Source organism: Cnephaeus nilssonii (assembly GCF_951640355.1).
Source record: "Cnephaeus nilssonii genome assembly, chromosome: 4".
NCBI classification, from domain to species: Eukaryota; Metazoa; Chordata; class Mammalia; order Chiroptera; family Vespertilionidae; genus Cnephaeus; species Cnephaeus nilssonii.
Genome location: NC_137075.1, coordinates 22408655 through 22552833, shown reverse-complemented (window position 1 = coordinate 22552833; position 144179 = coordinate 22408655). Strand labels below are relative to the sequence as shown.

Sequence of the window (144179 nt, the reverse complement as noted above, 5' to 3'; positions counted from 1 at the left end):
AGCATCAAACAGACTGTCAAATTACAGGGGGAAGGTTAGGGAGAGGTGGGGGAGATAAGAGATCAATCAAAGGACTTGTATGCATGCATATAAGCATGACCAATGGATGCAAAACTCTGGGGAGTGAGGGCATATATGGGAGTGGGGGGGGGGCAATGGTAAGATATGTACACATATAATACCTTAATAAAAAAATTGAAAAAAATAAAATAAAATAAAATAAAAAGTCTACCCAAATGTTGCAGCTATAATACAAATTTTTATTTATTGGCATTACACTATAAAGCACAATGAAGAACAACTAATTTAAATAAATGACAGCCCTGTTTTGATCAAGAATACTATTCTACGCATACCCTATAGGTTGTTTTACAACATATACTAAATTGCCAAACTTCAAACGGCAATATGCTAACTTTTGGATTTTAAATTGTCCAGCTAGTTGTTTCTTGTCATCCTATAGATTAGGGTGGCATGTAATGTTGAGAGACTGACTTGTCACCCCCACTTCTTTTCTCACAGTTGACTCGCTGTGGTAGAACACTCATATCCTTAAGATGTAAGGCCTAGCAAAAAGCCTCCCACAAAGCCACTGGATATCACAATGTGGTTCTGTTTGACAAATTCTGAGGCCTCTTAGTGACGTTGCTGATTTCAGGTGCTGCCTTAGTTGCTTGTTTCTTTTTTTTTTTTTTTAATATATTTTATTGATTTTTTACAGAGAGGAAGAGAGAGGGATAGAGAGTTAGAAACATCGATGAGAGAGAAACATTTATCAGCTGCCTCCTGCACACCCCCTACCGGGGACGCGCCCGCAACCAAGGTACATGCCCTTGACCGGAATCGAACCTGGGACCCTTCAGTCCGCAGGCCGACGCTCTATCCACTGAGCCAAACCGGTCTCGGCTATTTGCTTGTTTCTTAATCTGTCTTTTTGCTTGGTTTACACCTTTTCCAACTTTTTTCCATTCAGTTTGCACATAGCCACTGTAACTAGCAATCTGAAGGAGAAGAAAGCCACCATTTACTGCAGTTGCTGCTAGTTTCCAACTTTCTGAAACAGAAATCCTGGACACCAGCCAGTCACTCCACCCATTACAATCTGGTGGCTACTGAGTATTTTTCTACCATAGGTCCTGAACTGTGGCCAGAAACATGACTCCACCAGTGGTGTCTTCTTGCATACTCACTTAAATCCAACACTTCATAAGAGTCATCATACTTTCATATTCTTGGGGAAGTGATTAAGAGCCTCCAGCAGCCAGTCTGTTTTTACTTTCTTAACATCTTTTTTGTTGTTGTCGGGTCACAGTTGAATCCAGAACAGGCATAGAGGGTCGACGTAAGAACATCCAAACCTGTAGAGATGTTTTCTAACAGTCTATTTGATCCAAAACTAATGACATATGCATGATGAGGGACAAATTTCAAATGCTTCTGGTTACAGTTATTTAGGTAGTTATGAATTGTCCTCTTTATAGTATCATCAACCATCATTTCTCCATTTTATCGATGAAGGGTATAAGGAGTATCAAATTCCTTTCATTAAAATTAAGATCTATGTTGTCTGATTTCCTTTTTTTTCTTCTTCAGCTGCTGTTTATTATAGGTAGGCTGACATACAGGTAGGCTCTATAGCAACAGGCCTAGAGGCGGCTACAGGAATGGGGATAATGAAGGTGGAGGATGGAGTTTGTCTGCAGTGACAGCTGAGTGGAGTGCAAGAACAGAGGCACATAGTGCACGAGATGGGAGTGGAGGAGACTGAGGGGATTGGAGAAGCCAGTGAAGGCCAGGGCTCGTCCCCTCGCGGCCACCTGTCAGAACCGGGAGACTGGGCGCCGGGGACGTCAGGCCGAGAGCGTGGCGTATGCAGATGAGCAGGAGCGCAGGGGCTGCCGGTCCCACTCCGCCTGCGCCTCCACGTCCCCGCATCCCGAGATCCAGGCGCACCCGGGGTTGTTGTCGCGACGGGCATGTTTAGCGCTCGAGTCCGTGGGGCGGCGGGGGTGCCGGGGCGTGTGGAGCAGAGTGAACGTGTGTGAAGAGTGAGGCGTGCGTGGGGGTGAGGGTGTGGGCGGGCTGTGCAACTCATACTTACCTGGCAGGGGAGATACCATGATCACGAAGGTGGTTTTCCCAGGGCGAGGCTTATCCATTGCACTCCGGATGTGCTGACCCCTGCGATCTCCCCAAATGTGGGAAACTCGACTGCATAATTTGTGGTAGTGGGGGACTGCGTTCGCGCTCTCCCCTGGTTTTTCCTGTTAAGAAAAGCAGAAACAGCAAACTTACCTTAGTAAGACTTTTGTGTCGCTGGCTCCTACTCATGGGAAAGTTTTCCTTTTCTTCAGGAATTATCGCAGTGAGTCTCGTTTTAGTTTCTTTTTTGTATTCTCTTCACCTCTCTCCAGGCTTTTAAGAACCTCTCAAACTAAAGCTTTACATTCTTACCTGTTTCTTATCACCCAGGTGCAAATTTTCATCTACGCAGAACCGGGCAATCCCAAAGCAAATAATGCCTGACGGTGGGTGGCGGGTTTCCCCCAAAGTGCAGGTTGGGAATGAGAGCTCGTGAAAATTCTGTCCTGCAGAAGCTGCTCATTGTGTTAGGTACCTGCAGCCAAGGCTATCCTACCTATAGAGCTCTTTAAAAAAGATAGATAGATAGATAGATAGATAGATAGATAGATAGATAGATAGATAGATAGATAGAGCTAACTATATGTATATATTGATTTCAGAGACAGAGGGAGATAGAAACACCAATGATCAGAGAGAATCATTGATCATCGGCCTCCTGCACGCCCACCCCCACCCCTACTACCCCCATCCCCACTCTCACCCCCACCCTCCGCTGGGGATCAAGCCTGCAACCGGGCATGTGCCCTGACGGGGAATCGAACCGTGACCTCCTGGTTCATAGGTCGATCCTCAACTATTGAGCCACGGGGGCCTGGCTCTTTATTGATATTTCACCTGTTGTCCTAATAATGTTCTTAACTTCGAAAGGAAATTCAAGACAATGTGTTGCATTCAGTGCATGTCTTTTTAGGTTTATTTAATCTGGAAAAGTTCCTGGCATTTTCTTCTCCTGCCATTGTTTACTCTCATGGAATATGCCCCTCATCCCATGTTCTCCTGGTTCCCACCCAATAGACTCCTAGGCCTCTCCCCCTGTCTGGCCCGCTTCTGTTTCTCCTCGGAGCATAAAGAACCGGTTTTCAGCCATTTTCATCTCATAGCACACAAACTTACTAAATTCTGCAGCACACCATAAAATACATTATTTGCGGATATAACAAAAAAAGTGTAATTTTGATTCATTCACACTGGGCGGTTATTGTAGCTGTAATAATTCTCAACAATAAAGATTTTAAGTTTTTAAAAAAAATCAACTGTTTGAAATTTGCTTTATTTTCAAAATAAACTATTCAGCAGTTTGTTCTCAAACTTAGGTACATCTATATAAGCATACACATGTAGTGAGATTATCTTTTAATCCTTTTCTCTAAAGATTCTAAATATTAAAGTGTTTTTTGTTTTTGTTTTGTGCCATGAGGTGTGTTTTATTTCATTCATCACACAAATAATTTTCTACAACAACCGAGGGGAAACCGGAGAGTTTGGCGGTCCGCGGGGGGCGGGTCCCCTCAGACCCACAGGCCGATGGCAGGGGCCGGCGTGTCCGGTTCCCGGTGCCGTTTGCCGCTCGTGTCCTTGCAGGTGCCTTTTTCTCCGCATCAGGACTGGGTCCCGAAGACGCCGGGGATGGGAAACCCCAGGTTCTGAGGGCATTTCCCTCCGCCTCTCCTGTTCCATGGCCTGTCTCTCCGGGGGGGCAGGGTGTTCTGCACCCCCGTCTTCTTCAGCTTGGCCTTTCGGAAGCTGCGGCGTCCCCGGGTCCGGCCGGTCTGCCCTGTTCCTTAAACAACCCGAGGCCTTCGCTCCAGATGGGGGTCCGGGTCCCATTCGTGTTGTTGCAGCAAGAGACCTAATTTAATTTCTTACCCTCTTCCCCGAGCGTCACCCCAGGCCTGGTCTCTGTCATCTTTCTCAGGATCACATAGTCATTCTTCACTTTTTGCAATCCTGTGTCGTTTCTTCTTTTTCTCTTGGTCACCTGTGCTAATTTCAAAAATGTTAAGGATATGGCTAAGTATCACGTCTGAAGTTCACACTTTTTTCTTTTAATCCTCACCTGTGGATATTTTCCCCCCATTGATTTCTAGAGAGAGTGGAAGGGAGGGAGGAGAGGAGGAGAGAGAGAAACATCAACGTGAGAGACACATGGATTGGCAGCCTCCTTCACGCACCCCTGCGGGGACTGGGGAACCTGCAACGGAGGTACATGCCCTTAACCAGGAATCGAACCCAAGACTTTTCAGTCCTCAGGCTGACACTCACCACAAGCAAAACCGGCCAGGGTTAAAGTTCATAGCTTTTTAATACAGAATGAGGAATCCCATTTCCTAAGCTACATATTTTTTCTATTTATATTTTCCTTAAAAAAAATTTTTAACTAACTATTCCTCCAATTACAGTTCTTGTACAATTAACAAGTCATTAAAAAGAAGATGACAGCCCTAGACACTTTATCTCAGTGGATAGAGCACAGGCCTGCAGACTGAAGGGTCCCAGGTTCAATTCCAGTCAAGGAAGGGCACATGCCCTGGTTGCGGGATCCATCCCAGTAGGGGGTGTGGGCGTGCAGGAGGCAGCCAATCAAGGATTCTCGCTCATCATTGATATTTCTTTTTTTAAAAAATATATTTTATTGATTTTTGTACATGCCCTTGACCGGAATCGAACCTGGGACCCTTCAGTTCGCAGACCTACGCTCTATTCACTGAGCCAAACCGGTTTTGGCTGAAGTATTCTTGATGGCCCTCCAAAATATGGTTCAATCCATCATGCCAAACTGATTTCCCTACACATATCCAGGACAATTTGCTTACTCAAGAATATGAGTTATGGCCCTACCTGGTTTGGCTCAGTGGAAAGAGCATCAGCCTGCGGACTGAAGGGTTGCAGGTTCGATTCCGATCAAGGGCACATGCCTGGGTTGTGGGCTTGACCCCAAGTAGGGGGCGTGCAGGAGGCAGCCAATCAATGATTCTCTCTCATTATTGATTCTCTCTTTCCCTCTCGCTTCTTCTCTAAAAAAAATAAAGATTTTTTTTAAAAAAAAAAAAGAATATGAGTTTAAGGCCCGACCGGAGTGGCTCAGAGTTTGAGCATCAACCTATGATCCAGGAAGTCACAGTTCGATTCCCAGTCAGGACACATGTCTGTATGGTGGACTCAATTTCCAGTGTGGGGCATGCAGAAGGCAGCTGATCAATGATTCTCTCTCATCATTGATGTTTCTATTTCTCTCTCCCTCTCCCTTTCTCTCTGAAATCAACAAAAATATTTTTGGGGGGAAAAGCAGTTAGTTACCTACAAGGGAGCATCCATATGAATGTCAGCTGATTTCTCAACAGAAACTTTGAAATCCAGAAGGAAGTGGCAAGAAAGATTCAGAGTAATGAATAGCACGGACCTACAGTCAAGATTACTCCATCCAGCCGAAACCGTTTTGGCTCAGTGGAGAGAGCGTTGGCCTGCGGACTGAAGCGTCCCAGGTTCGATTCCAGGCAGGGGCATGTACCTTGGTTGTCGGCACATCCCTGGTAGGGGAGTGTGCAGGAGGCAGCTGATCGATGTTTCTCTCTCATAGATGTTTCTAGCTCTCTATCCCTCTCCCTTCCTCTCTGTAAAAAATCAATAAAAATATATTAAAAAAAAAAAAAGATTACTCCATCCAGAAAAGCTATCATTTAGAATTGAATGTCAAATAAAGAGCCTCACAGACACAAAAAAAGCTAAAGGAGCTCATCACCACCAAACCAATATTACATGAAATGTTGAAGGGCATTCTTTTTTTTTTTTTTAATATATATATATTTTATTAATTTTTTACAGAGAGGAAGGGAGAGGGATAGAGTTAGAAACATTGATGAGAGAGAAACATCCATCAGCTGCCTCCTGCACACCCTCCACCAGGGATGTGCCTGCAACCAAGGTACATGCCCCTGACCAGAACTGAACCCGGGACCCTACAATCTGCAGGCCTACGCTCTATCCACTGAGCCAAACCAGTTAGGGTTTGAAGGGCTTTCTGGAAGAAGAAGAAGAAGAAGAAGAAGAAGAAGAAGAAGAAGAAGGGCAACAAAAACAATAAAATAGCAATAAATACATTATCGATCAACATTTGAAATCAATAAACAAACAAGGAATCTAATGAACAAAATAAACCAATGAATAAACTAGAACCAGAGGCTTGGAAACATGATTCAAAGGTGAATCTCAGAGGGAAGCAGGGAGGAGTCATTGGGAAGAGATTAACCAAAGAATTTATATGCATATATGCATTAGCTATGGTCACAGACAATAAGGTGAAAGGGGCCTGGGGCAGAACAGGAGCTGGGTGGAGGTTGGCAATGGGGGGTGTGGGGGGGAAGAGAAGGACAGCTGTAAGACTCTCAACAATAAAGATTTCTTTTAAAAAGTACGTGACACCAAAAAAGGCTAAAGTTTTCGTTTTCTTTCTTTCTGAATTAATTGGTATTAAGTTATTAGTCAATATTTTTGGTTATAGCTATTTATTTTTAAAGCAAAATCATTTCTGAGTTTTATTTAGCATTGTATCTGAGGCACTAATGAGAGTAAAGAAAGAACATGAAGATCAATCTCACATTCAATTTTAAGGAGTTTTGAGATAATGAAAGCACCCAATCTCCAAAGTATCAAATGCATTATTTTTACAAAATATCTGCAGTCTTTCCAATCTGAAGACTCCAACACTGTTCTGACATTTTTTCTCTATTCCAACCTAGAAGTCTATAGACAAAAAAAACAACACAGGAAGCTTTTCTGGGCAAAGGAACCTCAGAGCGAGTGTGATGTCAGCCCTGAGAATCAAGTCATATGGCCTAGTGTTCAAACAACACAATGCTACCAAAAGTTTGAAAGCCTTAGCACTTATATCTCTAGATGAAGGAGACAATTCTCTTTGAGCTACATTTCATAATTATATAGAACCACAGTTCTTCAGACAGTAAATTCATACTGTGTTACTAAGTATTTTAAGGTAATTTTTATCACTTTGTGAAGAGACCAAATTAATAATTAGAACTTTTAGAGCTCAAAGTTAATATAATCAATCAGTGAACCAACTATATGTACCCTCAAAATAATTAGTTCTGCTCAGGCTACCAAGATAAATTCTATATAATAAAAGCTTAATATGCAAATTGACTGTCATTCCAACACAAACATAGCCGCCCCATGTGGTCAAAGATGGCCACTCCCATGTGTATACATGATGGCCGCCAAAAGATGGCCTGCAGGGGAGGGCAGTTAGGGGTGACCAGGCCTGCAGGGGAGGGCAGTTGGGGGCGACCCAGCTGGCAAGGGAGGGCAGTTAGGGGTGACCAGGCCAGCAGGGGAGAGTAGTTAGGGGTGACCAGGCCAGCAGGGGAGGGCAGTTAGGGGTGACCATGCCGGCATGGGAGGGCAGTTGGGGGCAATCAGGCTGGCAGGGGAGCAGTTAGGTGTTGATCAGGCTGGCAGGGGAGGGGAGTGGTTAGGGGGTGATCAGGCTGGCAGGCAGAAGTGGTTAGGGGCAATCAGGCAGGCAGACAGGCGAGCGGTTGGAAGCCAACAGTCCTGGATTGTGAGAGGGATCCCAGATTGGAGAGGATGCAGGTTGGGCTGAGGGACACCCCCCACGCATGAATTCCATGCACCAGGTCTCTAGTAAATTAATAAAAAAATTAGAGCCCTAACCGGTTTGGCTCAGTGGATAGAGCATCAGCCTGTGGACTGAAGGGTCCCAGGTTCGATTCCGGTCAAGGGCATGTACCTTGTTGTGGGCACATCCCCAGTGGAGGGCGTGCAGGAGGCGGCTGATCGAGGTTTCTCTCTCATCGATGTTTCTAACTCTCTATCCCTCTCGCTTCTTCTCTGTAAAAAAATCAATAAAATATATTTGAAAAAAATAAAATAAATAAAAATATTAGAAGCTTATATACAAGAAGATATTTTACAACTACAGACACCAAAAGAAAAAGAAAGCTTTAAACATGTGATATTTCCTTAGAAGAGCCTTCCTTAAAATTGTTTATTATAGTTATTATATAAGCAAAGTAAGAACGGCAGGGGGGAAAAAAATCTAAAAAATTGGTATTAAATCTGTTTAATATCTTTAATAATTCTACTATTTCTATATACTTCCACAAAAGGGCATTACAATTCAGTTTATTGCAAACACATATTTTTAAAAAGTCTACCCAAATGTTGCAGCTATAATACAAATTTTTATTTATTGGCACTATACTATAAAGCACAATGAAGAACATCTAATTTAAATAAATGACAGCCCTGTTTTGATCAAGAATACTATTGTACGCATACCATATAGGTTGTTTTACAGCATATACTAGATTGCCAAACTTCAAACGGCAATATGCTAACTTTTGGATTTTAAATAGTCCAGCTAGTTGTTTCTTGTCACCCTTGAGAGTAGGGTGGCACGTAATGTTGAGAGACTGACTTGTCACCCCCTCTTCTTTTCTCACAGTTGACTCGCTGTGGTAGAACACTCATATCCTTAAGATGTAAGGCCTAGCAAAAAGCCTCCCACAAAGCCACTGGATATCACAATGTGGTTCTGTTTGACAAATTCTGAGGCCTCTTAGTGACGTTGCTGATTTCAGGTGCTGCCTTATTTGCTTGTTTTTTAATCTGTCTTTTTGCTTGGTTTACACCTTTTCCAACTTTTTTCCATTCAGTTTGCACATAGCCACTGTAACTAGCAATCTGAAGGAGAAGAAAGCCACCACTTACTGCAGTTGCTGCTAGTTTCCAACTTTCTGAAACAGAAATCCTGGACACCAGCCAGTCACTCCACCCATTACAATCTGGGTAGCTACTGAGTATTTTTCTACCATAGGTCCTGAACTGTGGCCAAAAACATGACTCCACCAGTGGTGTCTTCTTGCATACTCACTTAAATCCAACACTTCATAAGAGTCATCATCACTTTCATATTCTTGGGGAGGGGATTACGAGCCTCCAGCAGCCAGTCTGTTTTTACTTTCTTAACATCTTTTTTGTTGTTGTTGGGTCACAATTGAATCCAGAACAGGCATAGAGGGTCGACGTAAGAACATCCAAACCTGTAGAGATGTTTTCTAACAGTCTGTTTGATCCAAAACTAATGACATATGCATGATGAGGGACAAATTTCAAATGCTTCTGGTTACAGTTATTTAGGTAGTTATGAATTCTCCTCTTTATAGTATCATCAACCATCATTTCTCCATTTTGTCGATGAAGGGTATAAGGAGTATCAAATTCCTCATTAAAATTAAGATCTATGTTGTCTGATTTCCTTTTTTTCTTCAGCTGCTGTTTATTGACATACAGGTAGGCTCTATAGCAACAGGCCTAGAGGCGGCTACAGTAATGGGGATAATGAAGGTGGAGGATGGAGTTTGTCCGCAGTGACAGCTGAGTGGAGTGCAAGAACAGAGGCACATAGTGCACGAGATGGGAGTGGAGGAGACTGAGGGGATTGGAGAAGCCAGTGAAGGCCAGGACCAGACAGAGTCTGCTGAAACTGGAACCACTGCTCTCTCTAGCTGGCTATCTTCTGACCGAGGCCAGTCTTGGGAGTTCTCTGAGTGTCCATTTCTACAGGAACTGTAGCACCAGTGGGTCTTGATCCGGCATCTAGAAGGGTTCAGCAATCTGGAGAAAGGCTGTAAGTAGATTAAATAAGATTCCAGAGATGAAAGATAATTTTGAAAGGCATTGGGGGTCAGAGCAGCCTAGCTAAAGAAACTAAGTTCTCCTTGTCTCAGGACCCCTTGCTTTTTATTAACACAATTTGTCCTAAGGCAAGGTGGAGATATACACTTCAAAGGGTAGGGTTTCATACAGAAGCATTGTCAGATTGGGGAATTGCCTTTGGCTGTTCAGGTGTTTGGCCAACAGGAGGCAATAACATGTAGATTAAGATGCCCTGGTGGGGGGGGGGGGGGGGGGAAGATGCCCTGAGCTGTCTGGCAGCAAACAATCAATTTAATGCATCATTTTCAGGTTTGGGGAAATGCCTTTAGCCATTCCCAACAGGTGACAACATATGTGACTCAGCCCTTGTTGAGTTCCCAAGTTCCATCCACCTTTTGATGAAACTCTTGCAATTATGACATGCTGGAATTGGCTTCTGGCAGAACTGAATGGAGTGCACAGAGGAGAAGCAGGAGCTATTGCCCACTATGTTCAGCTTCGGAGCCTCCAGTCCTGCACCCCTGCCTGCCTTGCTTGGGTATGGCTGTAAGATGGGCAGCCTGGCTCTGGATTATACCTCAGCTGAGCAGGGTCTTAAAAATGGCCATGCTTGCCCTCACTGGTTTGGTTCAGTGGATAGAGTGTCAGCCTGCAGACTGAAGAGTCCCCGGTTCGATTCCGGTCAAGGGCACATGCCTGGGCTGTGGGCTCCATCCCCAGTGGTGGGGCATGCAGGAGGCAGCCAATCAATGATTCTCTCTCATTATTGATGTTTCTATCTCTCTCTCCCTCTCCCTTCCTCTCTGAAATAAATAAAAATTTAAAAAACATTTTTAAAAAATAGCCATGCTTCACAGAGGCCTTAATCTTCTTCCCTGGAGCCCCAGCCCATCGGTGCCACACTACAGCTCCAAGTGAGCACTGCAGGCATCGCTGGCCTAAGGGATGGGGTGGGGGACGGGAGGGGTCAGGGGCTGGAAGAGGGGCTCTGGGGCCCACCACGACACAGGCACTACATGGTGTTAGTGAAGCCAGAGCCAGGACGCCACCCGGTCAGCACGATGACCCCATCTCCCTTCTTTTTTTTTTTTTTCTTTTTTTTTTTTAATATATTTTATTGATTTTTTACAGAGAGGAATAGAGAGCTAGAAACATCGATGAGAGAGAAACATCGACCAGCTGCCTCCTGCACACCCCCTACTGGGGATGTGCCCGCAACCAATGTACATGCCCTTGACCGGAATCGAACCTGGGACCTTTCAGTCCGCAGGCCGACGCTCTATCCACTGAGCCAAACCGGTTTCGGCCCCATCTCCCTTCTTGAAGAAGCCTCGGGCCTTGCCAACATGCATGGCCAAGTTCACCCGGAGGTCCAGGTCCTCAGCCCAGGCCTCCTGCACTGGGTCCTTACACACCACAGGGAAGACGCCTCGGTATAGGTGGGCCTGGCGAGCTGTCTGCTGATTACCGGTCACAGCCATGATGGGAGCACGGGGGCGGTACCTGGCCACCTGGTGAGCAGACCTGCCAGACTTGGTGAGGACGATCATGGCCCCGCTGCAGCCCTTGAAGGAGGCCTCCAAGGCGTGCATGGCGGTGGCTCCTGGGGGGTCGCTGGTAAGGGCGCCAGGCGGCGGAGTTCCTCAAATAATTGCAAGCGGTAGAGGGCGGCCTCTGCCTCCCGGGCAATCCGGTGCTGCATGCGCACAGCCTCCAGGGGCCGTCAGTCCCCTGTGGCCGTCTCTCCAGGCAGCATGGTGCAGTCAGCTCCATCCAGGACTGCGCTGCCCACATCACTGCCCGCAGGCCTGGTGGGGCGGGGCTTCTTGATCATGCGCTCCAGCACCTGCGTGGCACCGATGACAGGCTTCCCAGCTCGGCTGCACCGCCCCATCATCATCTTTGTAGCAAGGCGGACCTTCTCTGTAGGAATCTCAATGCCCAGATCAGCACGAGCCACCGTGATCCCATCACTGGCTCCCAGGATCTCCTCAAACCTCCCAACTCCTTCGAGATTTCCCATTTTGCTGATTATCTGGCTGTTCTTTCCTTCTTCCCCCAGGCCCTTCCTGACTTCATGGGCATCAGATGCCTTGCGTGTGAAAGACTCGAACACCCTATCTACATTCCGCTCCACCGCAAACCTCAGATCCTGGATGTCCTTTTCTGACAGGCGGGCAGGTCCACTGCAGCCCCGGGGAGGTCCACACCCTTCTCGCTGCCCAAAGTACCACCAACCTCCACCTCTGTTGTCAGGAAGTCAGCACCTTTCTCCTTCACCTGCAGAGAAGTAAGTCCATCCTCCACGTAGATCTTGCAGCCCGCTCCCACCACCTTGCAAATATTCCGGTCGTCCAGCCACAGGGTGTTTTCCTCACACTTTTCCGTGGCCCTGAGAGCGGGCCCTCGCTTCAGCTGCACCTCCGCGGTGCCGCTGCCCTCGCTGAGCCCAGATCGGATCGCAGGTCCTCCAGTGTCCAGGGCCTCAGCTTCCGGTGGCCGTGCGCACCCTCTTGACGGTCTCTGCGCGGTACTCGTGAGTTCCATGAGAACAGTTCACAGGAGCCACCTTCATCCCAGGTTTATTCATCTCCTTCAACATCTCCACCGATCGGGAAGCAGGGCCGATGGTACAGGTGGTGCCCGTATCCCAGGCCGTGAGGGGCGGCGAAGGAATGTCCAGGCGGCACAGGGGCTCCAGGAGCGTGTCAGTCTCGGCCGCGTGCGGCTGCTGCGTCTGGATGGGGGCAGCCCCCACGTGGCTGTGGGGCCTCCACGTGGCTTCTGAGGTCCCCTGGCGTGTGGTCCGGCTCGAGCTGCAGGTGGGAGGTTCGGAGGCTCCGGAGGCGTCGCTGTCTGGTAATATCCTGTCAAAAAATGGACAGTAACCCAATGGACTTAACCTGAAGTTGTTCAGTGTGTGCGTCCTCTTAATTTCAGACTTTCAGGTAGTTGTAAGGAAAGTACAAAGAATTCCTGGATACCTTTCACCCAGAGTCCCCAAATGTACACATTATCACATTTGTGTAGTCCTTCCTCTTTACACTCACACACTCACACACACACACACACCACACACACACACACACACCTATGCATCTCATTTTGTCTTTATCCATTTGAGTAAGTTGGAGATATGATGCCTCTTGACTCTTAAACACTTCAGTGTGAATTTCCTAAAATCAAATAATTCTCTTAAAATCCTCATTACAATAAGAAAGATCAGCCCTAGCCGGTTTGGCTCAGTGGATGGAGCGTTGGTCTGCGGACTGAAGGGTCCCAGGTTAGATTCCGGTCAAGGGCATGTACCTTGGTTGCGGGCACATCCCGGGTGGGGGGTGTGCAAGAGGCAGCTGATCGATGTTTCTCTCTCATCGATGTTTCTGACTCTCTGTCCCTCTCCCTTCCTCTCTGTGGAAAATCAATAAAATATATTTTAAAAAAAGAAAAATCAGAAAGTTAACTTTGATACTATGCTTATCTAGTCCACAGGCCTTTATTCACATGCCACCGGTTGTCCCAGGAATGTCCTTAACTTCAAAAGGAAATTCAAAATAACGTGTTGCACTCAGGGCATGTTTCTTTAGACTTCTTTAATCTGGAAAAGTTCCTGGGTCTTTGTATCACATACCATTGGACACTGTTGAAAGCACAGGCCTGCTGAATGCCCCTTAATTTGGGTTTGTCTAATTATTGGGTTTAGATTGTGCACTTTTGGTAGAAATACCAATCGTCGTGTCACTCTCACATCGCTGTTTCTCTCTCCCTCTTCCTTTCTCTGTTTCTGTCCCTCTCCCCCTGCCAACCTCCCTTCCCCTCTCTCTCTAAAAAGCAATGGAAGAAATATTCTGGGGTGAGGATTAACAACAACTACTACTACAAACAGGATCTGCAATGGGTTCTTCCCCTCTTCTCGCAGCCGGACCCGCCCCGCGCCCTGTCACCTCCAGCCCTGCCTCCTGCCTGGCTCTGCTCCGGGCCCCGACCCCTCAGGACGCACGTGGTCCGAGCTCTCTGCTCACCGCCGGGGAGGAAGCCCGTCAGCCCCCGGGTCTCAGGAAGGACCCTCTGGTCCGGAGGGAGGAGCCCCGCAGGCCGGAGCGGGACGTTGTGCTCATTTCATTTCAAACACGCGCCCCCCCCGCCCCGGCCCACGCGTGCGCACCGCGAAGGGACGCCTTGGCCGGATATTCTGTCCCAGGGTCCCGTCACGGTGCACGACGGGGCCACCATCTAACCTGAGAGGTCAGGAGAGAGGAGTAAAACAGTTTCCTGCTGCCCTAGCCGGTTTTGCTCAGTGTGTCCTGCGGGCCAAGGGGTCCGAGTCCAATTCCATTCAAGGGCAGGTGCCCGGGTTGCAGGCTCCTCCCTGCCCTGCCGGGTCAGGGCTCGTGCAGGAGGCATCCCGTGGGTGTGTTTCTCTCTCTCTCTTTCTCTCTGTCTTTCCCTCTCTCTCCCACTCTCCCTAAAAACCAATGGGAAAATACCCTCGGGTGAGGATTAACAACAACAACCGGACAATTTCTTGCTAAATTGATGACGAAACTCTGATCTCAGTCTCCAAGTTTAACGGACTGTGCTGCGTGTCGCTTTCGTTGACAGGAAGGCGAGAGCACGCCCGGGCCCTGACCCACACCCTCGGTGGGGCCGTAACACCTGCCGGGCGCCGGGGGCGGCGAGACCCGGTCCTCCCTCCCGGGAAGGCGACTCGTCCCCTCGCGACTACCTGCGCGTAGGGCCCGGATCAGAACCCGGAGACAGGGCGCCGGGGACGTCAGGCCGAGGGCGTGGCGTATGCAGATGAGCAGAAGCGCAGAGGCTGCCGGTCCCACTCGGCCTGCGCCCCCACGTCCCGCATCCGGAGATGGAAGCGCCCCCGGGGTTGTTGTCGCGACGGGCGAGTATGGCGCTCGGGTGGGTGGGGCGGCGGGGGTGCAGGGGCGTGTGGAGTAGAGTGAACGTGTGTGAAGAGTGAGGCGTGCGTGGGGGTGAGGGTGTGGGCGGGCTGTGCAACTCATACTTACCTGGCAGGGGAGATACCATGATCACGAAGGTGGTTTTCCCAGGGCGAGGCTTATCCATTGCACTCCGGATGTGCTGACCCCTGCGATTTCCCCAAATGTGGGAAACTCGACTGCATAATTTGTGGTAGTGGGGGACTGCGTTCGCGCTCTCCCCTGATCTCTACGTGTTCCAAAAATAGACAGGACAGTTTTTTGTGCTTGTTAGTATTAGTGGGACTTCGTTTCGTTTCTGTTGAAACTTGTATTTCAAACCGGTTTCCAAACAAGGAGTCGAGTATGGCAGAAATCATCACAGGTAGAAATTACAGTTTTAACTTTGACCCTGCTGTTTGACTTCTGTGCTTATTTGCTTGCTAAAACCATAGGAAAATCATTTTGATTTTCTGAAGTTATGTATGCTATCCAAATCAATTGAATACTCTATTGATGGTGGTTTGAATATCCCATTGATTGTGATCTCACTGGTTACAGGACAGCACAATTATTCTAAATTGCCTCAGTGGCCCCACATAATGTGTTTCAGTGATCCATAGACCCAAGACTATATTTAATCTTTATAGATAACTAACTTGCTCAATTTTGCTTCTGTAACTGCTTCGTGCAAACCAGGTTCCGCGTTCCAAACCCAAAGATGTAATCGATACCTTTGTGATATTCTGCCAATATAAGCCAGATGTGGAGAGCTTTTCGGGGCCGCGGGATCTGGAGCAGGTTGCCCCTCGTAGCCGCCGGCCTTTAATAAATGACTCCATAATTCGACTTCTTGAGGCGGCCTTTGTGAGATTCGGGGTACAATATAACAGGAGGAGCTGGATGGTTTGTGGAGCTGGGAAAGAGGAAAGGTGGTGTGAAGATTCGATTCGGCACGGGTCTCCCGCTGATAGTGTTCCTTACCGTAGTCAAGATCATACTGTTTCTGGAGCTCCAGTGGCGCAATCGGTTAGCGCGCGGTACTTATAAGATCATACTGTTTCTTTCCCTCCCACGTCCCACTAATGTTGCATGTCAGAAAAAGGATGGCATGGGTGGGGGCGGGCCTCCTGAGACAGCTCAATGTAAGATTTAAACTAGAATTTCACTCCTTGGTTCTAAGGCCTCGAGTAGCTAGCTCCCTGTTCCCAGGGCACTTTTTCTTTTAAACCCTTGTCGCGTCTCGCATTTTACTCTATTTTCTGCTGAGTGCCCCACTTAAAAAGGTCAGTTTGAGCCCAATTTCTATAGTTTGACTACAAAACATCAAGGATATTGAATAAGCTTTTCCAAATCAGGTATCACCAGTGTGAACCTCAGGGGTCTACAGGCCTGATCCACTTACTTTGTTAATCCTCACCGCTTTCCAGAGGGCGTGGGAGTGGGGGGGGGGGGGTAGGGGAGAGAGAGAAAGACAGAGAGAGAGACAGAGAGAGACAGAGAGAGAGAGAGAGAGAGAGAGAGAGAGAGAGAGAGCGCTTGCCTCCTGCGCGATTCCGACCTGGGCGGGGAAGGAACCTGCAATCAAGGGAGCGCCCTGACCGGGACAACTGAACCCGGGCCCTTCCAGCTCCGCCACTGAGCCACTGGGCCAGGCCCTGACCGACTCTCTTTTGCAGCCTCTTCTCCTGCTACCCTCCTCTCTCCTGGAAGAAGCCCCTCACCGCACATTCTCCCCGTTCCCTCCCAACTGTAGTCTATGCTTAATTTTTGTTGTTGTTGCAAAAGAGATTTATGTGATCTGAAGAGAAACCAGAGTATATATGCTTAATTTTTAAAGAAACTGTTACACTTTTCCAAAGTATTGCATCATATTTCCACTAACAGTGCGTGAAAGTTCCAGTTGCTATAATTTTTTTAAATAGTTTATTGCTATTTAGAGACAGAGGAAGGGAGAAGAGAGAAAATCAATGTGAGAGCCCAACACTGATCAGCTGCCACCTGCATGTCCGACACCGGGAATCGGAATCGAACCAGCAGCCCTTCATTGTACGGGATGACCCCCAACTAACTGAGCCACTCGGCCAGGGCCAGGTGCTATAATTTTTGTCAGAATTTTTCCATTGTAGCCATTCTAATTAAGGAGTATGGTGATATGCAATTGTAGTGTGTGTGTGTGTGTGTGTGTGTGTGTGTGTGTTTTAATTCTTACAATTAAGTTTCAATTATTTCCTGTGTTTACTAAAAGAGCTTAGATTTACTTTTATTTTATTTTTTTAAAATATATTTTATTGATTTTTCACAGAGAGGAAGGGAGAGGGATAGAGAGCTAGAAACATCGATGAGAGAAACATTGACCAGCTGCCTCCTGCACACCCCCCACCGGTGATGTGCCTGCAACCAAGGTACATGACCTTGACCGGAATCGAACCCGGGACCCTTCAGTCCGCAGACCGGTGCTCTATCCACTGAGCCAAACCGGTTTCGGCTAGATTTACTTTTAAAGCCATGTTTCATTCTAAAAAGTTTTCTATTAACAACTACATCCTATATAATAAAAGGCTAATATGCAAATTTTCCCTATGGGTGAGAGTTCGACCCACTGGGAGTTAGACGTGTGCTGACCACCAGGGGGCGGCATGGAACATGGCGGGCGTCAGTGACGTGGTGCTGGCAGTGGGTGGCAGTGGGGGCGCTGCCGGCCCCCATGGGCCCTGAGGAGAGCAGGAAAGCGGCGGGATGGTGGAGCAGGTGAGTGGGCGGTGCCAAGCCAAGGCTGGTGCAAAGGGAGGCCCAGGCCCAGGCTGGCATTAATTTTGTACACTGGGCCTCTAGTATTATAATAAAACTAGAGGCCCAGTGCACAAAATCCGTGCACGGGGGTGGTGTCCCTCAGCCTGGCCTGCACCCTCGCCAATCTGGGACCCCTCAGGGGATCTCCGACTGCCAGGACCGCTGGCTCCTAACCGCTCACCTGCCTACCTGCCTGATCGCCCCTAACTGCCTTTGCCTCGGCCCTTGCCACCGTGGCTTTGTCCAGAAGATGTCCGGTCTAATTAGCATCTTACCCTTTTATTAGTATAAACTAGAGGCCTGGTGCACAAAATTCATGCACTCGGGGGCCGGGTTCCCTCAGCCTGGCATGTGCCCTCTCACAGTCCGGGAGCCCTCAGAGGGATGTCTGACTGATGGCTTAGGCCCGCTCCTCGAGGGGAGTGGGCCTAAGCCATCAATCAGACATCCTTAGCACTGCCACGGAGGTGGGAGAGGCTCCCCCCACCGCCACTGCACTTGCCAGCCATGAGACTGGCTTCTGGCTAAGTGGTGCTCCCCCTGTGAGAGAGCACTGACCACCAGGGGGCAGCTCCTGCATTGAGTGTCTGCCTGCTGGTGGTCAATGTGCGTCATAGTGGCCAGTCAGGCTGAAACTGGCTCTCCAACATCCCCTGAAGTGTCCCGGATTGTGAGAGGACACAGGCCAGGCTGAGGGACTCCACTGGTGCACAATTGGGGCTGGGGAAGGATGCAGGAGGTTGGCTAGCCAGGGAGGGACCCCAGGAGGGCTCCCGGGTGTGTCCAGCACATCTCACTCAGTCCCAATCGGTTGGACCCCAACAGCAAACTAATCTACCGGTTGGAGCGTCTGCCCCCTGGTGGTCAGTGCACATCATAGTGAGCGGTTGAGCGGCCTTAGCATATCATTAGCATATTACGCTTTGATTGGTTGAATGGCTGACAGGATGACCAGACACTTAGCATATTAGGCTTTTATTATATAGGACTAGAGGCCTGGTGCATGAAATTCGTGCACTGGGGGGTGTACCTTAGCCTGGCCTGCACCCTCTCACAGTCTGGGAGCCCTCGGGGGATGTTTGACTGATGTCCGACTGCCGGCTTAGGTGGGGAGCGGGCCTAAGCCAGCAGTCGGACATCCTTAGTGCTGCTGTGGAGGCGGGAGAGGCTCCTGCCACCACTGCTGCGCTCTCCAACCATGAGCCTGGCTTCTGGCTGAGTGGCGCTTCCCCTGTGGGAGTGCATTGACCACCAGGGGCAGCTCCTGCTTTGAGCGTCTGTCCCCCGGTGGTCAGTGCGTCTCATAGTGACCGGTCCTTCTGCTGTTTGGTCAATTTGCATATTAGTCTTTTATTATATAGGATAATAAATTTCAAGTGTTCAAAAGTGAACAATTCATTTCATCATGGCCCATCCAATGTAAATCATTTATAAGAGTCAATCTGATTAAAAGCTTATACTAGCCGAAACCGGTTTGGCTCAGTGGATAGAGCATCGGCCTGTGGACTGAAGGGTCCCAGGTTCGATTCCGGTCAAGGGCATGTACCTTGGTTGCGGGCACATCCCCAGTAGGGGGTGTGCAATAGGCAGCTGGTCAATGTTTCTCTCTCATAGATGTTTCTAACTCTCTATCCCTCTCTCTTCCTCTCTGTAAAAAATCAATAAAATATTTTTTTTAAAAAAAAGCTTATACTAGAGTTCACTTTCTGTGTTGTACATTCTGTTGTTTTTAACAAATGTATGATGACATGTATCCACCATAAGTATCATCCGGAATAGTTTCACTGCCTAAAAGCCCTCTATGCTCCACCTTTCCCCTCTCTCTCTCTCTCAAATCAATAATTTGATATTGATGGTATATTTGCAAGTACCTTCAGTAAGTCCTCAGATTAAAAAAAAATTTTATGTTACTATGCAATGGAAGATCTAGCTTATTATTATTATTATTAATTTTTATTTTTTTGCTAATACTCACCCGAGGATATTTTCCATTGATTTTTTTAAATTTTTTTTTAGGGAGGGTGGGAGAGAGATGGAAAGACAGAGAGAAACATCGATGTGAGAGAAACACACATCGATTGTGCAAGCCCAACCAGGGCTCAGGCCAGGGAGGGGCCTGCAACTGAGATACGTGCCCTTGACTGGGCATCGAACCCAGGACCCTTTGGTCCGCAGGCTGACATTCTATCCACGGAGCCAAACTGGCTAGGGCGTCCTCAGATTTAAAAGGGTGTTTGTAATTTGATAAGCATCACAGATCAAATGGAAATTTTCTGTGCAATATCTCAGTTCATAAATTAACTTTGATTTGGGAGTATCTGAGTCACCAAGTTTTCCATGCTTTTAAGATGTTTTTGTTAAATATTGCTTTGATTAGTAAGAGTTTTAGTCTTGTACCTAGACACATTTCCAAAAGGAAACTTGAGTTGCCTTAAAATAAAACCTATCCTTGTTTTATGGATCTCTTTCTCTCACCTTCAATAGCGGACTTACATAGGCCAAATTAGGAATCCTTTAGCTATACAACTGTTATTTGTGGGCTTTACTTTTATTTTTGCAGGTATTTTACCAGACTAAGATATCAAATTCATAAAAAAAGTTTTAGACTATATTGTACGCTAAGTTTACAGAGGAAATTTTTCTTTTCCCCTGACTTACAATTTTTTTAAAAATATTTTATTGATTTTTTTACAGAGAGGAAGGGAGAGGGATAGAGAGCTAGAAACATCAATGAGAGAGAAACATGGATCAGCTGCCTCCTGCACACCCCCTACCGGGGATGTGCCCGCAACCGATGTACATGCCCTTGACCGGAATCGAACCTGGGACCTTTCAGTCTGCAGACCGACGCTCTATCCACTGAGCCAAACCGGTTTCGGCCTGACTTACAATTTCTAAAAGGAGAAAAAACAAATCAGACTTGAAAACATACTTTAGCCCTGACTGGGCGGTCAGTTGGTTAGAGTGTTGCCCTGATAAGTAAGGCTGTGGGTTCGATCCCCGGTCAGTGCACACACAAGAATCAATCAACAAATGCGCAAATAAGTGGAACAGCACATCCATGTTTCTTTCTCTCGCTCTCGCTCTCTCTCTCAAAATAATAAATTAAAGAAACAAAGAAAAATAATCATTTAAAATCAAGAGATAAATCACCATTGACAAAAGAGATGGCTTTTTGTTAAATAGTTGATTTCAAAAACAATAAAAAATAGTTACCTTAGCAGCTTGAGGTTCTCTTTTTTTAAAATATATATATATTGATTTTAGAGAGGAAAGGAGGAAGAGAGAGAGAGAGAGAGAAAGAGAGACATCAATGATGAGAGAGAATCATCGATCAGCTGCCTCCTGCAAGCCCCCTAATGGGAAACAAGTCCGCAACCTGGGCATGTGCCCTTGACCAGAATCGAACCCAGGACCTTTCAGTCTGCAGGCTGACGCTCCATCCAATGAGCCAAACCAGCTAGGTCAGCTTGAGATTCTCTTAAGTAATATTTTAGAAGGTCAGAAAGTTTGAGATCCTGGTCAGCAGACACTTATGCTTCTATTTTCTGAAAGGGGGGAAGAAAATTGGCGTTTATTCATCACATATTCTAAACTCAGTGTTTTCTTTCTTAATTACTGTACATAATCTATAATAATGAAAGGGTAATATGCTAATTAGACCAGATGTCTTCCGGATGTCATTCCGGACATCCTTCCTGACCAAGCCGGTCCGGAGGGAAGCCAGCCTGAATCCTGGGTTCCTGCAGGCAGCCAGAGGAGGGAAGCCGGTGCCGGCAGCCAGGGGAAGGAAGGCAGAGTCTTGAATGAATTTCTGTGCATCGGGCCTTTAGTTAAAGGTATAAATAACTATAGTATTCATTCCTATGCAATCTGAGTTTCCTTTCTACAAGCTGTTACTTTTCTTTGTAACTCTGACACACAAAAAATGAGCAGGGAAAAAAAGATGAGGTCAAATGAAATTAGTGAATTTATGGAAGAACTCTATATTAGACTCAATTTCTTATCTATAAAGAGTTCCAATATTGTCCTTCAGCGTCACTTGTATCTTCTCTCTATTCATTTCAATGGCAATTGATATGCACACGTGATTTTAAAGTAATAAAGCTGGCAGTGGTAAACTAGATAATTGAAACTAATCCATGCAAGGAGGAAACCAGAAAACATAGTCAAAATATTAACAAAATGTGTTTGAAGACAGCACGGCGCAATCAACAGATGTGGTTAGTTTAAACTGGGATCAAATGGGAAGTAGCCATGTCAGATTAAAAAGGTAAGACCAGTCCTAGCCGGTTTGGCTCAGTGGGTGGAGCATTGGCCTGTGGACTAAAGGGTCCTGGGTTCAACTCCGGTCAAGAACACATGCCTGGGTTGTGGGCTCAATCCCCAGTGGGGGGCGTGAAGGAGGCAGCCGATCAATGATTCTCTCTCATCACTGATATTTCTATCTCTCTCTCCCTCTCCCTTCCCTCTCTGAAATCAATTTTAAAAATATTGTTTTAAAAAAGGTGAGAACTTTACATTCATTCAGGAGAATCAGAGTTTGATAAAGATGGATATGTCAACAAAATACAAGATGGGGACCTTGTTTGGATGCTGACTCAAAAAAAAATTCCGAAAAAAAAAAATTCCGCTGTAAAAAGCCAATTTTGAGACAACTGGAAACATCTGTCTTCTGGGTATTGGATGGCATTAAGGGGAATCATTGGTTATACTAGTATATTAAAATTATTTATCTTAAGAAACAGAGATGTAGCCCTGGCTGGGTAACTCAGTTTCTTAGAGCATCATCCAGATATGCCAAGGTTGCGGGTTTGATCCCTGGTCAGGGCAAATGCAAGAACCAACCAATGAACGCATAAACAAGTGGAACAACAAATCCATGTTTTTCTCTTTCTCTCTCTAACATCAATACATTAAAAAAAAAAAAGCTGCCGAAACCGGTTTGGCTCAGTGGATAGAGCGTCGGTCTGCGGACTGAAAGGTCCCAGGTTCGATTCCGGTCAAGGGCATGTACATTGGTTGCTGGCACATCCCCGGTAGGGGGTGTGCAAGAGGCAGCTGGTCGATGTTTCTCTCTCATCGATGTTTCTAGCTCTCTGTCCCTCTCCTTTCCTCTCTGTAAAAAATCAATAAAATATATTTTTAAAATAAAAAAAAAAAAAAAGCTGTGGTACATTTACACAATACAATAGTACTTGGCCATAAATAAAAGAAAATCTAACCTATAAAAAACACAGAGATGTACACAAAGGGCAGAAAAGACAAAGAACTTTAAGCAATGTAGAAAATGCTAACATTCGGGATATCTGGGTGATGCACGTATATGAATTTTTGGTCTTACTCTTGCAACTTTTCTGTAAGTATGAAATTGTTGTCAAAACAAAAAGTAAAGCCCGGCCGGCATGGCTCAGTGGTTGAGTGTCAATCACAGTTCGATTCCCAGTCAGGGCACATGTCCAGGTTGTGGGCTCAATCCCCAGTGTGGGGTCTGTAGGAGGCAGATGATCAATGATTTTCTCTCATCATTGATGATTCTATCTCTCTCCCCCTCTCCCTTCCTTTCTGAAATCAATTAAAAAATATTTTTAAAAATGTTAAAATAAAAAACCTTGCACATCCACCAGAATACCTAAAATAAAATAAAATAAAATAAACACAGTACCAAATATTATAAGCTTGTGCAGCAACCCAATGCTCATTCTTTCTGGTGGGAATGTAAACTGATACAATCACTTAGGGAAATGTTTTGGCAGTATCTACAAAATCTGTTCACCTGGATACTCTGGGACCCACCAATTCCCCTTCTAGTTATGTACACCCAACAGAAATGTGCACTCTGTTCAACTGAAGATGCACAAGAATGGTCTTAGCAGCACCATTTGTAACGAACTCCAAAGTAGAAACTATCCAATGGTCTACCAACAGTAGAACAGATAAATTTAGTATATTCTTGCAATAGCATACTATACAGTAGTAAGAATGAAGGAAATATACCTACATGTAACAACATGGATGATCTTATGTACATAATGTTGACTAAATGAAACTAGACACAAAAGAATGCATACTGCATTTATAGAAAATATGGAAATAAAACTAATCTTTGCAGTTAGAAGCTAGGATAGTGGTTAGCCTTATAGGAATTGAATTGGTAGCTAGGGAGGGCATCTGGGTTGCTGGTAACGTTCTCTTTCTTGATTTGGGTGTTCATTACATAGATGTGTTAAATTTGTAAAATTTCACCGAGATGGGGAGGGAACCAGGTGGAGGGGGACAGTGGGTTGGGAGGTAAAGGGCAGACATCTGTAATACTCTCAACAATAAAGGTTAAACAGCCCCAGTGTTTGACAAGTGTTGTTCCACTTGTTTATGCATTCATTGGTTGGTTCTTGCATTTGCCCTGACCAGGGATCAAACCCGTAACCTTGGCATATCTGGACGATGCTCTAAGTAACTGAGCTACTCAGTAGATAGAGTGCCGGCCTGCAGACTGAAAGGATCCAGGTTTGATTTCGGTCACCGGCACATGCCCGGGTTGCGGGCTCGATCCCATTTGGGGGCGTGCAGGAGGCAGCAGATCAATGATTCTCTCTCTTCATTGATGTTTCTATCTCTCTATCCGTCTCCCTTCCTCTCTAAAATTAATAAAAAATGTTTTTAAAAAAATGTTTTTAAAAAATGTGTGCTGGGTCTGAAGTATTGTGTGTGCCCAGCCTGCCAACAAAATTTTTGTGTGTTATTTATATTTACTTTTTAAAAAATCAGAATCCTGCTCTGGTTGGGTTGGCTCAGTGGCTGGAGTGTCCTGCGGGCCAAGGGGTCCGAGTCCAATTCCATTCAAGGGCAGGTGCCCGGGTTGCAGGCTCCTCCCTGCCCTGCCGGGTCAGGGCTCGTGCAGGAGGCATCCCGTGGATGTGTTTCTCTCTCTCTATTTCTCTCTGTCTTTCCCTCTCTCTCCCACTCTCCCTAAAAACCAATGGGAAAATACCCTCGGGTGAGGATTAACAACAACAACCGGACAATTTCTTGCTAAATTGGTGACGAAACTCTGATCTCAGTCTCTCAGTTTAACGGACACTGTGCTGCGTGTCGCTTTCGTTGACAGGAAGGCGAGAGCACGCCCGGGCCCTGACCCACACCCTCGGTGGGGCCGTGACACCTGCCGGGCGCCGGGGGCGGCGAGACCCGGTCCTCCCTCCCGGGTCGGGGACTCGTCCCCTCGCGGCCACCTGCGCGTAGGGCCCGGATCAGAACCCGGAGACAGGGCGCCGGGGACGTCAGGCCGAGGGCGTGGCGTATGCAGATGAGCAGGAGCGCAGAGGCTGCCGGTCTCACTCCGCCTGCGCCCCCACGTCCTCGCATCCGGAGATGGAAGCGCCCCCGGGGTTGTTGTCGCGACGGGAGCGGTTGGCGCTCGGGTGGGTGGGGCGGCGGGGGTGCCGGGGCGTGTGGAGCAGAGTGAACGTGTGTGAAGAGTGAGGCGTGCGTGGGGGTGAGGGTGTGGGCGGGCTGTGCAACTCATACTTACCTGGCAGGGGAGATACCATGATCACGAAGGTGGTTTTCCCAGGGCGAGGCTTATCCATTGCACTCCGGATGTGCTGACCCCTGCGATTTCCCCAAATGTGGGAAACTCGACTGCATAATTTGTGGTAGTGGGGGACTGCGTTCGCGCTCTCCCCTGGTTCTTCTGGTTATAAAGGCAGAAACAAGTCTGATGTGGAATAGGTTGTGTCGCTGGCTCACTCATGTGAGGGTGTGTGTTACTTTTCTTAAATACTGCATAAAGTTTCGTTTTAGTTCATCTGTTTTGCCTTTTCTTCGCCTCTCTCCCGGCTGTTCAGAATCTTTTTTTTTTTCTCCACCCCCACCCCAAGGGGGAGCATCTTGTCACACCACCGATTGAAGCAAAACAGCACAACATGCTGCCGCTTCACCCAAAAGCGGTGTTTTTACTTTGCCCTTTCTTGACGGCTCAGTGGGTCATTAGCAGAAGGCCCAACGAGTGCTTTTCAAAGAGGTATAATCTCTTAAACTAGTTTTACATTCTTGTTTCCTATTCCCCCAGGTGCAAGTTTTTATCAGCGCAGAACCGGGCAATCCCAAAGCAAATAATGCCTGACGGTGGGTTGGCGGGTTTCTCCCAAAGTGCAGGTTGGGAATGAGAGCTTGTGAAAGTTCTGTCCTGCAGAAGCTGCTCATTGTGTTAGGTACCTGCAGCCAAGGCTATCCTACCTATAGAGCTCTTTAAAAAATATAGATAGATAGATAGATAGATAGATAGATAGATAGATAGATAGATAGATAGATCGAGCTATCTATCTATATGTATATATTGATTTCAGAGACAGAGGGAGATAGAAACACCAATGATCAGAGAGAATCATTGATTGTCTGCCTCCTGCACGCCCACCCCCACCCCTACTCCCATCCCCACCCCCAACCCTACCCTCCGCTGGGGATCAGGCCTGCCTGCAACCGCGCATGTGCCCTGAAGGGGAATCGAACCGTGACCTCCTGGTTCATAGGTCGATCCTCAACCACAGAGGCAAACCAGCCGGGCAGTCTCTATTCTTTGGAATTGATTTTGTATAAAATTTGAGTGAAGATGGACATATTGACAAAACCCAAAACTAATTTAATATATGAATAATTACACTGGAATACACAAATAATAAATTTTTTGGTAAATAAATAATTTTATATATTATTTAATATTGACCTGCTCAAGTACATTTTAAAAGTCTAGTTTTTTCCATTCACTTTTTAAATATTTCTCTTCTGATTTCAGTAGCATTTTATGTATGGGAACTTGTAGAGAATTTAGATGTCAAAAATAGTTTCTATTCTTGCCTTGCTTTGTGTAGCCTTTTTGGACTCAGAATTTTCATTATTTAAATACCAGTTTGAGAAAGCAGTTTTCAGTGAAAAAATAGTTTTGCCTCCTCTGTCATTTTTTTTTAAGTATATTACTTTTATTGATTTCAGAGGAAGGGAGAGGGAGAGATAGAAATATCAATGATGAGCCCTGACCGGTTTGGCTCAGTGGATAGAGCGTCGGCCTGTGGATCAAAGGGTGCCAGGTTCGATTCCGGTCAAGAGCATGTACCTTGGTTTCGGGTGCATGCCCAGTGGGGGGTGTGCAGGAGGCAGCTGGTCGATGTTTCTCTCTCATCAATGTTTCTAACTCTCTATCCCTCTCCCTTCCTCTCTGTAAAAAATCAATAAAATATATTTTTAAAAAAGAAATATCAATGAGTGAGAATCCTTGATTGGCTGCCTCCTGCACGCCCACGCCCCCTACTGGGATGGATCCCAAAACCCGGGCATGTGCCCTTCCTTGACTGGAATTGAACCGGGGACCCTTCAGTCCCCAGGCCTGTGCTCTATCCACTGAGACAAACTGTCTAGGGCTGTCATCTTCTTTTTAATGACTTGTTAATTGTACAAGAACTGTAATTGGAGGAATCGTTTTTAAAATTTTTTAAGGAAAATATAAATAGAAAAAATATGTAGCTTAGGAAATGGGATTCCTCATTCTGTATTAAAAAGCTATGAACTTTAACCCTGGCCGGTTTTGCTTGTGGTGAGAGCATCAGCCTGAGGACTGAAAGGTCTTGGGTTTGATTCCGGATCACGGGCATGTACCTCCATTGCAGGTTCCCCAGTCCCCGCAGGGGTACGTGAAGGAGGCTGCCAATCCATGTGTTTTTTGTTTTGTTTTAAATATATTTTATTGATTTTTCACAGAGAGGAAGGGAGAGGGACAGAGAGCTAGAAACATCGATGAGAGAGAAACATCGATCAGCTGCCTCCTGCACACCCCCCACTGGGGATGTGCCCGCAACCAAGGTACATGCCCTTGACCGGAATCGAACCTGGGACCTTTCAGTCCGCAGGCCGACGCTCTATCCACTGAGCCAAACCGGTTTTGGCTCCATGTGTCTCTCACGTTGTTGTTTCTCTCTCTCCTCCTCTCCTCCCTCCCTTCCACTCTCTCTAGAAATCAATGGGGGAAAATATCCTCAGGTGAGGATTAAAAGAAAAAAGTGTGAACTTCAGACGTGATACTTAGCCATATCCTTAACATTTTTGAAATTAGCACAGGTGACCAAGAGAAAAAGAAGAAACGACACAGGATTCCAAAAAGTGAAGAATGACTATGTGATCCTGAGAAAGATGACAGAGACCAGGCCTGGGGTGACGCTCGGGGAAGAGGGTAAGAAATTAAATTAGGTCTCTTGCTGCAACGCCGCAGTGGGACCCCGACCCCCATCTGGAGCGAAGGCCTCGGGTTGTTAAAGAACAGGGCAGACCGGCCGGACCCGGGGACGCCGCAGCTTCCGAAAGGCCAAGCTGAAGAAGACGGGGTGCAGAACACCGTGCCCACCGGAGAGACAGGCCATGGAACAGGAGAGGCGGAGGGAAATGTCCTCAGAACCTGGGATTTCCCATCCCGGCGTCTTCGGGACCCAGTCCTGATGCGGAGAAAAAGGCACCTGCAAGGACTCGAGCGGCAAACGGCACCGGGAACCGGACACGCCGGCCCCTGCCATCGGCCTGTGGGTCTGAGGGGACCCGCCCCCGCGGACCGCCAAACTCTCCGGTTTCCCCTCGGTTGTTGTAGAAAATTATTTGTGTGATGAATGAAATAAAACACACCTCATGGCACAAAACAAGAACAAAAAACACTTTAATATTTAGAATCTTTAGAGAAAAGGATTAAAAGATAATCTCACCACATCCACATTTTGATGTATGTGTATGCTTATATAGATGTACCTAAGTTTGAGAACAAACTGCTGAATAGTTTATTTTGAAAATAAAGCAAATTTCAAACAGTTGATTTTTTAAAAAAACTTAAAATCTTTATTGTTGAGAGTTATTACAGACACAATAACCGCCCAGTGTGAATGAATCAAAATTACACTTTTTTTTTTGTTAGATCCGCAAATAATGTATTTTATGGTGTGCTGCAGAATTTAGTAAGTTTGTGTGCTATGAGATGAAAATGGTTGAAAACCAGTTCTTTATGCTCTGAGGAGAAACAGAAGCGGGCCAGACAGGGGAGAGGCCTAGGAGTCTATTGGGTGGGAACCAGGAGAATACGGGATGAGGGGCAAATTCCATGAGAGTAAACAATGGCAGGAGAAGAAAATGCCAGGAACTTTTCCAGATTAAATAAACCTAAAAAGACATGCACTGAATGCAACACATTGTCTTGAATTTCCTTTCGAAGTTAAGAACATTATTAGGACAACAGGTTCGATTCCCAATCAGGGCACATGCCATGCCCGGTTGCAGGCTTGATCCCCAGCGGAGGGAGGGGGTGAGAGTGGGGATGGGGGTAGTAGGGGTGGGGGTGGGCGTGCAGGAGGCCACCGATCAATGATTCTCTCTGATCATTGGTGTTTCTATCTCCCTCTGTCTCTGGAATCAATATATACATATAGTTAGCTCTATCTATCTATCTATCTATCTATCTATCTATCTATCTATCTATCTATCTTTTTTAAAGGGCTCTATAGGTAGGATAGCCTTGGCTGCAGGTAACCAGGACAATGAGCAGCATCTGCAGGACAGAACTTTCACGAGCTCTCATTCCCAACCTGCACTTTGGGGGAAACCCGCCAACCCACCGTCAGGCATTACTTGCTTTGGGATTGCCCAGTTCTTAAAAGCCGGGAGAGAAACGAAGAAAGTACAAAACGGAAACTAAAACGAAATTCACGACAGTAATTCCTTAAGAAAAAGAAAGCACTTTTTCTTACGTGAATGAGCCAACAACACCAAACTTTTACTCTAGTTAAACTTATATCTGCCTTTGTACCAGGAACGACCAGGGGAGAGCGCGAACGCAGTCCCCCACTACCACAAATTATGCAGTCGAGTTTCCCACATTTGGGGAAATCGCAGGGGTCAGCACATCCGGAGTGCAATGGATAAGCCTCGCCCTGGGAAAACCACCTTCGTGATCATGGTATCTCCCCTGCCAGGTAAGTATGAGTTGTACAGCCCGCCCACACCCTCACCCCCACGCACGCCTCACTCTTCACACACGCTCACTCTACTCCACACGCCCCTGCATCCCCGCCGCCCCATCCACCCGAGCGCCAACCGCGCCCGTCACGACAACAACTCTGGGGGCGCTTCCATCTCCGGATGCGGGGATGTGGAGGCGCAGGCGGAGTGGGACCGGCAGCCTCTGCGCTCCTGCTCATCTGCATACGCCACGCCCTCGGCCTGACGTCCCCGGCGCCCTGTCTCCGGGTTCTGATCCCGGCCGGTGGCGCGCTGGTGGCCGCTAAGGGACGAGTCCCCGACCCGGGAGGGAGGACCGGGTCTCGCCGCACTCGGCGCCCGGCAGGTGTTACGGCCCCACCGAGGGTGTGGGTCAGGGCCCGGGCGTGCTCTCGCCTTCCTGTCAACGAAAGCGACACGCAGCACAGTGTCCGTTAAACTTAGAGACTGAGATCAGAGTTTCGTCATCAATTTAGCAAGAAATTGTCCGGTTGTTGTTGTTAATCCTCACCCGAGGGTATTTTCCCATTGGATTTTAGGGAGAGTGGGAGAGAGAGGGAAAGACGGAGAGAAATAGAGAGAGAGAAACACACCCACGGGATGCCTCCTGCACGAGCCCTGACCCGGCAGGGCAGGGAGGAGCCTGCAACCCGGGCACCTGCCCTTGAATGGAATTGGACTCGGACCCCTTGGTCCGCAGGACACACTGAGCCAAACCGGCTAGGGCAGCAGGAAACTGTTTTACTCCTCTCTCCTGACCTCTCAGGTTAGATGGTGGCCCCGTCGTGCACCGTGACGGGTCCCTGGGACAGAATATCCGGCCAAGGCGTCCCTTCGCGGTGCGCACGCGTGGGCCGGGGCGGGGGTGGCGCGTGTTTGAAATGAAATGAACACAATGTCCCGCTCCGGCCAGCGGGGTTCCTCTCCCTCCGGACCAGAGGGTAACCGATCCATGGAAGGCAACCGATCCATGTTTCTCTCTCACATTGATGTGTTGTTGTTTTTTTTCTCTCTCTCCCTTTCTGTCTCTAAAAGCAATAAAAAACACATCCTGGAGTGAGGATTAAAAAACAAAAAACAACGAAAAAAACGCTATGCCTGTGAAAAGTAATAAACTGAAGCACAACAAAACGAGGTGAGCCTGTACTTTACTGTAACAGCCCTAAACATTTAATGCCGTGTCCTCCTCTGGGCACCACATCTGGAGGCACTTGAGGTCACGTGCTCAAGTATTGGTGGGCGGTGTTGACATTGATTACTTGGTTAAGGTGGTGTATCAGTTACCCAGTGCTGTGTAACCAAGTGCCCTGAAACAGTGATTTAAAATAATGACCATTTATTTGCTCACAATTCTTTGGATCGGCAGTTCTGGCTGGGCTCAGCTGGGCAGTTCTTCAGGTCTCCAGGTCTCCAGTGGAATCACTCAAACAGCTGCAGCCAGCTGCAGCGCTGCATGTGCCTTGACTGGGAAATGAACTGTGACCTCCCGGCCCACACATAGGTCGAAGCTCAACCACTGAGCCACGCCGGCCGGGCCATCACCGGTTTTATTTATTTGGATGTTCACATGTTCTCCGATCGGCCTATGAAAGCCCCTGCGGATCGGCGGCCTTTGGCGATGTGCACAGACTTTATGGAGCGTTTCCTTATTTCCTGGCTCAGTGTGTTCCGGGCTCATCCGGGGAAGGGGTCCCCTTCCCTGGCTCCTGGGAAACCATCTGTTTCTTCGAAGACCCGGTTCTTTTCATTGGGGAATGGCATTTGGAAAGCAAGAGCAGCCCGCAGGGTGTGCTTATTGTTACACGTGGATCGGTCTCGGACTCTAGGAAATACATATATTCCCTACACATATCTAGATCTATTGAAGAGAATGAGGCCCTAGCCGGTTTGGCTCAGTGGATAGACCTTGGCCTCCGGACTGAAGGGTCCCTGCTTCACTCCGGTCAAGGGCACGTACCTCCCGGCCCTGGACGGGGCCCGCGGGAGGCAACCAACCCATGTGTCCCTCACATCGGTGTTTCTCTCTGTCTCTCCCTCTCCCTGCCACTCTTCCTGAACATCAGTGGAGAAAATATCCTTGGGGGAGGGTTAAAATAATGTTAATAATAATGAGCCCCCACTGATATCTTCAGTTCCAGTTTCCCACCTAACACCACACCCTTCCTCCTGCCCTCCCATTCCGTACACGACTCCCAGCCCCCTTTCCTCACTAACTCCTACAATACACACAGCATCGTGACAGATGTGTTATCGTCACAAAGCTGTGAGAAACGAACCTACTGTGGGACACTTTCGTATTGGTTGTCACTTCTTTTCCTTAGACTTGAAGATGCTTTAAGTTCATATACTGGGCTGAAAAGTCATTTTGGTTGTGTGTGTGTGTGTGTGTGTGTGTGTGTGTGTGTGTCTTCTATTTTCACATTTTTCCTAGACAAAAGGTAGCATATTACACATATTTTCGCATTTATTTTTTTCAATGAATCATATCTAGAAATAGCTGCAAACCGGCCCTAACCTGCTCCAGGCCACAAGGCAGCCAAAGAGAAAGTAAACCACCTGGAATCCCAAACGGTGATCTCCCGCTGGTGGAAATTTTAGAAAAAAGACGGTGAGAAAATCGAGCCCCTCAATCTAACTTTAAACCACAAACTAATGTTTATTTCAACAACAAGACTCAGAGCAGATCTCTCCTGAGTTTTCTCCACTGGAGTCGCGCGGCCGGCGGCTCAGAATGCAAGACAGGGCGCCCGGGATGTCAGGCCGAGGGCGTGGCGTATGCAGATGAGCAGGAGCGCAGGGGCTGCCGGTCCCACTCGGCCCGCGCCTCCACGTCCCCGCATCCGGAGATGGAAGCGCCCCCGGGGTTGTTGTCGCGACGCGAGCGGTTGGCGCTCGGGTGGGTGGGGCGGCGGGGGTGCCGGGGCGTGTGGAGCAGAGTGAGCGTGTGTGAAGAGTGAGGCGTGCGTGGGGGTGAGGGTGTGGGCGGGCTGTGCAACTCATACTTACCTGGCAGGGGAGATACCATGATCACGAAGGTGGTTTTCCCAGGGCGAGGCTTATCCATTGCACTCCGGATGTGCTGACCCCTGCGATTTCCCCAAATGTGGGAAACTCGACTGCATAATTTGTGGTAGTGGGGGACTGCGTTCGCGCTCTCCCCTGGTTCTTCTGGTTATAAAAACAGACAGTGTGTTGATTGTGGGGGTACGTTGCCTTTCCATACCTGGTGCCTTATCATTCTTTTCAAAAGACTAGTTTTTTTGGTTTTTTTCTCAAGAACTTAAGCATCCCGTTTGTAATTCTTTCTGTTGCTTTTTTCCACGGTGTGTGTACCTTCCTGTTGTTTCATGTGCCTTTTGACCTGCAACTGCAATTGCAGACTCTTCCGTCTGATCTTTCCAAGCCCTACAGAGTCAGTATCAACTTATTTTTCTTCAACTTTTACTTATTGGTTTCAGAGAAACATCCACTACTTGCTCCACTTTATGCAGTCATTGGTTGATTTTTTTTTTTTATGGCAGTAAGTTGGTTCTTCATTCCTCCCCTCCCCCCTTTATGTTGTTGACACTATTACAGACGATGTCCCATTTCCCCCACTTTTGCCCGCTTCCACCCAGCCCGCCTTCCCTCTGTCCGTCACCACACTGCTGTCCCTGTCATGTACGTTCTTTATCTAATCCCTTCACCTTCTTGCATCCAGTCCCCTCTCCTCCCTCCCCTCTGACAGCTGTCAGTGTGTTCCATGTATCCATGCCTTTGTTTCTATTTTGTTCGTCAGTTTATTTTCTTCATTGGATCTGTAAGTGAGACCATACGGTATTTGTCTTTCTTTGACAGGCTTATTTCACTTCGCATAATAATCTGCAGGTCCATCCATGTTGTCCCAAAAGGTAAGATTTCCTTCCTTGTTACGGCCGGGTATTATTCCGTACCCATTGTGTCCATAAATGTGCCACAGCTTTTTTATCCGCTCATTTACTGATGGGCATTTGGCCTGTTTCCGGATCTCGGCTATCCTCAATAATGCTGCCATGAACATAGGAGTGCATATATCCTTTCTGATTGGTGTTTCAGGAGTCTTAGGATATATTCCCACAAGTGGGCTCGCTGGGTCACACAGCAGTGCCATTTTTAATGTTTGAGGAAAGTGGACACCTTTCCACAGCGGCTGCACCAGTCTGCAGTCCTACCAAAGGTGCACTGGGGTTCCCTCTTCTCCACATCCCCACCAGCACTTGTTTATCCACAGTAGCCATTCTGGCAGGTGTGAGGTGATATCTCATTGTGGTTTTAATTGGTTCTTGTATGTGCCCTGACCGGGGATCAAACCCTCCACCTTGGCACATCGGGACGATGCTCTAATCTGACCAGGGCAGAATCAACATTTAAAAAAATTTTTTTTTATTGATTTTTTTTTTACAGAGAGGAAGGGAGAGGGACAGAGAGTTAGAAACATCGATGAGAGAAAAACATCAATCAGCTGCCTCCTGCACGCCCCCAACTGGGGATGTGCCCGCAAGCAAGGTACATGCCCTTGACCGAAATCGAACCTGGGACCCTTCAGTCCCCAGACCGACGCTCTATCCACTGAGCCAAACCGGTTTCGGCAAGGCTAGGGATTCTTGACTCTCGTTCACTGCTCCATTCATAGTTGGCTAGAATAGCGCATGGCGATAATAGGCCTTTGATATGCTTATTTGATTAACTTACTGATCTCGGGCTTTAAAATAAAAATGTTCCCAGCAGGTTCCCAGGTTCTACCTCTGAGTCCGGATCAGATTAGTAATGCTGTGTCCTTCCTACAGAGAAACCACAGAAATGGCACCATCCCCTCTCTGCTCCATCAGTAATGTCTCTGAACACCATGGGCTTGAACCCGTGAGTGAGAGCCATGAAGTACAGTCCCCGCGCCCAGGGGGAGGCCACTCTGGTCCTCACCATAGCCTCCCACCTGCCTCCTGCAGCCCCCTCTCGCCTCAGGAGAATGTGACCACCGGACGGCAGGAAAGGGGAGGCCGAGAGCAAGCACCTTACTCTTCTCACGCACCCGCCTCTTCCGTTCCTCCTTTGTGTCACCCTGATCCACGCTGTAGCAGAGTCAGAACTTTCCTTTTACCCTTTTCGGGTCTCCAAAAGGGCCAGAGAGAAGCGTACAGATTTCTAGGTGTACATTGGGAGCCCCCGTAGGAAAATTACAGTCCAAAGAAGTGAGGCTAGACAGGTTCCCAGAGTCCTGGTTTCTCTTATTGGAGAACAGTATGTAGAGACCAAGATCTAGTGCTCAGTGTTTGCTGATACTTGCTTTTAAGTCCTGTGCCCATTTTATTCACTGGTTTACAACCCATTATTAGCATGGACTTGACCTGGCCAGTGGGAAGAACCCTTTCAAACTGTCTCTCCGGTTCTTGACATGGCCCCATCAGTCACTGTACATTTCTGTACTTTTTATTTTTTTAAAATAAATCTTTATTTTTCAGATTATTACAATTATTCCTCTTTTTTCCCCCATAGCTCCCCTCCACCCGGTTCCTACCCCACCCTCTGCCCTTACCTCCCCCCCGCACTGTCCTCATCCATAGGTGTACGATTTTTGTCCAGTCTCTTCTCACACCCCACACACCCCTTCCCCCCTGAGAATTGTCAGTCCACTCCCTTTCTATGCCCCTGATTCTATTATATTCACCAATTTATTCTGTTCATCAGGTTTTTTATTCACTTGATTTTTAGGCTCACTTGTTTTTTTGTTTGTTTGTTTGTTTGTTTTTTAAATATATCTTATTGATTTTTTACAGAGAGAAACGGAGAGGGATATAGAGTTAGAAACATCAATCAGCTGCCTCCTGCACACCTCCCACAGGGGATGTGCCCCCAACCGAGGTAAATGCCCTTGACTGGAATCGAACCTGGGACCTTTCAGTCCGCAGGCCGACGCTCTATCCACTGAGCCAAACCAGTTAGGGCATAGGCTCACTTGTTGATAGATATGTATTTGTTGTTCATAATTTTTATCTTTACCTTTTCTTCTTCTTCCTCTACTTAAAGAATACCTTTCAGCATTTCATATAATACTGGTTTGGTGGTGATGAACTCCTTTAGCTTTTTCTTGTCTGTGAAGCTCTTTATCTGACCTTCAATTCTGAATGATAGCTTTGCTGGGTAGAGTAATCTTGGTCGTAGGTTCTTGCTATTCATCACTTTGAATATTTCTTGCCATTCCCGTCTGGCCTGCATAGTTTCTGTTGAGAAATCAGCTGACAGTCGTATGGGTGCTCCCTTGTAGGTAACTGTTTTTCTCTTGCTGCTTTTAAGATTCTCTCTTTGTCTTTTGCTCTTGGCATTTTAATTATGATGTGTCTTGGTGTGGTCCTCTTTGGATTCCTTTTGTTTGGGGTTCTGTGTGCTTCCTGGACTTGTAAGTCTATTTCTTTCACCAGGTGGGGGAAGTTTTGGGTCATTATTTCTTCAAATAGGTTTTCAGTATCTTGCTCTCTCTCTTCTTCTGGCACCCCCATAATTCTGATGTTGGTACGCTTGAAGTTGTCCCAGAGGCTCCTTACACTATCTTCATATTTTTGGATTCTTTTTTCTTTTTGCTTTTCCGGTTGAGTGTTTTTTTGCTTCTTTGTATTTCAAATCTTTGACTTGATTCTTGTGTTCCTCTAGTCTGCTGTTGGATCTCTGTATAATATTTTTTATTTCAGTCAGTGTATGCTTAATTTCTAGTTGGTCCTTTTTCATATCCTCGAGGGTCTGGCTACATTTATAGGCCTTTTCTAGAAAATTCTTTTTTTCTTTTCTTAAAATATTTTTATTTGTTTCAGAGAGGAAGGAAGTGGGAGACAGAGATAGAAACACCCATGATGAGAGAGAATCATGGATCGGCTGCCTCCTGCAAGTCCCCCACTGGGGATCGAGCCCGCAACCAGGAACTGGAATTCAGTGCAGTCGGGAGCTTTTGTCTCCCTCCCGATTGAGAAAGCCAGCCTCATACTCAGTTGCCAGCCCTCTCCACGTGGGCGCCTCGGCAGCTCTGCCTCCTGCAGCTCCTCTGAGTCTCAGTGTGCTTTTCTCTTTCCTTCTAGTTGTAGAATCTCCACTCAGCCAGCCTTCCTGTGGTTCTGGATGATGTCCGTTTTTTCTTTTAGTTGTAGTTTTGAAATTGTTGTGCGAGGCAGCAGTTTAGATGTTTACCTATGCCGCCATCTTGATTTCTCCCATTTCTGTACACTTTAGCATAGCTACGGTTCCAGGCTCAGCCCCTGTTTTCCCCACCTGAGATCTTGGCCTCCCCACCCTCACCCCACCCCACCCCCATGCTGACGTGCCGGTGCCCCCTGCAGCCCACAATGACCTAGGCTGCCTTTTTGGCCCAGTGAGCCTTACTGAAAAGCATGGAGAGAGGATCCTGGGCTGGGCGGGAGGCCCACTCTCAGGGCTTCGGGGACAGGTAGATGCCCAGCACTGGGCCAGCCTGGGGGCTTGGCCTACCCTCCTCTGCCCCCTCCAACGGCTTTCTTTCTTTCTTTCTTTCTTTCTTTCTTTCTTTCTTTCTTTCTTTCTTTCTTTTTTTTTAATATATCAATAAAATATATTACAGAGAGGAAGAGAGAGGGATAGAGAGTTAGAAACATCGATGAGAGAGAAACATAGATCAGCTGCCTCTTGCACACCCCCCACTGGGGAAGTGCCCGCAACCAAGGTACATGCCCTTGACCGGAATCGAACCTGGGACCCTTGAGTCTGCATGCCGACGCTCTATCCACTGAGCCAAACCGGTTTCAGCGCCTCCGCCGGCTTTCCTTGGCAGAGGTGGCTGCTTCCCCAAATGGGTCAGGTTTCTGTGGCTTCCCGGAGAGGCCCTGGACCCTGGAGTCCCAGGTGGAGAGGCAGAGAACACCCGGGGTTGGGGTCGGGCCCTTGCCCAGCTCCGTGTGTTTTACAAACGTTTCAGCTCCCGCCTCGTGTGGGCCCACCACCCAGGACTGTCCACTCGCCCAGCGACAGTCCCACGGAGCCTGGCAGCTGCATCAAAGTGCGTCCCCACCCTGTGCCTGGGCGGCAGGCACCTCTGCACCTTTGAGGGTGCGGGGTAGCACCTCCGAGCCCCCCCCCCCCCTCTGTGACACCCCAGAAGCCAAGAGTCGGCCAAGCCAGGGGACTCACATCTCCTGCCTCCTTCCCGGACCCCCGCCCCCCCCCCCCAAGAACCCAAGAACCCAAGAACCCAAGAACCCAAGAACCCAAGCTAGGTTCCCAAGGATGCCGCCTCCACGTCCCTCAGGGGCCGCGCCCAGTGAAGGTCCAAGGCTCCGGATGGCGCAAAAGCGTCAGGCACCTCCTTCGAGCCGGAATCGAACCAGCGACCTAAGGATGTCCACACAGCCGTCAGCCTACAGTCCTCCGCTCTACCAGCTGAGCTATCGAAGGGCGCGCCTCCGGGGCCCGTCCTTCCTTTCCCTTGAGACGACGGAGGCCGGGACCCCGGAGCGCCCGGTCTGACCGCCCGGCTGGGCCGGAAGCCCCTGCGCAGAGAGCCGGGCGCGCGCCGCCTGCGCTCCCTCTCCCGGGAGGATGCCCGCCCGCACGCACGGCTGGCCCAACTCGCCTCCGTACCCACCCACCCTTCGTGGTGGTTCTCTTCTCTGCTGACCCTGCCGACAGCCCCTCCCGCCCCTCCCGCCCCTCCCGCCCCTCTAAGACGCCCAGACCACCTCCGCACAGAGCGCAGCCTTCCCCACTGCCAGGAGCTCCTGAATCCAACCCGTTCCAGCTCTCACTGCTGTCTGCCGCGTTCACCCGCGACCGGGTCCAAGTCCGAAAGGACCCGAGGGCGTTTGGGGCCCCCGTGTGCGCGCGGGAGCAGCACGAGCGGAGAAGGCGGAAGGGCGCACGGCCCTGACCCCGGGCTGGGCTCCTGGGAGAGACCCCGGCCTGGCCGCGGAGGAAGGGGACCGCTAGCGCTGTGACCGGGCTTTCTTTCCACAGCACCGAGGGCTTTCGTTCGGCGTTACGAGGCTCGGCTACCACTTGTTCTGAATTCAGCACGTCGTGTCACTCAGACTCAGAAAGACCCCAGGAATAAACATCACCACGATTTCTTATTTAGCGACTTAGCACTTCTCAACCTGCCAAACAGGATGGATGACTTGAAGATGAGTTCGAATAGACGAGGACAAAAATGGGATGCAATCTTCTTTGCTGAAAGGAAGGTGGGATCCTCGGTGGGGCCACAACTGCCGGGCGCCGGGTGCGGCGAGACCCGGTCCTCCCTCCCGGGTCGGGGACTCCTCCCCTCGCGGCCACCTGTCAGAACCGGGAGACTGGGCGCCGGGGACGTCAGGCCGAGGGCGTGGCGTATGCAGATGAGCTGGAGCGCAGAGGCTGCCGGTCCCACTCGGGCTGCGCCTCCACGTCCCCGCATCCGGAGATGGAAGCGCCCCCGGGGTTGTTGTCGCGACAGGCGCGTTTGGCGCTCGGGTGGGTGGGGCGGCGGGGGTGCAGGGGCGTGTGGAGCAGAGTGAACGTGTGTGAAGAGTGAGGCGTGCGTGGGGGTGAGGGTGTGGGCGGGCTGTGCAACTCATACTTACCTGGCAGGGGAGATACCATGATCACGAAGGTGGTTTTCCCAGGGCGAGGCTTATCCATTGCACTCCGGATGTGCTGACCCCTGCGATTTCCCCAAATGTGGGAAACTCGACTGCATAATTTGTGGTAGTGGGGGACTGCGTTCGCGCTCTCCCCTGGCTTTGGCGTCACAAGGGAAGAACTCATAGGTCTTCTCGCTGCTGTGAGTTGTTTTTCTCCCTGCTCTCCTCACAGCGCCCTGGGGCCTGCAGGGCTGCAGGGACGCTCCGCCCACCCGAAAGGACTCGGCCCTTCTATTTCCTTTAGCCAGCGGCCTTGTTGCAGACAAACCCCCTCCCGCAAAGGGTAAGGAGACGGTGGGCATTTTTCCACATTGGTCATCTTGGAGAAATGTCTCTTCACATCTGGGCGCCCCCCCCCCCCCGCCCCGCGCGTCCACCCCCCTTTTTTTTATTGGATTGTATTCCTGGTGTTGAGTTGTATGAGTTTGTGTGTGTGTGTGTGTGTGTGTGTGTGTGTGTGTGTGTAATATTTTTTTATTGATTTTTTTACAGAGAGGAAGAGAGAGGGATAGAGAGCTAGAAACATCGATGAGCTGCCTCCTGCACACACCCCACTGGGGATGTGCCCGCAACCAAGGCACATGCCCTTGACCGGAATCGAACCTGGGATCCTTCAGTCCGAAGGCCGAAGCTCCATCCACTGAGCTAAACCAGCTAGGGCGCACCCCTCTTTTTTATTGGATTGTATTCCTGGTGTTGAGTTGTATGAGTTATTTTTGTGGTTTTTTTTTTTAAATATACTTTGATTTTTTTATAGAGAGGAAGAGAGAGGGATAGAGAGCTAGAAACATCGATGAGAGAGAAACACCAACCAGCTGCCTCCTGCACACACCCCACTGGGGATGTGCCTGCAACCAAGGCACATGCCCTTGACCGGAATCGAACCTGGGACCCCTCTGAGCCAAACCGGTTTCGGCATGAGTTCTTTATATATTTTGGAAATTGACTCCTTATCCGATGTATCATTGGCGAATATGTTCTCCCAAACTCCCGTACAGTGGGCTCCCTTTTCTTTTTCTCCCCCTCCCCCCTTCCTTCCATTTCCCTTGCCCTAGGACAGTGATGGCGAACCTGTGACACGCGTGTCAGCACTGACACGTGTAGCCATTTCTGAGGACACGTGGCCGCTGAGGTTTATTAAATACAATTGTATATAACAATTATACATTTATGTTATTTAAACTATAACTATCGCAAAATAATGTTTTTTCCTCAAAGTGACACGCTACCCGAGTTATGCTCAGTTTTTTGGCGAAGTTTGACACACCAAGCTCAAAAGGTTGCCCATCACTGCCCTAGGACATGTGTCTGAGAAAATACTGCTAGGTGAGATGCCTGAGATTTTGGGGACTATGTTTTCCTCTAGGATTTTAATGGCTTCACGACTTACAGTTAAAGTCTTTTTATCCATTTGGAGTTTATTCATGTGTATGGTGTCAATTGCTTGCTGGCCTAGTTTCCTTCCTTCCTTCCTTCCTTCCTTCCTTCCTTCCTTCCTTCCTTCCTTCCTTCCTTCCTTCCTTCCTTCCTTCCTTCCTTCCTTCCTCCCTCCCTCCCTCCCTCCCTCCCTCTCTCTCTCTCTTTCTTTCAACATGTCCCTGTCCAGTTTTCCTAAGGCCATTTATTGAAGAGATTGTCTTTACTCCGTTGTATGCTCTTGCCTCCTTTGGCAAACATTAATTGAAGGGAATGGCTTTGGTCGATTTCTGGGATCCCTGTTCTGTTCCATCTGTCTATACGATTGTTCTTGTGCCAGTCACCAGGCTGTTTTGAAAACAATGGCATTGTAGTATAGTTTGATATCCGGTATTGTGGTCCCTCCAACTTTATTCATCTTTCTCAAGATTGCTGAGGCTATTCGGTGTCTTTTTGTTCCATATAACATTTTGGAATATTTGTTCTAGATCTGTGAAATATGCCGTTACTATTTTAATAGGGGTTGGGTTAGAGGTGCAAATTACAAGTACAATGAGGTTTCACCTCATACGTACCAGAATGGCTACCATCAATAAGTCAACAAACAAGGCCTGGCGAGGATGTGGAGAAAGGAAACCCTTACACACTGCTTGTGCCCGGAGGCTTTCTGTGGGAGACTGTGTGAGGCACACCGGATCTACACCCCCTTTCATCCTGAGGCCCCGGAAAGTCAAACTATGGTAAATGCAGCTTTTGTAGGTCAAGCCCAGCCTGACATAAGGAGAAAGCTACAGAAACGAGAAGGATTTGCAGGAAAAAAACGCTACTGAGCTGCTAGAGATCGCAAACAAGGTTTTCATCAACCGAGACAGTGGGGCAAGGAAGGAGGAAGAGAAGAGAATACAGCCCTAACCGGTTTGGCTCAGTGGATAGAGCGACGGCCTGCGGACTGAAGGGTCCCGGGTTCGGTTCGGTCAAGGGCATGTAGCCTGGTTGCGGGCACATCCCCTTTAGGGGGTGTGCGGAAGGCAGCTGGTCTATGTTTCTCTCTCATCGATGTTTCTGGCTCTCTATCCTTCTCCCTTCCTCTCTGTAAAAAAAAATCAATAAAATATATATATATATTTTTTTAAAGAAAAGAGAATACAAAGAAGAGCCAATATAATAGCAGCGCTTTTAGAGGCTTGGGCTCCCAGACAGACCAGAAAGGGAAGCAAGAATACAGATCAGGGGGAAAAGGAAGAGCGAGACTGAGACGAGACCAGTGTGCCTATTGTAAGGAGACAGGACACTGGAAGAATGAATGTCCCAAACGACAAAGTAAGAAAACTGGACCCCCTTTTCCACCCAGTCACTATCAACCAGAGCCACTCGAAGGACAGGATCATTGGGGAGGTCTCCTCACTTAGGCGAAGCTGTGCTGAGCCATTTGGAGCAAAAGTGATTTCTGCCCCCATTTTGGCTAAAAGGTCTCTACCCATTAGAGGCACTGGGCAGTCTGGCAAGTACAGGAATTCATGAATTACTCGGTGGCCGCCAAGTTGGCATTGATAAGGGTGGCAGAATGGTCTACGGGTCTGGTCACCAGTAGCTCCAATAACGGTGAGCTCCTTTCCCGAGAGAGACGCTACTTTCCGAGTGACTACTGAGTGCTCAGCTCCCGTATCAACCATAAAGTCCACAGTCTGGCCCCCAATTTTCATTCTGACCATGGGCTTGCGGGGGCCCAGCGGAAAAGAGCACGGTCTGTCCTAGTCGGAATCAGCCATTGCTGCCCAATGATACATCGGATAAGGAGTCAATTTCCAAAATATATAAAGAACTCATGCCGAAACCAGTTTGGCTCAGAGGGATCCCAGGTTCGATTCCGGTCAAGGGCATGTACCTTGGTTGCGGGCACATCCCCGGTGGGGGTGTGTGCAGGAGGCAGCTGGTTGATGTTTCTCTCTCTGTAAAAAAATCAATAAAAAAATATTAAACACACACACACACACACAAAAAAAAAAACTCATACAACTCAACACCAGGAATACAATCCAATAAAAAAAAGGGGGGTGGACGCGCGGGGCGGGGGGGGGGGGCGCCCAGATGTGAAGAGACATTTCTCCAAGATGACCAATGTGGAAAAATGCCCACCGTCTCCTTATCCTTTGCGGGAGGGGGTTTGTCTGCAACAAGGCCGCTGGCTAAATGGAATAAAAGGGCTGGGTCCTTTCGGGTGGGCGGAGCGTCCGGGCAGCCACAGCGAAGACCAGGAAAGAAGGCAGCCCGGCAGGCCCCAGGCGCTGTGAGGAGAGCAGATAGAAAAACAACTCACAGCAGCGAGCAGACTTATGAGTTCTTCCTTTGTGACGCCAAAGCCAGGGGAGAGCGCGAACGCAGTCCCCCACTACCACAAATTATGCAGTCGAGTTTCCCACATTTGGGGAAATCGCAGGGGTCAGCACATCCGGAGTGCAATGGATAAGCCTCGCCCTGGGAAAACCACCTTCGTGATCATGGTATCTCCCCTGCCAGGTAAGTATGAGTTGCACAGCCCGCCCACACCCTCACCCCCACGCACGCCTCCCTCTTCACACACGTTCACTCTGCTCCACACGCCCCGGCAGCCCCGCCGCCCCACCCACCCGAGCGCCAACCGCGCCCGTCACGACAACAACCCCGGGGGCGCTTCCATCTCCGGATGCGAGGACGTGGAGGCGCAGGCGGAGTGGGACCGGCAGCCCCTGCGCTCCTGCTCATCTGCATACGCCACGCCCTCGGCCTGACGTCCCCGGCGCCCGGCAGTTGTGGCCCCACCGAGGACCCTACCTTCCTTTCAGCAAAGAAGATTGCATCCCATTTTTGTCCTCGTCTATTCGAACTCATCTTCAAGTCATCCATCCTGTTTGGCAGGTTGAGAAGTGCTAAGTCGCTAAATAAGAAATCGTGGTGATGTTTATTCCTGGGGTCTTTCTGAGTCTGAGTGACACGACGTGCTGAATTCAGAACAAGTGGTAGCCGAGCCTCGTAACGCCGAACGAAAGCCCTCGGTGCTGTGGAAAGAAAGCCCGGTCACAGCGCTAGCGGTCCCCTCCTCCGCGGCCAGGCCGGGGTCTCTCCCAGGAGCCCAGCCCGGGGTCAGGGCCGTGCGCCCTTCCGCCTTCTCCGCTCGTGCTGCTCCCGCACGCACACGGGGGGCCCCAAACGCCCTCGGGTCCTTTCGGACTTGGACCCGGTCGCGGGTGAACGCGGCAGACAGCAGTGAGAGCTGGAACGGGTTGGATTCAGGAGCTCCTGGCAGTGGGGAAGGCTGCGCTCTGTGCGGAGGTGGTCTGGGCGTCTTAGAGGGGCGGGAGGGGGCGGGAGGGGCGGGAGGGGCTGTCGGCAGGGTCAGCAGAGAAGAGAACCACCACGAAGGGTGGGTGGGTACGGAGGCGAGTTGGGCCGGCCGTGCGTGCGGGCGGGCATCCTCCCGGGAGAGGGAGCGCAGGCGGCGCGCGCCCGGCTCTCTGCGCAGGGGCTTCCGGCCCAGCCGGGCGGTCAGACCGGGCGCTCCGGGGTCCCGGCCTCCGTCGTCTCAAGGGAAAGGAAGGACGGGCCCCGGAGGCGCGCCCTTCGATAGCTCAGCTGGTAGAGCGGAGGACTGTAGGCTGACGGCTGTGTGGACATCCTTAGGTCGCTGGTTCGATTCCGGCTCGAAGGAGGTGCCTGACGCTTTTGCGCCCTCGGGGCCCGACAGGGAACTGCAGGAAGCCCCCAGCCTCGAACGTCAGCGCCTGCGGAAACCAGCGCACCGGGGCCACAGCCGGAGCCGTGGACCTTCACTGGGCGCGGCCCCTGAGGGGCGTGGAGGCGGCATCCTTGGGAACCTGGCTTGGGTTCTTGCAGGGGTGGAGGGGTGGAGGGGTGGAGGGGTGGAGGGGTGGAGGGGTGGAGGGGTGGAGGGGTGGGGGGGTGGGGGGGTGGGGGGAGGGGTGCGGGTAGGAGGCAGGAGAGTGTGAGTCCCCTGGCACGGCCGACTCTTGGCTTCTGGGGTGTCACTTAGGGGTGGGGGCGGGGCTCGGAGGCGCTGCCCCGCACCCTCAAAGGTGCAGAGGTGCCTGCCGCCCAGGCACAGGGTGGGGACGCACTTGGATGCGGCTGCCAGGCTTCCGTGGGACTGTCGCTGGGCGAGTGGACAGTCCTGGGTGGTGGGCCCACACGAGGCGGGAGCTGAAACGTTTGTAAAACACACGGAGCTGGGCAAGGGCCCGACCCCAACCCCGGGTGTTCTCTGCCTCTCCACCTGGGACTCCAGGGCCTCTCCGGGAGCCACAGAAACCTGACCCATTTGGGGAAGCAGCCACCTCTGCCAAAGAAAGCCGGCGGAGGGGGCAGAGGAGGGGAGGCCAAGCCCCCAGGCTGGCCCAGTGCTGGGCATCTACCTGTCCCCGAAGCCCTGAGAGTGGACTCCCGCCCAGCCCAGGATCCTCTCTCCATGCTTTTCAGTAAGGCTCACTGGGCCAAAAAGGCAGCCTAGGTCATTGTGGGCTGCAGGGGGCACCAGCACGTCAGCATGGGGGTGGGGTGGGGTGAGGGTGGGGAGGCCAATATCTCAGGTGGGGAAAACAGGGGCTGAGCCTGGAACCGTAGCTATGCTAAAAAGTACAGAAATGGGAGAAACCAAGATGGCAGCACAGGTAAACACCTAAACTGCTGCCTCGCACCACAATTTCAAAACTACAACTAAAAGAAAAAACGGACATCATCCAGAACCACAGGAAGGCTGGCTGAGTGGAGATTCTACAACTAGAAGGGAAGAGAAAAGCACACTGAGACTCAGAGGAGCTGCGGAAGGCAGAGGTGCCGAGCTGCCCACGTGGAGAGGGCTGGCAACTGAGTACGAGGATGGCTTTCTCAAAAGCTCCCGACTGCACTGAATTCCAGTTCCTGGTTGCGGGCTTGATCCCCAGTGAGGGACTTGCAGGAGGCAGCCGATCCATGATTCTCTCTCATCATGGGTGTTTCTATCTCTGTCTCCCACTTCCTTCCTCTCTGAAACCAATAAAAATATTTTAAAAAAAGAAAAAAGAATTTTCTAGAAAAGGCCTATAAATGTAGTGAGACCCTCGAGGATATGAAAAAGGACCAACTAGAAATTAAGCATACACTGACTGAAATAAAAAATATTATACAGAGATCCAACAGCATACTAGAGGATCGCAAGAATCAAGTCAAAGATTTGGAATACAAAGAAGCAAAAAAACACTCAACCGGAAAAGCAAAAAGAAAAAAGAATCCAAAAATATGAAGATAGTGTAAGGAGCCTCTGGGACAACTTCAAGCATACCAACATCCGAATTATGGGGGTGCCAGAAGAAGAGAGAGAGCAAGATACTGAAAACCTATTTGAAGAAATAATGACCCAAAACTTCCCCCACCTGGTGAAAGAAATAGACTTACAAGTCCAGGAAGCACACAGAACCCCAAACAAAAGGAATCCAAAGAGGACCACACCAAGACACATCATAATTAAAATGCCAAGAGCAAAAGACAAAGAGAGAATATTAAAAGCAGCAAGAGAAAAACAGTTAGTTACCTACAAGGGAGCACCCATATGACTGTCAGCTGATTTCTCAACAGAAACTATGCAGGCCAGACGGGAGTGGCAAGAAATATTCAAAGTGATGAATAGCAAGAACCTACGACCAAGATTACTCTACCCAGCAAAGCTATCATTCAGAATTGAAGGTCAGATAAAGAGCTTCACAGACAAGAAAAAGCTAAAGGAGTTCATCACCACCAAACCAGTATTATATGAAATGCTGAAAGGTATTCTTTAAGAAGAGGAAGAAGAAGAAAAGGTAAAGATAAAAATTATGAACAACAAATACATATCTATCAACAAGTGAGCCTATGCCCTAACTGGTTTGGCTCAGTGGATAGAGCGTCGGCCTGCGGACTGAAAGGTCCCGGGTTCGATTCCAGTCAAGGGCATTTACCTTGGTTGGGGGCACATCCCCTGTGGGAGGTGTGCAGGAGGCAGCTGATTGATGTTTCTAACTCTATATCCCTCTCCCTTTCTCTCTGTTAAAAAATCAATAAGATATATTTAAAAAACAAACAAACAAAAAAACAAGTGAGCCTAAAAATCAAGTGAATAAAAAACCTGATGAACAGAATAAACTGGTGAATATAATAGAATCAGGGGCATAGAAAGGGAGTGGACTGACAATTCTCGGGGGGGAAGGGGTGTGTGGGGTGTGAGAAGAGACTGGACAAAAATCGTACACGTATGGATGAGGACAGTGGGGGCGGGGGTAAGGGCAGAGGGTGGGGTAGGAACCGGGTGGAGGGGAGCTATGGGGGAAAAAAGAGGAATAATTGTAATAATCTGAAAAATAAAGATTTATTTAAAAAAAAATAAAAAGTACAGAAATGTACAGTGACTGATGGGGCCATGTCAAGAACCGGAGAGACAGTTTGAAAGGGTTCTTCCCACTGGCCAGGTCAAGTCCATGCTAATAATGGGTTGTAATCAGTGAATAAAATGGGCACAGGGCTTAAAAGCAAGTATCAGCAAACACTGAGCACTAGATCTTGGTCTCTACATACTGTTCTCCAATAAGAGAAACCAGGACTCTGGGAACCTGCCTGCCTAGCCTCACTTCTTTGGGCTGTCATTTTCCTACGGGGGCTCCCAATGCACACACAGAAATCTGTACGCTTCTCTCTGGCCCTTTTGGAGACCCGAAAAGGGTAAAAGGAAAGTTCTGACTCAGCTACAGCGTGAACCAGGGTGACACAACGGAGGAACGGAAGAGGCGGGTGCGTGAGAAGAGTAAGGCGCTTGCTCTCGGCCTCCCCTTTCCTGCCGTCCGGTGGTCACATTCTCCTGAGGCGAGAGGGGGCTGCAGGAGGCAGGTGGGAGGCTATGGTGAGGACCAGAGTGGCCTCCCCCTGGGCGCGGGGACTGTACTTCATGGCTCTCACTCACGGGTTCAAGCCCATGGTGTTCAGAGACATTACTGATGGAGCAGAGAGGGGATGGTGCCATTTCTGTGGTTTCTCTGTAGGAAGGACACAGCATTACTAATCTGATCCGGACTCAGAGGTAGAACCTGGGAACCTGCTGGGAACATTTTTATTTTAAAGCCCGAGATCAGTAAGTTAATCAAATAACATATCAAAGGCCTATTATCGCCATGCGCTATTCTAGCCCACTACGAATGGAGCAGTGAACAAGAGTCAAGAATCCCTAGCCTCGTGGAACTGACACTCCAGTGGGTAGAGTCAGACAGGAAACTAAAATGTCTAGGATGCTAAACCAGTGTTTCTCGAGCTTTAACATGTACAGCAGTGCTTTTCCAACCGGTGTGCCGCCAGAATTTTTAAAGCACGCGAAACCTGACTATTTAGGGGCATTGACCTCTTTCCCCTTAGATTGTCAAATTAAAAAATGACAACTAACACCACAGAACATAGCTGTCCGGTGTGAATGAATAAAGATCACACTTTTCTTTTTTTTTTGTCAGATCGACAAAATATACATAATTTAGTTTATGTGGGCCATGAGAAGAATCAACGGGGAATCTTGTTAAAACGTTGATTCTGCCCTGGTCAGGTTAGAGCATCGTCCCGATATGCCAAACTGGAGGGTTTGATCCCCGGTCAGGGCACATACAAGAACCAATTAAAACCACAATGAGATATCACCTCACACCTGCCAGAATGGCTACTGTGGATAAACAAGTGCTGGTGGGGATGTGGAGAAGAGGGAACCCGAGTGCACCTTTGGTAGGACTGCAGACTGGTGCAGCCGCTGTGGAAAGGTGTCCACTTTCCTCAAACATTAAAAATGGCACTGCTGTGTGACCCAGCGAGCCCACTTGTGGGAATATATCCTAAGACTCCTGAAACACCAATCAGAAAGGATATATGCACTCCTATGTTCATGGCAGCATTATTGAGGATAGCCGAGATCCGGAAACAGGCCAATGCCCATCAGTAAATGAGCGGATGAAAAAAGCTGTGGCACATTTATGGACACACTGGGTAGGGAATACCACCCGGCCGTAAAAAAGAAGGAAATCTTACCTTTTGGGACAACACGGATGGACCTGCAGATTATTATGCGAAGTGAAACAAGCCTGTCAAAGAAAGACAAATACCATATGGTCTCACTTATAGATCCAATGAACAAAATAAACTGACGAACAAAATAGAAACAAAGGCATGGATACATGGAACACACTGACAGCTGTCAGAGGGGAGGGAGGAGAGGGGACTGGATGCAAGAAGGTGAAGGGATTAGCTAAAGAACGTACATGACAGGGACAGCAGTGTGGTGACGGACAGAGGGAAGGCGGGCTGGGTGGAAGCGGGCAAAAGTGGGGGAAATGGGGACATCGTCTGTAATAGTGTCAACATCATAAATAAAGGGGGGAGGGGAGGAATGAAAAACCAACTTACTGCCATAAAAAAGAAAATCAACCAATGACTGCACAAAGTGGAGCAACGAGTCGATGTTTCTCTGAAACCAGTATGTAAAAGTTGAAGAAAAATAAGTTGATACTGATTCCTCCGTAGGGCTTGGAAAGATCAGACATAAGAGTGTGCATTGCAGTTGCAGGTCAAAAGGCACATGAACCAACAGGGAGATTCAAACGCTGTGGGAAAAGGCAACAAAAAGAGTTACAAACGGGATGTTAAGGCTCTTAAGAAAAACTCCAAAAAGACCAGTCTTTTGAAAAGAATGGTAAGGCGCCAGGTATGGAAAGGCAACGTACCCCCACAATCAACACACTGTTTGTCTTTATAACCAGAAGAACCAGGGGAGAGCGCGAACGCAGTCCCCCACTACCACAAATTATGCAGTCGAGTTTCCCACATTTGGGGAAATCGCAGGGGTCAGCACATCCGGAGTGCAATGGATAAGCCTCGCCCTGGGAAAACCACCTTCGTGATCATGGTATCTCCCCTGCCAGGTAAGTATGAGTTGCACAGCCCGCCCACACCCTCACCCCCACGCACGCCTCACTCTTCACACACGCTCACTCTGCTCCACACGCCCCTGCACCCCCGCCGCCCCACCCACCCGAGCACCATCCGCTCCCGTCGCGACAACAACCCCGGGGGCGCTTCCATCTCCGGATGCGGGGACGTGGAGGCGCAGGCCGAGTGGGACCGGCAGCCCCTGCGCTCCTGCTCATCTGCATACGCCACGCCCTCGGCCTGACGTCCCGGGCGCCCTGTCTTGCATTCTGAGCCGCCGGCCGCGCGACTTCAGTGGAGAAAACTCAGGAGAGATCTGCTCTGAGTCTTGTTGTTGAAATAAACATTAGTTTGTGGTTTAAAGTTAGATTGAGGGGCTCGATTTTCTCACCGTCTTTTTTCTAAAATTCCCCCCAGCGGGAGATCACCGTTTGGGATTCCAGGTGGTTTACTTTCTCTTTGGCTGCCTTGTGGCCTGGAGCAGGTTCGGGCCGGTTTGCTGCTATTTCTAGATATGATTCATTGAAAAAAATAAATGCGTAAATATATGTAATATGCTACCTTTTGTCTAGGAAAAATGTGAAAATAGAAGCACGCACACACACACACAACCAAAATGACTTTTCAGCCCAGTATATTAACTTAGAAGCATCTTCAAGTCTAAGGAAAAGAAGTGACAACCAATACTAAAGTGTCCCACAGTAGGTTCGTTTCTCACAGCTTTGTGACGATAACACATCTGTCACGATGCTGTGTGTATTGTAGGAGTTAGTGAGGAAAGGGGGCTGGGAGTCGTGTACGGAATGGGAGGCAGGAGGAAGGGTGTGGTGTTGAGTGGGAAACTGGAACTGAAGATATCAGTGGGGCTCATTATTATTAACATTATTTTAATCCTCACCCAAGGATATTTTCTCCACTGATGTTCAGGAAGAGTGGCAGGGAGAGGGAGAGACAGAGAGAAACACCGATGTGAGAGACACATGGTTGGTTGCCTCCCGCGTGCCCCTGTCCAGGGCCGGGGGCCTGCGATGGAGGTACGTGCCCTTGACCGGAGTGAAGCAGGGACCCTTCAGTCCGGAGGCCAAGGTCTATCCACTGAGCCAAACCGGCTAGGGCCTCATTCTCTTCAATAGATCTAGATATGTGTAGGGAATATATGTATTTCCTAGAGTCCAAGACCGATCCACGTGTAACAATAAGCACACCCAGCGGGCTGCTCTTGCTTTCCAAATGCCATTCCCCAGTGAAAAGAACCGGGTCTTCGGAGAAACAGATGGTTTCCCAGGAGCCAGGGAAGGGGACCCCTTCCCCGGATGAGCCCGGAACACGCTGAGCCAGGAAATGAGGAAACGCTCCAAAAAGTCTGTGCACATCGCCAAAGGCCGCCGATCCGCAGGGGCTTTCATAGGCCGATCGGAGAACATTTGAACATCCAAATAAATAAAACCGGTGATGGGTTACAAACTACTGAATAACAGCCATGAGACCATATGAATTGTACACCACCAATAAATGTAGAATGAATGACGGAATCCATAATAATAAAAGCGTAATGTGCTAACTAGACCTGAGGAAGCCGCGGTGGAGGGGTGAGGTAGAGGTGGCCGCCATGGCGGGTGGGGGCCGAAGCAGAGGCGGTTAGGGGCCATCAGGCAGGCAGGCAGGCGAACAGATAGGAGCCAGCGGTCCCGGACTGTGAGAGGGATGTCCGGCTACCGGTTTAGGCCCAATCCCGCAGGGGTCCCGAATTGCGAGAGAGTGCAGGCCGGGCTGAGGGACCCCCCCTCCCCTCCCCATGCACGAATTTTGTGCACCAGGCCTCTAGTTAGAAAATAAAGATTTGGCAATTATTATGCAAGAGTCGTCAACAGATGACTATTGAGCTAAAGGTTGATGAGGAACAGGATATTTACAAATTATCTTCAAATTATCTCCACACAAATTACTTATTAATCACAAAGGGCAAACCTGGTACACACCTCCAGTGGCAGACGGCTGCAGCACGGGCCCCGTGCACCCACGTGCTTCTGCGTTGCCCTCCCGTATCGACTCTGGACTCGGCTCTGTGACTTGCTTTGGCCAACGGAACGTTGGTAAGTGTGATGCCAGCAGAAGGTCGAAAAGCATGTTCTCAATGGGACTTGCTCTCACTCGCTGCCCTGCGGCCCCCATGAGGAGAAGGCGAGGTCAGCCTGCTGGAGCCTGTTGGAGGAAGCCTGGGTCAGTCTTTTGATGAAGACGAACCATGTCAGCTAAGGTCCCTTGGAGACTGCCCGGGCCCTTGCTGGCTGCCGCTGTTTGAGTGATTCCACTGCAGACCTGGGGACCTGAAGAACTGCCCAGCTGAGCCCAGCCAGAATTGCCGATCCCAAGAATTGTGAGTAAATAAAATGGTCATTATTTTAAGTCACTGTTTCAGGGCACTTTGTTACACAGCACTGGGTAACTGATACACCACCTTAACCAAGTAATCAATGTCAACACCGCCCACCAATACTTGAGCACGTGCCCTCAAGTGCCTCCAGATGTGGTGCCCAGAGGAGGACACGGCATTAAATGTTTAGGGCTGTTACAGTAAAGTACAGGCTCACCTCGTTTTGTTGTGCTTCAGTTTATCGTGCTTCACAGGTGTTACTTTTTTGTGTGTTTTTTAAAATCCTCATCCAAGGATATGTTTATTAATGAGGCATGGGGGGCGGGTTGGGGGAGAGAGAGAGAGAAACATGGATCGGTTGCCTCCCGTTTGTGCCCCAACCGGGGATCGAACTTATAACCTTGGCCTGTGCCCTGACCGAGAATCGAACCCGAAACCTTTTCGGTGTGCAGGATGTCTCTCCCACCAACTGAGCCACACCTGCCAAAGCAGGTGCTGCATTTTTTTAAAAACAGAAGGCAAGGCCATCCACCAGCATGAAGATTACGGCTCGGTTTCTGTGCTGCTGGCTTTCTTGCTGGATCTGAACCTCGTTAACTCTAAGGTAAGCCTCTACCACAAACTGGATAGGTTAAAACAACAGGTGTGTGTTCTCTCGCAGTTCTGGAAGCTGGTATCCAAAATCAAGGTGTCGGCAGGCCATGCTCCCACTAAGACTCTGGGTAGAATCTCTCCTTGCCTCTTCCTAGATTCTAGGGGTGACAGGCAATCCTTGGCTTGTGGTTACATCACTCCAATCGTTGCTTCTGTCATCACCTGGAGTTCTCCTTGTATGTCTGTGCCGCGCCAGCACAGCCAAGGGTTCGGCGAGCCTGAGGGAGGGCGGCGAAGGATGGAGAAATGGTAGACAAAGAGAAAAAGCTGGGTCTAGGTGGATCTTCTGTGCCTGGCTGAGGCCACAGAACAGATCCAGACTGCAAAGCTGAGGCTTTATTTATAATCAGGGACAAACAAGGTAATCTACAATGTTGTTGTAAGTTTCACTTGTTTTGGCAGCACTTGCTGCCCCTCCCACAGCCCACTAGCTACCCAGGAAAGATCTAGGGAGCAGTCACAGGATCAAGCTTAATTATGCTTAGAGGACTGTGCCCTCCAAGCTGGGACTTGTTTGTGACTTTGCCAGCAGGTCAGCCCGAGGCTTAACCCTATAACCGCTTCCTACATGTGTCTCTTTTTCTCCTTCTTCTTCTTCTTACAGGCATTTTTTATTTTTTCCCTTTATTTCATTTTTATTTTTAAAAAATATATTTTTTTGCTGGCTTTCAGAGGGGCAGGGAGAGGGAGCAAGAGATAGAAGCATCAGTGATGATAGAGAATCATGGATCGGCTGCCTCCTGCACGTCCCACACTGGGGATCGAGCCCACAACCTGGGCATGTGCCCTGACGGGAATCGAACCTGTGACCTCCTGGTTCATAGGTCAACACGCAACCACTGAGCCACACCAGCCGGGCTGTGTGTCTCTCTCTTTACATGGCATTTTCCTCTCATGGGGATAACCGTGTCCTAGTGGATTAGGGACCACTCTCGCGACCTCCCCTTAACTTGGTTGTGTCTGCAAAGATCTTATTTCCAAGTGAGGTCACATTCAGAGGTACCAGGGGCTAGGACTTCAAAACATGTCTCTGGAGGGACCCACGTCAGCCCATAACAGCCACAAAATCACGTAAGTCGTCTTTGTTTCAAATAGGCACTTGAACGTGATTATGAAGGAACAGGACAACCCCCAAGTGGAGGGATTTTCTACAGGATACCTGGTCTCTAGTCTTCAAAAAATGCCTACAAAGAACGACCTGGGAACTATTTCAGATTAAAGTACGTTAAAGAGACCCGACGTCCGAATGTAATACGTGGTTTTGAATTCTCCTTTGCTATAAAGGGCGTTATAGGGACAATGGATGAAAACTGAATAATGTCTGCAGATTAAATGAGAAAAATATCGTACCGGGGTTACTTTCTTGATTTTGATCATCGTATTGGGGGTTCGGTAAGAGATCCCTTTGTTTTCAGGAAATACACACGCAGGAAGGAAACTTCCCGAAACAACCAACAACCAACAGGATCTGCAATGGGTTCTTCCCCTCTTCTCGCAGCCGGACCCGCCCCGCGCCCTGTCACCTCCAGCCCTGCCTCCTGCCGGGCTCTGCTCCGGGGCCCGACCCCTCAGGACGCACGTGGTCCGAGCTCTCTGCTCACCGCCGGGGAGGAAGCCCGTCAGCCCCCCGGGTCTCAGGAAGGACCCTCCGGTCCGGAGGGAGGAACCCCGCGGGCCGGAGCGCGACATTGTGTTCATTTCATTTCAAACACGTGCCACCCCCGCCCCGGCCCACGCGTGCGCACCGCGAAGGGACGCCTTGGCCGGGTGTTCTGTCCCAGGGTCCCGTCACGGTGCACGACGGGGCCACCATCTAACCTGAGAGGTCAGGAGAGAGGAGTAAACGTTTCTTGCTAAATTGATGACGAGACTCTGATCTCAGTCTCGTAAGTTTAACGGACACTGTGCTGCGTGTCGCTTTCGTTGACAGGAAGGCGAGAGCACGCCCGGGCCCCGACCCACACCCTCGGTGGGGCCGTAACACCTGCCGGGCGCCGGGGGCGGCGGGACCCGGTCCTCCCTCCCGGGAAGGCGACTCGTCCCCTCGCGGCCCCCTGTCAGAACCGGGAGACCGGGCGCCGGGGACGTCAGGCCGAGGGCGTGGCGTATGCAGATGAGCAGGAGCGCAGGGGCTGCCGGTCTCACTCGGCCTGCGCCTCCACGTCCCCGCATCCGGAGATGGAAGCGCCCCCGGGGTTGTTGTCGCGACGGGCGCGGTTGGCGCTCGAGTCCGTGGGGCGGCGGGGGTGCCGGGGCGTGTGGAGCAGAGTGAGCGTGTGTGAAGAGGGAGGCGTGCGTGGGGGTGAGGGTGTGGGCGGGCTGTGCAACTCATACTTACCTGGCAGGGGAGATACCATGATCACGAAGGTGGTTTTCCCAGGGCGAGGCTTATCCATTGCACTCCGGATGTGCTGACCCCTGCGATTTCCCCAAATGTGGGAAACTCGACTGCATAATTTGTGGTAGTGGGGGACTGCGTTCGCGCTCTCCCCTGGTTTCTGCGTGTTCCAAATGTAGACATGGCGGATTTTCCCCTTAGTGGACTTAAGTTTCTTTTCAGCCCAAGCTTGTGTGCTGTTCCCATAGAAGGAGAATATGGGCGGTGTTGGTTACTATGTTTCTCTCCTCTGTTACATCTGACTTTCATGTTGCATGTCAACAGAAAAAAAATGGGCATGGCTGGAGGCAGGCCTCCTGAGACAGCTCAATGTAAAATTCAAACTAGAATTGCACTCCTTGGTTTTTTGTTTTTAATATGTTATTGGTCTTTTACCGAGAGGAAGGGAGAGGGAATAGAGAGTTAGAAACATCAATCAGCTGCCCTTGCCCGGAATGGAACCTGGGACGGTTCAGTCCACAGGCCAATGCTCTATCCAGGGAGCCAAACCGGTTAGGGGGGCACTCCTTGGTTCTAAGGCCTCGAGTAGCTAGCTCCCTGTTCCCAGGGCACTTTTTCTTTTAAACCCTTGTCGCGTCTCCCATTTTACTCTATTTTCTGCAGAGTGCCCCACTTAAAACAGGTCAGTTTGAGCCCAATTTCTATAGTTTGACTACAAAACATCAAGGTTATTTAATAAGGTTTTCCAAATTGAATACGGTATCACCGGTGTGAACCTCAGTGGTCTACAGGCCTGATCCACTTACTTTGTTAATCCTCACCGCTTTCCAGAGAGCGTGGGAACGTGGGGGTGGGGGGGTGGGGAGGGGAAGGGGAGACAGAGAGAGAGAGAGAGAGAGAGAGAGAGAGAGAGAGAGAGAGAGAGAGCGAGCTTACCTCCTTCGCGATTCCGACAGGGGCGGGGAGGGAACCTGCAATCAAGGGAGCGCCCTGACCGGGACAACTGAACCCGGGCCCTTCCAGCTCCGCCACTGAGCCACTGGGCCAGGCCCTGACCGACTCTCTTTTGCAGCCTCTTCTCCTGCTACCCTCCTCTCTCCCGAAGAAGCCCCTCACCGCACATTCTCCCCGTTCCCTCCCAACTGCTGCCCCCCCCAGACCGTCCGGATGCCTGGTCCGCCCGTTCCTCCTTCTCAGAGCACAAAGCACCGATTTTTATTTAACCTTTTTCATCTCACGGCATACAAACTTACTAAAGTTCTGCGGCACACCATAAAATACATATTCTTGCCAGTCTGACAATATAGAAAAAGGTATCATTTTGATTCATTCACATCCATGACTGTTACTGTGTTTGTTAGCTGTGGTCTTTTTTTTTTCTTCTTTTTTTTTAATTTGACAATCTAAGGGAAAAGAGGTCAGTTCCCCTGAATAAATAGGCAGGTATTACATGTTTTAAAAATTCTCGAGACACAAGTGTTTGGAAATCGCTGGCAGAAAGCATCACCAGAGGGAAACCCTAGACTATCCGGACAGGGCTTTGGTCTCTGGCAGTAGGTGTCTTCTTTTTTCTTTTTTTAAAAATATATTTTATTGATTTTTTACAGAGAGGAAGGGAGAGGGATAGAGAGCTAGAAACATCGATGAGAGAGAAACATCGATCAGCTGCCTCCTGCACACCTCCTACTGGGGATGTGCCCTCAACCAAGGTACATGCCCTTGACCGGAATCGAACCTGGGACCTTTCAGTCCACAGGCCGATGCTCTATCCACTGAGCCAAACCAATTTTGGCAGTGTCTTCTTAAAGAAACATTTATATTATTATTTTTAGAGGGAGGGAGACACATCAACGATGAGAGAGCATCATTGGTTGGCTGCCTCCTTCCTGCACGCCCCACAATGGGGGATCTAGCCCGCAACCCGGGCCTGTGCCCTGACCGGGAATTGAACCGAGACCTCCTGGTTCATAGGTCGATGCGCAATCACTGAGCCACGCCTGCCGGGCCAGTAGGAGTCTTTCCTTCTGCTTCACCGCTGTTGTGTCCCACAGGCACAGAGGGTCAACAGATGTTTTCTCTGTGGCACACAACTCAATAGCAGTGAATCCAGGGCTGGCTATTTTTATCAGGGACAAACAAGCATTGAGCTGTGGAATAGCAAATGTTTGTTCTGGAGATGCAAAGTAGAATCTTTCCTTTGTATGCCCTCAGGGAGTACCATATTCTTTACCGAATTTGTAGGATTTGTTTGTGAGAAGACCCTTGCAAAGTGTGGTCGTCAAATCATTCCTATGTTAAGCAACCCTCCATCCCCTGCCCCCACAGTGCTGCTTCCGGCCCACCCCCACCCCCAAGTCCTCTGCAAATGTAAGAAGCCACAGGATGTACCGTCCACTCTAACGCCTCCCCAAAGGCCACTGTGGTACAAACAGGAACTGTTGGGTAGGTATAGCGTTTTGCTCCGTACTCGCTATTTCTTGGCATTTACAGAGCATTTCACATTTCCAAAGCGCTGTGCCAACATTTATTCATCCTCACAACACCCTGTGAGGTAGGTCAGTATGTCTGGTGTAGTAGAAAGACTGAGGCAGGGAGAGAGGTCAAGTGAACCTGCCTGAGGCCGCAAGGGCACCCCGAGAAGGAACCCCACCGGATCCTGAAGCCAGGGCTCTCCATCCCACGTTCACCCGCTTGGTGAGCACTGCAGGGCATATTCCCACCAGGGAAGGTGACCCGAAGGACAAAGCACACAGATCTCTCGGTCAACAGAACAATCATCAGTTCAAAGGGCATCGGTGAACAAGAGTGAAGGAGAGAGGTCTCCAGCAGCACAGCAGCGAGGCTGGGGAGGGAGGCCGGATCATCCGGACGAGGCTCCAGGCGGAGGCCAGGCCTTCAGGACCCATCTGAGCGGGGACCAAGCCTGACGCCTGTGGTTTCCCAATGGGAGACAACTCAGAAGGAGACAGTGGGAAAAGCCAACCACGCCACCTGACCTTCAATAGGCATGGCATAATGCTCACCCACATTAGAAAGGCCAGTGTGTTTGTCATGTAACTACTGACAATTAGTAGCCTGTTCGGTACCCAAACTTTACTCCACGTACGTCTGTTTCTTTTCCACCACACGCGTTGTTCCCTATCGCAGACTTCCCTCTCTCTCTCTCTCCATACCAATCTGTACACTGGCATAACTACCAACTCCCGGCTCAATGGCACGTGCCGCGTGGTTCGTGGGCGAGCTGGGGATGGAATCCAGAAACCATAGCGGCCATGTTCTCGGCCCCTAGATTGTAGAAACAGCTGGCTCTAACCGCCTCTGCCCGATTCCGTCTTCTGTGAGGTGCCCGCAGCACAGCAGCCGTCCGTGAATTGTCAAGGGAAGGGGACTGGGTCACGCTGTCACTGAGGGAAGGAGGAGAGCGAGGACCTGCTGTGTAAGGCCCGATGGAGGAGCAGACTCAGCGGAGCCACCCCAGCTTTTAGCGTGACGCAATGACCACAGAGGTAAAAGCCATCACTGTTATCACCGTTTATTTGACAACCGTTGGTTTAGTCTACAAGTTTAAGGCAAACATACTAATGCATTTGCTTTTCTTCAGAAATCATACTTAGAAAGATTACATAAATCTGTCCCAAAACTTCTAAGAAATATTCATTAATTAAAAATAAGTCTGATTAAGATGTTTTACCAGGATACATGAATGAACTTAGGTGGCATACAATGTTGCCTTAAAAACAAAATTAAAAAAAAAAATGGTAGTGGCAATCTTTATCTTGTTTGAAGAATGTATTTTGAAAGGGTTAAACTTCAGCAATTGCTTAAAGGTAAGTAAGGTTGGCAGCCATAAGGAATACCATTCTTAAAATAACCAGAGTTACAGAGGCTGCTTTGGAAAAGGACTGACTTTGGGCTTTGGAAGAGGAGAAGCCGCAGAGCGGGAGGCGGGAGGGCAGCGCCAACCACGGCCGCCGGGCTGGCAGCCCGGGGGCCGCCCGCTCAGGGTTTCTCAGAACAGAGGGGAGTGGGTGCGCTCTGTCAGCTGTTCCTTTTGTCTCCAGTGAGCAGTAAATGCCGAACATCATGAAGAAAACAAACATAAAATCTGAAGGAAGGCAGCCCTTTTAACCCCGACGGCGGAGTGTGGCTTATGTGTCTCCATTTAACACAGCCAGGCAGTTCTGCAGCAGCTGCAGGTTGCCCTAAACAGGAAGGGAGAGCAGGTATGAAGTTCAAATACTTTGGGAGAGTCTCATTCAAAATATAAAGCATGAAAAATCGCCCAGCTTTTAATTTGTTATAACACAGGAATTTCGGAAACAGCTACTTATACACAAATAGACATAACATTATAGAATTTGTTTCACGAACAACATTTTCCACATACTGCTCTTCAGTACACTTCCAGCTAGACCAATATTAAAGCTCTGATCTGGCAGGTTCGAATGAGGGAGAAAGTATGCCCTTTGCGTCCAGGTCAAACTACCGCACACTTTCTGGCTGTAAGATAGGTTCCTATCACCATTCTATAGCCATTAACAAATAAACTCGCTTAGGTATATAGTCGTTTTTATAAAAATGGTAAGATTACAGACAAAAGTATTATATCAAGTTCACACCTAAGTACCCATTTGTAAGCGGCCAAGCGATGTACCATCCACTCTAACTCCTGCAGTTTAGATGAAAATGGTGAGATTACAGACAAAAGCAGGAATTCACACCTATGTACCCCTTTGTAAAGCACGTACATGCCACCCAAGTCTGGAGATGTGTAAAGACAAACAAGTACAGGGTGAGGCAAGAGTAGGTTTACAGTTGTGAGTATGTGAAGAACAGTTTATTCTGATATTATTATCACTTATAATCCTTGTATTATTTTCCGTACGAACAAATGGAAGCCTACTGTTGCCCCACTATTTAGGTTACATAATATATAAAACGGGGTGAAAGAAACCCCTTCCTTCAAGTAGAAAGTCAACCGAAATGTGTAAAGAATGATGGAACTAGAAAATGACCATTTGGCAACCATCATATTACTATCAAAGTCAGGAAAAATCATGAATAGATGCCAAAAACTGTATGATGCTAAAATGCCAACGCTGTAGCCATTAGCTACGTGCAGCTACGTAAAATTTACATTTCTGTTGGTTAAAAGTAAACATGCACAGGCCGGTGTGGCTCAGTTGGTTGGGCGCTGTCCCATGAGCTGAAAGGTTGTGGGGTTCGAGTACCGGTCAGGGCACATGCCCACGTGGCGGGCTTGATCCCCGGTAGGGGTTGTACAGGAGGCAGCTGATCAATGTTTCACTCTCACATTGGTGCTTCTCTCTCTCTCTCTGTCTCCCCTCTCTAAAAATCAATATTTAAAAAGTAAAAAAAAACCAAAACAAAACCCAAAAAAACAAAACATAATAAAAACTCAGTTCCTCATCTGCACTACCCACATCTCAAGTGTTTGATCGCCACATGCGGCTAGTGGCTACCGCACTGGTATGGTGACTGAGCGATGAGGTACGAGTGGGAGGCTACCGATCGCTGTGTCTCTCTCACATCAATGTTTCTCTCTGTCTTTCCCTCTCTCTTCCGCTCTCCCTAAAAATCAATGGAAAATTATCCTCGGGTGAGGATTAACAAATGTTGATTCCTTTGGTGCTGGATCAATCTTTTACATTAAAATTTAGATGAAGGTATAAAAGGGAAGTTCATACAAATCAGAAATGTGCACCACTTTGTAGGAATAACTAGTTTAATGGTAAATTCTTTATGACCAAATCCGTATTTTTAACGAAACGAGTGCTCTGGGCTGAAACTAGCAAGCTAACCTCTACCAGCCATAAATGCAGCCTGCAGTTAAATTGTAAAAATTAAATGCTCGGTGAATAAAAAATCCTAGCGATCTGTTGCACAATGTGAACATACTCAACACGACTGAACTGTACACGTAATAGTTCTTACAGATGGGCCCTGGCCAGTGTGGTTTGGTGTTTAGGGCATCGCTACCAGTCAGGGCACATACCCAGGTTACAGGTTCGATCCCTGGTGAGAATGTGTATGGGAGGCAACCAATGCATATTTCTTTCTCTTTCTCTCTCTCTCTCTCTCTCTCTCTCTCTCTCTCTCTCTCTCTCTCCCCCTTCCTCTCTGAAATAAATAAAAATACATTAAAATTTTTTTTCAAGTGATATTTGTATATATTTAGAAAGATTATTTTCTTTGTTAATCCTTACCCAAGGATATTTTTTCCATTTATTTTTTATTTATTTTTCCCCACATTGATTTTTTAAAAAGAGTGGAAGAGAGGGAGGGAGGGGAAGCGGGAGGGGGGAGGGAGTGGCAGAGAGAGAGGGAGAGAGAGAGACATTGGTTGCCTCCTGAACACACCCCTAGCAGAGCTGGGGATGGAACCTGCGACCCAGGTACATACCCTTGACTGGGAATCAAACCCGACCCTTCGGTCTCAGGGCTAATGCTCTAACCACTGAGAAAAACTGGTGGCCAGGGCAGAAAGATTTATTATTAAAAAAAAAAAAAAAAAAAATATATATATATATATATATATATATATATATATTTTAATTTTTATTGATTTCAGAGAGGAAGGGAGAGGGAGAGAGAGATAGAAACATCAATGATGAGAGAGAATCATATTAATAATCATATTAATATCAAAGTCATGCCCCACACTGGGGATCGAGCAAGCAACCCTGGCATGTGCCCTTGACTAGAATCGAACCTGGGACCCTTCAGTCCGCAGGCCAATGCTCTATCCACTGAACCAAACCAGCCAGGCGAAAGATTTATTTTTTAAACAACTAGTAAAAAAAAAAAAAAAAAGGTACTAGTTTCCATATTAGATACCAGAGTCTTTCAGAGCTGACCACCAAAGTCATTATAGATATTATTTTTGTTTGAATGACATCACTTAAGAAATCTCTCAATTCTAGGATTCTCTTTTAAAATTTACTGTAAGGTTTGCACTAAGCTTTATATTAACTACAAGAAAGAATTTAAGAGCTGTAAAAAACTCTGTAAGAGGATATTACTAAAACCAAATATTTTAAAGGAGTGAAATAAACTTGGAAAATTTAATTTCAATTTAGTAATAGTTCTTACAGTGTCCTTTGGAATCAGTTTTATAATTGACTCCTTTGTAAATTACAAGCTCCTGAAACTGTTAACCCTTTATGACATTACCTTTGCATGCTTCAGTTCCAACTCTGCCAGTTCCACTAAGTTTTTTCTGAACGCTGCAACTCTTCTTGTCTTAAAATCTATAAGTTCTGTGAACAAAAGAAATTAGGGTATTTTATTTACATACTAGAGTAAAACATACCTTATTAAAGGATAATGTAACAGTACCTTGTTTTGCAGACTCTGATATTTTTTCAAATTTCTGACAACATAATTGTTGGGATGTTTCTGCCTGTAAAACATCTTTATTTTTGGCTCTTGCTTTATCCAGTGCTTTATTAGCATTTTCATAATCCACTAGTGACCTAGATCTTCGATAGAGGAGATCCTATAAAATAGAATGCAAACTGTTGGACAAAAATAGACAGAGGCAAAGAAGCATCGAACAGACTGTCAAAGTACAGCGGGAAGGTTAGGGGGATAAGAGATCAATTGAAGGACTTGTATGCATGCATATAAGGACAACCAACAGACGCAAGACACTGGAGGCGGGGGGACGAGGGCAAGGAGGGCAAGTGCCGGGGGAGGGGGTAGGGGAGGCTGGGGGGAGGTGAGTGGGGACAAAAAAAAAAAAAAAGACAGACCTTAAACAATAAAATTAAAAAATAATAAAAATTAAAAAGAGAAAACAAAAACCAGAATGCTTTACAATAATAGATGCTGCACATTTCTAGTAGCTACACTCAACCACCTCCACCACTTCCACCACCGCCACCTCATCGTCCTCAGAGATAACACTTATACAGGAATACCACATGCCAGCTAATCTTGAATTTTTAAAAATAAATACCACATAGCTCACTCATTCAGATGCACAATACAATGTTCTTAGGATGCTCACAGAGTTGCTGAACCATCATTACAATCAATGTTAGAATATTTGTTGTCACCCCCAAAAGAAACCCCATATCCATTAATAGTAACACTCCATTCTCAACCCCTATTCCAACCATTAATAGTTTCTGTCTCTACAAATCTGTCTATTCTGGACATGTTATTAAAAAATGAAATCATATATGTGGCCTTTTGTGTATAGCTTTTTTAAAAAAAATTTCTTTGTTGATTAAGGTATTACATATGTGTCCTCATCCCTCCATTAACCCCCCATAGCTTTTTTTAAAAATTATGTTTTTATTGATTTCATAGAGAGGAAGGGAGAGGAAGAGAGAGAAACTTCAATGATTAGAGAGAATCATTGATCGGCTGCCTCCTGCACGCCCCCTACTGGGGATGGAGCTGAAAAGTTGAGCATGTGCCCTGACCAGGAATTGAACAGTAATCTCCTGGTTCATAGGTTGACACTCAACCACTGAGCCACACTGGATTGACTTTCGTATGGCTTTTTAAACTTTGCATAATGTTTCAAATTCATCTGTGTTACAGCATGAATCAGTACTTTTCTTTTTATTGCTAAACTAGAGGTCCAGTGCACGAAATTTGTGCATGGATAGGGTCCCTAGGCCTCACCGGTGATCAGGGCTGATCTGTGGGGCGACTGGTGGGGTGATCAGGGTCCCCACTTGTTCCCAGCTTGGCCTGGTGCTGCCTGCTTGCTGGCCCCGCCCCCTGCCACCACCACTGGCCACCTCCCTCTGCAGAGCGACTGGCGGGGTGATCAGGGGCTCCCATTCGCACCTGCCTTGGCTGGCCTGGCACCGCCCACTCGCCGGCCCCATCCCCCGCTGCCGCTGGTTGGGGCCTGTGGGCTGGAGGCAGCTTGTGTTGAGCGTCTGCCCCCTGGTGGTCAGTGCACGTCATAGTGACTGGCCGTTCCGCCATTCGGTCGATTTGCATATTAGGGTTTTATATAGGTTATACATATACTATAGGCCCAGTGCATGAAATTCGTGCACTTGTGGGGGGGGGGTGTCCCCGCAGCCCAGCCTGCGCCCTCTTGCAGTCTGGGAGCCCTTGGGGGGATGTCCAACTGATGACTCCTTAGCGCTGCTGTGGAGGCAGGAGAGGCTCCTGCCACTGCCGCTGCGCTCGCCAGCCATGAGCCTGGCTTCTGGCTGAGTGGTGCTCCCCCTGTGGAAGCGCACTGACCACCAGGGGCAGGTCCTGCATTGAGCGTCTGCCCCCTGGTGGTCAGTGCGTGTCATAGTGACCGGTCGTTCCACCGTTTGGTTGATTTGCATATTAGCCTTTTATTATATAGGATATTTAATTCCCATCTGACGATATGTTTTCTTTATTGATTTTAGAGAAAGGAAAGGGAGAGAGAGAGAGACAGACAAACAATGAGGTGAGAAACATGGATCAACATGAATTGGTTGCCTCCTTCATGCACCTCGATTGCACAGGACAATGCTCCAACCAAGTGAGCCACATCGGCCAGGGCCATTTTGAGTGCATTTTTATATGTGAGGAAGGGGTCCAACTTTATTCTTTCTCATGTGACTATTCAGTTGTCCAATATCATTTGTTGAAGTCTTTTTCTTTTCTTTAAAAAAAATATATTTTATTGATTTTTTTACAGAGAGGAAGGGAGAGGGATAGAGAGGTGGAAACATCAATGAGCTGCCTCCTGCACACCTCCAACTGGGGGTGTGCCCGCAAACAAGGTACATGCCCTTGACTGGAATCGAACTTGGAACCCTTCAGTCCGCAGGCCGATGCTCTATCCTCTGAGCCAAACCGGTCATGGCTCTTTCTTTCTTTCTTTTTTTAATATTTTTATTGGTTTCAGAGAGGAAGGGAGAGGAAGACAGAGATAGAAACATCAATGATGAGAGTATCATTGATTGGTTGCCTCTTGCACGTTGGACCGAGCTCGCAACCCAGGCATGTGCCCTTGACTGGAATCGAACCTGGGACCCTTCAGTCCACAAGCCAACGCTCTATCCACTGAGCCAAACCGGCGAGGGCAGTCTTTTCTTTTCTCCACTAAACTATCTTAGCACCCTTGTCAACAATCAATTGACTGTCTCAGAAAACTAGGAACAGAAGGAACATCCTCAACTTGATAAAAACATCTGCTAAAAACCTACAACTAATATCAGATTTAGTGGTGAGAAATTATAAGCTTTCCTACTAATATTAGGAACAACACAAGGATGTCCAGTATTACTACTCCTCAACATCGAACTGGGAGTCCTAGCTAATGCAATCAGAAAAGAAAATAAGAAGTATACAGATTTGGAAGAAATAAATAGATGACATGACTGTTTATGTAGAAATCTGATAAAAGAAAAAACACATAAAAAACCTCTCCTGAACTAATAAATATAAATAATAAGGTTGTAGGATACAACATTAATAAACAAAAGTCAACTGCTATCTTTTTTTTTAAAAAAAATATATTTTATTGATTTTTTTACAGAGAGGAAGGGAGAGGGATAGAGAGTTAGAAACATTGATGAGAGAGAAACATTGATCAGCTGCCTCCTACACCCCCCCCACTGGGGATGTGCCCGCAACCAAGGTACATGCCCTTGACCGGAATCGAACCTGGGACCCTTCAGTCCGCAGGCCAACGCTCTATCCACTGAGCCAAACTGGTTTCGGCTCAACTGCTTATATACCAGCAATGAACAAGTAAAATTTGAAATTAAAAATACAATACCATTAACACTTCAGAAAATAAAATACTTAGGTATCGATCTAACAAAATATATACAAAACCTGTAGGAGGAAAACTAGAAAACTGATAAAAGAAATCAAAGAACTAAGTAAATGCAGAAATATCCCATGTTGATGGATAGGGAGACTCAATATTGTCAAAATCAATTCTTTCCCACTTGAGCTATAGATTCAAATCAGCTTTATTTGTAAAAGCTGAAAACTTATTTTTCTGTAGTTGTCAAGAAAATGATCCTAAAGTTTATGTGAAGAGGCAAAGACACAGAATAACCAATGCAATATTAAAGGAGAAGAACAAACTCTGAGGACCGACATTACTTGAAATTGAAACTTTACTATTGTGAGAATAAACAAGTAATTTTTTCTGTCAAAGAATAGTTTAGACAGCCGCCATGTTGGCCGCATGACTTGCAGCTCCCCTGGGGGCCGCCATCTTGAAACAGCAAAGGCTAATCCCTCCCTTCAAATTAGCCAATCGTGAAAGACTGTGTGCCTGAGCTCCACTCAAGAGTGAGGGACAGGCCCTGACCGGTTTGGCTCAGTGGATAGAGTGTAGGCCTGCGGACTGAAGGGTCCCAGGTTCGATTCCAATCAAGGGCATGTACCTTGGTTGCGGGTGCATCCCCAGTGGGGGGGGGGGGGGGTGTGTGTGTGTGTGCAGCAGGCAGCTGATCAATGTTTCTAACTCTCTATCCCTCTCCCTTCCTCTCTGTAAAAAATCAATAAAATGTATTAAAAAAAAAAAAAAAGAGTGAGGGACAGGTCACGTGCATCAGGATTAAAAAGCCGAGCAGACAGCCCGCTCAGTGTGCACGTGCTTCTAGACCATGTGCTGTGCACCCTTCTACGTAGAAGCAAAGATATTTGCCTTGCTGCCTGGCTCCCCAGTATGTTTTGTGTTCTACCAGGACCCCTGAATTTGGCGGCTCGCCTTATTTCTTACACTATAAAGCTACAATAATCTAAACAGTGTGGTACTGGTGGGAAAAAAAAAGATAGACAAATAGATCCATAGAACAAAATAAAGCCCAGCGCTAGACCTATAGTCAACTGATCTTTGATAAAGGAGCAAAGGCAATACAGTGGAGAAAAATCCACTTTTTCAGCATGGTGCTAGGAAAACTGGACATTCACAGGCAAAGAAATAAATTCATACACAGACCTTATACCCTTTACAAAAATTAACTTAAAGTAGATCACACACCTACATGTAAAAGGTAAAACTACGAAAACACCTAGAAGATAGTGTAGGAGAAAATCCAGATGATCTTGGGTTTGGTGATCACCCAAGGCATGATCTATGAAAGAAATAATTGATAAGGTGGAGTTCTTTAAAATTAAAATTTTCTGCTATGCAGCCCTGGCCGAGTGGCTCAGTTGCTTGGAGTTTCATCCCGTACACCAAAAAGGTGCAGGTTTGATCCCCAATTGACAACTGATTGATGTTTCTCTCTCTTTCCCTTCCTCTCTCTCTCTAAAAATCAATAAAAACATATCCTTGGGTGAGGATAAAAAAAGTTTCTGCTATGCAAAAGACACTGTCAAGAGGATGAGAAGACAAGCCACAGACTAAGACAAAATATTTACAAAAGACATATCTGATAAAGGATTGCTATCTAAAATATACAAAGAACTCTTATGATTCAACAATAGGAAATAAATTCAATTTAAAAATCGGCCAAAGGGCAATTTTAAAAACAGACACTTCATCAAAGAAGATACATAGATGGCAAATAAGTATGTGAAAATATGCTTCACATCACTTGTCATCAGGAAAATGCAAACTGGAACAATGAGATACCATCACACACCTTTTAGAATGGCCAAAACCCACATTGACAACACCCAGTGCCAGTAAGGATGAGAAGCAACAGCAACTCTCGGAAATGCAAAATAGAACAGCTACTTTGGAAAATGGTTTGGCAGAACTAAACACACTCTTTCCATATGATCTAGCAATTGTGCTCCTTGGTATTTACTCAAAAGAGTTAAAAACGTATGTCCACCCAAAAACCTGCACATGAATGTTTATAGCAGCTTTATTCATAATTGCCAAAACTTGGAAGCAACCAAGATGTCCTTCAGTAGGTCAGTGGACAAATAAACTTGGTACATCCAGGCGATGGACTATTAGTGCTAAAAGGAAGTGAGTTATGAAGCTATGAAAAGACATAGAGGAAACTTACATGCATATTACTAAGTGGGAAGAGCCAGTCTGGAAAGGCCCAACTATACGACCTTCTGGAAAAGGCAGAACTATGGTGACAAGTATAAAGACCAACAGGGGTTAGGAGGAAGGAGGATGGATAGGTGGAGCACGGAGGATTTTTAGGGCGGTGAGACTATTCTGGATGACACTCATGACGGTGAATACATGTCACCACACATTTGTTAAAACCAACAGAACGTACAGCACTGAGAGCGAACTCTAGTATAAACTACGTTCTCTATTGTGTGTTTGGCTTCTTTCACCATCTTTTTTTTTTTTTAAATATATTTTATTGATTTTTTTACAGAGAGGAAGGGAGAAGGAGAGGGATAGAGAGCTAGAAACATCGATGAGAGAGAGAAACATCGATTCAGTTGCCTCCTGCACACCTCCTACTGGGGATGTGCCCGCAACCAAGGCACACGCCCTTGACCCTTCAGTCCACAGGCCGACGCTCTATCCACTGAGCCAAACTGGTCAGGGCTTTCACCGTCTTTTTAAATTCATCCATGTTGTTGCTTGAATGAGGCGTTCATTGCTTTTTAATGCTGAGTAATATTCCACTGTATGGCTGGCTATACCACAATTTATTTATCCAATCACCTGTTGGTGGATATTTGGGTTGTTGCTGCCAGTTTTCAGCTATTACAAATAAAGCAGATGTGAACATCTGTGGGGCTATATGCTTTAAAATACCTAAACTGAAATTACTGGATCATAGGGTAGTCTATGCTTAAGTTTTAAAGAAATGGTTACACTTTTCCAAAGTATTGCATCATATTTCCACTAACAGTGCGTGAAAGTTCCAGTTGCTATAATTTTTAAAAATAGTGTATTGCTATTTAGAGACAGAGGAAGGGAGAAGAGAGAAAATCAATGGGAGAGCCCAACACTGATCAGCTGCCACCTGCATGCCCCACACCGGGAATCGGAATCGAACCAGCAGCCCTTCATTGTACGGGATGACCCCCAACTAACTGAGCCACACGGCCAGGGCCAGGTGCTATAATTTTTGTCAGAATTTTTCCATTTTAGCCATTCTAATTAAGGAGTATGGTGATATGCAATTGTAGTGTTTTATTTATTTTTTATTCTTACAATTAAGTTTACGTTTTTTTTTTTAAAAATCATCACCCTGGAATATTTTTTCCATTGATTTTTAGAGAGAGTGGAGGATAGAGAAAAAGACAGAGAGAAATATTGATGTGAGAGAAACACATAGATGCGTTAACTCAACCTGGGCCCGGCTGGAGAAGAGCCTGCAATCGAGGTACATGCCCTTGACCTGAATCATACCGGCTGAGCCAAACCGGCTATAGCAAGTTTCAATTCTTTCTTATGATTACTAAAAAAATTTGGATTTACTTTTAAAGCGATGTTCCGTTCTAAAAAGTTTTCTATTAACAACTATCCTACATAATAAAATGGTAATATGTAAATTACCATCACTCCGCTACGCCCACGATTGGGCCAGCAGGAGGCGCAGGGGGTGGGACTCAGGGTGGCCGGGGTAACTGATTGGGCCAGCAGGACGCTGAGCCGGAGGCTTTCGGAAGGCCTGGGGCACCGGTGGACAGCCAGCCAGGTCCCCCGCGATCAAAGGCCAAAGCGGGGGACCTGGCCGGCGCAAGGCCTTTCGAAAGCCTCCGCAGCGCCGGAGGCTTTCAGAAGGCCTGGGGCACCGGCGGACAGCCGGCCAGGTCCCCCGCGATCAAAGGCCAAAGCGGGGGACCTGGCCGGCTGTCTGCTCTGGCGCAAGGCCTTTCGAAAGCCTCCGCAGCGCCGGAGGCTTTCGGAAGGCCTGGGGCACCCGCGGACAGCCAGCCCGCTGGTGCACCAGGTGCATGATTAAATCATGCACTGGGTCTCTAGTATATTATAATAAAATAATAAATTTAAAGTCCTCAAAAGTGACCAATTTATTTTATCCTGGCCCATCCAATGTAAATCGTTTATAAGATACAATCTGATTTAAAATAATTTTATATGGATGGTATATCTGCAAGTACCCAAGTCCTCAAATTTATAAGAATTCTTTATAATTTTTTAAAAAGATATTTTTGATTTCAGAGAGGAAGGGAGATAGAAACATCAATGATGAGAGAGAATCATTGATCACCTGCCTCCTGTACGCCCCCTACTGGGGACTGAGCCCGCAACCCAGGCATGTGCCCTTGACCAGAATCGAACCTGGGACCCTTCAGTCCGCAGGCTGACGCTCTATCCATTGAACCAAACCAGCCAGGGCAGAATTCTTATTTTTTTTTTTATATAAATATTTTTATTGATTTTTTACAGAGAGGAAGGGAGAGAGATAGAGAGCTAGAAACATCGATGAGAGAGAACCATCGACCAGCTGCCTCCTGCACACCCCCTACCGGGGATGTGCCCGCAACCAATGTATATGCCCTTGACCGGAATCGAACTGGGACCTTTCAGTCCACAAACCGACATGAAAGAATGGTGTTCAAAGCACCACTGATCAAATGGGAATTTTCTGTGCAGTATCTCAATTGATAAATTAACATTGATTTTGGAGTATTTGAGTCATTAAGTTTTCTATGGTTTTTTTAAAAAAATTCTTTATTGTTTAAAGTATTACATATGAATCCTTTCTCCCCCATCGATCTCTCCCCGCTCATTCACCCCCGCCACCGACTGTGTCCATGGGTTATGCTGATATGCATGCATACAAGTCCTTTGGTTGATCTCTTACCCCCTCCACTCCCCCTGAGGTTGGTTTGTTCGATGCCTCTTTTCTGTGCTTTTAAGATGTTTTTGCTAAACTTGTTTTTGATTAGTAAGAGTTTTAGTCTTGTACCTAGGCAGATTTCCAAAAGGAAACTTGAGTTGCCTTAAAATAAAACCTATCCTTGTTTTATGGATCTCTCTTTCTCTCACCTTCAATAGCGAACTTATATAGACCAAATTAGGAATCCTTTAGCTATACAACTGTTATTTAAAAAAAAAAATTTTTTTATTGATTGCAGAGAGGAAGGGAGAGAGATAGAAGCATCAATGATGAGAGAGAATCATTGATCAGTTGCTTCCTGCATGCCCCCTACTGGGGATCAAGCCTGCAACCCGGGCATGTGCCCTGACAGAGAATTGAACTGTGACCTCCTGGTTCATAGGTCGAAGCTCAACCACTGAGCCATGCCTGCTGGGCTATTTGGGGGTTTTACTTTTGTCTTTGCAGGCATTTTTCCAGAATAAGTATACCAAATTTATATACATTTTTATTTACCCTTGACTTACAATTTCTAAAAATCAGACCTGAAAACATACTTTAGCCCTGACCAGGTATCTCAGGTGGTTAGAGTGTTGCTACGATAAGCCAAGGCTGTGGGTTCGAATCCCAGAAGAATCAATCAACGAATGCATAAATAAGTGGAAAAACAAATCCATGTTTCTCTCTCCTTTCCTCTCTCTCAAATCAATCAATTAAAGAAAGGAAGAAAGAAAGAAAGGAAAATATAATTTAAACTCAAGAGATAAATCATCTTTGACAATCTTAAGTCTAACAACTTTAAAGAAATGGCTTTTTGTTAAATAGTTCATTAAAAAACACACACAATCAACAGCCCTAACTGGTTTGGCTCAGAGGATAGAGCGTTGGCCTGCAGACTGAAGGGTCCTGGGTTTGATTCTGGTCAAGGGCACATGACCGGGTTGCGGGCTCGATCCCCAGTAGGGCGAGTGCTGGAGGCAGCCAATCAATGATTTTCTCTCTTTTCTCTCATCATTGATGTTTCTCTCTCTCTCCCTTCCTCTTTGAAATCAATAAAAATATAAAACACACACACACAATAAAAAAACAACAACAACCCTAATCAACAATAAAAGTTACCTTAGCAGCTTGAGATTCTCTTAAGTAATATTTTAAAAGGTCAGAAAGTTTGAGGTCCTCGTCAGCAGACACTCGTGCTTCTATTTTCTGAAAAAAGGGAAGAAAATTGGCATTTATTCATCACTTATATTCTACACTCAGTGTTTTCTTAATTACTATAAATAATTAAAGGTATAAATAACTATAGTTAAAATTAAAAAACCCTAAACATCTACCAGAAGAGCTAAAATAAAACAGTACCAAGTATTATAAGCTTGTGCAGCAACCCAATGCTCATTCTTTCTGGTGGGAATGTAAACTGATACAATCACTTAGGGAAATGTTTTGGCAGTATCTACAAAATCTTTTCACATGGATACCCTGGAACCCACCAATTCCCATTTTAGTTATGTACACCCAACAGAAATGTGCACTATGTTCAACTGAAGATGGTCTTAGAAGTACCATTTGTAAAGAGCTCCAAAGTAGAAACTATCCAATGGTCTACCAACAGTAGAACAGATAAATTTAGTATATCCTTGCAATAGCATACTATACAGTAGTAAGAATGATACAGATCCCTATTCTTATGATGTAAATGCACTCACACAAAAAACCTATCTTTCCAGAAAATGTTCTCTTGTACAAATATCAAGGGCAGAATAATGGGCCATATGGACCCCAGTATAACAACATTTAGATATTTAAAAACTTTTTCCATTGTGAGAGAATATCTTCTTTTCTATTACTTGTCTCTACTACATTATCACTCAATTAAAAAGGTCATGTTGAAATCAGATTTCTACAATGAACTAGACACTACCACTCTCAGCTAAATACTATTAATCATCTAATAAGCATTTTCACTATTCTATCAAGTGATAACAATGTTAAATATTGTATCTAGAACCGATCCTCGAAAACCAAGATTATGTCATTATTAAATTACTACTACCATGAATGAAACCTTCTGCAGTTGTATGTGTATATATATTTTTAAACTGCACATCTTTTTAAAAAAATATATTTTTATTGATTTCAGAGAGGAAGGGAGAGGGAGAGAGAGATAGAAACATCAATGATGAGAGAGAATCATTGATCAGCTGCCTCCTGCATGCCTCCTACTGGGGATTGAGCCCTCAACTTGGTCATGTGCCCTTGACTGGAATTGAACCCAGGACCCTTTAGTCCGAAGGCCGATGCTATATCCACTGAGCCAAGCCGGCTAGGGTTGCAGTTGTATATATGATACAACTCACTTTAAACCAATGTGTCAAGGGGGATCAAAAGCAATATAGTCTTGGTCAAGGGACAATGAATCTAACTTTCTTCTAGCTTACAAAGCCCCAGGAAAGGATCATTCTTCATAAAAATAAACCCAGTCTCCATAATAAACATGTTTTCTGATAGAATACAGACATCTACATAAATACCAAAAGGCCATAACAAAAACCAAATTTCCTGAAAAACTCTCAAATTTTCAAATCTAAATCTCTTTCTTAATCCTTCTGAAGTATAACTCTTCTTCCTCAATAAAGCTAAATAAGTTAAACACAACAGTATGCAGAGATTTGGATTATCAAAGATTAATTAATAGTACTTACTCTCGTTTTATCAAACAGTTCTGAAACTTTGAGAAAAAATCTGGAAGAGAAAAATATTTCATCAGAAGCTACCTTTAAATAATTTCTATTTCAAATGTTCAGAGAATATATAATGCCCTAAATCAAATGAATAATGAACATTCTTGTCTCATTACAGTAATATTTAATGGTCTTATTTTCTTCATTTAACAAAAATCTTTGTACTTCCACCCATAACAAATTACTTGAAATCTGTTGTTACAGAAAATCTTCCCATTTTAAGATAACAGTCTAAGTCATACAATAAAACCTAAAAACTTTGTATTGATATTCTTTAGTAATATGCCCCATAATACTAAATGAAACCCATACCTTCACATTATTATAGAAGTACAAAACAATCACATCCAAGAGACAAAGGCTGATTTAAATGGAAAACAATGAAGTTGGAGTAGTTTTTGAAGATATCTGACAGCTATGTTTTAAACATTTTCAAACAGGGCTGCTTTGTTTTGGAAAACAACAGAAATCAGTAACCAACTTCTATCTTAGAATTCACTTTCACTTTTAACTAAACAGCCTCTCACCACCAATTGAAAAAAACCCAATGCAAAACTACTAAAGGATATTCTGTAAAATAGGTAACTATAGATGGCACAGTAATTGGATTAGGGCAAATGCTACTGAAAGCTACAAGACAATTTCATGAACGTCACTTTACTTCAAAGAACTTGCTTTGACAGGTTTATGTCAGATAACACTTGGCAAGGTTGCCCATTTTTTTTGTTATCAAAGAATTAAGAACTAACTCTTTGGGAAGGCAAGCATGTTAATTAGTGTGAACTATGGTACCTTGCTTTGCTGAAAAACTTGGGTCTTACATGTCTACTGAGAGGCTACGTTAGAGGAAAAGTTCAAGGATGTGGTTTAGAGAAAGGCATGAACGATGAACATAGTTTTCTCACTTAACGTTTAAAAAGAAGTGAATTATTTTTCACTGAAGAGATGGGTTAAAACAATATTGTAGAAGCAACTAAAATTAAGTCCCGTTAGATTAAAATTAAAGTGAAAAACTAGCATACCATAAAGTAAATAAAGGACAGCTGTGTAGGCAAACTTCTAGAGGGTGATTTTACACTAACATGCAAACACCTTCTTCATCTGACTGCCTTAACATTCACTAAATTATAAAAACTAAAACAGCCAGTCTCTTTAAAAAGTACAAACTGATAGCATTAAATTTCACTTTAAATGTCAATTTGGTGCCCCAGCTGGTTTTGCTCAGTGGATAGAGCATTGGCCTGCGGACTGAAGGGTCCCAGGTTCGATTCTGGCCAAGGGCACATGCTCGAGTTGTGGGCTCCATCCTCCCCAGCAGGGGGGCATGCAGGAGGCAGCCAATCAATAATTCTGTCTCATTGATGTTTCTATCTCTCTCTCCCTTCCTCTCTGAAATAAATAAAAATGTCAATTTGGGCCCAGACAGAGTGGCTCAGTTGGCTAAGCATCCATTGTCTTGCGCACTGAAAGGTTGATGGTTAGTCAGGACACATATGAAAGGCAGCCTCCAATCAATGTTTCTATCTTCTCACTTTTATATGTTTCTCTCTCTTCCTCCCTCCTTTCCTCTCTCTAAGCATGTCCGTGGGTGAGGATTAAAAAACAAACAAACAAACAAACAAACAAACAAACAAACAAACAAAGTCAATTTGGCTCTGGCTGGTGTGGCTCAGTTGTTTGGAAAGTCATCCTGTATACTGAAAGGTGGCAGATTAGATTCTTGGTCAGGGTACATGCGGGAGGTAACCGATCAATGTTTCTCTCTCACATCAATGTTTCTCTTTCTCTCTTCCTTCCTCTAAAATTAAAAAAAGTCAATATGGCCTTCTATGAAATACATGTAATTCCAAACAGCATTTTTAATTTATAATAAACGTTATCAAAACCTAAGAATATTTTGACATAAAGTCTGTCTCTCCACATACACCAGCCAATTTTCATCAAGTGAAACTTTGTAAAGTTAAAAAATATATACATTAAGGTCCATTTTTATTTTCCAGATTTTAAAAATTGACAGGACTTAGAGAAGCTCCTTGTTATCAATGTGTTTTGAGAAAAATATTCTAAAATGTCTACTGGGTCTGAAATATTGTGTGTGCGCAGCCTGCCAACAAAATTTTTGTTTTATTTATATTTACTGTTTTTTAAAAATCAGAATCCTTACTTGCATATATCTGTAGAATCCTGAGTTCCTAAAGCATATAATGAAGAACCAATTCTATTGTAATCGTCTGCAGCACCTATGGAAAAAGGTTCAAGAATTTAATATATTTATTCTTTAATTCAAAAATACTGAGCATCTACCTGCCAAACAATGTGTATGTAATAGGAGATAGCCAAAGTCCACTGAAGGAAATGAGAAAAACTATAATACAATATGATGAACATTACATTAGAAGGAGGTACCAACTACTTTGGTAGCAGTACAAACAGATGATTTCACCTGAGTAAGTCAGAGGAGGATTTACAGACACTGCAGAATGAGTTTGAGCTTGTAGGATGAGCAAATCTTTACCAGGTAATGTGTAAGGAAGAGAATTTCAAATAAAAAGGGAAGAGCATGGATCAAGGCCAGAGAGGCATAAAAGAACATCGTATATTCAGAGAGCCTTCTGGGACTATGGCACTGAAGGGTACAGAGGGAAGGTAGATGGAGTTGAAGATGAAAAAATAAACTGGAAGCATCTTGGGGAAAAAGGGAAAGCCAGGATAAAGTCTGCATTTGGTCTGTAGGAATGGGTGTTATTAAACATTTTACAATCATAGTAGTGGTAAATCAACCTGATAAGGATGTTAGTTTTTAAAAATTACTGTTGCCAGGTTGGTTCAGTGGATAGAGCATCAGCCTGTGGTCTGAAGGGTCCTGGGTTTGACTGAGGTCAAGGGCATGTACCAGTTGCAGGTTCGATCCCTGGCCCCAGATGGAGCAGTTGTGGGAGGTAACCAATGGATATTTCTCTCCCCCCACTCCCTTCCACTCTCTTTCTCAAAAGAAAGAAAGAAAGAAAAAAAAGACAAATATTCTTGGGTGAGGATTAACAAAAAAATAAAAAAAGATACTGCTTCCTGGAATAAAGACTAGAAGTGCAGAGACACGGAAAACGGAGTAACCAACCTAGAAACTGAGGGCCAGGATCAAGATAGTGGGAACAGTGAGAGTACAGAGGAACTAACAAAGCTAAAAGATATTTAGGAAATGTAATAGGGAGGATTTATAAACAGTAGACCTGATGTAGGAGGGGAAATTATGGAGCTTGGGAAGCTATAAATGGTGCCACCATTATTCTTGGGTATTAGAAGCAAAGTACCAAACTTTAGCACAACACTCTTCCTAGGGCTTGTTCCACAGGACAGTGCACTTGTTGAGAAAAGATTATATATAACAGATGCTTCTATTGGGTTCAGAGAAAGGATAGTAGAATGCATGGTTAAGAGGCTGGACCTAGAACCAAACTGCCTAGGACCCAACCCCATCTTCCAAACTCACCAGCTACATGACCTTGGACATATACGTATATCACTTAACCCATCTATGCCTCAGTTTCCTCATCTGGAAATGGGGATAATAATGGTACCCGCCTCATATTATTATTTGGAGAATTAAATACATTAGTAAATGTTACTATATACCTGGCACACAGTAAGTCTAGTACTAATTAATGAAATCCAAGACATTGCCTAATGTATGAAAATTTCCACTTACACTAGCAGTATTTTTACAAGGCTTTATTTAATGTGTTTATTCCCTAATGAAACAGTAATCCTTACATTATACTTTATTATATCATTTAAAATTACATTAGCCCTAGCTGGTTTGACTTAGTGGATAAGAGTGTTGGCCTATGGATTGAACGGTCCCAGGTTTGATTCCGGTCAAGGGCACGTACCTTGGTTGCAGGCTCAATACCCAGCCCTGGTCGGGGTACATACGGAAGGCAACCAATCAATGTATCTCTCTCACATCGATGTTTCTCTATCTTTGTCTCTCGCCCTCTCTTCAACTCTCTCAAAAAATCAATGGAAAAATATCCTCAGGTGAGGATTAACAAAAATTAAAAACAAAACAAAAAACAAAACACTAAAATCCCAAAAAACATTAAACCCATAAGACTAAAATTTAACTTTTATAAAGAAACTTTGACCTGACCGGTGTAGCTCAGTGGCTGAGCATTGACCTATGAACCAGGAGTCTGGTTCGATTCCCGATCAACATGACCGGGTTGTGGGCTCGATCCTGGTATGGGGTGTGCAGGAGGCAGCCAATCAATGATTCTCTCTCATTGTTGATGTTTCTATCTCTCTCCCTCTCTGAAATCAATAAAAATACATTTTAAAAAACCCCACTCAGAAAACTAGTAATTTGAGAATTTTCTCAACCTAAAAAAAGTCATCCAGGAAACCTACACCTAACTTCACAATTAATGGTTTAAGACCAAATACTTTCCCAAGAAGATAAGGATCAAGGTAAAGGTGCCTGCCCTCAACACGTCCATCAGCACTGTAGTGGAAGGCAGACTACAGTACAATGGTGCAAAGAAAAGAAGGAAATGGCATCTAAACTGGAAAGGAAGTATAATTATTTTTATTAGCAGATGACCATCTATGTAGAAAACACTAAGGAATCTACAAAATAGTTACTGGAACTAGTGAATTTATTTATTTAGTAAGGTTGCAAGATATAAGATCAATATTGAAAATACACTGTTATTTTCACACATTGGCAAAAAACAACCAAAAACTGAAAGGTAAAAAACACATAATTTACAAAGCATCCAGAAATAATCAAGGATCAATCTAACTAAAGATGTGTAAGATCTGTACAATGAAAACTATAAACATTGTTGGAAGAATTTAGAGACCTAACTAAATGGAAAGTATAGAAGATAAATTTAAAATGTCAATCCTCCCCAAATTGATCTATAGATTCTATACAATTCCAATTATAATCTAAGCTGGCATTTTTGTAGAAAGTGACAAGCTGATTTTAAAATTTGTATGAAAATATAAACTACCTAGAGGGGCCAAAACAACTTTAAAAAATTTTTATTGATTACAGAGAGGAAGGGAGAGGGATAGATAGAAACATCAATAATGAGAGAGAATAATTGATCGGCTGCCTCCTGCACTCCCCCCCTACTGGGAACTGAGCCTGCAACTGGGTCATCTGTCCTTGACTAGAATTGAAACTGGGACCCTTCAGTCTGCAGGCCGACACTCTATCCACTGAGTCAAACCAGCCAGGGCCAAAACAACTTTTATAAAGAAGAATAAAATTGGAGGACTTATACAAGAAAAGATGTTTAAAATCACTGGTTATTAGAAAAATGCAAATTAAAACCACATCAAGATACCACTATACTTATTAGAATGGCTAAAATTAACAAGACTGATTATCCTTCTTTAAAATATATATATTTTTTATTGATTTCAGAGAGGAAGGGAGAGGGAGAGATAGAAACATCAATGATGAGAGAGGATCATTGATCGGCTGCCTCCTGCATGCCCCTTACTGGGGTCCAAACCTGCAACCTGGGCATGTGCCCTTGACCAGAATTGAACCTGGGACCCTTTCAGTCTGCAGGCTGATGCCCTATCCATTGAGCCAAACCAGCTAGGGCCTGATTATCCTTCTTTTTTTTTTTTTTAATATATTTTTTATTGATTTTTTACAGAGAGGAAGAGAGAGGGATAGAGAGAAACATCGATGAGAGAGAAACATCAATCAGCTGCCTCTTGCACACCCCCTACTGGGGATGTGCCCGCAACCAAGGTACATGCCCTTGACTGGAATTGAACCTGGGACCCTTGAATCCGCAGGCCGACGCTCTATCCACTGAGCCAAACCAGTTTCGGCCTGATTATCCTTCTTAACAAGGATGAAGAATAACTCTCACGCACAGCTGGATAGGAATGTAAAATTGTATAATCATTTTGGGAAAAAGTTTGGCATTTTTTAAAAAAGTTATACTTCACCACATGACCCAGCCATTCTATTTCTAGATATTACCCAAGAGAAATGAAAGCATAGGTCTATACAAATACTTACTAAAAATGGCTCATGTAAGCTTTATTCACAATAGCCAAAAGCTAGTAACAACTCAAATGTTCACCAACAGCTATATAGATAAACAATCATAATATATCCATAAGAATATAATGAACAACATAAACTGATGAACAAAAACAGATCCAGAGACAGGGAAGCATCGATCAGACCGTCAAACCTCAGAGGGAAGGTAGAGGAGGGTTGGGGTTAAGGGGGAGAGATCAACCAAAGGACTTGTATGCATGCATATAAGCCTAACCAATGGACACAGACAACAGGGGGTTAAGGGCATGAATGGGAGGGAAGAGGGGGGTAATGGGGGAATAAGGACACATATTGTAACATCTTAATCAATAAAGAAATTAAAAAAAAATCCATAAAATGGAATACCACTCAGCAATAAAAAGTAATGAACTATTGATATGCACAACATGGATGAATTTCAAAATAATTTTGTTGAATTTCAAAGCTAGACAATAAAGTGTCCATACTGTATTATTCCACTTGAAATGCAAACTGATCTATAGAAACAGAAAGCAAAACAGTGGTTGCCTGGATACATGAGTGGGACATAGGGATTACAAAGGGTCACAAAGAAACTTTTGGTGGTGATGGATATGTTCATTTAATTTTACTCTAGTGATGATTTCAAACATATATCAAAATTTATCAAATTGCATACTTTCAACATTGCATCTTATTGATATCAATTATACATTAATAAAGCTGCTAAAAACCATTAGTCTATCTTGCATTTTGAATGGATCGTTTACACACACAATTTTATAACATTATACATTTAGAAAGTATCGGTTCAATAAATGATGTAAGTCTTGACATACTTGAAAGTTGCACATTTCAGTATACAATATCAAAAATATTCACTAAAAAAAATTCACTAATATTAATCTCAGACAAGTCTTTATTTTTTCAAAATCTTACCAATTATTTTTATTGGCATTTAAAATATAATTGATATAGCGAAATAGATGTAAAATAGAACACACCATGGAAGCAAATGAAGAACAAAGCAATTTTTAAACAGTTTATAAAAATCAAAAATGGAATTTCAGACAAGTCTTTAATTATTGTTATGTAAACTCATGGTAATGAGAACAAGTTTTCCGAACTTCTAATTATTGCTGAAGAGCTTGACTTTTATCATTGTCCACAAATACTGTCAGTTGTTTTCCTTAAAGTGACAGACTCTGAATTTTTTTTTTAAAACATATTTTATTGATTTTTTACAGAGAGGAAGAGAGAGGGATAGAGAGTTAGAAACATCAATGAGAGAGAAACATCCATCAGCTGCCTCTTGCACACCCCCTACTGGGGATGTGCCCGCAACCAAGGTACATGCCCTTGACTGGAATCGAACCTGGGACCTTTCAGTCCGCAGGCCGAAGCTCTATCCACTGAGCCAAACCGGTTTCGGCCAGACTCTGAATTTTTAAGAAAATGTCTAACAAACACTAAAGTCTGAATAATCATAGTCTGTCAGCCATTCTTTTAAGTAAAAATGGTGTTTTATGAAAAAAGTAGCTAGGTCAGTTGCAACTCAATTACTAAAATGCTTTACTAGAGAGAACCATCATACTTCAGTATACGAAGTGCTTTATGCATACCTCCCATTTTACTACGTAAGGGATGAAAAAAAAAAAAGTGTACTCAAGGACATTCTTAAATGAACTTTGAGGGAAAGAATACAGTGATTATTATTAGTACAGTCTGATGCCACTGCCTTGATTTGTGCTAAGGTACCAGCAATTTTATTTATCACTAGAGGCCTGGTGCATGAAAATTTGTGCACTCAGGGTGGGGGTGGGGGGGGGGGCGCTGCCTCAGCCAGGCCTGTGCCCTCTGACAGTCCAGGAGCCTTCAGGGGATGTCTGACTGATGGCTTAGGCCCACAGTCTGACCTCCCTCTGTGGCAGGCAACCAGGCGGGCCGATCAGGGGACAGCACCGGCTGGCCCTGCCCCCTCCCAATTGCCCCTCTGCCGCTGCTGGTCGCCACCTGCTTGCTGGCCCCGCCCCCCACCAACCAGTCATTCTGTCGTTCAGTCAATTTGAATATTACACTTTTATTATACAGGATGGCTTTTGCATTATGAATATAAATGTTGACCTAGCTGGTTTGGCTCAGTGGATAGAGCGTCAGTCTGTGGACCAAAGGGTCCCAGGTTCAATTCTGGTCAAGTGCATTAAAAAAACAAAACAAAAAAAATCAACATGATGAAAAAGGCAAAAGGCATCATAGTATTATTATGAAAATGGTTTGACATCACAGACTTACTAAAAAGGGCCTCAGAACCAAGGCTTCATAGACCACAGTTTAAGAAACGCTGCTCTATATGAAGACTTTTACAAACTGTAAATAACATAAGTAAAACCTTACTTTTGTGGGATCTTGTCATCCTATCAGATTTAGCAGATGCATCTTTAACTCGGTTATGATATTCTAAAAGGAATGTTCGTTCATGCTCAAAGAAATCATCTACATCCTATAGGATCAAAAGAAAATATGAACTTTTTTCAACTGTTTGCTTTAGTGTAATATAAAAACCATTCTGTTATTATTATAATCACAAAAGATCATTAGTAAAACAGCATCCTATCCTTAATAATCAGATGTTATATTGACTTCACCAACAAGTTCAGACTTTAATAAACATGAATTTCTATCTATCAAGTAAGAGATCTTCTATGGTTTTGCAGCCGAAGGCTTAGAGCTCCCCATATGGTTCTCTGAAATGTGTTCCTACTCATGCTCTGCCTTTACACCCCAACAAATATATTATTGTCAGTGGGAGTGACCAATTGTTTTTGAAAAAAAAAAAAAAAGAAAAAATTCTGATGGACAAGTCTATTTCTCTTGGTCTATTATGTATACTATGGGCCATTTCGGAAGGCTGGGAGCAATTATTATATCAACCACTGTCTTCAATTTTTTTTTTTTGAGCAAAGTTAGATAAACATCAAAATAAAAATCATTAACAGTACTTTCCTCCCTTCTAAAATGTCCATTGTTTATTGAAAAAGCACCAGTTGAAACGATGTAATTCAAGATCCACATCAACAGAAAACTAAGAAGCCAAAGTTAATACTGACAAAATGATATTTAAATCTGTAATTCATGTATACCAGTTCTCCTAACTGTAAAAATGGGGATAACATTAACTTGCAGGATTGTAGTGAAGATTAAGTAAGAAAATGTGGGTTATCAAACATCACATTGTAAATGTTAAAAAATTTTAGTTACTACTTTATCAAAATCCTAATCAATATAGTGGTTTACACTAAGTGCTAAGAAAATGTTCATTAGCGCATAAGCAGCATCAAAATGGAAGCAGGCTGAGTCCTTATTAGAAAGTAGCCATAGCACATGCATAGTCAACATATCAATTGACCTATCTCTGAAAAATCAAAGTATAAATCAAGTAAATAGTACTTTACACCTAAGTTTTATTGTAGATATATCTATAAAACAGGTAACGATGACAAAGCAGCATTATTTATAGCTTAGTAATTGCTTGATAGTGTAATATAAGCATTTTACTCTTATCTTTTAATGGTAAGAGTCTTCAGACAAATTAAGTCTTGTATCATTTTAGGACACCATTAAGAAAAATTTAGGTGTTATGTAGGCAAATAAACTTTGTAAGTATTTTTACACATATTATCTCATTCAGTCTTTCTACCCACCCTGTGAGCCAGGCGGTATTATTAACTGCATTTTGAAAATGGGAAACAGATTCAGAGAAAGAGACTTTTCTCAAGATCATATAGCTACTATGAGACAAGACCAAAACATACACTTAACTCTTCTAATTCTCAATCTGAATCCAGGTCTGCTCCTAACATTTGTAAGGCCAAGGGCTAGTGTACAAATGGAAGGAGTCCTTTTTTTATTTTTAAAGATAAACCTTTTCTTTAATGAATTAATTAATTAGAGAGGAAGGGCAAGGGATAGAGAGATAGAAACATCGATGAAAGAGGAACATCATCAATCGGCTGCCTCCTGCACACATTCCTACTGGGGATTGAGCTCACAACCCAGGCATGTGCCCTGACCAGGAATCGAACCAGTTACCTCTTGGTTCCTGGGCTGATGCTCAACTGCTGAGCCACATTTATGTCCCACCCTGCAGCTCTGCAGGGTATCCAGAGGGATTTCTTGTGCATGTGGCTGGACAGTCCATCCTGTATACTGATTTTCTCCCCTGTGCCTTCCCTCTACTCAGCTGTCCTATAGTCACTCCTTGACCACCCATAGAGTACACACACCAGTAGCACTGTCTACCCACTGGAGGATGGACTCAGGGAAAAAGCCCATGCAGGACCTGGAGGTAGGCTTGGAATTTGGCCAAAGATATCTAGGGTCATAGATAACTGGAGCACTGTCTGGTGTGGAGGAAGGGGCGTGGGCTTCAGGTAGGCAAAATCCCTTGAACCTGCAAATCTTTGACTCTTGGAGAAGGAAGCTCTAAAGAGTGTACCCAAGGTAGGGGGTCCAATTTCCTAGGGCTAAGGATTCTACTGCCCAAATTTCTCTTTTACTCGAATATAATCTTCTACACATCTAAATTTTCAGTCTAGCTTCCTTTTAAAAGGAATAAATTCTTGCCCTAGCTGAATAGAGCGTCTATTCTTTCTGAAATCAATAAAAAAAAATATTTTAAAAAAAGGAGTAAATTCTCAAACAAATACTCCTATTAATCAAATAAAATCTTACCTTTACTCCTGAAACAATTACTCCATCTGCTGATTTAACCATGTTTTTAAAGAAATCTTCAAGTTTCTCTTTTTTATTTTTTCCTCGCACACTCAACTGAAAGAAAGGTAAGTAGAAGTTAGCATTTTAAAAAATTACAAATGGAAAATAACGCCTCTTTTACACTTGATGTCAACAGGGCAATTTCAAAAGGATCCCAGTTTTTAAACTTAATAAAGTAGCAATTTCATCATGTATATTAATGATTTTCAAACTTTCTTAAAGAAGAGTTTGGCCTCACCCCAAAGATTCAGATTCAGCTGATCTACAAAAAGGCCTACATATCTCAGTGTATATTTAATAATTCTTTTATTTATTTATTTATTTATTTATTTATTTATTTATTTATTTATTTATTTAAAATATTTAATAATTCTGTTGCAAGTAGACATCTCATTATATTCTGTCTAGCACTACTATATAATGTAAAGACAACTAAAATGTTAACTCAGGAGTTCCTTTAAACATAAAATTTATTGGTGAACAATATACCACCATACGCTCCTGCAAAAGGTCTGAAAATTTATTCTGCACATTCTTCACTCTAAATTCATCCAAACATCATCTACTGTCCTGTTTTTGGTGTCAGCAACTTCTAGTTCAAGGGACACAAAAGATGATGACTTTGAGTGGCATGAATAGTTATCTAAGGCAAAACTGAGAAGCAGCTAATAACTCTGACTTTACCACTTGCTACATCAGGGTGTCCAATAAAGGAGCATCCTATCTAACTTCCTTATCTATTGGCATGGCTTCAATGCTCACCTTTACGTAAATAACTCACAAATCTCTATCACTACCCCTCAGCTTTTTCTGATTCATAGAGCCAACTGCCTATATCGTATCCATTTTAAAAAATATATTTTTATTGATTTCCGAGAGAAAGGGAGAGGGAGAGAGAGATAGAAACATCAATGATGAGAGAGAATCATTGATCGGCTGCCTCCTGCACGCCCCCTACTGGGATCGAGCTCACAACCCAGGCATGTGCCCTTGACTGGAATCAAACCCGGGACCCTTCAGTCCACAGGCCAAAGTTCTATCTACTGAGCCAAACCAGCTAGGACCATATATATATCATATTCTTACATGGAAATTATGCTAATCTCACATCACACGAGCCTAAGACAGTACTCATTATACACTCTCCACAATCTAACCTCCCAATTTTTCCTCTTCCTGGTCCCTATTTATGGCTCTCTATCCAACCAGTCTCTCACACTCCTATATACTCCCTAAAACCCCATACCTCTCATTAAAATTCTTTTTTAAAAAAATATATATTTTACTGATTTTTACAGAGAGGAAGGGAGAGGGATAGAGAGTTAGAAACAACACTGAGAGAGAAGCATTGATCAGCTGCTTCCTGCACATCCCCTACTGGGGATGTGCCCACAACCAAGGTACACGCCCTTGACCGGAATTGAATCTGGGACCCTTCAGTTCGCAGGCCGATGCTCTAGCCACTGAGCCAAACCAGTTAGGGCTTTCATTAAAATCCTACCTAATAATAGACAAATATGCAAATTGACCATACCTCAGACACAACCACAAGCCACGCCCACCGTCCAATCAGAGCGAGCATGCAAATTAACCCAAACCAAGATGGCTACAGCCACAGAGAGCAAGGTTTCCTAGGTAACAGAGGAAGCCAAGCTTTCCGCCTGCCCTTGCCAGGCCTAAGCCTCCACTCAAGCTACAAAGTTTCAATTATAGAAGGTAAACAAATTCAAACAAATGGCAGCAGAATGGAGCTTGAGAGAGCAGGCCAGGGTTGCCGGTGGCAACAGGGGAAGCAAAGCTTTCCGCACACCCTGGCCGGGCCCACCCGCTTAAGGCTACAAAGTTTCAATTATAGAAGGTGAATTAACTGCAACAGAAGTGGCTGCCGGCCTCGGAGGGAGCCCCAGGCTTGGCTCCGCTCCAGGCTACAAAGTTTCAATTGTAGAAGGAAAATAAATTCCAGATACCAGGGCCTCCACTTGGGTTGCCAGGGGGCGTGGCCGGCCTGCAAACCACCACAGGCCCCTCGCTCAGGCTGCCCCATGCCCCAAGGGAACCCCACCATGATCCAGGACACCCTTCAGGGCAAACCAGCTGGCCCCACTCCTGCACCAGGCCTCTATCCTATCTAATAAAAGAGTAATATGCAGATTGATCATCACTGCAACACACAATATAGCTGCCCCCATGTGGACACAGGATGGCCACCACAAGATGGCCAGCAGGAGAGGGCAGTTGGGAGGCACCCGGCCTGCAAGGGAGGGCAGTTGAGAGGGACCAGGCCTGCAAGGGAGGGCAGTTGGAGGTGATCAACCCTGCAGGAGAGGGCAGTTAGGGGTGACCAGGCAGGCAGAGGAGGGAAGTTGAGGGCAAACAGGCTGGCAGCAGAGTGGTTAGGGGGTGATCAGGCTGGCAGGCAAGCAGTTGGGAGCCAGCAGTCCTGGATTGTGAGAGGGATCCCATATTGGAGAGGGTACAGGCTGGGCTGAGGGACAACCCCCCTCCGTGCACGAATTTCGTGCACTGGGCCTCTAGTTCTTTTTTTAAAAAATATATATTTTATTGATTTTTTTTTTTTTTTTTTTTTTTACAGAGAGGAAGGGAGAGAGATAGAGAGCTAGAAACATCGATGAGAGAGAAACATCGATCAGCTGCCTCCTGCACACCCCCTACTGGGGATGTGCCCGCAACCAAGGTACATGCCCTTGACTGGAATCGAACCCGGGACCCTTCAGTCCGCAGGCTGACGCTCTATCCACTGAGCCAAACCGGTTTCGGCTGGGCCTCTAGTTCTTGAAATAATCTACAATTTCTTTCTCTCACAGCTCAAATTCTACCAGCAAATGCCTGATATCTGTTCTTTATATTAACTCTGTCCTAGTAAATGTCCTCATTATCTCTTGCCTAGACTACTAGTTAACATCCTTCATCTCAATCCAATCCATTCTGCTGCTTTGGGATAACTTTCCAAAATCAAATATTGAGTGTCTTTTCTTTACTCAATAACTTTATAGTTTCACAATGTTTGGAGAATAAAGGCTAATCTCCTTAGTATGTTATTAAAGATTTTCAACAATCTGATTCAATTTACCTTTCCACCCACCCACTTACCTCCACTGAAACTTATGTTCCAAATAATTCTCAAAAGAATCTCTGAACTTTTAAGTTCCTCTGTACCTGAAATGGTACCTCCCCTCCCATCAAAACTGCTATTCAGACTTAAACATCCAAATCAAAAGGCATCTCTTTTCATGTAACCCTTCCTAGTTAGAATTCACTGCTCTGTCTTTAGGCCCCACAACACACACTGATTTTTTTAAACTGAATTTTTTGGATATTGGTTAGTTCATTAATTTACTCATTTAACAATCCACTAACAAATCTATAGTAAGAGGTGGTCTCTGTCCTTAAAATAATTTATGGTGTAACAGAGGATACAAGGAGTAAACATATGATTAAGCATATAGTGTAAGGAGTATAATATTAGAGGTATTCATAATGCACTAGGAGAGCATCCAAGGAACTTAAAACAAACTCAGGTAATGAGAAAGAAAAGAACAACTGAAGGTTGAATGACTAGTCAGAGGCAGCTTCAATAACCCAGATGAGGTTATGAAAGAAGTGGACACATTGCTAATATAGTAAAAGAGTAAAACAGATGGGATTTGGTGACTTCTAATAGGAAGAGGGAGTAGGAGTCATCATGGATAATTTGCAGGCTTTTAAAATTTTTATTGATTTTTAGAGAGAAGGGAAGGGAGGGGGAGAGGGGAGAGGAGGGGAAGAGAGAGAGAGAGAGAGAGAGAGAGAGAGAGAGAGAGAGAGAGAGAGAGAGAGAGAGAGAGAGAGAGAAACATGAATTGGCTGCCTCCTGCACTCCCTACTAGAGATTGAGGCATGCGCTCTGACTGGGAATCAAACCAGCAACATTTCAGTGCACAGGATGCTGCCAAACCAACGGAGCCACATCAGCCAGGGTGTAAGTTTCAGGTTTTAAGGAACTGGGAGGTCAAGGTACCTTCTTTGAAATAGAGAATATAAGAGAAGGCATAGGTTTAAGGAAAAATTCAACTAAGGATAAAATGCCAAGAGAACATCTAAGTGGAGCTTTTCAGAAGGCTGTTTAATAAATACAGCTGGGACTCAGGAGTGATACAGATTTATAAGTTAACAGCATAGTAGAGAATCTGAAACCATAGGAGTAGATTAGATCACTCAGGAATAATTTATGGAATCAGAAGTCTAGAGGAACTTATAAACTACTTGAGAACTCAATGAGGAAACTTGGAAGCATCAGATTTAAATGAATGGGTATATGGAGAAAAAAGATTGTGAAGGATACTGGGAAGTAGCCGCAGAGTTAAGAGGAAACTTAAAAAAAGAAAGAAAAAAAAAAAAAAGAGAGGAAACTTTGAAGAGATTCCAAAGATCCAGAAGTACATGGGATCCAGCATAGCTAGAAAGGTATCTTAGTCAAAATAGAAAAGCACAATGTAATACACCACATTAATAGAATTAAAGGACAAAAACCACATGAGCATTTCAATAGATTTTTTTTTTTCATGATAAAAACACTCACAAACTAGGAAAAGAAGCGAGTTTCTTCAACTTGCTAAAGGACATTTATGAAAAAGCCACAGCTAACATTATTTAATGGTGAATGCTTTCCTCCAAAGATAGAGACAAAACGAGGGTATCTACTCTTGCCATTTCTATTTAACATTGTACTGTAGGGTTTATCCAGAGTAGTTAGGCAAACAAAAGAAATAAAAGGCATCCAGATTGGAGAGGAAGATGTAAAAAAAAGGAAAGTTAATAAATGAGTGTGGCTGCCAGGGTGGGTGAGGATTATGGGAGATATAGGAAGGTCAGGGACTTGATTTCAGATTCGCTTCCATTCCCAATGAACAAGGTGAAAATCTGATCAAGAGGAACTGCTTTGAACTGAAATAAGCTTTCATGAAAAATGGGAAAGAACTGTCTAAAGTCATAACCTTATAAATAATGGAGCAGGCACTCTAGACTAGGTGAGAAAGAAGTAAAGACAAAAGAGCTGCTAACAAAGTCAAAATGCAGGAGAGGGCAAAAACAACTATATTGCCCTGGCCGGTGTGGCTCGTTGGTCAGAGTGTCAGCCTGTGAACTTGAAGGGTCGAGGGTTCGATTCCTGGTGAAGGGAATGAACCTGGGTTGTAGGTTCAATTCCCAGCCCTGGTTGGGGCGCATGCGGGAAGCAACCAATCGATGTGACTTCTCTCACATCGATGTCTCCTCTCCCTCCCCCACTTTCTCCCTCCTTTCTACTCTTAAAAAAAAAAAAAATCAATGGAAAAATATCCTCGGGTGAGAATTAACAAAGAACAACTATAATGGGAATAGGGAAAAAAAGAGCTACAGGACAGAAGGCTATGTTTGGAATCCACAATACTAGAACTAGCGTTTAAGAACTCAGAAGGCAAGGTCCTGGGTGTGATCACTGATGAGTTAGCAAGAATTTAATGGAGGCTGGGTGTTAAATAGGTTAAAACTTAACCTACTGTTAAGTAGACTCAAACTATATCTACTAGAAACAGAAGGTAAAGTCACATAAGTAAAGCAATACCAAATGCACTCATTCCTCATAGCAATTACTATTTCTCATACAACTATATGATGAAAGCTTTTCTAGGCCTCACAGATGATGCTCTGTGACCTTTTTTAGACTTTAAGGTACGCTAGCTCTACTTCAACAGCTTATCAGACCCATGACCCTCTGAAACATCCTATCTAATAAAAGAGTAATATGCAAATTGTCACTCCAACACACAAGATGGCTGCCCCCCTGTGGACACAAGATGGCCGCCACAAGATGGCCAGCAGGGGAGGGCAGTTGGGAGGGACCAGGCCTGCAAGGGAGGGCAGTTGGGGGTGATCAAGCCTGCAGGGGAGGGCAGTTAGGGGTGACCAGGCCAGCAGAGGAGGGAAGTTGGGGGCAACCAGGCCTGCAGGGAAGGAAAGTTGTGGGGGGACCCAGGCCTGCAGGGGAGAGCAGTTGTGGGGGGACCAGGCCTGCAGGGGAGGGCCATTAGGGGTGACCAGGCCTGCAGGGGAGGGCAGTTAGGGACTATCAGGCTGGCAGGTGAGCAGTTAAGCATCAATCTGGCTGGCAGGGGAATGGTTAGGGGGTGATTAGGCTGGCAGGCAGAAGCGGTTAGGGGCAATCAGGAAGGCAGGCAGGTGAGCAGTTGGGAGCCAGCAGTCCTGGATTGTGAGAGGGATGTCCGACTGCCCGTTTAGGTCCGATCCCGGTGGCCTAAACAGGCAGTCGGACATCCCTTGAGGGGACCCAGATTGGAGAGGGTGCAGGCTGGGCTGAGGGACCCCCCCGCTCCGTGCACGAATTTCATGCACCGGGCCTCTAGTAGATAATAAACAGCACATACCGATTTCTTTTCCAGCACCACTGAATTGAATAAAGATCTGAGAAACAGCATTAGAAACAAGATTGAGCCCAGCTGGTGTGACTCAGTGGTTGAGCATTCACCTATGAACCAGGAGGTCACAGTTCCATTCCCGGTCAGGGCACATGCCCAGGTTGCGGGCTCGATCCCCAGTAAGGGGGCATGCAAGAGGCAGCCGATCAATGATTCCCTCTCATCATTGATGTTTCTATCTCTTTATCCCTCTCATTTTGTGAAATCAATGGAAAAAAAAGAAAAAAAGCCCCCCCCTCAACAAGATTGAAGAAAACCTTTTCTTTTGGAGTCTATAATCTATAACCTATTAATATACTTGCTGTTAGTTACTTAAAGAATATTTGCAAAACACTTAAACTCCATCTTTTATCTCCAAAACATGATTACTAATATTAAAAGGGTTATTATAATACATTACCATCATCTTTATTAAGCATACTAGAGGCCTGATGCACGAAATTCATGCATGGGTAGGGTCCTGATGGCTGGCCAGCGATCAGGGCCAATCGAGGCATTCTGGTCACTGGCCGGGGCCTCCCTTCCCTGGCTGCTGGCCGGGGCCCTCCTTCATTCTGCACCGCCCCCTGGTGGTCAGCGCATGTCATAGCGAGTGATCGGTCTCCCTGTTGAACTCCCACGGGGACAACTTGCATATTAGGCATACACACACACACACACACACACACACACACACACACATACACACACACACACAGACACACACTAGATTGTAAGAAAAAAAAAACCCACCCAGAACAGGTAAACACTGTACTGACTTCCTTCCATAAACACTTCAAAATTACAACTAAATTACAGAACAAACATCATTGAGAATTGTCTGAAGTCTAGCTGAAGAAAATTCCTATAACCAAGGATATACAGAAGAAGCCGTGTGGAGACTGGTAGGAGGGATGGGGATGTGAAATGCGCTGGTCCCACAACCACATGCGACAGAAAATCGGGAGGGACATTTTGGCTGTGGAGGTCCCCCCCACGAGTGAGTAGTCCCAGACCCACACCAGGTTCCCCATACCAGGTTTCCAGTGGCAGGAAGGCTTCTGACTGAGAAAACCAGAGGAGCTTATGCTGAGTGAGATGGAGGGCTGCTGGAGTCCAGGTATTCCTCTTTTATTTTTTTTTCTTTATTTTTTTTAGCAGGTATTCCTCTTAAAGGGCCCATGCATGGAATTACTCCTTCGCTTTGAGCTCCAGCACTGGAGAAGCAGCTCAAAAGGCACTAGGGACTGAACTAAACAGGGAGGAACTGAACAGTCTGGCTTTGGGGTGAGAGCTGGAGGGACAGCTTTCTCCAAGACAGAAGCGCTGGCAGAAGCCATTGCTCCTTTGCTGAGCCCTCTTTCTGTAGACAAAGGCTGCCGCCATACTATCTAATAAAAGGGCAATATGCAAGTTAACCGTCACTCCCTCACAAAGATGATGGCGCCCATAGCCACAAGATGGCAGTGCCCAGTCCTCTCAGCCCTGCCAGAGTCCCTCAGTCCCAGGGGGGCGGCTGCTGAGAGCGGGCAGCGTGAGCAGCCTGGCGGACTGCTTGCTTCGTCGCTGTGGCGACAAGGTAAGCGTTCTGCACCCGGCCGCAGAAGGCCTCTGGCCAGGCCAGGGTGCGGAACGCTTGTGTAAGAAGAGAAGGAACCGGCGAGCTGAGCAGAGTCAAGTGGCCCCTGACTCCCGGGCAAGGTCAAATCCAGGCGGCCAGAGGGTGGAGGGGGTGGAGGATAGTGTGACAGGAGGGGCTGGTGGCGGAGGCACAGGGGTGAAAGCCGGCCGAGAAAGAGGAAGGAAGCCCTTTATCGGAGTTCCTGAGAACAGGGAGGGAAGTCATTTGCATTTCCCAGCCGCGGATGGGCCTCTGGCCAGGCCGGGGCGCGGATGGGCCTCTGGCCAGGCCGGGGCGCGGATGGGCCTCTGGGCCGTGGAGATCCTCTAGGCAGCGGGCGCGGAGTGGCCAGGCCCTGCAGAGAGCTACTGGTGCACATATTTGGGCACAGGGCTACTAGTGTTTGGATATTCATCAACCGGGCTAACACTGTTCATAGGGCCCTGGTGACTCCCTGAGAGCCCTCCCCATCCAACTTGTGGGCCCACTCAAGCTACTGCCAGTGGCTTTTCCATATAAACAGCCTGTCTTGGCTCATGCAGCAGACTTTCAAAAAATCTCTCAAAGGTTCATGAACCACAAACAAGCAGCATTTGGCCTCAGTGTGCCCTATAACTCTTACTAAGTAGCCCTAAGCCCAGCACGAGCAGTGGCCAAACTTGGTTCATAAGTTAGCCTCTCCCAGGCACTTCCAAACCCAGGACAAGTGGCAACCGTCGGAGATCACTTTGTAGCTCATACAAGGTGGCCCTGGGCAAGGCAGAGGTAGCAGCTGACCTTGGCCTACACCTCAAGTGCCCCAGAACTAACACACCTGGTGGTCATCTTCCAACCAAACCAGAGCACCCAATCCAACTACCTCCACAAATGACACAGCCAAAGGGCAGACTCAGCAGGCACTGAAGCCCTACTAAAGGGAATTCTGCTATGCAGTGTCAGACCCCGCACCAACAGCTCCTCCATTATAGTCATCGCCATCCTTACAACCATTCAGCCAGAGGGTCAACCCTCCAAACAGCAAATAAGGCTCAACTACCAGAGGAGGGCACACATCATCCACACAAGGGACATACCTGGACACCTGGCTCAGGTGACCAGGGAGACTGCACCACTGGGCTGCCAGGACACCTACCACACAAGGCCTCTCTACCAAGACCAGGAGATATAAAAGGGGAGACAAAGAAACATGCCCCAAATGAGAGAACAGAAGAAATCTCCAGAAAGAGAACTAAATGAAATAAAGGCAAGCAATGGACTTGATACAGAGTTCTAAACAATGGTTATCTATATATATAAAACCCAAATATGCAAATAGACTGAACGGCAGAACAACCAAACAACTGGCTGCTATGACATGCACTGACCACCAGGGGGTGTGCACGGAACACGGTGGGCATTGGCAGCAGAGCGCGGAACACGGCGGGCATCGGCCGCGGTGGGATGGTGGAGCAGGTGAGCGGGGGTGCTGGTCGCTGTCATCGGGGTGAGCCTCTGGTGGTTACTGAAAATTCTTTGCTCCCACTCACCGCAGTCCCACCGGGCGCTCACACCTGCTGCCGGCACAGGCCCTGATCGCTTGGTGCCGTCAGCAGGTGCGAGTGGCAGCTGCCGTCCCTGATTGTCCCTCAGGGCTTCTCTGCCTCTCCCTGCTCCCGAGGGGCGATCGGGGCCGGCAGCCGCCTCTCGCACCCACTGCTGCCGCCAGCCCCGCTTGTACCCATTGCCAGCGCCTGGCGCCGGTCCCGATCACTTGGTGCCATCAGTGGGTATGAGCAGCGGCTGCTGGCCCCGATTGCCCCTGAGGGCTTCTTTACCAACCCCTGCTCCTGAGGGGTGACTGGGGCAGCAGCCGTTCCTCGCACCTCCGGCTGACGGCATCGGCCCTGTTTGCACCCGTTACTTGTGCCAGCCCCAATTGCTCTGCGCTGTCAGGGGGTGCGAGTGGGGCTGGCGCCGTCAGCACATGGGAGCGGCGGAAGCAGGGCTGCTGGCAGACAGGGGACCGGGGGCCGTGGCGAGGTGTGGAGGATGGGCTGAGACCTGCCCCTGTGCTCACTGCAGCCTTGCGGCCCACAGTTCCTTTCAAGGTGCACGAATTTGTGCACTGGGCCCTTAGTAAGGATTATAAGAATGCTTAAAAACTTAGTGAGAACTTCAACAGCATAAAAAAGTGAGAACTTCAACAGCATAAAAAGAACATAGAAATCATAAAAAAGAACCAGTCAAAATTGAAGAATGCAATAACTGAAATGAAGAGCACATTATAGGGAATTAACAGTGAATCAGAGGATCGAATCAGTGACTTGGAAGATAAGGTAGCAGAAAACACCCAATCAGACCAGCAAAAAGAAAAAAGGATCCAAAAAAATGAGGATAATTAAAGAGGCCTCTAGGACAACATCAAGTGTACCAACATTTGCCTTATAAAGGTACCGGAAGGAGAAGAGACAGAGCAAGGAACTGAAAACCTATCTGAATAATGACAGAAAACTTCCCTCACCTGGTAAAGGAAAAAGACATACAAGCCTGGGAAGCAGAGTCCCAAACAAGATGAACCCAAAGAGGCCCAAACTAAGACATATAATTAAAATGCTAAAGGTTAAAGACAAAGAAAGAGTCTTTTAAAAAAATCTCTTTTTATTGATTTTAGAGAGAGTGAGAGGGACAAAGAAATAGGAACATTGATGAGAGAGAGGCATTGATAAGCTGCCTCCTGCAGGCCCCCTACTGGGGATTGAGCCCACAACCTGGGCATCTGCCCTGACTGGGAATCAAACTGTGACTTCCTTGTTCATGGGCTGAAACTCAACCACTGACACACTGGTCATGCCAAAGAGAGAATCATGAAAGCAGCAAAAGAAAAGCAGTTAGTTATCTATAAGTGAGCTCCCATAAAATTGTCAGCTGATTTCTCAACAGAAACTTTGCAGGCCAGAAGGGACTGGCATGAAATATTCAAAGTGATAAAAAGCAAGGACCTACAACCAAGATTACTCTATCTAGCAAACTTATCATTTAGAATCGAAGAGATAAAGAGCTTCCCAGCCCAGCTGGTGTGACTCAGTGGCTGAGTGTCAACCTATGAACCAAGAGGTCACAGTTCGATTCTCGGTCAGGGTACATGCCCAGGTTGCAGGATTGATCCCCAGTGGGAGGCATGCAGGAGGCAGCAGATCAATGATTCTCTCTCATCACTGATATATATATTTTAAAATATATTTTTATTGATTTCAGAGAGGAAGGGAGAGGGAGAGAGAGAATCATCAATGACATATATATATATATATAATTTTCCAGATAGAAAAAGCTAAAGGAGTTCATCACCACCAAACCAGTATTTAAGAAACTAGAGGCCCGGTGCATGAAATTTGTGCCCTTGGGGTGGGGTCCTCTCAGTCCGCCCTGCGCTCTCTCACAGTCTGGGAGCCCTCGGGGGATGTCCGATTGATGGCTTAGGCCTGCTCCCCTTGGGCAGCCTTAGCTCTGCGTGGAGGTGGGAGAGGCTCCCGCCACCGCCATTGCGCTCGCCAGCTGTGAGTCCGGCTTCTGGCTGAGTGGCACTCCCGCCACCAGGGGGGGCAGCTCCTGCATTGAGCGTCTGCCTCCTGGTGGTCAGTGCACGTCATAGTGACCAGTTGTTCTGCCGTTCGATTTGCATATTAGCCCTTTATTATACAGAATTACTATATAGGATGTTAAAGGGACTTTTTCAAAAAGAAAAAAAAGATAAAATATATGAATAATAGTCCTGGTTGGTTTTCTGAGTGGTTAGAGCATTGGCCCTGATACTACACTTGATCTTAGCCAAAAGGCTGAGAAGCAATGAGCATTGGCCCTGCGATGGAAGGATTTCAGGTTCAATTCCTGATTAACAGGACATACCTGGCTTGCAGGTTTCCATCCCTGGCCCAGTCAGGGCACATGTGGGAGGCAACCAATTGATGTGTCTCTCTCACATCAATGTTTCTCTCTCTTTCTCTCTCTTTCTCTCTCTCTCTCTCTCTCTCTCCCCTTTTCTAAAAAACCAATGGAAAAAATATCCTCAGGTGAGGACCAATAATAATAATAATAATAATAAATGGCAATAACTACATATCTATCAACATTACTTTAAAGAGGAAGATGGAGTAAATGCTCCAATTAAAAGATATAGGGTGGTTGAAAGGGTAATAAAACAAGACTCTTACACATGCTGTCTGCAAGACTCACTTCAGATTGAAAAACACACAAGACTGAAAGTAAAGGGATGGAAAAAGATATTTCATGAAAATGGAAATGAAAAAAAAGCTGAGGTAGTAATACTTATGCCAGACAAAATAGACTTTGAAACAAAAGGCTATAACAAGAGACAAAGAAGGTCCCAGCAATTCCACTTCTGGGTATTTATTCAAAGAAATCCAAACCACTAAATTGAAAAGATATATATATCTATGTTTATTTCAGCATTATTTATAATAGACAAGACATTGAAGCCATCTAAGTGTCCATCAAAAGATGAACAAAAGAAGTGGTGCATATATATAATGGAATATAACTCAGCCATAAGAAAGAATGAAATCTTGTCCTCTGCAACAACATGGATGAACCTAGATAGAAAGCATTGTGCTGAGTGAAATAAGTCAACAGAGAAAGACAAATGCCATATGATTTCACTTATATGTGGAATCTAAAACAAACAAACAAATGAATCCTATCTAATAAAAGAGTAATATGCAAATTGACTGTCACTCCAAGACACAAGATGGCTGCCCCCATGAGGACACAAGATGGCTGGCAGGGGAGGGCAGTTGTGGGCAGTTAGGGGAGACCAGGCCGGCAAGGGAGGACAGTTGGGAGAGACCAGGCTGGCAGGGGAGGGCAATCGGGCCGGCCAGGGAGCAGTTAGGCGTCCATCAGGCTGGCAGGGGATTGGTTAGGGGGTGATCAGACTGGCAGGTGAGCGGTTGGGAGCCAGCAGTCTTGGATTGTGAGAGGGATCCCAGATTGGAGAGGGTGCAAGCTAGGTTGAGGGACACCCCACCCCCCATGCACGAATTTCCTGCACCAGGCCTCTAGTAAATAAAATAAAAACAAACTCATAGATACAGAGAAAATTTTGACAGTTGCCAGCAGGGGCATGTGTGGGGGTCGGAGGAATGGGTGAAAAAGGAGAAAGGATTAAATAGTGCAAATTTGTAGTTACACAATAGTCATAGCATAGTAAAAAATAAATCTACTTTGGTGGGAGAAAATTTTGGCTCCTAATCGCTCACCTGCCTGCCTGCCTGGTTGCCCCTAACTGCCCGCCCCCACCAGCCTGATCGCTCCTCACTGCCTCTGCGTGCCAGCCTGATCGCCCCTAACTGCCCCCGCCCTGCTGGCCTGGTCGCCCCTAACCGCCCCCCGCTGCCGGCCAAGTTGCCCCCAACTGTCTCCTCCCTGCCAGACTGGTCGCTCCTAACTGCTGCCCCCCCCCCCCGCCTGGTCACCCCTTACTGCTCCCTCCCTGGCCGGCCTGGTCACCCCCAACTGCCCCACTCTGCCAGCCTGGTCGCCTCTTACTGCCCCCCCCCCCGCGACCTGGTTGCCCCTAACTGCCCCCTCCCCCACCGCGACCTGGTTGCCCCTCACGACCCCCCTGCCGGCCTGGTCGGCCCACACAGCCTGCTGTTCAGTCGTTTGGTCGTCGCTCACTAACCCTCCTGCCGGCTTGGTTGCCCCACGCAGCCTGCTTGTTCAGTCGTTTGGTTGTCCCTCACTAACCCCCCTGCTGGCCTGGTCATAGGCAGCCATCTTGTGAGGTCGTAAGGGTTAATTTGCATATTACCTCTTTATTATATAGGATGATATAGCTAGCATTCTTTACAATTTCTATTTATAAAAGACCATATGACAGTACCACATATCACATTTATGCTTGTGAAAGTACCCATGCAATTTTTTTTGCCAGCACAATGAATGAAGAAATTTTTAAAGCTCAACTGCTTCAATCTCTCTTTCTGCACTAAAATAGTTTTTTTCTTCTTCTTCTCTAAAATAGAGTTTTTAGGCAGGGAGGGAAGGAGAAAAATTAAGTGTGATCAGCACAAAGGTCAGTTAAACAGATTAAGAGTCAATAATTAAACCAAAGGTAAACTAGAATTCTTTAGCTCAAGCACCTCCCTGAATTCTCCATAAGGCTTCAGAAGATTCCAAACTCAAATTTAAGAAACATTAATCAATTTTATAACCTTATTTTTCTTTTAAAAAAAATACTTTTATTGATTTCAGAGAGGAAGGGAAAGGGAGTTAGAAACAATGATGAGAGAGAATCATTGATCAGCTGCCTCCTACATGCCTTCTACTGGGGATCGAGGCAGCAACCCAGACAAGTGCCCTGACCAGGAATCGAACTGTGACTGCCTGGTTTATGGGTTGACACTCAACCACTGAGTAACACTGGCCAGGCTAACCTTATTTCTTAAGAAGTTCACAATTTAGGATGAAAATCAATGTCCCATGTAGTGACATGATATACTGTCATTTCTTCAATTAATCTACTCAAGTTCTACTGAAATACTGCCCTGCCATTGAAGAAGTGTCACTTTAAACTGCCTTTCTTGAAAAATAGTAACATTATAAAAGACCATAAGCCTTTTAAAACTACTCCCTACCTTTTCCAATGACTCTTTAAAAATAAGCCTTGATCACTACTTTAATCAAATCAATACTCACATCTTGATTATATTCCAAGAAGACATGGAAATTTAAATCTTTTCTCAAAATAGGATGTGCTGCCACACGACACAGGAATACTTCATGCATTGCAACAGTCTTCTTGAATATTGCCAAGTATTCACTAGAAACAATACACAAAATTAAAGGTAAAACACTGCATCCTTTAGAAAATCATCTGCATATTTTCAGCAAATAATCTTTAAATTATTCTAAATGCAAAATTAGAGATATAATCCAAGTAAACAAAGGTTTTAGTTGAACTGTTAATATATAAAACCCAGCTCTGAAAAGACTTCATGCTAGTTAATAGTATTTATTATAGTTAAATGTTAATATTTTTGGTTTTATGAACCTTTCTTCCTATGCAAGTTGATTTTAAAGGTAACTATAGGGGTATTTGTTTTCAGCTTCAGAGAAAGTATACTACAAATTATTGGGTACAATTTTACTGATTCAATTTCTAGATTTAATTACTACTTTTAAACAACTTCATACAAAAAAAATACCAAAACCCAAATCTAAGTAAGCATATTTTCAACATTAATATATATTTTCTTCTAATTACCCAGAAACACAAGAAAGAAACACACCATAGAGAGACTACTTTTTACCATTACATCAAAGAACTGTATTTAAAATATTTTAATATCAGTGAATCACAGCGATCATACAGTAATACATGTCAGTTTGGAAAAAAAAACAACACTTAAGGAAAAGGCCCAATATTCTTGCTTCAACTACGTGCAAGGAGGATAAGTTTTACATACCAGCAAACCAGCAGGACCAATGTTGGGAGAAGTTTGATCTCTGTGAGGGTAGTCATTCAGTGAAGACAAAAAAGAAGGATGCAGAGGATGGAGGTAGCAGTAGAATAAACCCAAGGTTCTCTGTTATCCAACCCCTAACCAGACCACAAAAGAATCATGATCAGGGCCACTGGAAAACCACAGATTCTTCAATATTAATGTGCTCTGCTAATTTCCAGTTTTCAGTCTTATAAACTATAAAACTATGTAACTTGTATCAGACTATTGCTTGCACCCAGCATTGACAGAATTCTTAAAATATCTGTCACCGTATAGTTTGACAAAGAAGAGCTACTTTGCAATTCATCTTGTCAAGAATTTAGTATTCTGAAAAGGACTCTAGCAGCAGTGTGAATATATGCTTATAACTGAATCTAAGTGGAAGAGGAGAAAGGAAAAGCATGAAGGGGAGAAATAACCAGAAAAAGAATGATGAGGGGATGACAATGCAAGGAAAATTATTTCCTTGTAAAATTCTCAAAATACAGAAAAACAATATACAGCAAATCCAAAATTACTTCAAATATTTAATAAAAGGGGAAAGTATTTTGTATTTTCAACAAATATGCTAAAAATTAAATGGAAAGCCCAGCCAGCATGGCTCAGTGGTTGAGTGTTGACCTATGAACCAGGAGGTCACCGTTCGATTCCCAGCCTGGGCACATGTGAAGGTTGTGGGCTCGATCCACAGTGTGTGGGGCATGTAGGAGGCAGCCAATCAATGATTCCCTCTCATCATTGATATTTCTCTCTCTCTCTCTCCCCCCCCCACTTCCTCTCTGAACTCAATAAAAATTTTAAAAAAAGGAAATATCTCAAATTTTCAAAGACTTAATACATTTCTAGTATATATGGAACTAATTATCATATAATAAAAAACATTTTTAAACTACTTTTTTGTTACTTTTCTCCTATTTTAGTCTCTTCAGCCAGAGACTGAGGGGAAAATAGGCAGAGAAGAGGGGAAAATCTCTCTGTCTCACAAGCACACACACTTAAAAAAGAATAGGATATATGCAGAATTGCTCAGTGCATACTTCTATGAGAAACAGAAATTTTGGTAGTATGCACATATCAAAAAAAGATCACCAGGTTGCCCTAGCTGATTTGGCTCAGTGGATAGAGCGCTGGCCTGCAGACTGAAGGGTCCCCGGTTCAAGTCTGGTCAAGGGCACATGCCTGGCTTATAGGCTCGATCCCTGGTGGGGGTGTGTGCAGGAGGCAGCCGATCAATGATTCTCTCTCATCACTGATGTTTCTATCTCTCTCTCCCTTCCTCTCTGAAATCAATAAAAGTATATTTTAAAAAAAATCACCAGGTTGCTAATCACTAAGACCTTATAAATAAACAAAAGTTTATTCTGCTTTAAAAAGTCATTATTTTTCATAAACTTTTGAAACCTCCATTACTAATCTTCAGTTCTGTTTGAACCATTAATTTAAAGAATTTTACAATGTAGACAATTATTCTATAATTTTCCTGTAGGCTCTGATCATGACTGTTAACACTGGTTGTGTGACTTAAGCTTGCATCTTCCAGAAAGGGTCACTGTGGTGAAATGATTAAAAGGATGGGATATTGGAGAGCACACACACACACAAAAATAAATAAATAAAATTAAAAAGGGCATTAAAACAAGCACAATTAACGAAAGCAACAAAAATCACATACGCTTCCAGTTCCTGTTTCATCTTTGTGAATTCCTCTTTCGTCATGGACCCTTCTCCTTCTCCAAGCTTCTGTAGTTTTTCCCTTGAAGCATCAAAATCAGGTCTTGGTGGTGCTGGTGGGATCTGTAATAGAACCAAATCACTAACTTTAACGACTATTTTATTTCTTGCAGCAGTTGTACTATAGCTACCATAAAAGACTTTGTGAATGAGAAGAGGGCACCAGTAATATCCCAAGTCAGGTTAGAGAATTTTATTAGGTCTAGAAATTCAAATCCTTGAAACCATTTATACCAAGAAAGAAATACAGCAGGGCATTATTTTCTAGTATTAGAACAGTCGTTTGTATAGGTACTTTAAGCTCTGATTACATACTAAGTAAATATGTATAGCAAATATGCATATCATTTTCAAAAGTATGTAAATGGTATAATTAAATACAAATACATTTTTTAAATTAATGAATTCAAAGTACCTTTATCCTATTCTGTGTTTTAAAAATTAATGAACGCTAACAGTAAGATCAAGCAGGGATGTTAAAGTGGGCTCTTGGATTGGAGCAGTGAACTAGAAGCAGAAAACACTGGCTTAAAAACAGGAAGAGAACAAGACACACTAATCTCATCCCATCCACTCACAGTAAGGGGATAAACAAGCACTTACCTTAACTGGAAGAGATATATCATTCAAGAAAGGATATAAGAAAAGAGGAGAAAGGGCCTACAAGAACTGTTAAGGGGAAATGATGGAAATTAAAGAGAGCAGGTAAGATACGAGGAAGAAAAATAAAAAAAAATTAAATAAAAATGACTGCTAGAAAATGATTATATCAAGGAAAACAATAGGGAAAGAAGTATCAATAGTCAAGCACATGTTTGTTCATGCTTACACATGGCATCTACTATGTGCCAGGTATGATGCTGAGCAATGGACATAGGAAAATATGTCCAATCTTGATCTTTGAGGAGTGAAGGAGACAGTAGTAAGAAAATGCCATCAGACAAGATGATGAGAGGGGAAAAAGGTGGAAATAGGACAGGAAGAGAAAGAGGAGCTTCCAGGTTGGTGAACATAATTGACATGCTGGGAAGGGGGAAGGAGGGGTACCTGGATAAAGCCTGAAAGCTCTGTGCCCACCCCACATCCCCATACCTTGTCCTCTAGATGTCTTCCATTTGGTTGTTCCTGAGTTGTATACTTTCTATAAACTGGTAATTGTAAACAACAACAACAACCCCCAAAAGAATGCACTGCCAATTGTAGAAAGAGAAGCAAATGACTAAGGATTGGTCATGAGAATGGAAGATGGAATCAGGTCAGGATGATTTCAATGGCATTTGAGTGTGGTTAATAGCTAAGGCACAACATATGGTACATATTTAAATTAGATAACCTCTTAAACAGCCTCCAACTCAAAATTTAATCTACCTACCTAAGGGTTCAAAACTAGTATGGTTTGTAACACCCCCTTAATCAATCCCTAGGATAAGCCTGTTACAATTCCAATATACAGTAAGAATTTAAGTTTAAATGAGGTAGCATAACATATCCACACGCCCACACTCCTAAACAAGACAATTCAGAATTAAAGGTGGTAACCAATTATGTTTTGTAACTGGCAATTTTTGAAAATTACATTAGTTCATTAAAAATGCTAAATAAGATTTCAACACAAAGTATCTAAAACACTCCTAAAAATAAGATTAAAATGGAACCTCAACACTTACAATGTAACCTGCATAGTCTTCATTTTCAACAAAGGAATCATGAAGCCAGATAAATTCCTCATGTTGTCGAACGACAGAAAACTCATTTTGTTTAAAATTTGGCAATGAACTCTGCAAAGACAGAAATTCTCTTGAATAAAAATTAAAATTACACTAAAAAGCTTTAAATAAACATTTCACCTTTACTTAAAAAGTTATTCTATTACTATATATCAAGCTCAACTATGCAAACAAAAGGAAATAGATCTACAATCTGAAAATGTGCCTGAAAGCTGAAATGTAAATTAAAGGAACACAACAAAATTAAAAACAACACTGACAAAATCCTATATAATAAAAGCCCAGCAACTGAAACAGTGGAATAACCAGAATGACCAGAGACCAGAATGACCACGGCCCCTTGCCCTGGCTGGCCCCACCCCCCAGTGAGCGGTTAGGAGCGATCAGGCAGGGAGGCGAGTGGTTAGGGGTGATGAGGCAGGCAGGCAGAGTGGTTAGGGGCAATCAGGCAGGCAGGCAGAGGTGCTTAGGGGCGATTAGGCAGGCAGGCAGAGGTGGTTAGGGATTATCAGGCAGGCAGGCAGAGGCAATTAGGAGTGATCAGGCAGGCAGGCAGAATTGTTAGTGGCGATCAGGCAAGCAGGCAGAGTGGTTAGGAGTGATCAGGCAGGGAGGCGAGTGGTTAGGGGTGATCAGGCAGGTAGGAGCCAGTGGCCCCAGATTGCAAGAGGATGCAGGCCGGGCTGAGGGCCTCTCCTCCCATGCATGAATTTCGTGCACCAGGCCTCTAGTATATTAATAAAAGTCTAGAGAAAATTAAATTTGCATTATGTCTAGGTCCTATGATTCATTCTTTTTGTGTGTATGTGTATTCCAATAAAACTTTATTTACAAAAACAGGAGGTAAGCTAGATTTGGCCTGAGGACCCTAATTTGATATGTCATCATCTATAGTATTATCTTTACATATCTTCTCTCTCTTCACAATAGGTTGCCAAAGGAGTGAAGTGAATAAACCACGATGTGTGCGTTGTGTCTACATATTCAAACACTCAGAATTTTACTCCAAGCTCCATCTCTATGCAAATGCCATTGTTTTGGTTTTTTCAACTACTCATGTTGTAAGTCACTTTTAATTCCACACCCGAGGATATGTTTTGATTTTTTTTTCAAAGAAAGAAATAGAGGAGAATGGGGAGGGAGGGAAGGAGACACCCTAGGAAGAAGCATCAATCTGTTGCCTCCCGACTGGGGATCAAACCTGACTGGGGATCAAACCTGAAAACTTTTGGTGTATATGGAACTACTAGCGTTCCCATTGCAGGAAAAATCCTGCAATAGGGTTTCCTGCTGCACTCTACCCCGCCCTGCCTGCTCTCCTCCCTCATCCCCAGCCCTGTGTTCTCCGCCAGCCCCCCTGCTTTTCTCCCTTCTCCGCCAGCCCGCTCTCCTTCCTTCTCCCCTGGCCCGCCTTCTCCGCCAGCCCGCCTGCTTTTCCCTTCTCCCCCGGCCCGCCTTCTCCGCCAGCTTTTCCCTTCTCCCCTGGCCCTGCCTCTGCTCCTCCCTTCTCCCCCGGCCCCGCCTCCGCTCCTCCCTTCTCCCCCGGCCCCACCTGCTCAACTTCCTTCTCCCCCGGCCCCGCCTCCGATCCTCCCTTCTCCCCCCCCCCCCCCGGCTTGCTTGCTTCTCCGCAGCTTTGCTCCCTTCTGCAGCTCTTGGCTTCTTTCTACGCTGTCTTGATATGCAAATTAGCCACCATCTTTGTTGGGGTAATTTGCATATTCGTCCTGATTGGTTGGTGGGCATGGCTTGGCTGGTGGGCGTGGCTTGGGCGTGGCAAAGGTGCGGTCGATTTGCATATTTGTCTATTATTAGGTAGGATGCTCCAACTAACTGGCCACCAGGCTAGGGTGTAAGTCACCTTTCATAGTCTGTATAAAACTCACCCGGCCAGTGTGACTCAGCGGTTGAGCGTCGACCTATGAACCAGGAGGTTACGGTTTGATTCCCCATCAGGGCACATGCCCGGGTTGTGGGCTCAGTCTCCAGTGTGGGGTCTGTAGGAGGCAGCTGATCAATGATTCTCTCTCATCACTGATGTTTCCTATCTCTCCCTCCCCCTTCCTCTCTAAAATCAATAAAAATATTTTTGAAAAATAAAATAAATACATGATTAAAAAATTGTGTAAAAGATTTCTAATTAGATATAGACATGTATGTTTTAGTTCCTTCCACAAACATGATTTATATACATAATGTTGAGAAACTCTAAGAGGCAAACTCCTCAGCAAATTCTTAAGTGTATCAAATACAATGCAAGATTGCAACCCAGTTAAAATCTTAGAAATGTTGTAGTCCCTTTAGGGAGAAAAAAGTCATTATTTTTATAGTGTGTGTGTCTGCTTATTACTGTGAGTCACTTGGTTTTGACTACTCATGCAATTCATATAGTGGATTTTGTTAGTGCTATGCACTAAATATTCCTAGCATATAGCAGAATTGCACTCTGTGCCTCCTTTAAAGAAAAAAAAAGAACTTTAAATTTCATTTTTCAATTACTGTGTATATTCATTATTATTTTATATTAGTCTCAGGTGTATAGCACAGTGGTTAAACAATCATATATACTTTACAAAGTGTTCCCCCTGATATTTTTAGTGACCACCTGGCACCATACACATTTATTACAATATTATTGACTATACTAGAGGCCCAATGCATGAAATTCGTGCAAGGGGCTCGGCCCTTTAAGTTGCGGAGGCTTGCCTCAGCCCTTGCAGCCCTGGCTTCATCCAGAAGGTTGTTGGGCTGTCTGGTCTAATTAGCATATTACGCTTTTATTATTATAGTTTCCCTATGCTGTACTTTTACATCCCCATGACTATTTTGTAACTACCAATTTGTACTTAATCCCTTCACCTTTTCACAGAGGCCCTCAACACTCATTCCCTCTGGCAACCTTCAGTTTGTTCTCTGTGTTTATGAGTCTCTTTCAATTTTTATTTATTTATTTCTTTATATTTCACATATAAGTGAAATCATATGTGACTTATTTCTCTGACTTATTTCATTTAGCACAGTGGTTGGCAAACTCATTAGTCAACAGAGTCAAATATCAACAGTACAACGATTGAAATTTCTTTTGAGAGCCACTTCTTCAAAATAGACTCGCCCAGGCCGAAAACCGACTTCTGTGCATGGGCCACGAAGTTTCAATCGCACTGTACGTGCGTGCCCGCACGTGGTATTTTGTGGAAGAGCCACACTCGAGGGGCCAAAGAGCCGCATGTGGCTCGTGAGCCGCCGTTTGCCGACCACTGATTTAACACAATACCCTCTAGGTCCATCTATGCTGCCGCAAATGGTTAAGATTTCATGCTTTTTATGACTCGTTCTTAATGTTAATCTTTAAAAAATATATTTCCTAAAAAAACAATTCCATTTACCATTGCAACAACAAAAAATAAGATACCTAGGAATAAACTTAACTAAGGAGGTGAAAGACCTATACTCCAAAAACTACAGAAAAAAAGATGGAGCAAGATATAAACATGTGGAACAATATACTGTGTTCGTGGATTGGTAGAATCAAAATCATTAAAATGTCCATACTACCCAAAGCAATCTATAGATTCAATGCAATTCCCATTAAAATACCAACAGCATATTTTACAGAGCTAGAAAAAACTCTGCAAAAATTTATATGGAATAAAAAGACCCTGAATAGCTGCAGCAATCCCAAGAAAGAAGAACAAAGTTGGAGGATCACAATACCAGATATCAAGCTATGTTACAAAGCCACTGTTCTCAAAAACTGCCTGGTACTGGCACAAGAACAGACATATAGACCAATGAAACAGAACAGAGAACCCAGAAATCGACCCAAGCCATTATGCTCAATTAAAATTTGACAAAGGAGGCAATGGCATACAATGGAGTCAAGAGAGTCTCTTCAAAAAATGGTGTTGGGAAAATTGGACAGATACATGCAAAAATTTGAAACTAGACCACCAACTTATACCATACACAAAAATAAACTCAAAATGGATAAGACTTAAATGTAAGACAGGAAATCATAAAAATCTTAGAAGAATCCATAGGCAGCAAAATATCAGACATATATTGTAGCAATATCTTTACTGACACATCTCCTAAGACAATGGAAACTAAGAGAAAATAAACAAATGCGAGTATCCTCTCTAATAAAATGGTAATATGCAAATTAACCATCACTCCGCTACATAAGCCATGCCCACCAGCCAAGCCATGCCCACCAGCCAATCAGGGCGAGTATGCAAATTAACCCCAATCCAAGATGGCTACAGCCACAGAGAGCAAGGTTTCCCAGGTAACAGAGCAAGCCAAGCTTTCCATAGCCATTGCAGGCCTAAGCCTTCACTCAAGCTACAAAGTTTCAATTATAGAAGGTAAACAAATTCAAACAAATGGTGGCAGAATGGAGCTTGAGAGAGCAGGGCAGAGTTGCCGGCGGCAACAGGGGAAGCAAAGCTTTCTGCACACCCTGGCCGGGCTCACCCGCTTAAGGCTACAAAGTTTCAATTGTAGAAGGTGAATTAACTGCCATAGAAATGGCTGCCGCCCCAGGCTACAAAGTTTCAATAGTAGAAGGAAAATAAATTACAGATACCAGGGCCTCCCCTTGGGTTGCCAGGAGGTGTGGCCGGCCTGCAAACCACCACAGGCCCCTTGCTCAGGCTGCCCCACACCCCAAGGGAACCCCCACCCTTATCTGTGACACCCTTCAGGGCAAACCAGCTGGCCCCCACCCCTGTACCAGGCCTCTATCCCATCTAATAAAAGAGTAATATGCAGATTGATCATCACTGCAACACACAATATAACTGCCCCCATGTGGTCAAAGATCCTGCCCCCATGGGGACACAAGATGGCTACTACAAGATGGCCAGCAGGAGAGGGCAGTTGGGAGGCACCCGGCCTGCAAGGGAGGGCAAGTTGTGAGGGACCAGGCCTGCAAGGGAGGGCAGTTGAGAGGGACCAGGCTTGCAAGGGAGGGCAGTTGGAGGTGATCAACCCTGCAGGAGAGGGCATTTAGGGGTGACCAGGCTGGCAGAGGAGGGAAGTTGGGAGCAAACAGGCTGGCAGGGGAGCAGTTAAGCATCAACCAGGCTGGCAGCGGAGTGGTTAGGGGGTGATCAGGCTGGCAGGCAGAAGCCGTTAGGGGCAATCAGGAAGGCAGGCAGGCAAGCAGTTGGGAGCCAGCAGTCCTAGATTGTGAGAGGGATGTCCGACTGCCCGTTTAGGCCCGATCCTGGTGGGATCGGGCCTAAACGGGCAGTCGGACATCCTTCCAGGAGTCCCAGATTGGAGAGGGTACAGGGTGGGCTGAGGGACAACCCTCCGCCGTGCACGAATTTCGTGCACCGGGCTTCTAGTATCAAAATAAAAAGCTTCTGCACAGCAAAAGAAACCATCAACAAAACAAGAGAGCTCACTGCATGGGAGAACATATTTGCCAATGTTATATTGGATAAGGTGTTAATCTCCAAAATATATAGGGAACTCATACAACTTAACAAAAGGAAGACAAACAAACAATCCAATCAAAAAATGGGCAAAGGACCAAAATAGACACTTTTTGAAAGTGGACATACAGAAGGCCAAGAGACATAGGAAAGAATGCTCAAAGTCACTAATCACCCAAGAGATGCAAATCAAAACAACAATGAGGTACCATCTCACACCTGTCAGAATGGCTATCATCAACAAATCAACAAACTACAAGTGCTGGCGAGGATATAGAGAAAAAGGAACCCTCGTGCACTGCTGGTGGGAATGCAGACTGGTGCAGCCACTGTGGAGAACAGTATGGAGTTTCCTCAAAAAACTAAAAATGGAACTCCCATTTGACCCAGTAATTCCACTTCTACGAATATATCCCAAGAACTTAGAAACACCAATCAGAGAGAATATATGCACCCCTATGTTCATAGCAGCACAATTCACCATAGCTAAGATTTGGAAACAGCCTAAGTGCCCATCAGCAGATGACTGGATTAAAAAACTGTGGTACATCTACACAATGGAATACTATGCTGCTGTAAAAAAGAAAGAACTCTTACCATGTGCAACTCTAGGATGGACCTAGAGAGCATTATGCTAAGCGAAATAAGCCAGTCGGAGAAAGATAAATATCACATGATCTCACTCATTTGTGGAATATAATGAACAACATAAACTGATAAATGAAAATAGATACAGAGCCCTAGCTGGTTTGGCGTCGGCCTGCAGACTGAAAGGTCCCTGGTTCAATTCCAGTCAGGGACACATGCCCAGGTTGCAGGCTTGATTCTCGGTGTGAGGTGTGCAGGAGGCAGCCGATCAATGATTCTCTGTAATCATTGATGTTTCTCTCTCCCTCTGTGAAATCATTTAAAAAAAAAAATATATATATATATATATTTTAAAATATATTTTATTGATTTTTTACAGAGAGGAAGAGAGAGGGATAGAGAGCCAGAAACATCGATCAGCTGCCTCCTGCACACCCCCTACTGGGGATGTGCCCGCAACCAAGGTACATGCCCTAGACCGGAATCGAACCTGGGACCCTTGAGTCCGCAGGCCGATGCTCTATCCACTGAGCCAAACCGGTTTCGGCGTCATTAAAAATATATTTAAAAAAATAGATATAGAGACATAGAAGCATCGAACAGACCATCAAAGCTCAGGGGGAAAGCAGGGGTAGGGGTAGGGGGGTAAGAGATCAACCAAAGGACTTGTATGCATGCATATAAGTACAGACAATGGACACAGACAGTAGTGGGGTGAGGGCATGTGCTGGGGGGCGGGAGAGATCAATGGGGGAAAAAAAGGAGACATATGTAATACTTTCAACAATAAAGAATTTAAAAAAATACATTTTCCTAAAACATTTTTGTTAAAATAGCACCAGTGAATTATAAACGAAAAAAACACACAAAAAAACATACACATACACACAGTTTCGTTCTATGTTCAAAACCAAAGTTCTAGTCAATATATTATTACATATGTAACATTAGTACAATAAATACCTAAAATAATACAAGCATAAAATCACTTACCTTTGTGTGAACAGTGAACTTTACTTTATCTCTTTCACTAAGAGCATCAGAAATGTCCACTTGCAGAGCAGCATCACTTTGAAGATCTACATTTATTGCTTTAAGCTAGAAAAAGAAAATAATACCTTAATAAAAATTCTGTGGGCTTTTATATTATTTCATTCTTCTTCCAGATAATTAGATAATGCAAAAACAAAACTAAAGTAACAAAAGACTTTTATATCTAAAAAACACTCAATTTCATTTAATCTACATACATATTTTTGGGCAGTTACTTTGGGTATGTTATTATCCTAACTAATTTTCATCTATACCATTCAACTATGCTCTGTATGAGTTAATGTATTAACTATAATTGATTCTTTTTTTTTTTAAAATATATTTTTATTGATTTTTCACAGAGAGGAAGGGAGAGGGACAGAGAGCCAGAAACATCGATGAGAGAGAGACATCGACCAGCTGCATCCTGCACACCCCTCACCGGGGGATGTGCCCGCAACCAATGCACACGCCCTTGACCGGAATCGAACCTGGGACCTTCCAGTCCGCAGACCGACGCTCTATCCACTGAGCCAAACTGGTTTCGGCTATAATTGATTCTTTAGTTTCACCCCAAAAGTAAACTGTCTTCCAAGATGTTTTATTAAATTTCATATGTTTCAAAATTAAGGAATGTACCCACTTTTAAGAACAAGAAAAATAATGGCCAATAATTTTAACTCTATTACTTATTTTAATTCAGGAATACACAATGAGACTATTAAGTATAGTTAAATATATTACATATATGAAAAGTGCTAAAAAATGCTAACACACCACTCAATAACTCCTGTGATATAATTTCACATCTTACTCTGCAAGCTTTAATACATTAGAATTGGATATGTTCTCCATTTACTTGTCTATTTTTTTTAATCCTCATCCGATGACATATATGTGTGTGTGTGTGTGTGTGTGTGTGTGTGTGTGTGTGTGTGTGTGTGTTTAAATCGATTCTTAGAAACAGGAAGGGAGAGAGAGAAACATTGATTGGCTGCCTCCTGTACACACCCTGACCCGGGATCGAACCTGAAACCTAGGTATGTGCCTTGGTCAGAAATCGAACCTGCAACCTTTTTTTTTTTAGTGTATGGGATGACATTCCAACTGACAGCCACCTGGCCAGGGCTCCACTAACAATTCTTAAGTTTCATTAATTTTTCTTCCGCTTTAAACAAATAAGCATTCTAACGTGGTTGGGAAGTTTGGAGACTTATAAAAGAATCAAATACACTAAAAGAGAAAATAAATCTCAGCCAGATGCAAGGATATGAAATATTTAAAGTCTAATTAACTAGCCTACTTCAAATACTCTAGTTGTAAAACCTAGAACTTACTTTGCCAATCTCACTTAGTCATTAGCATTTCAAATTTCATTTACAATGTAAATGGAAAAAATGCTGGAAATAAAACTGTTTGTATTTTAGGATTACAATTATATTTTTAAAAATCCTATATAATAAAAGCGTAATATGCAAATCAACTGAACAGCAGAATGACTGGTGGTCAGGGGGCAGGGTCAGCGAGCAAGCAGCACCATGCTAGCCAAGGTGTGTGCCAGTGTGCATAGGGAGGTGACAGTGATCAGGGGTGGCGGCAACCAGCTGGAGGGGCGACTGGGGAGGGGGGTCAGGGCTGGCCACATGCTGGCCAGCACCACCCCCTGATAGGCCCACCCAGTTGCCTCCCGGGCCTGAGGGACCCCTCCAAGTGCATGAATTTTCATGCACCGGGCCTCTAGTGTATAACATAAATGGCTTATAAGAAATACAACAAAATGTGAATAGCAGTGGATTTTAAAAAATATATATATTTTATTGATTTTTACAGAGAAGAAGGGAGAGGGATAGAGAGTTAGAAACATCAATCAGCTGCTTCCTGCACACCCCCTACTGGAGATGTGCCTACAACCAAGGTACATGCCCTTGACTGGAATTGAACCTGGGACTCTTCACTCCACAGGCCGACGCTCTATCCACTGAGCCAAACCGGTTAGGGCAGAATTGGATTTTCTTTACTAGTATATATTCTTTTATTCTCCCAATTTTCCAAAATATGCATGTATTACTTTTATAAATAGGCAAAAAACCCTTTTTAAACAGAAATTCTGTAATTTATTAAAAGATAAATTTTGTGAAGTTTTTCATTAAATAGGGTTGTTTAACTTTATTAGTAATGAAAAAAGTAACATTACTATTTCATTTTTGCACTATTGGTTCTAGAATGAGTAGACATATTTTTAAAAATAGTCTAGCTGGTGTGGCTCAGCAGTTGAGTGTCAACCTATGAACCAGGAGGTCACAGTTTGGTTCCCAGTCAAGGCATATGCTGAGGCTGCAGGCATGCAGGAGGCAGCCAAACAATGATTCTCTCTTATCATTGATGTTTTTCTCTCTCTTCCTGTCCCTTTCTCTCTGAAATCAATAAAAATATATTAAAAAAATACCATTGCATAAAATCAAACTTAAGATTCATAGAACAAATTAATCACTATTTAAATTGCATGACACTATCTATGATAGCAGTTAATAAAACCTTTACTGATAACTTTAATAAGATTATATATTACTAGAGGCCTGGTGCATGAAATTCATGCATGGGGTGGGGTGGGTTGGGGGTGGGGGGTGGTGTGTCCCCCAGCCCAGCCTGAACCCTCTCCAATCTGGGACCCCTTGAGGGATGTCCAACCGCCCGTTTAGGCCCGATCCCACTGGTGGGATCGGGCCTAAACGGGCGGTTGGACATCCCTCTCACAATCCAGGACTGCTGGCTCCCAACCGCTCACCTGCCTCTGCCTGATTGCCCCTAAATGCTTCTGCCTGCCAGCCTGATCACCCCCTAACTACTCCACTGCCAGCCTGATCGACGCCTAACTGCTCCCCGGCTGGCCCGATTGCTCCCAACTGCCCTCCCCTACCAGTCTGGTCCCCCCCAACTGCCCTCCTCTGCCGGCCCCATCACCCCTAACTGGCCTGGTCTCCCCCAACTGCTCTCCCCTGCAGGCCTAGTCCCCCCCAACTGCTCTCCCTTGCTGGCCTGGTCCCCCCCCAACTGCCCTCCCTTGCTGGCCTGGGTCCCCCCCAACTGCCCTCCCCTGCCAGCCATCTTGTGGTGACCACCTTGTGTCCACATGAGGGCAGCCATCGTGTGTCTTGGAGTGACAGTCAATTTGCATATCACACTTTTATTAGATAGGAAGTTAAATTTCAATTAATCATATTTTTAAAAGTTTATGCTGTAAACATACATAAAACCATTTATTTATTTAAAAATATATTTTATTGATTTTTTACAGAAAGGGAGAGGGATAGAGTTAGAAACATTGATGAGAGAGAAACATCGATCAGCTGCCTCCTGCACACTCCCTACTGGGTATGTGCCCGCAACCAAGGTACATGCCCTTGACCGGAATCGAACCTGGGACCCTTCAGTTCGAAGGCTGATGCTCTATCCACTGAGCCAAACTGGATAGGGCACATAAAACCATTTAATAATGTTTTAAAATTGTTACTGTACCCAATGCTACATGTAGCCCATTGACTGACAAATGAAATTAAAAGTTGCCTTGAATTACTATGAAGTTTTCTTTTTCCAATTATCTCACTGCCTTTGCAATATTGGAAACATTAGAGAATACTTTGTTCTTTGGTTTTCTTATTTCTATTCAGTCTTATTTAGGTCTTCATATTGCCCTTTCTACCTTTTCTCCAACCCCTTACCATAATTTTAGTTTAAGAAACCTGTTTCCTTTTTTCTATTTATTCACATTCAGGTCACTTTAAAAATGTTTAAAAGGCTGAATAATGGCTCCCCTCAAAATATCTACATACAAATCCCTGGAACATGTGGATATTACCTTATATGGTAAAGAAGGACTTTTGCAGGTGAAATTAATTTTAAGGATTTGGGGATGGGGAGATGATCCTGGATTATAAAACTAGGCAATATAACAAAATCACCTCCCTCAAGTAATCCTCCCACATCACTACAAAAATTTCATTGAAAGCTAATCATTAGCTATTTCTTTAATTTTAGATGCATATTTTTTACATTTTAACATATCTGAAATAGGAATGCCTTGCAATTGATGAGAAATTACAGTTTAAGTGGCATTTTTTCCCTTAGTGGTATATAAATGAAAATATATCTTCCAATCAATTGTACCCTGGATTTGATAAAATATCATCTTGTAAATTTGTTAATTACATAAAATGTATGGCAGATTTTCTTCTTTAAGAAAAAGTCAATAATTTTTGAGTGTGTTTATTAGGGGAAAGAATCAAAGCAAACAATTTGTTTCATCAACAGGTTATCTGAGGAAATGCTAATTAGACTACATTCACTGGTTTAATCCTTATCTAGTCAATAAACATTGTACTTTCTTTTGCCAAAGAATGACTAGGTTAAACATTTGTGTCATGGTCAAGAAAAAGACTAGAAGAAAAAATAGATTAAGCAACACCAATACAGTATCATTAGAAAAAAAATTTAAAGACACTGCCCTATTGTTGACAAATTAATTCTCCACATATAAATATTTAGTAAAGAAGACATTCACTACTAGTTTACTACACTGGCTCATTTATAATAAAGTATCTACTTTAGAACCTAAAATATTAGTTGTTTATCTTTTGCCAGAAAAGCAAATGTATAGAGATGGGTGGATGAAGGAGGAGGAAATGAAGGAAAAAACTTTATTATAATAGTCTCTCAACTGGTCTCTTGCTTCTGCCCTTTCCCTTATTCAATCTATTCCTTATAGAGCCACCAGAATGATCCCATTAAACTAGAAATCATTCTTCTGATCAAAACCCAAGAGGTCCCACTTGGAGAAAAGCCAAAGTCCTTACAGTGGCTCACCAGGCCCCATATAATCTGCATCTGACATGGTCCCTTATTAACCTACCATTCCTCTGGCTCACTGCAGCTTGGCCATAACAGGGTCTTGTTGTTCCATGAACACACAGACATGCTGCCACTCCAGACACCTATCTTACATGGCTTACGCACTCATTTCCTTTGTCTTTATGAAGTATCACATCATGAAGGCTTTGCCTGGCTCCCTATGAAAAATGCAGCTCCACCCACACCCCAACAATCCCTATCCCTACTTCACTTTTTTCACATCACTTGTTCACCATCTACTATATTTTATTTATTGTTTTTAATGGTCTTCTCTGACTAGAATGCCAGTTCTTTGAGGACAAAGATTTTGGGGTAGTTCTTAACAAATATTTGTTGAATGGAAAAAAAGAGTAGAAAGAAAGGTGGTAACCATAACAGGGCGAAGAAACTGTTTTCAGGTAATTATGGTACAATCAATTTAAAAAGTCCCAAGAGAGCCCGGCTGGTGTTGCTCAGTGGTTGAATGTCAACCTGTGAACCAGGAGGTCATGGTTCGATTCCTGGTCAGGGCACATGCCCGAGGTTGTGGGCTCGGTCCCCAGTGTGGGGCGCGCAGGAAGCAGCTGATCAATGATTCTCTCTCATCATTGATGTTTCTATCTCTCTCTCCCTCTTCCTTCCTCTCTGAAATCAATAAAAAACATTAAAAAAAAAATCCAAGAGACAGAAGTAAATTCTGTTAAGCTAATTCAAGTCAAATTTAAAATCTATTTAACTCCTAGCCCAGTTATGATTTTTAAAGTCCTGTATACCCAGCAGTCAAATCAATGGTTGATTATACATACACTAGTGACCCAGTGCATGAATTCGTAAACATTGAAAGGAAATTACTTAGAAGAAATATTTTAATATCACTATTCACCCTTTTTCTATAATAGAAGTGTCAACCAAATTCATGATCGACAATGACAGGTTGAAGCACATGTGTGTGATTGGCGCCAGTGAGAGCTTTATGTGTATCATGCATGTGCGAGTCGACTTAGCCTTTTATAGATATAGGACAAACTTGCTTAATTAGACCTGCTTTCTGATTTAGCTAAATTTTTTCCAACCCAGTGAAGCACCCCAACTTCTCTTTCAGGTAATTGTCAGCAACACAGCAGTAAATATCAACATGAAGCAGATTATTATTGTAGATCATGCAGGGAGAACAAAGGGTAAAATATTTAACTGTAGCAGTGTCTGACCATATTCTGCACAGTGAGAAAACCTGAAGTCATTTTCAAGGTCCACCATTTCTTACTTCTTTTCAGTCGGGTCAAGTTTGTAAACTTTCTAAATCTCAATTTTCTGGCTAATGAAAAGAAAGTAGGATTCCACCGAGTATCCTATTTACCTACTCCAGGATTTCTGTGAGGATCAAATGAAATAAGGCACATCAAAATGCATGACAGACATTTGGTTAAAGTGTAAAATGTTTCCACCTGGCTATAAAGCAAGTCGGGTTCCTGGGCTGAAGAAACTGCAAGGAGGCTAGTTACTAGGGAGAAGAAGCTGGGCATTGCTACGTGACGTCATTACCCGGATGGACACTTAGCATAGCCTTTTATATACATAGATTTTTCTGGAAACTGGCACTTGTAACCAGATTTCCTCTCATATACCATACCAGATACAACAAAACATTACTAGGGTCCCATGATAGGTCACTCCAATGTTGTTCTTTTTTTTTTTTTTTTAATAAATATTTTTTATTGATTTTTTACAGAGGAAGGGAGAGGGATAGAGAGTTAGAAACATCAATGAGAGAGAAACATCGATCAGCTGCCTCCTGCACACTCCCTACTGGGTATGTGCCCGCAACCAAGGTACATGCCCTTGACCGGAATCGAACCTGGGACCCTTCAGTCTGAAGGCCGACGCTCTATCCACTGAGTCAAACCGGTTAGGGCTCCAATGTCGTTCTTGCTGGTCTCAACTCCCACTGCTCTTTTGCCATAACTGACTTGCAAATTAATACATATAGGATCAATTCAACCATCAACTTTTTTTACATTTTGAGGTGCTGAAGGTGGCTAGAGAAAAGTCATAATTGGTATTTGCAACGAGACCATACCAGAAACAATAAAACATTACTAGAGTAGTACTAATGGTGTCTTGCTATGTGTTCCTTCCAGGTCAAAGTTATATTACTAGTAGTGCGCATATAAACTTTTACTCTTTAGACAATATACTAATATGCATTTATTCAATAAACTTTTTTATTTTTTTAGCACTTACATGCAAACCACTGTCCTAGGCCTTAGGTGGAGGATATGAGGTGAACAAAAAAACCTTGTCTTCAAGAAATTTGTAGTAGTGAGGAAGACAATCCTACCTAATAATAGACAAATATGCAAACTGACTGCACCTTCGCTACACCAAAGCCACGCCCACCAGCCAAGCCACGCCCACCGACCAATCAGGATGAGTATGCAAATTACCCCAACCAAAATGACAGCTAATTTGCATATCGAGACAGCGTAGAAAGAAGCCAAGAGCTGCTGAAGGGAGCAAAGCTACGGAGAAGCAAGCAAGCCAGGGGGAGGAGAAGGGAGGAGCGGAGGCGGGGCTGGGGGAGAAGGGAGGAGCGGAGGCGGGGCCGGGGGAGAAGGGAGGAGCGGAGGCGGGGCCGGGGGAGAAGGGAAAAGCAGGCTGGCTGGCGGAGAAGGCGGGGAGGGGGAGAAGAGAGGAGAGTAGGCAGGGCGGGGTAGAGTGCAGCAGGAAACCCTATTGCAGGATTTTTCCTGCAACTGGAACACTAGTATCTATACTAATAATCTATACTAATAAAAGGGTAATAAGCTAATTAGGCCGGACATCTTCTGGACGACCTTCCAGACAAAGCCATGGTGGCGGGGCCAAGGCAGAGATGGTTAGGGGCAATCCGGCCAGCAGGGTAGAGCAGTTAGGGAGATCAGGCCGGTAGGGGAGAGCAGTTAGGGGGATCAGGCTGGCAGGGGAGAGCAGTTAGGGGGATCAGGCCAGCAGGCAGGTGAGCAGTTAGGAGCCAGTGGGATCGGGCCTAAACCAGCAGTCAGACATCCCCTGAGGGGTCCCGGATTGGAGAGGGTGCAGACCCTGCTGAGGGATGCCCTCCTTCCCCTCCCCCCATGCACAAATTTCGTGCACTGGGCCTCTAGTTATGTAATAAAGCACTCTCCCACCATTTTTACTGTGTACAATCTGATTTTATCAATCCCTCCAGTCCTGTGACTTTTCCATATATTTCCAGTCTGTTAGCCCCCTTGCTGCTTCCTTCCTTTTCCAATCCACTCCCTATGTCACAAATATCTTTCCAATACCTTTCTTACTGGTCCTGTCAACTCGAATTGCTCTTGTGCCATATCTGGCTTGGAAATTCCCACACTCAGGATCTGCTGACCATCAACTTTCTTTTCTTTCTCTCTCTTTCTCTCTTTCTCTCTTTCTCTCTTTCTTTCTTTCTTTCTTTCTTTCTTTCTTATTTTTTTGTCTTTTTTTTTAGAAAGAGGGAGGGAGGGAGAGGGGAAGAGAGGGAGGGGGAGAGACAAAGAGAAACACCGACTGGTTGCCTCTGTTACACACCTGGTTGCCTTTGGTATGCACCCCGATGGTACGTACTCTGACCGGGGAACAAACCTGAAACCTGGGCATGTGCCCTGACTGGGAATAGAACTGGAGACCTTTTGGTGCATGGGACAATGCTCAACAAACTGAACCACACCGGCCAGGGCAACTTTCTTTTCTTTTTGAGCTGCTAAGTGTGGCCAGACAAAACTCATAATTGTTTATATTGATCCAACTACAAATGAATGGTCTCCAAATTGCATTAGGCCCTTCAAACTTTTGGACAATCCCGAACAGGTCTGCTCAGCTTCCCTTCTGATTTCCTTCAGCAACTACTCCAAACTTTTATGAAATTTCCACCTCCACTCTCAACAAGTGATCTTGCCTTCCACATCCCAAAGAAATAAACACGAGCAGCTGTTTTTCCCTCAGATGCACCAATAAACCTTTCTACAAAAAAGCTAGCCTCACCGTCTTCTCCATATTCTCCTAAGTGCTGTCCTGTGGAGGGCCAAAATGTTTGTCCACCTGAGCATTCAATCTTCCTGTCTGCTCCAGGACCTGCTCATACACTGCTCTTCTAGTCAAGGTAGCTTTGGTCTCACAAAACCTTCTTCACATACTGAGTACCTAATATCCAAATCCAGTATTTTTCAGTTTTCTTAACCTCTCTGCAGTATTTGCCTTGGTGATCATTCTGGCCACTTCTTCACAACTCTTTTTAAAATCCTCACCTGAGGATATTTTCCATTGATTTTTTTACTCTCTTTTTCCCTTCTCACCTGAGGATATTTTTCCATTGATTTAAGAGTGTGGAAGAGAGAGTGAGACAGAGAGAAATATTAATGTGAGAGAAACATACTGATTGGTTGCCTTCTGCACATGCCCTGACCAGGGCCTGGGCAAGGGAGGAGCCTGCAACTGAGGTACCTGCCCTTGCCTGGAATTGAACCTAGGACCCTTTGGTCCGCAGAAGCTCTATCCACTGAGCAAAACTGGCTAGGGCTACTCTTTTAACTTCTGGGGGCTCCTCTCATTCTGCTCTTACTCCCTTCAGCTCCACCAATTATCCACTTCTTCTCCTTGGTTTTAAATCTTAGTTTCCCCTGGGTGCTATTTGACCTTGGCAACCTCAGCCATTCTTTTTGTTGTTGTTGTTAGTCCTTACCCGAGGATATTTTTCCCTTGATTTTCAGAGAGAATGTAAGAGAGGGGAAGAGACAGAGAGAGAGAGAGAAACATCGATGTGAGAGAGACACATTGATTGGTTGCCTCCTGCACCCCCCATCGGCGGGGTGGGGGTATGTGGGAGGGGGGGATGGAGCCTGCAACTGAGGTACCTGCCCTTGACCAGAATTGAACCCAGGATGCTTCAGTCTGCAGGCCAATGCTCTATCTACTGAGCCAAACTGGCCAGGGCAGCCATTCTTTTTTTTTTTTAAATTATATTTTTATTGATTTCAGAAAGGAAGAGGGAGATAGAAACATCAACAATGAGAGAGAATCATTGATTGGCTGCCTCCTGCACACTCCATACTGGGGATCGTGCCCTGACTGGGAATCGAACTGTGACCTCCTGGCTCAACCATTGAGCCATGCCAACTGGGCAGGGCAGCCATTCTTGATTAATAACTCCTAAATTATTATCTTCAACTCAGACCTCTTATTTTAAGTTCCCAATCATAATTTCAAGTTACCAACCAGACATATCCACCTGGATGTTTTCACTTATTAAACCACCTAGTGTCTTCAATATGCCAGCCACTGTCCTAGGTGCTAGGAATAGAGCAATGAAAAGACACAATCCTCACCCATACAGACCTGACATTCTTGTTTAGCAGGTAAGAGATTAGATGCCTCATAGGCACTTGAAAGCTAACATATCTGAAATCAAACTTATTATCTATCTCCTAACTCTGTTCTTCTATATATATTCATTTTCTCCTTCTCCTCTGCCCAGCCCATGTATTTATTTAGTGACGATACCTTGTCAATTCTATCTCCTAATTATCTCTTTGTTATGTGCCCCCCCCCCCCCCATTCTCTCTTCCACTGCCTTATTTCCACCTCATTTGGACTACTGAAATGATCTATTGACTGGTTTCCAAAAGGAGTCAATACCCCTCCCCCCGCCCCCCAAATATCAGAGTATTTACAATGCTAATTTCACCTGGGCATAGGTCTTTCCTAGGACTAAAATCCTTCAGGACTTCCCATTGCTTGGAGCCTTTACCATTATGTACTTTACACTCTACCTGTAATATCCATATCTACCCTGCTTCCAGTAAGAACAAGTGCTCCAGGTGGGACCAAATTATCTACATATGTTAGCAAGTTTTCCCACAAAATTCCTGATCGACATTTAAGGATTAGCTTCTTTAGGTGATGGCATAGTGGTTACCCCAGGATTTAAGAGTTAGGCTGCCTGAGTTTGAATCCAGCTCATACTGGCTATGTGACCTTGGGCAAGCTAATTATGAACCCCAGTTTTACTTTCCAAAATAGGAATAATAGTAGCAGCTACTTCACAGGGATGAGAATTGAATCAATATATTAAAGTCCCTGGCAAGCAGTAAATGTTATATCGTATGTAGTTATCATTAGATCTTCACTACTCCCCCTTCAACAAAGTTAAGCACTTTCTCGTAAGTTCCTCATTACACTGATGGTCTCAGGGCAAAAACTTTCTCCTTTTCTCTGCCAACATTCATCTTCTTATCCTCTGCCAACACAATCTATGCCACATTTTTACCTAAAATAACTATCAATAAACGTGGAATGTGTTCAAGCTAAATGCTGTGCAGGTATAAAAGAAAATGTAGATATCTGGACCAAGTCTTGAAAGATAAATCAAATTTCAAGTGGAAAAAAAAAAGGGGTAAGGAAAAAAATAAAGCACTCCACAACACTGAAAAGCATGCATAAAGCAGGCATTAAAGTGTAGACAACCTTGGCGGGATAGCTCAGTTGGTTCAAGCACCATCCTGACGCGCCAGGGTGTGGGTTCGATCCCAGGTCAGGGCACATACAAGAATCAACCAATGAATGCATAAATAAGTAGAACAACAAAAATCAATGTTTCTCTCCCTCTCCTTTTCTCTTTCTAAAACCAGTAAAAAAATAAAATCAATCAATAAAATTAAACAATAAAGTACAGAGAAAGATGCTTGGGCAGTGACAAGTAGATGAGACTATGCTTAGAGTGTGTGTATCTGGAGGGACATACTGAGAAATGAAGCCAGCCTTAAAGGGTTTGAATGGTGTTTAATGCTAGCCTAAGGAGTTTGGATCTTGTTGCAACAAGAATTGGGTCCATGTTTTTTGGCTAGTGGTGCTACGTGACTTAATTATTTTAGTTAGGTAACTAGAAGTAATGTGAAGGCTGGATTGAAAAGTAGTAAGACTGCAGACAGACCAATGACAGGTACTGCCACAATCCAGGCAAGAAATAGCAGAGACCTTCACTGGGGCCATGCAAATGAAAGATAGGACACACAACATTTGGAAGATAGGATACACAACATTTCAGAGGTGAAATTAACTCGCCTCAGTGACTGTTCTGATATGGGGATGGAGGATATGGTTCAGATTTCTTGCCTGCATGATTGGAAAATGATGACATTATGAAGAAATACAGAGGGAGGAACAAAGCTAGGAGTCCAGGAGAGGTGCAGATACTCCACCTGAAGTAATTTTTAAACAATAAACATATTATTTAAATTCAAATCAAGTGCTAAGAGAATTATGTCATCACACAGGCATCCACTGCTTTTATTTAACAAGCACATCAGAGCAAATGTGTCAAGTTCAAAGGGCTCATTTCTTTACTATATAATGTTAAATTTAAAAGGCCTTCATTTGTGAAAAATCAAAAATCCCCTAATATGTAGAGCCGTGGCTAAAAAAATTCATATATACACAATAATAAAAATATTTTTAAAGTCTTTTTTTGAGTTTCTACAAAACAATATTTTCTTATGACTGTAAGATTCTCTTCTATTTCAAATATCATGATGAAAATTCAAGGCTTCTTAAAAATATATTTAAAAACTTTAATTTTGCTTACTTGCAGCTCTGTATGAAATGCTTACATGATTATTTTTGAATCTGTGATGTCCCCTCTGCAATTTGTATCAAATATGCACTTCATGTTTTTTCTCTATCAAGACTATTAAAAGGCTGAACAAGGTAATCCAAACCATAGGTGCAATGTCTAAAAATTCTGGTTATGGCAATCTATTTCTATCAGAACAAGTACAACACAAAGAACTTTAAAAGGCTACATAGTTCTATTCCTGAAATGAGGAAACAGCAGGATAACTTTATGCAGCTATAATCAAACTTCAGTGCAAAATGGAATCTTCTTGGGTTCTTGTTTAAAAAGTAGTTTTCTGTCCTTCTCCCCCCTTAAGAGACTGACTTACTTATGAGGGCACAGACCCAGAAACTTGTTTTTCAAACACCCTAGGCCAGTGGTCGGCAAACTCATTAGTCAACAGAGCCAAATATCAACAGTAAAACAACTGAAATTTCTTTTGAGAGCCAAATTTTTTAAACTTAAACTTCTTCTAATGCCACTTCTTCAAAATAGACTCGCCCAGGCCGTGGTATTTTGTGGAACAGCCACACTCAAGGGGCCAAAGAGCTGCATGTGGCTCGCGAGCCGCAGTTTGCCGACCACGGCCCTAGGCGATTCTGATGCAAGTGTTTCAAGGCCACTTTGAGAAATACATGCACTGTGTCTGATGTCAGAAACGTGGGTTTGAAGTCCACCTCTCCCCCTCCTATCCTGGCCATGTGACCTGAGACTACTTACTTTCTCTAAGGTTCAGATTTCTCATCCGTAAAAGGGGAATACTAAAAGCTTCACAAGGATAAATGAGATAATATAATGAGACAATGCCTCGACAGTGCTTTAACACAGTACCCAACCATTATTATTATTGTCAATTCCACAGGACAAAAATAAGGAAGAACTGGACATACATCCATATTTATCATGGCATTATAAGTGCTTTCTAATTCATGGTAATGTTTTTCTATTTTCATCTACAAGATTCTACGAGCCTCTTGGTCAGGCATGCTCTTTGTCCTCCTCTACCTTTAATTTTATAATACATGAAAAAAGTTTTTGGACACATTACTTAAGTGGTTCCATTTCTATAAGCAAATCTTACCAAAGGCTAAAGCCAGGAACACAAATATACACTGGAAAATACATCAATATAAATACTAAAAAAATTGAAACTTTTACTGAACATTAGTCAGAATTTTACAAGGAGGCAATTCGTTTGCTTTTCCTGGTAGACCACAAAAATATGATGAAGTTGTTATCTAAAGAAGTAAAAGGCCATATACTTTATATTTGAAAACAGTCCCGTAGGGCACATGCCAGGGTTGCAGGCTCCATCCCCAGCAGGGGGCGTGCAGGAGGCAGCCAATGAATATTTGATGCATAGATGTTTCCATCTCTCTCCTTCCTCTCCCTTCCTCTGGCTCTAAAATACAAACATATTTTTTTAAAAAAATCCATTATATAAGTGGTCGTCTAACTCCACTATCTTATCCCAGAAGATACATATACACATTTACACACACATTTTAAAATAAATCAAACTACAATTTTTAGAAATAACCAGAAATCCTATATGAGGCTTTTGCACTAAAAGTTTTAAATGAATCTTTTGTGTAAACTGAGAAATGTATTAATTCATCATCTATCAAATAAAAGTATGCAGCACCTTCTGCATGTCTTATCATTCAAAAGCTTTATAAAGGTCATCAGCGAATGCTACCTATTAAAAAAACACCAATAATATCCTGAAAATATTTTATCACCTGCCAAAAATCGACTAACAGATGTGGTCTCTCACATTACCTAAGATGAATAAGTAAAATCAAAATGGAAAACTAAAGTGCAGGCTCTGTTAAATGCGAGTGAACCGCGGAACCTTGCTGAGTTGCAATCATCATATATCAATATTTTTCAAGTGTTCACTTGTACAAGGCACTATGAAGATGACCACCACCCTTCAGCAAAGGCAAGTGGGGGGAGAGAACGGTAGGGAGAAATCGGAACCCTGAAGGTCCTTTCTGAAGTGGAATGCAATTCACTTCAAAACAAGGTTAACTTTGAAAAGGGTGTCTTTTTTTGGGACATTAAGAAAAGTGCTACAAGCACTTTGCAAAATCTGGTGGGACAGTGGAAAAGAGTTCAGATTCGGTGACGGTAGCATCCCTCGCAAAGAATAATTTGGAAGAAGCCCGTACTATCGATTACCTATTTTAGAGAGAAAGAAGGTGGGCGGGAGCGGGTTTAAGAGGTCCACACGGGGGAAATGAGGGTGCCGCCAGGAAGGTCTGAGCGTGGGTTTTCAGAGCCCCCCAAAGTGGCGAGGGGAGGGAGTCCAGCTCCGACCTCCAATTCCTCACCTCCGCCCCGACCCGGGACGGGGAGGAGGGCCGCTGCAGGGTCCGAGTCGGGGCGGGGACCAGCAAGGGGCTGCGGGTCCCTAGGAAATCAGAACCGGGCGTCCCCGAGGGAGGAAGGGCTGCAGAAGGGCGGGGCGCGGAGTGGCGAGGAAACTGAAAGGAGGCCGGCGAGGAAGGGGTGGCGCGCGATCCAGGACCCTTCGGCGTCCCACACCCCAGGGCCCCGGCGGGGGAGGAAGGGTCCCGCGGACGAGGAGGCAGAACTTACTCCGCGGTCCTCCTCCGAGAGGAAGTCGGGGCCGTCGTCCAGGCCTTCCTGCGAGGTCCGAGGGGCCCGGCGCGCCCGGGGAGAGGACGGAGTGAGGGAGACACAAAGGGAGACATTAGTGCCAGGCCGGCGGGGCCCCCAAGCCCGCCCCGCGCCCACGGCCCCCACCGCGCGCCGGGGGCTCCGCGCCGCTTAGAGTACACCCACCATCATGGCTGCTCCGAGGCGAGGGTCAGCGCAGGCGCGCTCCGCACCGCGGGGCCGGAGGGAGCCCACGGCGGCGGGAGGGGAGGGGCGGGGCTACCCGCGGGGCGGGGCCTCTGAGCAGCCCCGCCCACCCGGCGCAGGGGCTGGGGTCTGCAAGCCGGGAAGAAGGGAGGCGGGGCTTTCTGCCGGAGGTCGGGGCACCCCAAGGCCGACTCACTTGGCGGGGGACACACAGCTAGAGGATGGCGGGCTCCGGCCCGGGCAGGACTGAAGGCCCGTGGGGGAGCTGTCCAGTTCTCTTTCCCTGAGGGCGGTGGCGAAAAACCAAGCAAGCGATCCTCCGCCCTCCGGAAGCCGCAATAAATCATCTAATCTTTGTCTTGGGCCACAGGATAATTAATCACAATTAATATTTTGCCGGAGAAGTTGTGGGAACCAAGGGCCTTAACACAGTCAGCAGTCAGGCTGTAATCAAGTTTTTACTGCTGGCAAGGTAATAAATAACTACCTGAGAGGTCGGGGCGCTAATGGTTGAGCGTTATAAAAATGAGCACTCCTTTCCTTTATACCAAGAAATGTCCCACGCCTACTCCAGCTGTCCAGCTGTGTAGTGTCACACGGGTGTCCACAGGCACCTCAAATAACAAGGCAAAACCCTTCCTTAACATCGGACCACTTTACCTATATACACACACAAGCAATCCTGTGCTTCCATTCAATTAATGGCATCTTTAGATGTTAAAGCTAGAAACCTCAAAGTCCAATTCAGATCCTGCCTCTCTTCATTACACAATCTAGTAACCAAATGCTATTGTTTCTGTAATTGATTATCTGCTGTTACTTAAACCGGTCCCATTTCTCCCCACAACGTCCTTCCACAGCAATTACCCTCAGCATATCTCCTCTGGATCTTTGCAAAATTCTCTTAACTTTTTTTTAATTTCCATATCTCTTTCCTCCATTCTACACACTGCTGCCAGTTTTCCTCCTAAGATACAGATACTATTGATGATTACACTACTGCCCTGTTCAATAATCTTTACAAGTCTCCATATGTAAAAATCTAACTCCTCAGCCAATGATTACAGGCCCTCCACATTTTTTTAAAAATATATATTTTACTGATTTTTTACAGAGAGGAAGGGAGAGGGATAGAGAGTTAGAAACACCGATGAGAAACATCGACCAGCTGCCTCCCGCACACCTCCTACTGGGGATGTGCCCGCAACCAAGGTACATGCCCTTGACCGGAATTGAACCTGGGACCTTTCAGTCTGCAGGCTGACGCTCTATCCACTGAGCCAAACCGGTCAGGGCCCTCCACATTTTATTTTCTCTGAGTTTTGCCAGGCCCCTGGTTCTATCCTATTGAATGGAAGCTCTCAAAACAATAATATTAAATTTACTAATTCTTTCATGAGAATTTTTAGCTTTCATTTTGTATATAAGGAGAATTGAAGCATAGAGAGATTAAGTTACTGCCCCAAAAGGGTTATTTTCCAATATAAGGGGGATGACTTTATTTTTTTGTCTTTTGTTTATTGTTACCCAGTGCATTGTAATAAGTACTAGAGTAGTTTTTCCATTTGGGAGTCATGAAGCATCATTCAGAATCAGTGTAGTGTGAGGAAATGTCAGAAGGAATGTTCCAGTAATTTGTTGCTTATAAAAAATGCCAATATGTCCTAATGACCTATTTCTGGATTGAAGATAATGCCTATAAAGCTCCACTTCCTAGATGGAGAGAGAAGAGTGGTGCTACAATTACTGTGTACAACTGATAGGAGGGTCAGGTGTGTCCTTGTGGACAAAGGTCAAGAAGGGTCATATAGGACCACCTCAAAGGCCTCTCTGATAACTAATTAAGGGCTTTAAATTTCAATTTTTAAGCCATGTCCAGAAACATCGCCCAGAAACATTGAAATTCTCAAATGCTAAATTTAAAAATTACTAGTTATGAAAAAGGACACAATTTAAAATATGTGTAGCCAACTAAAATGATCTGATAAGACATATAGTAGTTGCTGTCATTAAAATCAGTAGCTGAAAACTCATGAGTAGAGAACCCAACCTTGAAATAATTAAGTAGTTCATTAATATCTGAGCCTTCCTTTCTGAGCAAAGGTCTCAGGCTATATTTTCTGAATTATAAAAAGGAATTATCAGTAACTAATACTAACAGCTATCAAAAAGCCAGTTACAATTAAGGAATATCAAAAGAAAAGAAATTAATCTAAGCTCACATAACAGATTTTTCTACTACTTATAAAATAAAACAAGAAGATATTAAAGCTGAACCACTCCTCTAACACCTTAAACCAAATAATCAATTTTTATCTTGTTTTGATAGATTTCTATAAAATTACTTACTTTTATATAAATTTTAAAAGCAAAGTATGTTGAGTCACAATCTGATTACTTCAAAGATTTAGCTACATGAACGTAAAATGCTATAATTGCAAATAGTTTTCCAACAGTATGCTTCAAAAACAAATGTATTGGAAGATTTAGAAAAGAGTAAAATTTTAGAGAATAATTAGAGTTACTTTTATTTATTTATTTTTAAAAAACATTTTATTGATTTTTTACAGAGAGGAAGGGAGAGGGAGAGAGAGTTAGAAACATCGATGAGAGGGAAACACCGATCAGCTGCCTCCTGCACACCCCCTACTGGGGATGTGCCCCCAACCAAGGTACATGCCCTTGACCAGAATCGAACCTGGGACCCCTGAGTCCACAGGCTGACGCTCCATCCACTGAGCCAAACCAGTCAGGGCTAGAGTTACTTTTAAATTTTGGAAATAAAAAATTGTATTTGCCTTGAACATTTTGTCAAACAAAAATAAAGTTTTACCTAAAGAAATACTTTAAATGTATGAAATAGCCCAACTGGTGTTGCTCAGTGGTTGAGCGTGAACCTATGAATCTGGAGGTCACAGTTTCATTATCAGTCAGGGCACATGCCCAAGTTTGCAGGCTCGATCCCCATTGGGGGGTGTGCAGGAGGCAGCCGGTCAATGGTTCTTTCTCATCATTGATTTTTCTATCTTTCTCTCCCTCTTCCTTCCTCTCTGAAATCAATAAAAATATTTAAAAGTTAAAAATAGTAATTATTTAATTACATGGAGAAGAAAACTTTAATTCTTTTTATCATGTTCTGATCAAAGAAGTTTTCACCAAGACATATTTTTATCAATTCCTCACATTCTCAAATTCTAGGAGACCCTATTCTGTTTTGGATGACCTTGGGTCCTAATTTTTCCTCCTTCTTCCTGTGAGTTATGCTACAAAATTCTCTACAGGAAGATCACAGAACTCCATTTTTTCCAGGATGTGCTATATTATTAGGTTGCCTAATGTCAAGTAACAAGAGTCAATTCAAATAAACTTGAGCAGTAAGGAAATTTATTATCCTATATAATAAAACCCTAATATGTAAATCAACTGAACGGCAGAATGACCGGTGGAATGACTGGTCGCTATGATGTGCACTGACCACCAGGGCGCAGATGCTCAATGCAGGAGCTGCCCCGTGATGGTCAGTGTGCTCCCACAGGGAGAGCGCTGTTCAGCCAGAAGCCAGGCTCATGGCTGGTGAGCGCAGTGGCGGTGGTAGGAGTCTCTTCTGCCTCTGCAGAAGTGCTAAGCAGCAGCAAGCCAAGCAGTAAGGAGCAGCGAGCAGGTGGGTGGTAAGGAGCGGGGCGTCCTGGGCTGCCAGAGGGATCCTGGACTGCCAGAGGGATGTCTGACTGCCAGCTTAGGCCCGATGCGGGATCGGGGCTAAGTTGGCAGGTGGACATCCCCTGAGGGGTCCTGGACTGCGAGAGGGTGCAGGCTGGGCTGAGGGACCCCACCCCCCACACCTCCAGTGCACAAAATTCGTGCACCAGGCCTCTAGTCTCACAATAAGAAAGTAAAAAAAAAAGAAGTCTATGGGAATAGTACAATCAGTAGCTTCCTGGTGCCATCAAAGACCTAGATGCCTTTCAACTCTCCAATCTGCTATTTTCAGTGACCACCTCATTCTAAAGCTGATACTCCTCATGATCCAGGATGACTATGGCAACTTTAGGTTTCACATCCTAGCTAATAAAGACAGAATATGCAAATTGACCGTAACTCTGTGACAAAGACGGAAGCGCCCACAGCCAATAAGGAGGGAATATGCAAATTGATGCCTCAAGGTGAGAGGTGGAAGGCGACTCTGGCCAGAGCTAAGGTGGAAAGGCGGCTCCAGGCTGGAGCGAAGGCGGAAAGGTGGCTTCGGCCGGAGCGAAGGCGGTGCTGGCAGCCAGGGAAAGGAAGGCCTATTCTTGCACGAATCTTCGTGCATCGGGCCTCTAGTATGGACATAATATCCACAAGCAGAAAAGAATTTGCTTAGAAAACTTCCATCTCTCCTGTAGACCTTTCATATTTCAGTCTAATACTGGATCTCATGCCCACCTTTAAAGGGGACTGGTATAAATAAGATTAGCTTAGAGCAGCAATTTTCAAGTGATGTGCTACAAGAATTTTAAAAACATGCAATACCTGACTTTTCAGTCAGGGACACTGACGTCTTTTCCCTTAGATTGTCAAATGAAAAAGTGGCGACAACCAACACAACACTAGCCATCTGGTGACTTTATTAATTAGTTTATGTGTGCCATGAGATGGAAAAAGTTGAAAATAGTTGGCTTAGAGTCTAAACCTTAGACCAGTCAGGAATTATTGCTGGGAATGGGACTGGGGCTAGCCTCCCTAAACCACAAGGCTTCTTGGAAGAATGTGGACACCTGAGTAAAACTGGAGATTCCAGGAAGGAGACAAAGGGAAATGGATGTGGGGGAAAAAACCAATCAGTGTCTCTATAATAGCAATCAACAAGACATGTTCTCTAACACTAAATCTGTTAGGTACAATGCTATGCTCTGACAAAATGAATCACTGATAATCCACTAGTTAGAGATAATCATCTGTTGCTTTTTTTTTTAATCTGAGAAAGCTTGTTTATTTTTCTTGCTTTAATGGAACAACATATTCCATCAAATTATCCAAGGAAATCCAGATAATTATCCATTTCTTCAAGGTTTTAAATACATTTTAAAAGACCACAGAAGGATAAACATTATGCCACTTTAATAACTTTCTCCCTCTATACTTAAGGAATTCAAGTACAGAAATAAGCTGCAGTGCTGAGGTAGCATTGCAACCTTCTCCCAACATGACTACATAGGTGCTTAAGGTTAAATGTGACTATTGCTGTGAGGTTTCAAGCTACTTGATGAACCAATACTATGTCACATTTATACCAAAAGCAGGACATTTAGACCAAATGCAGCATGTGAAAGGAATATTTTCAATATATGAATATGTAAGTGTGTGTGTGTGTGTGTGTGTGTGTGTGTGTGTGTGTGTGTGTAGGGAAAGGTTGATTGAACCACACTGATAACAGAAAGTTAGAAGCCAGCCATTGTTGGAAATACAGAAACATACACAGTCTTTGTGCTCAAAATGCTCAAAGTCTTCAGGGGAATTTCTTCTGTAATTTCATCCATTTGAGTCTCATTCAGAAACAGCTTTAGCTTCCTGCTGCGAAGGGCAAACATCTTGGCGGCTTCACACAGAAGACCGTCATAGGTGAGTCCATTCTGCCCAAGTGGGTTTTCCAGCAGGAGAGTGCCCACTGTTCCCATTAAACACTCTTGTGGGTTTGCATTCGGGAGCTGTAGGTTGATATGCTGACAGAGAAGAGTACTAGGACTGTCAATCACAGAGGGAGCTGGTCCTGCAGTCACACACAGCATCTTTCCACTAAGACTCAGTAAGTCGGTTTGGTTTTGTATTTCTGTTTCCCCGTGGAAGAGCGCCAGCTCTGTATTTTTCACACCAAAAATGCTAGTAACAACACTCTTCAGCTTTAGGAGGTCTAACTGATCATCGTCTTTTGGATTTTCCAGAAGCAGTACTCCACCTTGCTCACTGCCATTTGCACAAATGTGGAGATTGACATATGCACAAGCAGGGCCAGGTGTGGAGGATCTCCTGGTGAGTGTAATTTCCAGGTCAGACCCCTTTAACTGCATTTTTTCTAGAATAAGGATTTTATCTGATGTTAGGGACTGGATATGGTTTCAAGGAAGCCTTTATGGTGGCAAATATGAACTCCATGTGGCTTTCAATAATGGTGCTCAGATAATTTCCTTCAGACTTTGCTGTGTAATAAACTGTTATTTCATCAGTGGGGACCAGATTGCACTTTTTGCGAAGTTTCTGGATGCAATTGATGACTTCCCGAGCCACCATCTGTTGCTTTTGAAAGCTCTTTATATATTAAGAATAAAATCCCTTATTAGGTTTGATAAAGATATTTTTAAGTCACTTTGCCTTTTAATTTTAGGTTATGATGTGTTGACATGCGCAAGTTTTAAATATATATATACATACTAGATGCCTGGTGCACAAAATTCGTGCATGGGGGTGTGGGGGGGGGTGTCCCTCAGCCCAGCCTGCACCCTCTCCAATCTGGGACCCCTCAAGGGATGTCTTACTGCCCGTTTAGGCCCGATCCTGGTGGCAGTCGGACATCCCTCTCACAAGCCAGGACTGCTGGCTCCTAATCGCTCACCTGCCTGCCTGCTTGATTGCCTCTAACCACTTCTGCCTGCCAGCCTGTTCACCCCCTAACCACTCCCCTGCCAGCCTGATCGGTGCCTAACTGCTCCCCTGCCAGCCCGATTGCCCCTAACTGCCCTCCCCTGCCAGCCTGGTCACCCCTAACTTCCCTCCTTTGCCAGCCTGGTCGCCCCTAACTGCCCTTCCCTGCCGGCCTGGTCACCCCGAACTGCCCTCTCCTGCAGGCCTGGTCCCTACCAACTGCCCTCCCCTATTGGCCTGATTGCCCACAACTGCCCTCCTCTGCTGGCCATTCTGTGTCAGCCATCTTGTCATCCACATGGGGGCAGCCATCTTTGACCACATTGGGGCAGCCATCTTGTGTGTTGGAGTGATGGTCAATTTGCATAATACCTCTTTATTATATAGGATATATATATATATATATATATATATATATATATATATTGATTTCAGAGAGGGAGGGAGAGGGAGAAAAGTATAGAAACATCAATGATGAGAGATAACCATTGATCGGCTGCCTTCTGCACACCCCACACTGGGATCAAGCCCGCAGCCCAGGCATATGCCCTGACTGGCAATCGAACCCTGACCTCCTGGTTCATAGGTTGATCCTCAACCACTGTGCTATGCCGCTCGGGCTGCAAGTTTTAAATTTAATGTACTTAGATCTATCTGTCTTTTTGTCCTTTAGGCTTCTATTTTAGTGATAATGCCAAGAAAGACCCAGATTATCCCACGATTACATACTAGTAAATATCCACAATTTTTCTACTAAGTTATTATATTGAAAGTTATTGATTTCAGTTAATGAACCAAATCAGATGAACAAAACAGATTTGTCAATTTCTTTGCTCCTTGATCCTCCCCCATAATTTAGGAGTTAAAAAAAAGCAAGCCAGCCCAGCGGGCATTGCTCATAGGTTGAGCTTCCATCTATGAACCAGGAGGTCAGTTCCATTCCCGGTCAAGGGCACATACCTGGGTTTCAGGCTTGATCCCCAGTCAGGGGCATGCAGGAAGCAGCCGTTCAATGATTCTCATCATTGATGTTTCTATCTTTCTCTCCCTTCCTCTCTGAAATCAATAAAATATATATTTTTAAAGAGCAAGGCATACTTTATTAAAATGTATCAATAAGCAAACAAGCAACACAGATACCATATATATAAGTAAAAAATAAATCATATCTCAGCAGATTGAGGTGGAAAGGCTAATGTTTCAGAGATAAAAATTACTCTTAAGAGAAACAATTAACTCCCACTCCTCTGGGATTCAGACCTGGGAATCAGCACTAATGGTGAATCAGCTAGTCTTGACCGTGGTGTCTGAGGACCAGGAGAAGAAGTGACATGACTTCTACAGATCCCAGGGCATGTGCAGATTAATTGATTAATATCAATAACTCTAACCTATTTGGAAGCCAAAGATTATTGAACTAAAGTCTAGCATATTTCCTTTTTCTTATTTTTAACATGAGTTTCTAAAGGGAGAGACATAGAGGACAATTTAATTTGCTCTATGCCTAGAACATTAGCAACACATATATTAAATTTTTTTAAAAATAAATCTTTATTGTTAAGATTATTACAGGTGTTCCTCTTTTATTTTTTCCCCATAGCTCCCCTCCACCTGATTCCCCACCCCACCCCATGTCCTTACCCCCCGCCACTGTCTTCATCCATAGGTGTAAGACTTTTGTCCACTCTCTTCCCACAACCCTCAGACCCCCTTCCCCCTGAGAATTGTCAGTCCACTCCCTTTCTATGTCCCTGATTCCATTATATTCACCAGTCCATTCTGTTCTTCAGACTTTTTATTCACCTGATTTTTAGATTCACTTGTTGGTAGGTATGTATTTGATATCTTTTTGTTGTTCATAATTTTTATCTTTACCTTTTTCTTCTTCTTCCTCTTCTTAAAGAATACCCTTTAGCATTTCATGTAATCCTGGTTTGGTGGTGATGAACTCCTTTAGCTTTTTCTTGTCTGTGAAGCTCTTTATCTGACCTTCAATTCTGAATGATAGCTTTGCTGGGTAGAGTAATCTTGGTTGTAGGTTCTTGCTATTCATCACTTTGAATATTTCTTGCCACTCCCTTCTGGCCTGCATAGTTTCTGTTGAGAAATCAGCTGACAGTCGTATGGGTGCTCCCTTGTAGGTAACTAACTGTTTTTCTCTTGCTGCTTTCAAGATTCTCTCTTTGTCTTTCACCCTTGGCATTTTGATTATGATGTGTCTTGGTGTGGTCCTCTTTGGATTCCTCTTGTTTGGGGTTCTCTGTGCTTCCTGGACTTGTAAGTCTATTTCTTTCACCAGGTGGGGAAAGTTTTCTGTCATTATTTCTTCTAATAGGTTTTCAATATTTTGCTCTCTCTCTCCTTCTGGCACCCCAAAAATTCGGATGTTGGTACGCTTAAAGTTGTCCCAGAGGCTCCTTACATTATCTTCATATTTTTGGATCCTTTTTTCTTTTTGTTTTTCTGGTTGGGTGTTTTTTGTTTCTTCAATTTCAGATGTTTGGTTTGATTCTTGGGGTACGTTGATCTACAGTTGAGTTTCTGTATATTCTTTATTTCAGACAGTGTATGCTTAATTTCTTACTGGTCCTTTTCCATTTTTTTGGCATTCTCATTAAGGTCCTTGAAGGTCTCATCAAGTTTCTCAGCGGTTTTTAGAAGATTCTTGAGTAACCTTATAAATGTGGTTTTGAACTCTATGTCGTCCCGTAGTTTGCTTTCCTCCATTTTTTTCATTTGTGACATGTTTCTGTGTCTCTGCATTTTGGCTGCTTTCCTGTGTTGATGGAGTGGCTTTGTGTGGTAGGTGACTTATAGGGGCCAGTAGCTCAGCCTCCCCAATCACCTGAGGTGGACGGTCTTGGTACACCCCTTTGTGGGCTGAGTGCAAAGTCTTGGTGTAGTTAAAAGCCTTGATTGCTGTTGGTACACTGGGAGGAATTGTCCTCCAGGCCAATTGGCTGTGGGGACCCGCTGTGTTTATAATGGAAGAACTGCTGTGCTGGAGACACGCTTATGGTGCAGGACTTGTTTCAGTGGGGCTTTGGTGCTCACTGAGTCTGCCTCTTGAATGTGTCACTTATGGATGTGAGGAGTTGAAATCTGTGTCTCACACTGACCACTAGGTACACTGGCTTCTGGATCTCCAATGGGGTGCAGGTCAGCTACTGTCTGAGGTCACCCTGCAGAATCTACAGCGAGAACTACAGTCCTCTCCTCCCTGCTTGGGATTTGTAGATTATGGAGCTGTCTGAACTGGTTTGCAAGTTTGCTAGGTTAAGTGGTGATAGTGAAGGCCATTCATATGCAAAAGCCACTGCTTGGAGCTTGGGTGAGTTTATAGGTTGTGGCAAACAGTAATGGCTGGCAGCCAGCCGTCCCGCACCTCCGACCGCGTCCCCGCGTTTCGTGCCCCAGTGCAGCAAACAATTATTCCTGTGCGCAGCTCTGCAAGCAAGCCACCCTCACTTTCCGACCCAATGGCAGACAGTCCAGCTTCTCCCCGTAGGAGAAGAAAAGAACGCCCGCCGCCAGCCGGGATCCGCCACCAGCCCGTATCGTGCCCCCCCTCCCCACCCCTCACCCCACCCCCGTACCTCAGCTTTTCAGCGATTGTGCACTGAATGTTCTTTTCTTTTCCGTCTAGTTGTAGAACTTCCACTCAGCCAGCCCTCCCATGGCTCTGGGTGATAGACATTTTGTCTTTTAGTTGTAGTTTTGAAATTGTTGGGCATGGCCGCAGTTTAGGTGTTTACCTACCCTGCCATCTTGGGTTCTCGATGTTAAATTTTCTAAGTTACATTTTGATATTGATAATTTGATGACCTCATCCCTCCATCACAGAACTGCAGTGCAGGCACAATACATAAAGCCTGGAGGGAGCCCAGCCAGGATGTCTCAGTGGTTGAGCATTGACTCTTGGGTTCCATTCCTGGTCAGGGCACATTCCCAGGTTACAGGCTTAATCCTCAGTAGGAGGCTTTCAGGAGGCAATCAATGGATGATGTTTCTCTCTCATTGATGTTTCTATCTCTCTATCCCTCTCCCTTTCTCTCTCTCTAAAAATCAATATAAACATATTTTTAAAAAAGAAAGAAAAGAGGCTATAAAAATGGACTCCTTTCTTTTATATATATTAAAAAGTCCTGAAGGGAATATGGGATAGGGCCTGAAATATGACACTCGTAAGTGGTCAGAAAAATTAATATCGGGGCTAAAATTTAAGATTCCCTAACTCATGAAGCCCAGATGTAAAATGCCTTAGGATGAGGGAAATCAAGCTCTATTTAGATATATTTTCTCTCATCTTTTGTCATATTCCATTATTTCACATGAGGATTCAGGCCTTATAGAAAAAGCAACAAGAACTCAAATCTTTCAGTTATTTGAAATAAAATATCTTACTTAATTTGCATTCTAGATTCAGTGGAGCAGACTAAGAACCCTACTGTGAGAATTATACCCAGAGATCATTGTGATTTTTTAAAGTAAGAAAACTTTCAAACATCTAAAATATTTAATTTCCAAAAGTTAGATTTTTACTCAAATTTTCAAGAACACACTTTTTGTGTAACATGAAATGAAGCTGTTTTTTTATTAGCTCATAGAAAAAGAGAATTTTAAGATATTTTACAAAATTATTGGATTCTATGCAGCATGTAAGTTATTGTTTTTCCTAGTTAAGAATTTCTACTTTCAGAATAAAAATATAATACTACTCTAGGGTTCCCCCCTCTTTCTTTCTTTTGTGTGAGAAGCTTTTTCACTTCCACTTTTCTCTATATTTTGAAAGCTGAAGTATTTTTTTTGCAGTTCTGGTCTGCAGAGAATGCTGATGACTCAAGATGTCTCCAGAAAAGGTGATTGACCCCCAAAACAAAACTTAGCAACTTCTAATCATTTTTGGATGCTCCCTCTTCTCAGTGCACTGTCATCAATATTGTATGTTTTCGTCTTTGGAAGACTGAAATCTTAGGGGTTGAGATATGTCTTCTCTTAATCATATCACATTAACTTTTAGAGATAGATCCTTTATTATTTTTGTCAACTAATAGATAATAAATCCTAAAATTGACAATTACACCCACTATGCTGACAAATATGGCTCCCCCTCCCCCCATCACCAGATGAGTTTTGAATAAAATTTCAATTTGGTAATTGGATCGTGCAATCTCTTGTGCAACAGTGAGTGAGGCACTGCAGCTTTAAAAAAGTGGGACTATTAACAGGTTTTAAATTAAAAAAAATATTTATTGATTTAGAGAGAGAGAGAGAGAGAGAAACATTGATTTGTTGTTCAATTTATTCATGTAGTCTATAGTTGCTTCTTGTATGTGCCCTGATGGGGGATCAAACCCACAACCTTGATGTATGGAGACAACGCTCTAACTAACAGAGCTACCCAGCCAGGGCTATTAATAGGTTTTTATAAACATGCTTTCTACTGTTTGTCACAAAATGTGTTCTTCCAGATTTGTTTTTCTTTTTTGACCCCTACCCCATTTCACCTTTCCCCTACCCCTCACCTGAGCAACTACAGAAATGTTCTCTTTATCTAGGAGCTCCATTTTTTGTTTTCATTTTTTCAGATTCCACATATAAGTGAGACTATACTTGTCTTTCTCTCACTGACTTATTTTACTTAGCATCATGACCCCAAGGGTCCACCCTTGTGTCACAATACAAGATTTAATTATTTTTTATAGATATGTCATATCTATATCATATTTTCTTCATTCATTCATTCATCCATGGAACTGAGGTTGTTTCCATATCTTTGCAACATTTTAAAAAATATGGTTTTATTGATTTCAGAGAGGAAGGGAGAGGAAGAGAGAGATAGAAACAACAATGACGACAGAGAATCATTGATCGGCTGCCTCCTGCACACCCTTTATGTGGTATCAAGCCCACAACCCAGGCCTGTACCCTTGACCGGAATCGAACACGGGACCATTCAGTCTGCAGGCCAACATTCTGTCCACTCAGCCAAACCGGCTAGGGCCAGCCTATTATATTTAGTTATAGCAGCCCAAATGGACTAAGACACTATCTTTACAATTTTTCTAAATTCATTCCAAAATAAAAAGTTTATTTAAAAAAATACTCTGAGAAGGGATTCAGGCATCCATAGCACAAAATGATTAAGAAGGCCTGGCTAGCGTGGTTCAGTGGTTGAGTGTTGACCTGTGAACCAGGAGGTCATGGTTTGATTCTTGGTCAGGGTACATGGCCTGGTTACAGGCTCGGTCCCCAGTAGGGAGCATGCAGGAGGCAGCCGATCAATGATCCTCTCTCATCATTGATGTTTCTGTCTCTCTCTCCCTCTCCCTTCTGCTCTGAAATCAATAAAAAATAATCTATACTAATAAAAGGGTAATATGCTAATTAGACTGGACGTCTTCTAGGTGACCTTCCAGATGTCCCTCCGGACAAAGCCATGGTGGTGGGGCTGAGACAGAGGCAGTTAGGGTGATCAGGCCTGCAGAGGAGAGCAGTTAGAGGGATCAGGCCGGCAGGCAGGTGAGTGGTTAGGAGCCAGTGGTCCTGGATTGGAGAGGGTGCAGGCCGGGCTGAGGAACCCCCCTCTTGTGCACGAATTTTGTGCACTGGGCCTCTAGTATGTTTATAAAAAAGAATGCCTGCCCTAGAGCTTCAGATATTATTGACCAAGGAAGGAGAGCATCAGGATTGAGTTAGGAAGCTTTTGTGATCCAGGCCTGTTGGCAGGAGCATATTCTCTGCCCACATTCAGTTATGTGACCTGTTCTGACCCTAGGAGGTCTGCGAAATGACAGTAACTCCTGGGCTGGGCAGCAACAACTCTGCACTATGGAAGGGTACACGACTCAGCTAGCCATCTGCCACACGAGTTCAAGCAATTGAGTCACATACATCCTATTAGTTAGGATTCTAATAGGAAACAGATGTCTCACTCAAGTGAAGCGATTCAAAGAGGGTTCATTACTAGGAAAAAAGTTCAAAGTTGAGTGTGGAGATAACGCAGGACCAGGACCAGCAAAAGCCCCAAGAGATTTAAATCTTCTCGAGAACAGGGATAAGTCCACCATAACAGGAGCATAGGAAGGAGTCCTTAATAGATCCTCAGCAAAGTTTTGATTACATTGAAATAAATGGAACTTAAAAGCTGGAAAATATATCAGAAGGCAAGGCTGCCGAGCAGAAAAGTTACGTAAAGAGTGACTTTTTCAAGTGCAAAGACTTGAGTCAGACAGAACTGCATTTGAACCCAAGCTTTGCTACTAAGTGAAATAGGACTCGTTTTTGTAAACATTACAACACTGAATATAAAAACATCCCCCCAAAAGACCAAAAAATAAAGGAAAAAAAATCCCTAAATTGTGTTTTCTAGCTTTCCATCTCTGGCCTGAGTCTAGAGGTTTACTGTCCCAGAGCAAGAGAGAGCAGTCACTTGCCCTTGTTTGCAGGACGCTTGGGTGGTGGAGTAGTTAGAACATAGTAGTTAGAGCTTCCCTGACAGTGTAAACATGATATTCTTGCTGCCACTGAGACCTTGTCATGAGGCTGGAGTGGAGACAGAGACAGTAGGACCAGCTCCTTTTGGCTTTGGGGCGAAGGGGAAGCCAGAGAAGAGGGGGGGCCTGGACAGACACATGGATCTTGATTTCTTCTCTTCAGAATTTAGGTCTGGAGGGGATCAGAGTGGCAGAGGCACTGAGGCACATGCTGGTGATAGGGAGACACACTTGCTCTTGCTCAGTTTTAGGATTCTGAGATGAATTGTCCAGACGGATGCCACTTGCTAACCTAGCAGTTCATCCCAATCAGGCAGACAGAAATCTTGAGGATTAGCTTCCCTTGGGGTATGATTGAGGCCCAGAAGTTTCCCCAACCTTAAGCTCTTCCTCAAAGTCAAAAGCCAGCAGGTCTTCCATGTGTAAGGCACCTAGCAGATATTGTCAGCTATGTAGAGATGTTTTGGGGTCTCAGACAAAAGTTTGAAAAGGTCTATACAACTTTCTCCATGCCTACTGATCTTGGAACAGAACAGATCTTACTCCCTAGCCCCTCTTCCTGTGTTCACTCCTCCCAGTCTCCTCCCAACCCTACCCTTGCCTTCCCAGAAGTAGATAATTGGGCCAAATTACCTCTTGAGGTCTCTTTGTGCTTTTTGATTCAGAAAATGTACTGAATTATTTACTCTTTTATATTCTACAATCACAGTTTTCAGTTACTTCTCTGACCTTGCTATTTACACAAGTTCCTTTGCCTTGAAGTTTCTAAAAAGGAAAGTTAGAATGTGTATTTTCATTTTAAAGGCTTTTGGCAGCCTCCTGCGTTTAACTGAACCGGGACCTTGTACAAACTTGATATGGGAGGGTCTCAGAAATTGGGTTAAAACTACCGTCACCTGCTACAGGATTCACTGCAAGACTGAGACTGCAGTAACGGTAAAGGCCTGGGGTGGGGCAGGGGCGTGGAGCTCTCGGAGTGCTAAAAGATGACCTGTGGACTGGTGGGACCCATGGTTTGGAAGCTTCCGTGAAGAGCTGTGGAGGAGACTGGCTGGACGCTCACCAACGGCAGGCCCTCTTTTTGGTCCTGGCCAGTTAGAGAGACTGCATTCCTCAGACCCTGTAAAGATAGGCGTGGCTATAGGACTCACTTCAATGGGATGTGAGGGAAAAGGATGCGCACATGAAAAACCTCTTATGCAACTGCGTTAGTTTCCTATTGCTTCTGTAACAAATTACCACAAACTTAGTTGCTTAAAAAACACAGTTCATTCACTTGTTTCTGGAGGCCATCAGTCAGGGTGTTAGCAGGGCTGGTTCCTTCTGGAGCTTCCTAGTGGGGAATCCATTTCCTTGCCTTTTGTCGCTTCAGGAGGCCACTTGCATTCCTTGGTTCACATCTTCTTCACATCACTCCACCATCTTTGACCTTCATATCTCCTACTTCTTCCTTCTTTGACCTTTTTGCCTGCCTCTTATATGAGAACTCTGGTGATTACATTTAGAGCCCACCCAGATAATCCAGGATAATCTTCCCATCTCAAGACTCTTAACTTAATTACATCTGCAAAGTTCTTTTTGCAATATAACACTCACAGGTTCTGGAGATTAGAACTTGGATATCGTTGGGGGCCATTAGTCAGCAGACTATAGGGAGCCTACACACTCTGTCTCTCTTTTCATATTTGCAGAGAACGATAAAGCCAAAAGAGATGGGAGACACACAGTAGAAGGAAGCTGGGTCACTGAATGACTGGGTATAGCTGAGTTTCCCTACTGACCACACTGGACTGTGAAATGAGGGAGAAAAATCTTATATTGTATTAAGCCACTGTGGTTGATTGAATTATTGCCTCAGTGCTTCCATCCTCCCTGTGTCCACACTTTTGCCAAGGCCCCTTGTACTTCCTGGCCCCTTGGCTTTGGGTTTGACCATGTGACTTGCTTTGGCCAATAGCATGTGAGTGTGAGTGACAGTGTGCTTAGGCCTTAAGACATCACTGTACCTCTTTTGACTGCACTCATGTGTCTCTGCCATCCCAACGAGCCCAGTCCAGGTCAGCCAAACTCCAAATGACCTACAAATCTGTGCTTCATAATGAATGTTATTTTTTTCAAATATATTTTTATTTATTTCAGAGAGTAAGGGAGAGGGAGAGAGGGATAGAAACATCAATGGTGAGAGAGAATCATTGATTGGCTGCCTCCTGCACACCCCACACTGGGGATGGAGCCTGCAACCCAGGAATATGCCCTGACTGGGGATCAAACCTCTACCTCCTGGTTTACAGGTCAACGCTCAACCACTGAACCACACTGGCCGGGCATAATGAATGTTATTTTAACCTAATAAACTTTTGGGTGATTTACTAGATAGCAATGGCTAACTAATATAAATACTGAGATTTTAATTTGTTTATTATAGCAGTTAGACTAAAACAGGGTCTGGGAGGGTGAGTGAGGGAGCCGGGAGAATGGAACACTGGGGAGTTGGAATCTATTATTCCAGTGGGGTAGCAGTTCCCGGTGACAGCAAGATCCCAGGTGTAATCTTGGGAGAGAGTAGATAAAACTGAATGGAGAAGGTCACTGGAGAAGAGCAGATCAAAGATAATGACAGAACTTGAGTTGGAGTGGAAGATTACAAGCCTGAGCCACCACTGAATAGAGGAACTGGTCTTGAGATTGGAAAGCTAAGCATCAGGTAACTTTGGAGAGAAAATTTAAAATTGCTAGAATGACCCTGTGAATAGTAAGTAAGAGTGGGGGATCTCCTAATTCCTCTTGTATGGAAACAAGGGAAAGGTGAAGTAGCAATTGGGAGGTGAGATCTTTCCTTGGAAAGATAAGTTGTCTTTGATCTCAGCTGTCTGATTCATCCCCCAGAAGAGAAGAAAGACAGTGGGGATGGGAAGGCTCCATTAAACCATAGATGTTGTGAGACTATATTGAAGCTTCTGTTGAGTGAATCAAAGAACTTTGGCACTGGCTAGGTACCTCAACAAGACCCAAATTAAATGCAAGTGAAAAAGTGTCTTCCACTAGCACATTTTTTGTTAATTGCCTTTGTACCAATCGGTTCATTTCATTGTTTCATAAATTTTAAAGGGACGAGAAATAGCATGAGAGTATTCTGCATGTCCTTTGTAGAATTTAAGTTTGCTGATAACAAGACAATCCTAGGATAAATGGGCCTTTTGTTTGAGTGCTCCTACAAAGGATCTGGAAGTGCTCATAAACTTACTTTTTCCTGCAGCTTTAAAGACACCTACAGATATAAAATTCGTTTTCCAGCAAAGTTGCCCAAGGCTTCCGGTCCTCATTACAGATGATACATTTCTTTTTTTTTTTTTTTACCTTAAAGTTTAGATTTTCTTTTTTTTTTAATTTTTATTATTTTTTTTATTGAGGTATTATATGTGTACCTATCTTACCAGATGATACATTTCTAATTCTAAGTAGTCTACATGGTGTGGTAGGCAGAATAATGCTCCCCAAAGGGATCCCACAGAGATCTGTGCCTTCATCCCTGGAACCTGTGAGTATATTACCTTACATGGCAAAGGGAAATTAAGTTTGCAGGTGGAATTTAGTTTGTTAATCAGTTGATTCTGAGATGGAGAGATTATTGTGAATTGTGTGAGACAGTGTGAGAAAGACTCTAGCTTTGAAGATAGAAGAAGGCCACAAGCCAAGGAATGTGACCAGCCTGTAGAAGCTGGAAAAGGCAAGAAAATATATACTCCCTTACAGCCTCTAAGGAACACAACCCTGGGCCACTTTGGTTTTAGCACCATGAGACTCTATTTCACTTCTGACCTACAAAACTGTAAGATAAAATACGTTATTTTAAGCCACTATATTTGTGGTAATTTGGTACAGCAGCAATAGGAAACTAAAGTACATGGCATTTCTCAATTCTGTGAGCTATTCCAGGATCCTTCTAACAGATCCTTTTTACTTAAGCTAGTTTGAGTTGGGTTTCCTCTCCTGCAATTCAGTTTACAAAGGTGACTTATTATAACATAGTACTTCTCATTAGGAAGAAAAAAACAGGTCTCCAGAAATAAAACACATATGTAAACCTTAAAGATGTCATGACAAGATTACTCTTGCATGATGATTGGACAGAAAAAATAGACGGGATTTGAAGAAATGTAATAAATTATCATTTGAGGGGTAAGTTTATTTTACTAAATTGAAATGTAGATTAAAGAGCCACATGTTATAATTTCTCTCTGATTTCCTCTTTGACTCATGAGTTATTTAGAAGTGTGTTGACTGGTTCCCAAATATTTGGACATTTTTCAATTATCTTTTTGTTGTTAACTACTAATTTAATTTTATTATGGTTAT

At 44.7% G+C, this 144179-nt stretch overlaps 2 protein-coding genes and 2 pseudogenes across 4 annotated transcripts; all 4 read right to left on the bottom strand.

The window, feature by feature from the left end:
- Window positions 1-552: 552 nt before the first annotated feature.
- Window positions 553-1131, bottom strand: LOC307097829 (FUN14 domain-containing protein 1-like; annotated as a pseudogene). Its single transcript has 2 exons — window positions 888-1131; window positions 553-665 (listed from the first exon to the last, which is right to left on the bottom strand). The product of its transcript is annotated as an FUN14 domain-containing protein 1-like (transcript).
- A 7525-nt stretch (window positions 1132-8656) lies between these two features.
- On the bottom strand, window positions 8657-9103 carry LOC307098148 (FUN14 domain-containing protein 1-like; annotated as a pseudogene). The gene has a single exon. The product of its transcript is annotated as an FUN14 domain-containing protein 1-like (transcript).
- Window positions 9104-10852: 1749 nt separating this feature from the next.
- LOC307097631 (pyruvate kinase PKM-like) lies at window positions 10853-51220 on the bottom strand (the record flags this gene model as incomplete). Its single annotated transcript, XM_079767717.1, is given in 10 exon segments — window positions 10853-10911; window positions 11153-11461; window positions 11464-11563; window positions 11567-12012; window positions 12015-12333; window positions 12335-12707; window positions 14567-14864; window positions 48713-48765; window positions 49713-49898; window positions 51177-51220. Coding segments are annotated over 10 exon segments (2187 nt in total).
- Window positions 51221-58491: 7271 nt separating this feature from the next.
- Window positions 58492-125755, bottom strand: SNX6 (sorting nexin 6). The gene is made up of 14 exons (XM_079767985.1): window positions 125689-125755; window positions 125482-125529; window positions 110310-110414; window positions 103225-103335; window positions 101499-101620; window positions 99018-99141; window positions 84210-84305; window positions 81873-81978; window positions 75594-75669; window positions 73391-73430; window positions 71808-71894; window positions 62335-62494; window positions 62170-62255; window positions 58492-59177 (listed from the first exon to the last, which is right to left on the bottom strand). Exons 1-14 carry the CDS (start codon window positions 125692-125694, stop codon window positions 59124-59126), a joined length of 1221 nt encoding a protein of 406 aa, XP_079624111.1. The 5' UTR covers window positions 125695-125755; the 3' UTR covers window positions 58492-59123.
- Between the last annotated feature and the right edge of the window lie 18424 nt (window positions 125756-144179).

Bases quoted from the DNA above. Each gene is read 5' to 3' on its own strand.
- SNX6 (XM_079767985.1), bottom strand. The intron at 75,670-81,872 runs GTAAGGTTTTAC...CTTTTTCCATAG, and splicing joins GATGACAAGATCCCACAAAA to GTGCTGCAGACGATTACAAT. The intron at 59,178-62,169 runs GTAATGTCATAA...CTTCCTGTTTAG, and splicing joins TGGAACTGAAGCATGCAAAG to GGCAACCTGCAGCTGCTGCA.